General features: G+C 47.7%; 1 protein-coding gene across 3 annotated transcripts; it reads left to right on the top strand.

The window, feature by feature from the left end:
• Positions 1 to 77,291: 77,291 nt before the first annotated feature.
• On the top strand, positions 77,292 to 116,240 carry HRH2 (histamine receptor H2). Of its 3 annotated transcripts, XM_084795431.1 has the most exons (4): positions 77,292 to 77,500; positions 93,738 to 93,917; positions 94,375 to 95,260; positions 113,442 to 116,240. In XM_084795431.1, the coding sequence occupies exons 2-4, from the start codon at positions 93,812 to 93,814 to the stop codon at positions 113,632 to 113,634; spliced, it is 1,185 nt and encodes a 394-aa protein (XP_084651557.1). In that variant the 5' UTR covers positions 77,292 to 77,500; positions 93,738 to 93,811; the 3' UTR covers positions 113,635 to 116,240. The 3 variants fall into 3 exon arrangements, 2 of the variants coding, with proteins under 2 accessions (XP_084651557.1, XP_084651556.1); XR_014781818.1 differs by lacking the exon at positions 77,292 to 77,500 and adding an exon at positions 103,227 to 103,371 and having other exon boundaries at positions 93,753 to 95,260; positions 113,442 to 113,559; XM_084795430.1 differs by lacking the exon at positions 77,292 to 77,500 and having other exon boundaries at positions 93,753 to 95,260.
• The last annotated feature ends 17,761 nt before the right edge of the window (positions 116,241 to 134,001 follow it).

Here is a 134,001-nt window from a genome sequence, read left to right as displayed (position 1 = left end):
GCATTCTTCTGCATCCAAGAAACACATCTCACCCACAAGGACAGACATTACCTCAGGGTAAAAGGCTGGGAAAAAATATTCCAAGCAAATGGTCACAAGAAACAAGCTGGGGTAGCCTAATAAAATAGACTTTCAACCAAAATTAATCAAAAGGGACGAGGAAGGACACTTCATACTCATAAGGGTAAAATCAACAAGATGACATCACAATTCTGAACATCTATGCTCCAAATACAAGGGCACCCACATTAGTAAAAAAAAAACTGTTAACAAAGCTTAAACCACTCATCGATCCCCACACAGTAATAGTGGGAGACTTCAACATCCCACTTTCAATGAAGGATAGGTCGTTGAAACAGAAACTAGGCTGAGAAATAACATCACTAACCAAAGCCATGAATGAAATGGACCTAACAGATGTTTACAGAACTTTCCACCCAAACACAAAGGACTATACTTTCTTCTCAGCACCCCATGGAGCCTTCTCCTAAATTTCCCCCCTCTATTTTGTGTTCTTTGAAGTCGGGACCTGTTGGTTGCTATTGAGAATAACTCTATAGTAGGGCACAGTAGGGCCTACCTTTGTTCTTAGCACTCAGGAGGCAGAGACAGGTGGATCTCTGTAAGTCTGAGTTTGAAGAGATAAAGTACCATGAAGCCCTGAGGACCTGAGTTCGAGCCCCAGGACCCACATAAAAAGCTGGGTGTGGTAGCTGGCAGTCATTTGTAGCCCAGGACTGGGGAGACACAGACCAGCAGAGCTCTTGGGCTCACTGGCAGCCAGCCTAGCCTAATAGATGAGCCCCAAGCCGATGAGAGACTGTACATCAGAAAACAAGTTGGATGGCTCCAGGAACAAGCCCAAGGTTGGCCTCTGGCCTCCAGGTACACACACACACACACACACACACACACACACACGTGTATATTCTAAACCAGATTTTATGATAAATGCATAGATAGGTTCAAAGTAGTTTCCTCAAAGTAGTCAACAGTTGCTATCTATGGGTTTGGAGATAATCCTTATTCTCTTTCAGTTGTCTGATTCTTGGATTTTCTAGAAGGCACCTGTAAAGGTGCGGGATTCTGAGCAACCTCCTAGCTTGAGTCAGCACCTAAATCTTTAGTCCTTCTGGAAGCGTTCACAGAGCCTCCAGCCCTGGCTGGCATGGGGGCTGCCCTGAAGAGTCCCTGGAGTTGCTGAGCCAATCACAGCTCGCCTTCTGGTTCCAGCTGCTCACTGCAATGACACAAGTGCCAGGTTCCTCAGCACTTCCTTGTCAGGCCTGAGCCAGGCTTTGCTATCCAAGCTCCAGACCAGAAGGGAACGGCAGTACTGTGAGGTGACACCAGAGAGCAGCATTGCCTGCAAGATCTTGAGGCTGGTGCTAGATGCTTCCAGGAGCTGTCTGCCAGTGGCCAGAGGCAGCAGATTAGCTCAAGTATGGACCCCCTGCATTGCCAGGCCTAGTGGCAGGTGGTCCTAGAAGCTTGGGAAAGTCGAGATTCCTCCAGCCGTAGCTGTTGAAAAGATGCCCTGGTTTGGAATCCATGGGCAGGACGGACTAACCCTCTCTGTGTGCATCTCTTTAGGGTACGTTGTGAAAAGGGGTCTCAGTAGAGGTAGGAGAAGGACTGGGCTGAGTCAGATCCTGTTCTTGCCCTCCGTGTTACCAGTGCTGACAATATTGCAGGGGCTCAGAAAATGAGAAGTGAACTTGTTGAGGAAGGGGACCAAAGTGGATCTTCCCTCAGCGTACCCAAGTTGTCTCTAGTGATCCATCCCCACTGAGCAGAAATTGGCAGGAAGGAAACTCTGCTCACAGGGAAAGGCACCATTAGGAAAGGCCTGGAGCACAGAGCAGCATGCAGCAGCTTCAGGGAAAGTCCACGATTTCCGGTCCTGCCAGCTCTGAGCACTGTGAGACAGCATGACTTCACCCTCAATGCTGGCTACTTTCATAGTCTGGCACTGTCACTACTTTTTTGATATGAGACATGTCAATTTGTCTCTCTGAGCCTGGCTCCTCATGTGTGGTGTAGGCCAATCAATTCCACTGAGCAGCCTGAACAGTAAGAGATCACAGGAAACTCGTGGGCCAGTGTCCTGTTTCTGTCACTCTGTCCCTTGTCTTTTTCTTCTATAACAGCATCAAAGTGGAAAAGTACCCACGCTGCTTCCGGTGGTCCTGGAGAGCCATCCAGCTGCTTCCAGGGCCAGGAGCACCGATCAGACAAGGCTGACAGCAGTCGGGAGCCAGGCCCCATTCTCTTCCCTTTTTATAGTAGATTGTGCTCGACTCTGATCATGAAAATGCTCACTACAAAAGAAGTGTCTCTGAGGAAGATGGCAATATGAGAGAGAAGCTTTTTAAAACTAAAAATAGAGAGGAAAATACCAGTTCTATTGAAATAGAAGAGCCCAACCTCATGGTACAAACTGGATAATAATTTCAGACCTGAAAGGAGAGGCTGGGAATCCTCACTGTGGGGTGAGGAAAGGTTGGGGGTGGGGGGAGATGGGGGCTTTAAAGGCAGTGTGTGGATGAGGATGGAGCAGGCAGCACAGGCCAGGAGACATCAAGGTAGGTGATGGTGGTGCTGATGGTGGAGAAGGAGGAGGAGGAGGAGAAGGAGGAGGCCTCTATGTGAAGTAGGGCTGCTGCATAACGAAAAGCAGTGTGTTATGAACTTAGCATAAGGAACAAAGGAATCCCCAGGTGCTTAAGCAGAGCCTTCCCACAAAAACTGGAAGGAGGAGGCAGATCTGAGTCCATCCATCTGGGAACAGAGCCAGAGAGGGAGGGTCTGAAGGGACAAGGACAGAGAGGGACAGCAATAGGGACATCATCAAAAGTTGGCTGAGCATTCGAGCACTCAGTGTTTGAGTATGCACGGCACACTTCTGGTTTTGTTTTGTTTTTTAATCCCTAATTTCACTCCAGGTTCACCTGAGAGGGGATTAAAGGGATCTAGTACTCTGTTCCCTTCTAAACCTTTCTCAGTGGGAGGATGGGCTGGACACTGGGATTTCAAGCTCTAGGAGCCTATTTTAAGAAGCACCTCTGGCTGAGAACTTCTTCTAACAGGAGCACAGCCAAAGTCTTTCAGTGCTTTTGGCAATGCTAGGAAGCAGATTAAGACCCTCACAGTGACACTTGGTGCAGCCCTGAGCAGAGCGTATTGACATGAGTTCCCCCATGTAAATCTCACCCACCAATGAGCCCCATTTTGCAGAAAGTCAGTTTATTCACCGAGCCGCCATTTCCCCTAGACAACACTTCATTTCATTGCCCCCTGTAAGCCTGTGAGTAGCTTCTGTAGACATTTCCACCTCGTAGGTGGGGACCGTGACAAGTCCAAGATCTGCCAGCTACTACGAGACAATGAGAGCACTGGGCAGGGTTGGCACCCTAGCCAACACGACACACTGGTTGCCTGCCACAGCCACCTCCTTCCAGGCCCAGTCCTCGGCCTGCCTTCTACCAGTGTCCAGATGGACAGGGCCAGCTCTGTCCCCATGTTAACAACCAAGATACCATGAAGCTGACTAAGGCAGGCAGCAGATGTCTCCAAGGCCACAGTTCATCGGCTACACTCATGTGCTTTGGAGAGGATTTCAGATGAGTGTAACCAGCTGCTTGAAAGATCAGGTGCTGTCTGGAGACCCACAGCGGGCACTATTCCGGGTGTGCATCTGTTCTTTGGTCTTTGGTGGGCTTCAGGGTAAGGTCTCAAAGAAGCATCTTTTCTCCTTGCAAGGTGGCTTGTTCCTGCACACCGACATTCCCTGTCTATTGGTGCACAACAAACCACTGCGGTCGCTTCCTTCAAGAGCTGTCTACGCCTCCTGAGCCTGTACCTGGCCATGCTTTGCCTCTCCTGGTCTTACCTGGAGTCATCCCAGGAGCTGCCTGTGGTCACTGGGAAGCCAGAGGTGGCCTCAGTCGTGTGCATGCCTGGTAGTCAGGCTAGGGCACTTCAGTGCTCCTCCAGGTAGCCTCTCACCAGCCAGAAGGCTAGACATCGTCATCGTCATCCCAAGCACTTAGCACACTCCTGAGTGTTTGTATATGTGCAAAGGAAATTGTTCTCACAGCTAAACCCAGAACAATGAAGGGAGGAGTCTGGGAGTTCACATTTATTTTGAGATAAGGTCTCATTGGGTCACCCAAGAGCCTCGTCGTGTTTAGAAATGTCATTGGCATGTGATAATGGCCTGTCCCAGGGGCCTCCATCGGAGGCTCCCATAATCTCTTTTATGCTCAGAATCCCAGCTTCTCCTGTACCTCATAATCCTGGATCCCTGACTTGTGGACCACTATCACCCAGGCATTTATGGCTCATTGCCATCTCACCTACTTAACAAAACACCATTTGCCTCCCTAATGGAGCCTACAGTCTTCCCAGTCACAAGTTTCTATCTTGTAGTACCAATCATGAGTCTCTTTCTACAGAGCGGAACTCACATTTAAACAAGAAAGCAATGAGCTGCACCCATAACAGTTGTGCCACTATCGCACCACCAGGCACATCTTGCCTTGCACGTTGTCAATGTAGCATGCAGAATCCATAACTGAGAAAGACTGTCCCCAGCAGACTTCATAGTACTTTGTAGCGCTGTACTAAAATGTAGTATCCTCATCAATAAGGAAGGATTTACCATCTAGTTCTGGGAGGCATCAAACACCAGTGGTGACAGCCCATATGAAGATAGGGGACCTCCCTAGCTAACAAATTATAGAAAGGGACCCCCACCCCTGGCACTGAAACTTTTATCCAACAATCTTATTACTCTTCGGCATATCTTTTTCCCACTCATATCTAGCACTTTCATTCCATCTCTTTAACTATTTTTTACTAGTTGTCTAGATGCTTTTCCGGGTTTATAAAACATTCAAGGGGTAGCCTTATGTAATAAAGCTTTGTTCATAGGATGGGCAAGATACCTGATGGCCCATTGGCATCCACTTCATAGCATCTTTCCCCAGGAGGAAATGCTTCTATTTGTGGAGAACTGCTATACAACAGTCCACAGCAAAGCCATGGCCTGCATGAGACTAGATCCCAAAGCACAAATACTTCACTGAACTCTTTACCCTGTTCTCAGAGTGGTATCTAGTCATTATTTTGTTTTCGCTATCCTGTGTATGATTCTGCTTCTGGAAGCTCTGGGGGTCCAGAAAACCTCTGACACAGACACAGAAGGGCACACCTGTATATACCATGATATATACCACAGCAGCAGCAGCACATCGTATATCTTGAATGTATTCCATCTTTGTTGTACTTTTGCAGGGATAGAGATTAGACCCCAGCCTCATGCCTCAAACATTTTTTTAAAGTAGGCGTTAGCCCCCTAGCCCAATGCTTATAGGATTCTGTACATTGGTGCCCTGCGAGTCAGCATGTTGAACCTACCTCTGATCTAAGCTCTGGGTTTGGCATTAGCTGAGTCACTGACTGTCTTGGGCAAGTCTCACACTGCTCACCTGTAAAACAAAATAGTCAGAGCAAGACTGTGAGGAGGACAAAGATGATGTGATGCACGGAGACAGCTTGGCACAGTGCCTGGTGCACAGGAAGTGACGGGTAAAAACGGGAGCCATGATTTCTTCTCTCAAGTGGGCAGCACAGTGCTGTCTGGCCCTGAATGATAAAGTGTTCATGAAAGGTTGGTTGGTCTTGCTTTCAGCTTGGGCAGGAACAATAATTGAAAACAGAATTTCCCCAGGGAATATGGACCAGGTTTTAAAGAAAACAGCTGAGGCTGTGGGGAAGACAGCTAGTTGGCTGCTAAGGAGAGGGGACTTGTGAAATGCTGGGCCTTTATTTCTGCATCAGTGCTCCATTTATCCTAAGAGTTTTTATTTAATTATGCATGGAAGGTAGGCTCAATGGGAATCTATTTGCATAATAAAAGGAGTGATTGAATTCAGTGCTGTGGTGCCTTTACCTTGCAGGATGCCCAGGCCCAGTCTCTTTGTCTCCTTTCTAATCATTTCTGGCATTTTTTAAAAGGACAAAAAAAAAAAAATGTGGCATAAGGACATACCAATTCCGGGGGGAGGAGGTGCCATGGTAACCAAAGGGGTTAATTTGACTTATGGGCAGGAAGTATTTCTTCTTTCACTTTTCATATGAAGAGCAATAGCTAAAAAAGAAAGTTGCTCAGTTGCTAGGTTTGTCTGTCAGTCCGTCTGTCTGTCTGTCTGTCTGTCTCTTCATTCCTCAAAATATGTTAAGACATTCTGAAAACATACCCGTTTTTTAAAAAGAAAAAAAAACAAGTGTAAACTTACATTCGTTGAATAAACTTGCACTTGTCCAGTAAGTGCATGCAAAATACATTAAATTGATTTAAGTTTCAATTTTATGATAATTTGGAGATGCAAGAAATTCACCGGCTAAGTACTTCCTAGAGACTGTAACATTCTCAAGTCCTTGCAAAGTTCTGTGAGCTGAAGTTTGGGGAAGGGTAATGGGGGAAGGGGGCCCGTATATGTGACGATTCTACGAGACTGGTTGACTGATTAGAACGTTTTAGTGTGGAGAGTTGGTAAGTTACAAATGCAGGCCAAAATTATAATGTCCTGTCCTTAGTCTCCTTAGTACCCACTCATTGCCCATCTCTGTGTCTAACCTAAGGTCCCTTCAACCGTCAGTTAAGCCTTTAAAATGTGCTACCTTCCCTGGTTGCCTCCTTCCGCCAACCCAACAACTGCAGGCTTCTTACCAGGTAGCACCTAAAGCCTCTCAATGCCTCTGCTTTGCTAGACTCTGCTTGTCCTCTTACAGCAGTTCTGATCAGAGCTCTGTTAAGACTCATTAGGGTAAAGCCATTTCCTTCCGGCCTTGGGTGGAGCCCTAATATTCAAAGCTATGCAGAATTTAAGAGTTAATCAATTCAGGCTGTCAATCACCCATATAAGATCAACCCTCAAGAAAGTAGATTCACCTAATACTGTATGGTCTTGTCTTTTATGGTAATAAGCATTTCTTGTAGTCAACAAATACATAGATAGACCTTGTGTTTTAATTCAATCAGCTAATGTGTGTTCTTTGATGAGGGACTTAACTGTTACCAATCAGTTATTACTGAAAGGTATGTATCATGTCCTGTCATTTTGTTAATTTGCAGTGTTTGATGTTTTTCCTATCCCTCTCTGGCTTACCTGTTACTCAGGAGTGGTTGATTCGTCTCTGTGCCTCGTGGATGTGTTTATCTTTCTCTTCAGGCCAAGGAATTCCTCCCAGCATCCTCTACTGCTGACTTATTCCTAGGCACCGAATCCTTAAGCTGTCTTTTCTTATAGCAGGCTTTGCTTTCTCCTTCAATTATGACGGACAGTGCTGTTGAGTATAGTAATCTGGGGTGGCAGCCGCTGTCTGTGGAAGGCATCATTCCCAGCCCTCCTGCCTTTTGATGGTTCTGTTGAGAATTCTGATGCTAATCTGAGGGGCCTGCCTTCCTATGAGACTTTGTGTTTCTCTCTTGCTGCTTTCCCTACCCTTTCTTTACTCTGTGTACTTAGTGGGTTAGTTACAATATGACAGAGTTTCTGGTCTTGTCTGTCTGGTGTTCTAAATGACTCCTGTATCAGGATTGGCAATCTTCTTCCCTCATTTAGGGAAATTTCCTTCTATGGTTCTGTTGAAATTACTTCTGTGCTTTTATAATGGAATTCTTCACCTTTTTTTATCCCGTATTTTTGTTGTTGTTGTTTTTGGTTTTTTGAGACAGGATTTCTCTGTGTAGCCTTGACTATCCTGGACTGGCTTTGTAGACCAGGCTGGCTTTGAACTCACAGAGATCCACCTGCCTCTGCTTCCCTGAGTGCTGGGATTAAAGATGTGCGCCACCGCGCCCATAATTCTTAAATGCAGCCTTTTAAAATTGCTTCAACCATCTGAAAAGTTCTCAGTACTATCTTCTAATTAATTCACTTTTGTCCTTGCTGGGATGTTCTAATTCTCTAACCTTGTCCTCAAGCTCAGATATTCTGTCTTCTCCTCCAACCATCCTATTACTGAGGCTTTTTGCAGCATATTTTTCAATATTTCAGTTTGGTTTTTCTTTCTTATTTCTATCTCCTTATTAAGGTCCCTTTTCATATCTTGTATTGACTTCCTTATTTCCTTGGCTGTTTGTGTCCTCTTGTGGCTCATTCTGTGCTTTTTCCTTTGATTTCTTTGAACTGATGGATCTGCCTTACTCCAGCTTAAGATTAGAAGCCATCTTGTTACAAGGTCAAAATAAATTCATTTCTATTTATTATAAAACTTAAGTTCGACAGGGCCTTAACCTATTCCTGAAACTTGACATTCTCCCCCACCCCATGGAATTTGACCATATCTTGAACCCAACTCTCATAAGACGTTCTGCCAAAAAATCTTGAGATGTTCTGTCAAGATGTTCTCTCAAATAATTTTATCTGCTGTCTGCTTTTGTAACTCACTTGCCAAGCCCTTACCTTAACAAATTCCTCTGGCAATCCTCAGTCAGAATTTGTTCCCTATAAAAGAGACCTAAAAACTTTCCACAGGCCTGTTCTCTTAAATCCTGCTTTAGAGAGACAGCCTTGTACAGAAGTAAAGTTTGTTCAATTCACACACACACACACACACACACACACACACACACACACACACACAATTGGTTTGGTGGTCTTTACTCTCATTTGGTGGGATTAACAACTGGAGGCCCCAGCAAGATAAAACCTCAACCCAACTTCAGGGACCCTCCCTGCCACCACTCCCCAGGCCTCTGGCCCTCAAGCTGCCTCCCTTGGGGTGTGCACCTTAAAGAAGTTCTAAGGTCCAGGGATGCACTTTCAGGTTTGCAGTCTATAGAGGTGAAAGGCAGAGACAAGAAAAAAAAAATCAAACATCTGTTGGAGGAGGCTTCCATTAATAAGTCATGGTATGGCATCTTCTATGAAATTTGGCACTGGTTCTAGTGGGATCCGGTGGCAGTAAGGTGCCTGTGAGACACACAAACTCCCATCCAGAGCATTGGCAGGACATCGCACTGCCTACCTGGCTGTTGGCGCCTGGTTCTTGGCGCCCTGTGTCTTGTTCTATGTTTTGTTTGTCTCTTTGTTTCCTTTTTGTAAGTCTTCCATGGTCTGAACTTGGGAAAGACTGCGTAGGCAGACAGAATGCGTACTAAGACTAGTGAGCCTGAAATCCTCTAAGCTGTGTTTTATGGGACACTGACAAATCTTACTCTCCTATAACTAAGCAGGATTGTGATTACCCTATCACCAAGGATTGCCTCTGATCCTTGTGTGAGCTGGAATGGCTAACATTTGGGCTTTAATGGCTCCCAGAGGGAGTTTCTGACCCTTAGGTAGTGTGGGCCATGGCCAATGCCACCCTTGGTATTCCTGGCCACCCAAACCAGATTAGGTATATTCTATCCTGGGCAGATGCAACATTCACCCTGCCCCTGTGGATGGAGGTTTACATGGTCTGGAATGGGCAGGGTGGCCATGCTCTGGTCATGGTAAAAAGACTATACATGGAACTAGAAGCCCTCCCAAAGTCCTGCCTAGCACCTGTCGGGGGACCCTACACCCACTCCTCTTTTATCCACCTCTGCCCCACCTCTCCTGAGCTCATCACCTTCTCCTCCTCCTCCTGCCTCCAGCCCCTCCCTTAGTCACTCCACTCAAATACTTGCTCTGCCCCAGTGATGTCACTTTCTGTCTCCCCCTCCCACCCCTTGCCTCTCCTTACATGTCAGGGAGGTTCTGATGGGCAACCAGACTCAGTTTCATACCCGACCCAACCTGTGGCTTCTATTTTCAAATGGTTGCTTCCCTAAAGCAGAAGCAAACTCTGCCTCTGACCTTCCTCTCTGCCAGGTCCCTCAATACCCTTCTATTCTTTTATATTTCAATCTCTACAACGGGAAAAACCAGAACCCTGCCTTTCAGCACAGACCCCAGTTCTCCAACTATCCTGACCGATCGTTTTCTTTAACCACCTCTCCACTTAGGATGACTACCAGAATATTCTCTGCACACTCTTTACTTGAAAGAAAGAGATCGAATCCTAGCAGACGCAGCTAGGTGCTGCCTGGGTTAAGAGCTCTTGATAATGACCACCGAACGGTGACAACTGACCAAGTTCTTCTACCCAAAAGGAGATTAAGATGGGACCACAGGATGGAAGAGGGTAGGAAGTCACCCAGCAAGCACCACCAGGCCCTACTGGAAGGTCTAAAGCAAGTGGCCCACAAACTAGCAATTTATCTAGAGCAACTATATGAAACACAGCTTGGACCAATCACCTTCAGTGTTTCTCCAGTGCCTCCTGAAGGCATGCTGTCTATATACTCTTATAGATCTGGAGGACCCAACAAACTTAAGGCAATTAACCTGGCCTTTGTAGCCCATTGCATGGCAGACTACATTTAAAAAAAAAAAAAAGAAAGAGAGAAAGAAAAAAGAAATGTACAAGTGTGTTTTTAGGGAAGAATAGGCCAGAATTATTGGCAATAACCCCCAAAATATTTGACAATAGAGACAGCAAAGAAGATCTGCTAATTGAAAGGACCAGACAAACTCCATTTTGAAAAAGAAACTCCATTTTGGGTTAAATCTAGCCAAGGGCTAAACCCAGATTCCAGAAAAACCACAAACTAGTCTAAACAGAAAAATATTCCCTAGCAACACAATCAGCTCACCTTGGGGGAAGTTCAAATATACTCTCTGCTGGTCGAGCTGACCAGCAGGTGGGCTGGCACATAGCAACAACCAATTAAGAGAAGTCTGGCCAAAATTCTTAACGGCCCTGTGACTGCTTCAACCAATTTTCTATAGACCAACTTATCCCTACACCTATTACGCCAAGGCTTGTAACTCCCTGCTTGCAGCTTTTCTGCCCAAATGCCATCCAATCGTACACTGTATAACCCATTTCTTTGTCTAAAACCTATCAAAACCCCTCTCAATTGAGACTCGAGGCTGCTTCCCTGCATCTGCTGTGTCGGTGCACTAGAGGGTGGCCCTGGTTCAAACCTACGTTAAAGACTTCCCTGCCATTGCATTTGGACTTGGCTCTTGGTGGTCTGTTCAGGGAGTCTCTCAAAATTTTGGGCATAACACTAATAAAGAAAGAAAATTGAGCCATGATGGCTATGCTACATAGGCCTGACACTTTCAGCCCTGGGGAGGCCACATACAACAAAAAGAAAAAGCCCCTGAAAAAAGATCAATGTGCTTACTGGGAGTAATTGCGACATTGGAAAAGCAAATGCCCTCAATGAAAACAGGTGGGTCCTCCTGGTCATAAGTGGGTGGTCCCACGTCAGGCGGGCTGGTCCAGCAAACTCCGGACACTCTCTGGGGCTGCTAGAGTGCTTTAGGGTGAGGCCCAAGGCCCAGGGCACTAGGCCCAGGTTTCTGGCCTTTCTGGGGAAGGTGGAAAATGAATTTTCCCCTGGGGTGTCACAGCGTAGCTCTTTTTAAATTGAAACTGCAGGTCTGCGATGGTGGTGGAGGCTCTGGAGCCCCACAGACATGTGTAGAGAAGTGATTGGTCGAGCTCATTTACTTCCTCAGTCTTCACTTTGAGTCTCCTTTCTTTCAAAGCAGGTGCTTGTCTTACTCAAAAGGAACGAGATTGTTGCAGCATTATGGTGTTGTTGGCCTGTGCTATGATGGTTGCTGGTGACTCTAATTCAGGCCATTCTGAATGTCAGCCATCAACTCTACTTTCTCACTTCCATTGCTGTGGAGGGACACCATGACCACAGCAATTCTTTTTTTTTTTTTTTTTTTTTTTTTTATGATGGAAAATAAGTTTAATCTGAGAATTGAACATTTTCTTCCCACATATCCTACTTTTAATTAGGAAGTGACATTGTAACCCATTTCACTACAAGTAAGATATTACAAAATGCTTAGAGGGAAATACTAAAAAATAACTCAAACCCAAAAGTCGAGATGAAATAAACCTTCCCCCACCCCTCCCCTTCCCTAGAAATCTCTATTCCAGTGCCCATAGCACCCAAGTCAAAACAATTTAACTAAGACTTCTCTGATATATTTCCAAAGTGCAAGGAGGATCAAGAAGATGAAATGGTGACGTCAGAGGGACCAGTGTTAGCAGCAGGGCTTCACACCGGGGCTATTATAAAGAAACACCCCGTGCGGGGAATCCCAGCAAGGCAAATGTTAGCAGGTTCCTGGAACTGGACTTGGAAAACACCTGACAGTAGACGTTGCTCTTCATAAGTTTAAACAGAGGCTCTTGTTCCACACACCAGTGCTCTGAATAGAAGCCTGTCCTGGCACAAGACTTTCCCAGCAGCCCTTCCGTCTTTTTCATAAACACTTCATAAACATCACCCTTTATTTGTACTGAGATGGGAACAGAAGGGATGGATTTGGGGGCTGCTTTGACAACGGGCACAGCAGAGTCATCCTCTGACCTTCTTTGGGGAACAGTGGTAACTCCCTCATTATCTGGGTGCACTCTCAGTGCAGTGGGCACAAACCATGTGACCTGTGCCCTGGGATTGGTCACCTGGAGCTTGACACTGATGGTCGCTGTGGATTTCTTCTTGTTGGTGCCTGAACTTGCATTATCCACTTTCGGTTGATGAGTGAGACTGGGAGGGGCACTCAGCACCCCTCTTTTGGACAAAGTGGGAAAAGCCAAGGTGGGGCAGGTCTGAGGAAGCATCAAAGGTGGGTACATCACACCAGGACAAGGGGGCAGGTTTCCAGAGGTGCAGGAGAAGGTAGCCTTGGTGGGGGTCCTCGAGGAGAGAGGCCAGGAGAGAGAAGAGAGGAGAATGCACGAGGGAGGCGTGGATATATGCATTTTCAGATGGTATTATTTTCCATGTTGTAATTAGGCTCAATTTATAAAGTATTCATTATTATTCTGTTTCCTGCTGATCATGTGCCAAAGCTACTGTCTCATTCTACCCCCTCCTTCGGGTCCTAAGAAACAGCCTAGACTCTGGGAACTGATTTGCAGGAGAGGTTGGGATGCTTCTGCTTGCTACCACACAGACAGGTGCTGCTGAGGTTGCTGTGTCTGATTGGCTCAGTGAGCAAGAGGAACCATTCCTTCTCCATGATGCCAGTGCTGCCCAGTGCAGGGAGGCTGCAGGACTCTTCGGAGCTTCCTGCCCCAAGTCAAGGGGGTGTCCTTTAGAAGTCTCCAAGGTAGCGAGGACTCCCTACTTGAACTCTGATGCATTTCTTTATGCACTCCCTAGTTACTGGAAGAGACAGGAAGGACCCGGGCTGTGTGTAGCTTCATGAGATATGGGTCATCGGGGGGAACCTCCATCTATGAGTCATTTTCTATTCCTGTTTCTCATCACATGGTCTCAGGAGCCCTGGGAGAGAGAGAAAGAATAGGCTTTTTGGCAAATTACATTAGGACAACTTCATTCTTCTACACAGAAAAGAAAATGAGCTTAATTCTTTCACATAGACCTTCGCACAGAATGTGAAAAGAATCTAGGTGAAAAAATATGCCACCTTACAACACATAAGAATGTTTGCACCCAAATTATCAAAGACCTAAATCTAAGAGGCCATCTAGGCGTGCAAGGACAGATTTGTTTTCACTGATGATTAAAGAATTGAAAGGAAGGAAAAGTTGGAAAGTCGATGAGAGTTGAAGTTTAGCCAAGGAAGACCTTCTCATTAGAGTGTTAAAAAGAGCCTAGGGCTGGCAGAGTGCAAATCTCTGAAGCTGCCCAGAGGAGGATAAAGAAAGGGGAAGGAGAAAAGACCTCGATGTTTGAGTTAAGCTGCTTTAGAGAAAAATTAAGAAAGTTCAAAGGATCTTAGGTTCTGGCTTGTATCTGACAGAGACAGGTGATGGGAAGTGGGTATGGTACCTTTCCAAATCAGGATTCAGAAAGACAGACAGGCCCATCTGAACATCATAGCATCTTGCAGGGGCTGTACTAGAGGGGTAGGAATTCTGGGAAGTCAAAGTGCAGAATCTGATTCAAGGAATAATTATTCCACCTATCTCTTGAGCAAGGATTAAGGGGATCCTGCCATCCTAGCAGTGGTCCCTCCTTCTCCTGAGAAGTAGCCCCATCACCAGGTGATTGGCCAGCTCAACCAACTCTGTGATGTGTGGGCATCTTGGAAAGTTAGGTCTCCACTCAGGTCAGAGACTCCATCTTGACCAGAACTGGTCTCCCTTACTGGGCCTTTTTTTTACCACTGTCATTAGTGTTAAAACTATGGCACTCTTTTCTAAATGGGCATCTTTCTAAATGGGAATCTTTGTGATCTTAGATTAGGCAATATTGTTTTGACACGTGACACCAAAGGTACTTTACAAACCCTGAAGCTTGCTACAAACTAATAGTCCATGCCTGTTATCCCAGCACTCAGGAAGGGAAGGCAGAAGGATCAAGAGTTCAAAGCCAGTATGAGCTACATAGTAAGTCCTAACAGCCCAAGGACTGGAGATAGAGCACATACTCAGCTCTGAATTCTATCACCAATACAGAAAGGAAGGGTTGGGCTGGGGAAGTGGTTCGATGGGTAATTAGGCAGGAGAATAGAAAATAGTGAAGGAAGAAATTCTAGACATTAACATATGAAGGGCAGCATCAGACAAAACACTAGCAACCTATACTTTACCCATGCTTCTTTTAACCAAAAGGTTAACAATACAGGAGTTTTGGAAAATAGGGTACTGTATTTAGTGACCCATAACAGGTCATTGCAGGCTTTTCCCTTTCTGCCTTTTTAGAGCCAGGGAACAGGTAAGCTATGGCACACCTCGAGGCTCCCCTGGTTCTCCCCCTTAATAAAGGTCTTCTTATATATAACTATCCTTATGTGTCTGTACAATTCATTGTAAAAAAGGCCTAACAACCTGGTGGTTGCAGAGCTTGCCCTCCAGACTCAGGGCCTAGACTGCTAGAGTAAGAATGCTTGCTGTAAAAACACATGAGGACCAAAGTTTGTATCCTCAGACACACACACACACACACACACACACACACACACACACACACACACTTAAAATCTTTTATGCATCAATAACTACTGCAGAGTGAAAGATGTTTACAAAGTCATGTATATGATACTAGATTCGCATCTATAATGCAGAAGAACTCACAAAATTCAACAACAACAAAAAGACAAGTAACTCAATTTTTAAAAATGGACTTAACAGGCATTTCTCCAAATACATGGACAAATGGCCAATCAGTACGGGAGCGGGGAGGTGGGGGGAGTGCTCGACATTATAAAGCCTGAGAGAAGTGAAAATAAAAATCACAAAGAGATACTATTGGCACCCCAGGGTGGCCAGAACAAAGACTGGACAACAGAGAGCGTTGGCAGAGGCTCAGAACTCTCAGCATGACAGTGGAAATGGAAATAGTGAAGCTGATTTAGAAAATGGCCTGGAAACCGGGCCTTTAATCCTAGCATTGGAGAGGCAGAGGCTGGCAGATTGCTGTGAGTTCAAGGCCAGCCTGGTCTACAAAGTGAATCCAGGACAGCCAAGGCTACAGAGAAACTGTCTCAAAATACCAAAAAACAAAAACAAAAAAAAAAAAAAAAAAAGAGGAGGAAGAGGGAAAAAAATGACCTGGAAGTTTCTCAAAAACATTAGAGTTACCACATCACCCGGCAATTCACTCTTTGAATAGCACCCAGGAGAACTGAAACATCTGTTCACATGAGAACCCAGTTCCCAAAAGTTTAAAGCAACCATCCTCAAAACAGCCAAGATGAAGCAACAGAGTGAGTGTCCATCAGCCAGGGAGTGACAAACTAGATGCTGTTACCCTGTCCACACACCCACTGTCCCCACCCCACTGCACAGTAAACCGAACCTGTTGCCTCCCACTGTAGGCAGAGCTACTCTCTTCAAAGCATTAGTGGCACGGTGACCCAGCTCTCTATGAATCTCCTCCTGCCCTGCCCCATAGCACTGGAGTCTGGTTTGGTCTTCCATGGCTCACAAGTCCCGCCCTGACTTCCTCATACCCACTTCCTCTCATCTCTTGCCATGGACACACAGGGCTTCTTTTTAGTGTTCAGGCTCCTGAGCTGGCTCCCATCTTGTGGTCTTTTGTTTGCTGTTCCCGGGGGTCCCACGGAGGCTCCTCTGCCGTCAGTCCCTGGCTACTGTCAGATGTCAGAAGTGGAATTCTTCTCCCTGCTGGTCTTCCTCACGGCTCGGGCCAGGTCTTGCTTGCATGTGTGTTTCCTCCTCTCCACTTCTTCAGAGGAAGCTCCTGAAAACAGGACTCTGGCGGGGGGTGGGGGGGTGGTTGGCACACAGTAGGGGGGCGGTGTTGGCACACAGTAGGGTCTCAATAAATGCATGTCAAATGAAGAAATGGGTTATTATGTACCTGCTCCCTATCCTAGATGGCCTTTGTTGGCTAGTTGTCTCATTTCTCAAAGTGACTTGTCCTTCTGCTACCACCATCCCCAGCGCCTCTGTCTCTGAACAATATTTTCTCTGAAGATAGCTGTCTTAGGTCAGTGATCTATTGCTGTGAAGACACACCACCACCCTGGGAGCTCTTATAAAGGAAAACATTTCACTGGAGCTGGTTTACATTTCAGAGGCTTGGCTCATCATCATCATCATCATCATCATCATCATCATCATCATCATGGCAGGAAGCACGGCACCACGCAGGCAGACATGGTGCTGGAGAAGGAACTGAGAATTCTACATCTAGATCGGCAGGCGGCAGGAAGAGAGAGTGCCACTGGACCTGGCTTAGGCTTCTGAAACTCCAAAGCCCACCCACAGTGACACACTTCCTCCAACAAGGCCACGCCTCCTAATAAGCCACTCCCTGGTGAGCATGCATTCAAACCTGTGAGTCTATGGGGCCATGTCTATTCAAACCACCACATGCTACTGTTTGACCACCATGTGGCTTGTTCTTTGCCACTGAGATTTGATGTGTCTCAGGTGATCCAATCTGTTCCTTTGTTGGGAGGGTGGGGTGCAAAGCAAGAGATGTCAAGGACTTGTTTGCCAATTCCAGCAACTAAGAGGCACTGGAGGGAGTAGCTTTTAGGCAAAGCCCACCTGGATTCCTTTCTTCAATTTAATGGTTTCAGTCCTGTGGGTGATGTCCTAGAATCTTTTTTTAGATCTTGTGATTTTTTTTTTCAGACTGCTAACTGACAACAAATCTGAAGCTTTACAACCAACTAGAGCAAATATTTAAGGAAAATGAGTTTGAAAGTTAAATGCTTGTTTGCAGATGTATGCCTTGGGTGAGGAACACCCTGCACTTTTTAACTATCAGGAGGCACAGCTGGTGTGAGCAGTGTTGGGGGCCATCTAGCTGGTTAAAGAGACTTGTCATAGAGGGATTAGGAAGCTTGAACACAGTTTGGGGAGGCTTATCACACTAACAGTGTTAGCTTGGAGGGAAACAGCTTAGGAAAGCACTCTCCCAAACTTTGGAAGACTTATGTTCTCCATGAGAACATGACTGTATTTACACACACACACACACACACACACACACACACACACACACACACAATGAGCTGGCACAATGAACATCACTCCGCAGAACCGAACAGAAGCTCGTTACACAGTAATGTTCAGATTTGACATCTGAAGCAAGGTTTAGAGTTTTGGACCAGATAGGATAACAGGACTACAGCACTGACACGGATCAAATCTTTAGACCCTTTTCCATTTGGGGGAGCAGTGTTAATGGCAATCTCTTTCTCTGATGTTCCAGTGCACCCCACATGTGCAATAGCAAAGTACTAATTTTGTCAAGGGAATGGACAGTGTCCAGGTGTGGTGTGAGAATCCAGACCAGACTGAGGCCAAGGCCACAAAACCATTCCCAGCAACTCTTCTAATAGACTTCTTATCCCCAAAAATCTACCTCAGTTTCCTTTTGAGCCTCACATCTGAGACCTTTTTGGTCAGGCCTTAACTAGCAGAACTATCTAAATGTTGGGTTTTTTTTTTTATCTGAAAAGCACTGAGGAGAAATGTGTTCTGAATGGTTCAACAAAGCCCATGGTTCAGAAAAGCCCCAAAGACAAACATATTTCAGCCGTCCATGTCACCTGGCACAATCCCTGACACTTAGCAAGCAGAGTAGCCCAAACTATCCAACAGAACCCAGATGGCTCAGAACTCCAAGGTGCGGCAGCTGGGGAAAGGCTTAGCAAGGTTCGGACCTCTGAGGAGTCCAAATGCTCATTTGTGATCACTAAATAAACGCAAGGGGCTGATATTGACTGGACGGGGAGGAAAAGCCATTGCAGCTGTTCCAACCATTTCACCTTTTCTCACTACCTGGGGTCAACTTACTGTGAGTGAATGACACCCCACATGTGTCATTTTCCCTGGAATAGTTGTTACTTGAGTTGTTAGGGAGAGAGAGCCTGGGCCATGGCAGCCCTAGCAGCTTAGGCTCAGCCACCTTCCTACATGTGGCCAGTTAAAAAGACCAAACACTCAAAAGCAGAGAAAGGAAATTTATTCCAGTATTAGAAAGTGGGGGCAAACAGAGAGGTTTGCTGAGGCCCACGTTTGTCTCCTAGGTTCCTGACATGAGGTGTAGGTTGAAGCAGAGGCCACAGGGTATGCATAGCTATGATGTGGTCCCACCGAGGACTGACCCATCACTACATCAGCTCCTGCCTCCCCTGGCAAGGTGTGAGAACCACATAGACTCTGAGAGACAAGCTCCCTATTTGCCTGGCATTGTTGGGGCCTTTTCCTTCCTCATCATGAGATGCTTAGGCAATTCCAACACCCTCATTTCCATTGTCTGAGCAGTCTGATAGTTGGGCAGGGTGGGGGCGGGTACAACAAACATCTCCTTAGGGTACCTTTCCTGTCATGACAGTTCAAGGACCTTTTTAAAGAATCTGGTGAGTTAAGACCTATAAGATTAGATGGTGGCTTTCTTTACGGCATGAAGTAACCAAGTAGGCACAAGGGAATTTGTGGCTTAGGAGAAAGGCTTGGATATGAGCCTACCAGAGAAAACATTAGATTTAGGTCCTGTGACCAGAGATAACCAAGTAGTGGGCAGACTCCTTGAGGATGTGACAGTCATCGCAAGTCCTGAGCCCTTTGTTGCCAAGGTGTGACATATCTTCAAGCTACATGGTCATGTCTGTATCCTACGGAAAACCAGCCTAGAGCCCATGCCTCAGACCCAAGTCCCTGTTGTTCACTCAGAGTGGATTTTTCTCTGCAAATCGCTTTCAGCAACAGCCTGCTGGGAGCTCTCCATGCCTGGAACACCAGGCTAAAAGAATCCGGAGTGATTCTTTCCGGGCCCAACCATATGCCCCATGAAGGCACAGGTAGGAAGTCACACTCCAACTGCAGCAAGGGACCAGAGCCCACTTCCTTCTCTGGGAATGAGCTGCCTTCTGCTGGATAACGAAAGTGAGCCGGGCATTCCTGCCCGATCTGTTGAGAAGGAAGTAAATTTGTGGCTACAAGAGGACTTTGAGGCAAGGTCTGGGCTACTATGAGCATAGATCTCTCGCTCCCGTCTGTCATTCTCAGCTGTGAGCCTTGAGGAACTCCCTGCCCGCGCCCAGTTTCCGGATCTCAGCAGAGCGTGAAGCTGCCCTCACAGAACTGCCCAAGGGATGGACATGCTGTCACCAGAATCCAGACGAAGAATATTTTAAAAGGCTCTAGAGGAAGATCCTCTTTAATGTCCAGATAAGAAAGGACTTTCTGGGTAAGACACAGACACAGAAGGAAAAAGTGTTTCCTTCAGCAGCACAGACAGAAAAACCGAGATGGTGCAGAGAGGATGGGTGTGGGCCCTGTGCAAGGATGACGTGCAAGTTCATGAAGCATTTTGTATTTTTAAATGGAAAAGTTTTTTTTTTTAGAATGAAAAAGTGGGAGGAGGAGAAACCGTATTCAGAATATAGTGTATGGGAAAAAATCTATTTTTGGACCTCAGCCAGCTGCCATGTGGTGGGGGTGGGGTGGAGGGCACCCAGAGGCCCCGGGCACTACTAAGATGAGCAAGTTAAGTGGTGAAGAGATGACTGAGAAAGAGAAGCGGAATGGTGTGTGCGCAGTGAAGTAGAGGGTAAGGAGTAGCAGCCTGATGTGAGGAGCCTGTGCTGCCATCTGAAGCCATGGTGAGGTCCCAGCCTTCCTGTTAACAGGACCATGTCTAGGTCCATGGGCCTGCAGCCGCAGGAGTCTGGGTAGATGTCTGTGGCCGTTGTTACAACCAAAAGCCATGCTGACATTCCTGGTCTGGGCTGATGCCTAGGGCCAAGTCGATGTCCAAAGGTTGCACAAAGCTGGCCCTACCCCTCAGCTGGGCAGTGCTGGAGAGCTGGGCCTTGATGGTAAGAGTGTGGGACAACTGGTGGGCTGACCAACTCAGCTACCACCCAGGCCTCAGATCCAGAGTTTTGAGTCGCCCCACCGCAGCATCTTCCCCATCTAGGAACTGCCAGAACACGTGAAGGGGCTGGCCCTGCAGAACCAAAGCCACAGGATCTCCATGACACAGGGCAACCACAGGATAGCTGAGAAGAGTCCCAGTGAGGATCTAGTACTGATGGTGTCAGAGAAGCCAGAGACCTCGAACCAGACCAATGACTCATTGTAATGAACATTCGCAAGTAAAGCTATTTGGGCAAAAAGGTGTACTCTGTGATGCTCTGTAACACACTGTGAAACACTGCAGCTTCCATATGAGGTGGGCTTTCTCTTTTATCTTTAATCTTTATTTATTTTTATCTTTTGGTTTTATTGTGTGAGGGAGGTTGTAAGGTTGAAGAGCAGATAATGAGGGGTGGGGAGATGAGTGGTATTGACGTGCATGATGTAAAATTCACAAAGAATCAATAAAAAAAGGTAAAAAAAGAAAGAAAGAAAGAAAGAAAGAAAGAAAGAAAAATCTACTTTCAATGTAAAAATAATGCAAAAGGCACAAACTACGGGGGCAAGAGTTAATTTGATTAAAAACCAGAACTGCTAAGTGAAAACGGTCAATGACAAAGTGGAGTGAGTAGTCAAAGGTGGGGGAGGGCCTTGTGGAATGTAGCAGATGGGACATTGCAAAGGAGTTCTACAAATGAGGTACAGAGAGGCTGTCAACTGAAACAAGTGGTAGCTTCCAAAAACTGAACTGACCCAGGAAGGCACATGCAGGGGAAATTCAGGAGGGCATCGCCACAGAGCAATGGTGTGGAAATGGGACTTGTAAAGGGTCGCACACAGCAGTCGTCCTCAGTTTGGTGGGTCACTTACAGGTGATGACAGTCCATCCAGGCAGGCAGCTGCTGGACATCTGTTCCTGCAGAGGCATTTTCTTTGTCAGGCTGTAGTGGTTTCTGCATGGCTCTGGCCATGTGCTTATTGCCACCCATGAAATCCCAGCTTCCTGAGATGTTTCTTTGATTATTCTTTTTATTGGAGTTTGACATACATGACTCCACTTGAATTCTCGCAAACATTCACAGGACAGACAGCCAAATGAAGGCTCTGCAAAAGTTACAAGGAACAGCCGGGCATAGTGGCGCATGCCTTTAATCCCAGCACTCGGAGGCAGAGGCAGGTGGATCGCTGTGAGTTCGAGGCCAGCCTGGTCTACAAAGCGACTCCAGGACAGCCAAGGCTAACACAGAGAGACCCTGTCTCAGAAAAAAAAAAAAAAGTAACAAGAAACTCACGGGAGAAGAAACAGCAAGAACCCCAACAAACAAACAGCAAACAACCCACCAGAGCACAAAACGTTCGCCCGCGTTACTTAGTCGAGAGTAAAGGAGAGTGAGCTTCCACTTCTCAGTCAACATTTCACAAAGCTATTAATGCCTGGCCACGCGTGGGTGCTAGGAAGATGTGGAGCCTCGAGAGAGAGCCCACAGACACGGAGAACGTAAACGGGCTCCACTGCTTTGAACCTGTGACTCTCTCACGCAACACAGGAAAAGTTTGGGCAACTACATCAGAGAAAGGTATTAACAGACACTAGAGGAATTGCTGGGGACACCTCCAAATGGGTAGGCAGCTCAGCTGCCCATCAGCGGTGGAACACACGGGTCAAAAGCCTAGAGCACGGGCAGTTGTCACTTACGTGGGGACTGGCTCCAGGCTCCCCAGCAGATTGCCAATTGCCAATTGGAGGATGCAAGTCCCTTATACAGAATGGTATACTGTTTGTATATGTACTTCCTCCTGTAGAATCGTCTCAGATTATTTAGGATTTGTAATGTAATGCAAATGCTGTTCGAGCACTTTATCTTGCATTGTTCAGGAGATAATGGTTAGGGGAAACAATTCTGTGTTCAGCACAGATGGCTTTCGTCCCTGGATTTCTTCGTCTGCAGTTGATTAAGTTCTCAGATGTGGAACTCGCAGGCACAGAGGAACAGGTATGCTCAGGCATTGTGGGTCCTACAGTCACTGCTGCAATTACTCACTTCCATCATTAGGCAAGGAAAACCACCATAGAGAGAGAGAGAGAAAAAAGATCTCTTCCCAGGCATCTTCATTAGAGTGACACTGTCTTTAAATCCTGTGTGGCACTCCCTGACACACCACCATGGTGCCCAGGGAAGACTTTCTACTTCCTTTAGATCATCCAACTTTTAGATCATTACCCAAAATGCTTCACTGTGGGAGCAAACAATGAGGGTCCCAAGCAGATCGGTAGATCGGCACGTTCCTGTGAGAGAAGGCCGTGGAGCTGATGAGAAAGAACCTCAGGATGCACATGGCTATCCAGGTGCATCTGTAAACTTCCCAGCTCTGGAAAAACTGCTAAAACCATACCGGCCAGGAAAGCGCAGGATGCTGCTCCTGCTGCCGTCACCCCATGTGAGGTCACTGTGACAGCCCAGAGCCCTGGCCCGTTGTGAAAAATCTCTTTCTTCTAGGTCTCCAGGGTCACTGCTGAAATTCTGGTGAAGACAAAGTGAGAGCCAGTGAAGCCACACTGGCGAACATGCTAACCATCTCCCCCTTCTCTGGGCTGATGACTCAGCAGGTGTTAGACAGTGACTGCATCTACATCCTGGAAGTGAATGGCATCACAGAGCAAACTCCGAAGCCCTGATTCCTGGAGGATGTCTGAGATGCTGCCGGTGTTTGTTTGCTGATTGGCTACCTGACTGTTGCCTCAGGGCCATGCTCTATCATCAGTGGATACAAACGAGTCTTGTCTCTGTCTATGGAGACTGAGAATGCCTTCCCACCTCCTGCAAAGGTCAAGGCTGACCCATTTGCCCTCTTGGCTGCTGCCCAGATGGCTGCCACCACCACAGTTCCTACAGCTCCTGCAAGCCCAGGCAAGACTGAAGCCAAGGAAGAGTAGAAAGGGTTCAGCTGAGGCTGTGGGACTTGGTCTCTGACTAATCGCCTCAAAGCAACCAACTCAGGCAGCTTAACTTGAGAAACATGGGAATAATAGCTTACTTCTCGGAAGAGGAGGAGGGGGAGGAGCTATGTCTGTGTTCTAATAATGCTCAGTATTTAAAAATAGTATAATAACATATATTGAAAATGTTACAGACGAAGGATGAATATTAGGCACATATTTTGGAGCTATGGAAGTCAAAGACAAGATGATACGTACCCTTGAGCTCATTTATAGAAATTTCCAGGCCATGCATGCTAAGCTCTGGGGCAGCAATAATGAAAACATGAACACAAGCATCCGGGTGCTCCCTCTCTTTAGCAGGATGCAGACAGCTACACTATCAAGGGGAGCAGAGAGGCTTCTGACACATCGACCCCTGATACCCAGGGTGCTCCTTGGAACGTGGTTGATCACACTGCCCATCTGTGCCATGTGCCGTGTGCGCATTCCTGGGTATGGACTAATCGATACACAAGAAAATGTGTATACAAATACAAACCCTTCAGATGTTGGTTCTCACATCCCATGTGTTCTCTTGCACCCCTGAGGGCAGAAAGGAAAAGTGGAGCTGTACGTAAGGGGAAGAAGTGGCCTGAGGCCTTGCCATTCTTCAGGGAAGAAAGAGACAGCTTTCAGCTCCCAGCTTTGTTTGATTTCAGAGGGGAGCTAAAACTTTGCTCTGGTATCTCAGGCAGAAGCTCTAAGTCAGTGGCAGCCATGTAAGCATCCTCGGATCCCTCTGACACCAATGTGGGATGGCAGATACTAAAGGGTTGCTTTCCTAGTTACAAAGGCAGGATCTTCCCAGGCCACAGAAGCTGCCGCGTTTATGCACAGGCATTTCTGCAAATGTTGAACATGTGCACGTTCATATTTCTGCAAGTACAGCTACACGCATGCAGCGTTTCCAACAGGCCTGACACTTCTCTACAAGGCTGTAGTTTTGGCACACATTTCAAAGAACCCAAGACAGGTCCTGACCTCTGTTGCAGCATCTCTGCCTCCAGGATTGTTCCCGCTTGATGCTATCAGGGATGTGAAATAAGTTTTCATGGAAAATGAGTCACTGATAAGTGATCAACCCCTAGTGACAACTTGGAAACTACCGAGGGTTCAAAAAATAGCAAATGATTAACTACGACAATCCCAGACACACAATGAAATGTCTTACGGTCATTAAAATTCTATTTAGAGAGGCTGGTAATTACATGGGGAGAGTGGTAATCACCCAGAGGGGAAGAGGCTACAGAATGAAAATTACAGGCTGATTCCAGCGGCAGTGAAGTCTGACACAGGAAAGAGGGATGGGAAGAAAGCGATAAAAGATGAAATGTGGATGGTTCCATTGAATGAAAATAAATGTTTTTTTCTCCTGTGTGATGAAGGTGTGTGTGTGTGTGTGTGTGTGTGTGTGTGTGTGTGTGTGTGTGTGTGTGTGCGTCCATGTGGTTTTGAGCTCCAGAAACTGGAAAATAGGGACAGAGGCACAGAAAGGAGCCTGGGAAGTCCCTGATAGTGGACACCTTCGGATAGCAGACCCTGTCAACACCTAATAACAGCAGAGAACCCCAGGTCTGCGCCTTTCCCCTGACCACTCCTGCAGCGTTCCTTTCCACAGTTCCAAGGAATGTGGCTCGTGTTTACAACTTCAGGCTATTTCCTGAGTGTGATATGGCTACTTTCTTCGCCTCTCCAAAAGCCTTCTGAATCAACAAGTCTATTATAAAAGCAATGAATTATCAGAGCCGTTACTGCACGTGGAGCTGTAACACTGGGCCAAGGGCTGTCCAAGCTCTCCAGTTCTCAGAAGGAAACATCTCATATGTTCCTGAGATCAGAAATGAGACAGAGAAATAAGTGCATGTGTGATGTCACCCAGGAAGCAAAGTCCAAGCCCAAACGTGACCTCCTGAGGATCGGGCGCTCCAGTCTCTCCACAGCTTCCCTCCTGTCCTATTCTCTTGCCTGAATTCCCTCTCTTCCTTGTCCTAGCACAGAGGCCTCCACCACAGAAGACACAGACAAGCTGCTGCCAACCACCCACCTCCCAGAGCAGAACAGTTGTCTGCAGATTGTGAATAAATAATTATAAATGGGCTCATTGCATCTCCTTCTAAGCAACTCTCCACGTTCCTTATCAGTACTTTTGGCTCTGGTAAAGTTGGGTCCTGCTGTGCTCCCAGAGATACTTCCCCAAGCACGGCCAATCAGTCACTGTATTTGCCACCATGGGTGGGTTGGAGGGGAGATCCTGGCCCAAGGAGAGAAGTGTAAGTATTTAAGAAATATACTATGGCTTTTCCCACCTAGAGAAGAAGAAGAAAGAAAGTTAAAACAACAACAACAACAACAGCAACCTAGAGGCAAATCAGCCATCTTGTGACACGAAGTCTGAGAAAGAAGTTAACTCTGAGGAAGCAGAGAAAAGGAAAGAAAGAAAGAAAGAAAGAAAGAAAGAAAGAAAGAAAGAAAGAAAGAACAAGCCATGGGAATGGGGACCACTTCCCACCTGTGTGGGTTTAGATAGGAACTCCTCTACTGAACACATCTTAAGTCCCCAGTGTCTGTTCATATCTAAACACTGCCAGGTGGTACCCAAGACCCCCCTGATGTTCTGTCTGTAACCCATTGCTCCAGCAGCATTCTGTCATTCATGTTCCTTCAGCGAACTCCATTTCCTTCGGAGAAGCTCTTGCATACTCCTCACCTTACCTAGCGAGTGGCCACTTCTAGGCCCTGAGAATTCAGCATCTCAATTCTTAAGTATGTAGAGATCCTGCACTCCTGCCATTAGTTTGCTTTGCATCCACAGTGGGCTGTGTCTTAGTCATTGTTCTATGGCTGTGAAGAGACACTATGACCAAGGCAACTCTCATAAAAGAAGACTTTAATTGAGGGCTTGCTTTCAGTTTCAGGGGTTTAATTCATTATCCTCATGATAGAGAATGTGCTGGCGAGCATGGCTATGGAGCATTAGCTACTGAATTAATGGGTTGCTTCTTCTTCTTCTTCTTCTTCTTCTTCTTCTTCTTCTTCTTCTTCTTCTTCTTCTTTTTAATGCCCACTCTAGCTCCCAAATAATAAGAGAGAGACCTATTACATTTATTAGTAAGCTTCAAGAACCATAACTGGGCAGATACCAATCTATTCTAAGACATCTATGCTAGCCTAGCCTACCTGTCAGCCGCATGCCTTGTTACCTGTCCTCCAGTCTTGTCCTGGCTGCCTCTACTCCATCCGTGTCCCCATGGTGACTCCCCCATGGAAAGCTCCTCCTGATGGCCTGGTGACCTTTTTACCCCCAACACCTCTCACTCTTTCTCTGGAACTCCCAGACTGGAAACACAAAGTCCCATGTACTGTCTCATTTGTTCAGTCATAGAATCTTTAGTTTCTTTATTAGCCAACCAGAGACAATTGGGGAGCAATTTTTTACACAACATTGAGACAAAAGATTCCTCAATAGCAATGACAGTACCAGAATCTGTTGGCATTTAGCTTACTGCTGGCTCAGCAGTTAACAATCTAATATACAGAGATGCACTTTAACACAATGTGAATGAAGGTCACCTCTACAGTTAACTGACAGCAACATTCTGATCTGCAGGCCAAGAGAGAGACTCCAGGCTTGGCATGGGCTTTTGAACCCTCAAAGTCCAACCCAGTGACACACTTCCTCCAACAAGGCCACATGTCCTTAAACCTTCTAATCCTTTCAAACAGTGCCACTCCCTGGTGACTAAGAGTCAAATATATGAGTCTTTGAGGGCCATTCCTATTCAAATCACCGAAAGCTGGGCCCTCTCACATCAACCACTAATCCAGAAAATGTAACACAGGCTTGCCTACAGGTTGGTCTTGTGGAGGCATTTCTCAATTGGGGTTTACTTCTCTCAGATGACTCCAGGCTTTGTGTCAAGTTGATTAAATAAAAAAATAAAAATAAAAAAAAGAAAGAAAATAAAAGAAAAAGAAAAAGAAAGAAAGAAATCTATCCAGCTCACTATGCCTCATGGTTCTGAAAGTCCAAGGTAAATCTACCTGTGGTGGTGGCCTTCCTGTATGCAGTGTCGCTGTGTTAGTCAGAGTTCTCTAGAGGAGCAGAGCTGATAGAAGGAATATATGAGAGTTATTAGACTGTCTTGCATACTGTGGACCAGCTAGTCCAACAATGGCTTTCCATCAATGGAAAGTCCAAAAATCCAGCAGTTGTTCAGCCCACGAGGCTGGATGACTCAGCTGGTCTTTAGTGTAGGAAGGAATCCCTAAGAAGTAGGCTCTGATGCCAGTGAAGGAATGGACTTGCCAGAGAGATCAAGAGCAAGCAGCTTGCTTCTTTTATATCCTTATGTAGGCTGCCACCAGGAAGCATGGCCCAGATTAAACATGGATCTTCCTACCTCAAAATATCCAGATGAAAGATGGGTCTCACCACTTCAAACTATTTAATTAAGAAAAATTCCTCACAGGTATGCCCGGCCACTTGGGTTTTCATTAATTCTAGGTGGAATCAGGTTGACAAACAAAATTAGACATCACAGTCCCAAAGCACAAGGTGTCGCGTGGCGTGAGACAAAATGTACATATTATCTGGCCTTTCTCCTTATAAAGATGTCAAGATTTAATCATGGGGCTGCCTCAAGATGAAGTTTCCTAATTTTCATCACCTCTAAAGACAACCTTTAAGGCAACTGTTGGATTTTGTGGCTACCTTCTTAAGTGTCTTACCATGGGACTGAAACCCCAACATGATTTTCATAGGAGACCAACTAAATTCCAAGAATAGCAGTCAGGTAGAGAGAAAATAAAAATGGCAGGTGACAATGTGCTTAACCAGAAGGAAGGGGGAAGGGGTATGCTTTTTGCTGAAATGGAGAAGAAACTGGGGACAGGGTATCCATGAGGACAGGAAATGACAGGGCCTGACTGAGGGACAAGCACGGGTCCAGTCTTCCCAGGAAGGGGTTGGAAGAGGAGAGACTGGTTCACTATGGGGCTCTAGACTACGAAGCTAACTTCAGCTACTGAGGGGCCTTGATAAGAGAAAACCAGTGTTCTAGATTTAGCTACAAGCATGATGGGGGATGGAGGGGAAGAGAGATAAAGTTATTCTGAGGACCCAAAAGAACAAAATGGCACCCGAGATTCCTGACAGTGAGTTAAAAACACTGATTCAACTAAGAACAGCCCTAGCTCAGCAGGCACCTCTCTGTCCATCCCCCCCATCCCAGAATAGTCATTCCCCACGCCCCCCTCTTCTGCCAATGCACAAGAAACACTGGTCTTCCCTCCAGTCGCTCTAGATGTAATGGGCTCTTCTCCAGCCTTCCATCTCTTTAGCCTTGTTACTGGACATGGCCGGAACTTGACCCAGTACCCAGCTCTTTACTTGTAAGGTATTGGTAACAGCTTAGTAAATCCTTCTGCTCCAAGGATCTCAAGGCTTTGGGCTGAGACTCCAGAAGAAAAGTACCAGATGAGGTTTGTGAAGACTTGCGGGTGGGTGGGAGGACGGGTACGCGCCTGGCTCCACCTGAACCCTTTGGGGTAGGATGGTCTGGAAGGAAGGCTGGCACCATCCCCGGAGAAGGTGGGAGGTGAGATCAGCAGCTGGCTCCTCTCCTGTGACTGACTCCTCTGGAGAGTGTCGTGCCCCTCCGCCCTTCAGAACCAGCTCCAAGGTCGCCATCTGTCCCGGCTTCCTTTTCTGTTGCTGGAAGCAAATACCCTGACAAAAGCAACATAAAGACAGAGGTTCATTTGGGCTCACAGTTCTAAAAGGGATACAACTGACCATCGTGGTAAAGACACAACACCGAGCAGGGAAGGCAGGAAGGTGGGAGACGGCGTGGCATCTACATGTAGGAAGCAGAGAGCAAACAGGAAGCAGAGCCAAGGTTATAAGGCCTCAAAGTCTGCCCCTATGACCCACTTTTTAAAGGTTCCATAATTTCCCTGAAATAGAGCCACAAGCTGGGGACCCACCGTTCAAACACATGAGCCTGTTGTGAGCATTGTCATATTCAAACCATCCCCCTGAAGACGCAGCCATAGCACAGCCTCTGTTCAAGTGATGCCACAATTCAACACGTCTGACACTGAAGAGCGATGCTTGAGCAGCTCTGAGGAAGATGAGTAGTTGGTAAAGGTGGCATCTCCGAGGGAGACAGATGCGTCTAACTGCTCCTCCATGTTCTCGCTCTCTGACTTGCAATCACTTGTGGTCTTGCCTACACACCACTCTGCCCTCACAGTCCCCCAATTCGGAGATTCTGAAAACCGGAGGCTAGAAGCACACTCCTACTCAACAGTGAAGCCCCAATTGCTCCCATGAGGTCTGGCACATGAATGGAACTCGGTAAAAAAAAAAATTTGTTTCATTGAATATGGGCCATCCATCAAAAAAAAAAAATCCACAGGTCACAACCATGAATGTTTTCTTAATGTGTCTCTTTGCATTCATTTTAAAGTCCAGGGTGAGCTGAGTGACAAATTACAGAGATTTTTTTCCCCAAAATGCCTTTCAAGTTATACAGCCAAATCAGTTGAGCAAATTATATGTAATCACCAAGGAAATCAATAAGAATTTTGAGTGCATTAAAGAGTTTAGCAGATTCATTATGCATTTAGCACATCCAGTCCAATCTGCAGGAAGTGTAGAGAAAAGCAGGCTTTAGCATGTAAACATTGCCTCTAATTGACTGCAATGCCCTTGGCCGTGGCTGTGGCTGTACAGCCTTCAGAGAGGGCTGGTCTAGAGATAGGACCACCTCCTAGCAGGGACCAGACAGTCAGGGAAGTCCTGTAGGAAAGAGGGCGTTCTATCCCTTCATTCAGTAAATATTGCCTGAACACCTGTGCTGCACCCCGCATGACCAAATCAGAACAGGACACATAGCCTAGTGGGCCCCAGACCCAGGACAGTATAGCTCATGCCAAGTGGAGGCTCTAAGCCGCTCTGTGGGGGTGTGTTAATGGAAGTTTAGGGGAGTCCCTTTGTGGTCACCACCTGTTATCAGGAGATCAGGGTCTCCACTTGAGATTCTTTGTTCCCTTGATAAAAGGTTTAAGAATAAACTTAAAAGGACTCTATCTCAGAGGCAATGTTCTTAGAATTTGAGGGGAAAACCCCAAGATATGCAAGATGTACATCTCAGCATCTTCCCAGAGGAGGATGGAAAAAAGTCATTGTGTTTGAGTTAGACCAGCATGGAGGTCAGCCACCTGGTGGACAAGCACACATGGTAGGGAGGGAGGCTTAGGGGAAAAAAAAGTGAAGCCCAGAGTGATAGGGAGAGGATGCACAGAAAAGAGATAAAAGGAAGAAAAGGAAGAGTTATGATTGTCTGAATAATTTGGGAGGTCAGGCATACTTAGGGGGCTGTGTGACTATTCTGTAAGCAATGCATTATGGGCAGGAATCTCAGGAAGGGCTATCTTACTGAAAGGATAATTATTCCTCCTATCCCTTCAGCATGGATTAATGTGAACCTGCCTTCTGAGGGGTGGTCGCTTGGCCAACTGGATTAGCTCTCAAGTGAGGAGACAATGACGCATCTCTGTCTAGAAAGAAGACATTGGTGCAGGCCGTGAGGAATGATTGAGGGTCGGTAAGAATAACATCTCACAGGGACACAAACACAGGACACAATATCTTCCAGGCACAAAGCACCAGAGGCACCTGGCTCAGTCAGCAGGTGAGGCCCCTGCAGACCAGCCTTTGCCTCTGCCTCATATGCAGGTGCCACTGGAGGGAAATGGTTGTCCATGAAGATTCTGGAGGCAAGGCATGGCCTCTGGTCCACATGCCTTGTGAATCTCTCACTACTCCATCACCTCTGGTTGTATATCTTTCCATCTCCAACTTCGCAATAGGGCTGATAAGTGGTACCAATTTGGGAAATCAGTTTTGGATGATCAGACTCCCTTTATATTGATAACATTGGCATAGATGATGTCAGGCAAAGATTGATTAACACTCTCTGAGAGGCTTTATGTAGCACAGAAACCTGCCCCCCTGAAGTACAGTTATCACCCCAGACATAGCTAATCAATCCCAGCATCCTTCCCTACTGATGCACAGGAATCTGCCCTTCTTATGTATGATCCCCATGATAGACATAGCTTATCAAGCCCAGCACTCTTCCCTACTCCTTTCTTAACAAGCACTCCAGGCAGCCAATTAAAAAGCACAAGCCACTTAGGGAGAAGCCAAAGCACCTAATGATGCTGGCTGCTGTGAGGGTCAGGCAGTAATAAGGGGAGAAAAGCAGTTTCCCGGTCCAAGTACGAGAAGACAAAGGCCCCCCAGCAGCTGAGCACTGAATGTGCAAGGGCCTCGCCTACTTAGTGTCTCACACCGGCTTCCATTTGGTGGAGGAGAGCAGCCACTCGCTCAGCAACAGAACCAACTCAAATTAGCTTCTGTCATTAAGCCCAGAGCCACTGGCCCTGACACCTGACAGGTCCAGAGCCCGCAGGACATCATCTGGACTTTCCTTGAACTCTGTTCTCCCTGACCCGATGGCCCACATTGGTTTCCTTCATGGGCAGAGCTTCCCTGTGTTGGGGCGGCTAAGAACCCATGGGCACCTCATAGCTTAGGAAGGAGACTGGTTCATAGTGAGCCTCTAAGCCAGAGGTTCTCAACCTGTGGGTCATGACCCACACAGAGGTGTGTGTACCAGATATCTTGTCTATCAGATATTTACATTACAGTTTACAACAGTAGAAAAATTACAGTTATGAGGTAGCAACAAAGTAATTTTATGGCTGGGGAATCACCATAACATGAGGGACTGTGTTAAAGGGTCAGCATTAGGAAGGTTGAGAACCACTGCTCTAATCCCATTCTTATCTGAGGACTCCTGATAAACCTGCCCACCCTGCTGCTAGCGTTACACAGTGGCACAGGGCTCCCCTGAAAAACAAAAAGCACTGACAGGAGGAGGGCAGTGCTAAAGTGAGGACTGATGGTGCTGAGATAAAGTTGACACCCCCTGAACTCCAGCCACCTACATCCTGGAGGAGAAACGCAACGAAGAGCAAGGCAGCCTGTGAGGGGAGGAGCAGGGTCTGGGGCCTGCTGAGACTGGCTCTCTGTGTGCTGTCCCACCTCCCTCATAGATAAAGGCCCTCAAGAGCATCTGTGCAGCAGTGTTGAGAAATGGGATCCTCATCCTGAGAGACTAGCGTGTCTCTGAGGGGAGGGGGTGACTTCACTCCTCCTGCTCCCATCTAAATGGTGCGTGCATATGCGCCCGCATGCATGCATCTCTCTGTCTCTGTCTCTCTGTGTCTCTCTCTCTGTCTCTCTGTCTCCCTCTCTGTCTCTGTCTCTGTCTCTGTCTCTGTCTCTGTCTCTGTCTCTCTCTCTCTCTCTCTGTGTGTGTGTGTGTGTGTGTGTGTGTATGTTGCCATAGCATGTATGTAAAAGTGGGAGGACAACCTCAGGCTTGAGACAGGATCTCTTATTCACTCCTGTGTAGGACAGGCTAGCTACTAGGGAGCTTCTGCGGATTCTCCTGCCTCCACCTCCTGCCTTGTGAAAAAATCATTTGGATTACAGTTGTGGACACTGCCTCTGGCTTTACCTGGCTTCTGGGGATCTGCACACAGGTTCTCAGACTGCTGTCTCCCCAGTCCCCTCTAGGAGTTTCTCTGTCTCTCTCTACACACACACACATACACACACATACACACACACACACACACACACACACACACACACACACACACACACACGAAAGAGAGAGGGGGGAGGGAGGGAGAGAGACAGGGAGGGAGGGAGAGAGAGGGAGAAGAAAGAGAGAGAGAGAGAGAGAGAGAGAGAGAGAGAGAGAGAGAGAGAGAGAGAGAGAGAGAGAGACTGAGCCATTTATCCTATAGGCTGGGACCTCAGCTTGTAAGACTGAAGAGCACTGAGCAAGGATCCACTTATTCTCAGTGTGTCTTGACCCAGGCCATGACGCACTAAGTCTGTGCCTTGACATCTCCAAAATAAAGGACTGTGAGTGAGACTGTAAGCCAGATAAACCCTTTCCTCCCCATGCATTGCTTTTGTCAGGGTATTTTTAGCAACAGAAATGAAACTGGAACACCTGGATATACTTGAATACTTAACAGATTTGTAAAAATGTCTATAAAAACACTAAAGATAACAGTTAAGAATTTTAAATGAAGACATCCTCCATAAGTGGAAAGAGATGCTTCCAGGCATCATGAGATTGCTGGGTAAAAGTCTCAGTGCTGAGCATGGGATACCTCCCTATGAGGTGTGGCCAGGGAGACTTCCAAAGTCTCACAAGGAATAGAGAATATTTCCAGTACTGTTAGGGCTAGACAGTAAGACTGTGGTGGTCTGAATAAAAACATTCCATAGGCTCATGGGGAGTGGCATTATTAGAGTAGTTTATGGCCTTGTTGGAGGAAGTGTGTCACTGGATGGTAGGCTCAATCCAGGCTTGGTGGCTCACTGCTGCCTATGGATACAGATGTAGAACTCTCAGCTACCTCTCCAGCACCATATCTGCCTGCGTGCTGCCATCTTTCCCACCATGATGATAATGGACTAAACGTCTGACTGTAAGCCAGCCCCAGTCAATGTTCTTCTTATAGGAATTACCATGGTCATAGTGTCTCTTCACAACAATAGAAACCCTAACCAAGGCAGACCCTATTGCTGAAGACATGGGGAAATCAAAATGGGACCAAGCTGAAAGCTTCCTTCTTATTGGCTGGCTTTTGTAGCCCTAGAGGATGTTATACATGTCACTGAGTGAGAATTTTCACAACAGTCCTAGTCAGTTATAGGCTCTTTATTGAATACTATAAACATATCAGACAATACAATATTACAATAATGATACGACTGTCTTGGTTGTAACCAACTGCTTCCCAATTGTATTCAAGACGTGCTCCATAGGAGGCAACTCACACCTAGTACTTTAAGCCAGCACTAAACCTTGTGACTGGGTAAGTTATAGACCCTGGTGGTGAAGCCACTGCTATTGTTTTGTCAAACTGCTTTCTGAACATTTGTGCTTATACCCATAGATCACTGCTGTTGTCAGCCTCAATGGGTCATGGGAATAAAAAGTTGCTTTTGTCAATGATGGTATGCAAGAGAGACTCATAACACTGGTGAAGGTCCTAACAACAAGGAACTGATGCTACAGTGTAGCTGCTCAATAGCTATGAATGGCATCTCTGCCATGCTCCCTCTAAGGCTTTGTTTGGGAGCATTGCGGAAAAGGTGGCATAAAGAAAATAAATATTGGAGACAGAGTGTTAAATAACAATGCTCTCCAATTTCCATCCTGAAGGGAAGCTCATAAAGACAGAAAGTAAACAACTTACATAATTCACAAGGCCCCATCTTTTCCAAAGTTATGTAAGCAAAGGGACCACTGGAGGTGAAGGGAGGAGGGAGAGAGACAGACAGAGACAGAGAGACAGAGACAGAGAGAGCTAGCTCTGATCTCTGGAGCTGTCCCCAAGTGATGTAGAGAGCTCCAGGGTTGTAGCTCTTGTAAACTGTCCCCCAGGCTAGGCTGGCCTTTTTGTTATCCCCGATCCTGTCACTCCTCACCTATACTCCTATAAGTAACCATAAAACAAAACAAAAAAACCAAAAACCAAAACCACATTGGTTTGCAAAGTTAGACAACAGCCCAAGCATTTCTTTAGTCTGCGCCATGCATATCTGGGTGAACAGATGTTTCTTTGTATCTTCCCAGGAAAAGACGTCCTGAACCTGGCTCTCACAAATTGAACTGGCTGGCCAGTGAGGCCCTGGAGATCCTCCTTGTTAAAACTCTGAACTTTTGAGATCTTGGTATATAGAGCAGATGGAAGGAAGAAGCTGAAGAGGAAGACTCTAGAATTTGCAGGCAAACATGGTGGGTGGCAGAAGCCAGCAGAAACAGATGACCCATACATCCCTTAGGAGAGTCAAGTGAGCAGCTTGGTGCAGAGAGGCCAAGTCCCTTGCAAAGGAGCTCACATAGGCCACTCAAAGGTCTTGAGAACCAGATGAAGGGAAATGGGGACATAGCCGCTCCTAGGCGCGGTTGAGGGGAAGGGCTTTCCTGCAGACATGAGGGAGAATTCAGCCTGAGGCACAGGGAAGGGTTAAGACTGAACCTGGCCATGAGAGAGCTAAGGTGTGAGAGAGGAAGAGAAGAGAAGAGAAGAGAAGAGAAGAGAAGAGAGAGAGAGAGAGAGAGAGAGAGAGAGAGAGAGAGAGAGAGAGAGAGAGAGAGCCGAGAACCAAGAGGCCAAGAGTGAGGCAGCCAGGAGCAAGAGAAAAACATTGTCAACATGGCTGGGTTATGTAGGAAAGAGAGGCTTGGGGAATGGCAGCCAGTCCCAGGGCTGGGGTGGTTTAGGGTAGGGGACAGGATGAAAAGTGCTTAGAAGAGCCACAGGTATCTTGTGAGACTTCTCCTGGGTTTCTTTGGGACCTGACATTTCAGCCTTTTTGTTGATAAGGGACAGCATTGTTGGGGGCCCAGGAAAGTTGGAGTGCTGGTCAAAGCCAGGAAGGGAAAGAGGAATGCAGGCTGGAAAACATGTGCTTTGCTCACTGCTAGGGTTCTGTGAGCACCTGGGACTAGGGAAGTGCAGGCTGCTTTGGGGAGCTATTGAATGCAGGTTCTTACAGAACACCTGAGGCTGAAGTGTTGCAGGCGGTTTTGGAACAGGACCTCTGCGGTTGATTGGAAACCTGCTGGGACAGACTAGGGACAGAAGGTAAAGTTAAGGAGTTTAGAGGGAAAACTCTTGGGTGTACATTTGAAACTTCCAGGCCCATGCTCCATGTTCAGGTAGTTAGGGGAGGGGAGGAGTCTCAAGACCAGGGCAGTGGGGAGCCCGCTTTCAGGGGTAGTCAGGAGGGGCGAAGCTTAGGCCATTGATTGACAGGGGAACTTACCTGGATGTCTGTTTGACCCACAATAGGTGGATCCAAGTCTCAAGACTTCCTGAATCTTACATGAATATTTTAGTTTAAAAAGTAAATGTTTTAGGTATATTAGCATCACCACTGTTTCTAATCTGTACTGAAGTCCAAGTCCACATTGTAGAAAAAGCAGTAGACTTACATTTTTGAGTCAGACCCAAAATAATAACTACAGGTTAAAAGCATGAACACTTTCCCCGTATACCCAGAGGATTGAGCATATAGATCGGACAGAGATGTTTTCAGCATGAGAGGAAGCGCTTTTAAGTCTATACATAGAAGACGACCATAGGGGAGTTTGCAATTTGAGCTTGTGATTATGACAACAGCAACGGCGCTTTACCAGAGCTAGATTAAGGGCTTATCAGAACTCTGCTGATTAATGCTAAGGCTCTGAACTTCTGAAGCCTTGATATCACAATAGCATAGGGAGAGGGAAAGAAATCTGAGACATTTCTCGTTTTGCATTTTTTCTATCTAATTATATACCTTACTTTCTTAGACCTTGACAATTTGCATTTAGTTTCTTAGACCCTCACAACTTACATAAGCTTTAAGCCGTTTCTTTCCATCCAATCATTTACCATGAGACAAGATCACTGAAAGCAGTCTTTGCAAAGCAAGGCCTTTAAATAAAGGAATAGTATTATATATATAATATATAAGTATATATAATATTTGATATATATGAATAGCAATATGCATACACATATATGCCTACTTTTATGAGTTTATCTCTTTCATAGTGAAGCCTGCCAGCAAGGTAAACCGTATGAGTCTTCCTTTGCAGATAGAGACCAACTTGCTCTAGAAAATTGAGGCCAATTTTTACATATGGAACGAACTGACCAGACAATGGCAGCCTTGTGGGAGGAGCTGGGTGCTTGCTGCTGCCAAACTGATAAGCTATAGTTAGTGGTCAATACCGTCATACATCTGGGAAGGATAAGTTGTAGCAGAAAGTTTAATCCAAATGGCCTATGTATCAATTAAAATGGAAGAGACCTATCACCACCTGCACAGTTCCCCTAGGCTCCCGTGGTCTCGATGGCTTCCTTGCATGGGTAGAGGTCGTAAGTCTTCAGTTGTCACACAGCTGCACAGAATAACATGACCCTTCACACGCTGCCAGACTCAGAATAGCTGACAGACATTCCTGTGAATGAGGAGCTTGAGACAGTTGACCCACCTTGACAAGGCAGAGTAGAGACATCAACTCACTGGTGTCCACAGAGTGAGGTATGGGGCAGTTCTTCCCAGTGGTTAGCGTCACCACAATTCAAGTGGAGTCCTCTGCCCATCATCTTTGGAGACCTCAGGATTGCTGCTAGGAGCTGGTGTTTCTGTACATCAGATGATGCTTTCTCATTAAGCACTTACATGTCATATTTAGCAGATCTCTGAAGAGTTTGAGAACCATTATCTATCAAGTATACTAGATCTAAACAAACTTTACTTGTTTTTAGTTACTTGCTTGCTTTAGGCTTGACCTTGAAGACACAGATAAGAGGTTAAACAAAGCTTGTCCCTGTAAATAAATTACATTTGTATTTAACATGACTCTGAGCACAGTTCTGAGCATTTTACTGAATTTGATCATTTGACCATCAACTCACATGTTCTCAATAGTTTACAACAAGCTAGTAGCTTTCCTAAGATTAGGATCTTACAGCTTTATTCCTGTTAAGTTTGAGCCTTAAAATTTTAATCTGAAGATTTAATTGAAAATCCTCTAGTATAAAAATAAAACTTTAAACCATAAATGTAGTCCATAGGAAGAGTGGGAACGTTCCTGGTCCTTTTTATGGTGTAACATTACAGAATATCAGTTCCTTGTATGACTCACTTTATCCAAATGGCTAAAGTTTAATGAATTTAGCAAAGACCAAAAGGCTAGGTAGGTAATGTTAGGTAATGTTAACCTGAGTTATACAGAAATGTATAAACCTTATTTATCAAAAATATATTATTTATCAAACATGCATTGTTATTATCTAAAACATTTCTAGAAGCATGGTGTTGAACAGTTAGTGTGTAGGGGTCTGAAAATTGCTGAAGGGAGACCCCAGACTCAAATAGCATGTAAAAACAAAGAACATTTATTCTGCAGAAACAGCCTGCATGCAGGGGTCGGACAACCATACAAAATGGCAGTCACCCCTAGCAGGGAGCTCTCAGGCTCTTTTAAAGGCTTCTAGGGGAATCCTATCTGTGGCTGCAGGACTCTGACTGGGATTGGCCGGTTCCTGTGGAGGTAGGCTGGTGCTTGTGGAGGCCTGATGACTCTGGACATGCCTTTTAGCACTATCTGGTCCTTACAAGTAAAGACATAAGTAGTTAGACATGCGCACATCTGTAAGTCAGGTTCTGTTAGCCTAAGTATACCTTTACAACCTTAGGACTGTATCATCTAACAAAACTCCATCCTAATACAAACACCTTGAGACCTCTGTTGTCTGCTTAGTCTAAAGAGGAGATGCAATGATAAGCAGAGGGCTCGGTAGGGCTGTGAAGTTTTACGAGCACTGCCTTAGATGGTTTATACCATGTAGTCATCTTAATCAAGGTGGTGGTGAAGCTATATTACATGCATTCTCTTTTAACCTTAGTAAAGATGGCTGCCAGCCACAGGCAGAGAGCAAAGAAATCATAGAGATAAAAGGTTGTCTTGTTTTTCAAGATAAGGTTTCTCTGTGTATCCTTGGCTGTCCTGGACTCGATTTGTAGACCAAGCTGGCCTAGAACTCACAGAAATCTGCCTTCTTCTGCCTCCCTGAGTGCTGGGATTACAGGCATGTGCCACCTCGCCTGGCTGAGATAAAAGATTTCTAAGAATGAGATAAGACATTTCAGGGAGTGTAGAGAAGAGAAGATGTAGATATAAGAAATTTGGGGATCTTTATGTATGCGTGGCAGAGGCTGTTACCATATGAGAGAATTTGAATATTGAGCATGTTCAGTATACAGAGCTGCACTGAAGCCAAGCTGTTTGCAGTAAGGCAATGGAACTGTAATAAAATCTCTGAGTCCAAGAAGGAAATTGAGCCTGAGGAGAAAAGGAGGAAGAGTCGTGAAACAGAACTCCAATGGAGAGTGGGTTCTTAGAAGCTTTAAGAGCAAGCTGAGAGAGACAGAGAACAGGGTCACAGATAGGAATCCGGCCAGAGGAAGGACTGCATTGTCTGCAGCTCCCTGGGCTTGGCAAGGGAGCATCATTGAGGAGCTGAGAGCAAAGGGGGCGGAGATACGTGTTGTGGTGACAAGAATTCCAACCTGAGGTGTCCATAAGTAGACTGAGAGACTTGTTAAAGAAAAAATGTCCCAAGTTACAGAGGAGAGGTATCCTTGTCCACATGATGGGGGCCCAGTGGGGCTATAAGAGCTTTCTGGCACATTGGTGTGGCTTCTGTAGATAGTAGACAATACAGGCAGCTCTGGGATGACACTTAGAGTAGGGGAAGAGAGATGAGTGGTTAGAGCAGGTAGAGGAAAAAAAACAGCTAAAGAAGTGAACTAGGAAAGGAGAGGGTTCCAACAGAGAGGCAGGGGAGTAAGTAGGCTTCAGGAGCCAGAGAAATGGAAAGATGCTGAGGTGACAGGTGCCCTAGGAGGGCATAGCAGGCTCCAGAGGCCAGAGGAGACACTTACTGAGTTGGTGAGGAGAGACGGATGGTTAGAGCAGGTGGAAGAAAGAATTGCTGAAGAGGCAGACTCTGGAGTTATGAGTCAAACACGGTGGGTGGCCGAAGCCAGCAGAAACAAATGACCCATACATCCCTTAGGAGAGTCAAGTGAGCAGCTTGGTGCAGAGAGCCCAAGTCCCTTGCAAAGGAGCTCACATAGGCCACTCGTAGGTCTTGAGAACCAGATGAAGGGAAATGAGGACATGGCTGCTCCTAGGCGCACTTGAGGGGAAGGGCTTTCCTGCAGACATGAGGGAGAATTCAGCCTGAGGAACAAGGAAGGGTTAAGACTGAACTGAATTGGGCCATGAGAGGAGAGAAAGGAGGGGAAAGCAAAAGAGAGAGAGGGAAGAAGGAGGAGGAGGGAAAGGGGGGGGGAGAGAGAGAGAGAGAGAGCACCCAAAATGGTTGGGTTATATAGGAAAGAGGGGGAAGGGAGGGGCAGGGGGTGGGGGTGGGGTTAGCCCGGGTTGGGGGGGGGGATGTAAGCCCGGGGGGGGGGGGGGTTAGCCCAGCCCCTGGGAGGGAGAAGTTTAAAGTGGGCTGTGAGTTGGGAAGTGCTGGGAGGGGCCACAGGTACTGAGCTGTCCAGGGTTTCTTTGGGCCTTACACTGCCATCTCTCCTTTTCTAAGCTGGGATTTCAGGCACGTTCTGCCATGCCCAGATCTTTATGTGGGGGGGTAGGGGATCCAAACTCAGGTCCTCAAGCTTGCATGGCAAGCAATTTTTTTACTGAGTCATCTCCTTGGGTCCCAGTGGTGGGAAATCTTGATTGCAAATGTAACTGGATCGAGGAGCAGCTAGGAAGTGCTCCTGGGTGTCTGCAAGGAAGATTCCAGAGAGGAGTAATGAAGGTGAGAAGCGTTCCTGCCCACACCCGGTGTAGGCAGCGCCATCCGTTATTCTGCGGACCTTATGGGATAAGAGGAAAAGAAGAAAGCCAGGAGTGCTTCACGCTGTCTCCCACTTCCTGACCATCAGGAGGTAAGCGCTTGTGCTCCGCCACGCCCTTCCTTCCACAGCACACTGACCTTCACGAGACTGCAAAACAAATCTTTCTTAAGGGTTTCTCTCTCTCTCTCTCTCTCTCTCTCTCTCTCTCTCTCTCTCTCTCTCTCTCTCTCTCTCTCTCTCTCTCTCTCTCTCTCTCTCTCTCTCTCTCTCTCTCTGTGTGTGTGTGTGTGTCACAGCAGTGAAAGCGCCCATTACACCACGGAATCTACTCAGCCCTCCACATCCATTGTCTCCATGTGAGCTTGTAGCTAAGTGTGAGCTGTGGTTTCCCATGATGCCCTGTGTCAGTAGTATAAAGAGGCAGAAGGCAGAAAGAGGCGGGGTCTGACCTTCAGCTGGCAGAACTGCATTTATTAGCACACACAGAGGGGCAGCCTCTTTCCTGAGGAAGCTGAGGAGTCTGCCAGGAACAAAAACTGGCTGCAACCCTTTATAAGGATGGAGTAAGGCACTTAGGGAATGTTACACGCCCAGAATCTAATTATGCTTTACCGTGAGCTGCCTTTTAGCCGGTGAACTAGCCCTTGCCTGCCCACCTCTGTGTCAGACCTAACATCCTGTGGCTAACAGAAAACACTTTTTGGAATGTACTAACGAAGCCCTAGCTTCCCCCAACCGAAGGCCTAAGAGTCACCAGACAACACCTGAGGTCCTCAGCTGAGATTTCCTACTTGGCTGTGCTCACCCACTTAATGTTTACACCTGTGTATTGGGAAAGTTCCCTGTTTCGTAACTTCCATTGCTCTGTTACTATAAAAACTTCTTCAAGCTGTTACCACATTGGAGCATGGAACCTCAATCTGTATTCCAGGGCCATGGTCACTCACTTAATTTCTCAATAAGCATTCTCTTCTCCCCTCTGAGGTGCGAGCTGTGTTCTTGCATTGACTCCTTCTTTCACTTCAAGTCTTACTGCAAATCATTTTATTTCTTGTAAATTCTGCAGGCAGATGCCTTCTGACCACCCCCCATGTTTAGCCTCATTTCTCCAAATTAACATCTGAAAGTGCAAACTCAAACCATTCCACCAGTTAACATTTAAAGCACTAGACACAGATCAGTTTACCAGGGAGCTCAAAGTGAACATTTGAATTAGTTAACATTTTGGTTAGGTCTGACTGAGATAAAGTCTTTGCATAATCATTTTTTTTTAATGTCCCAAATTCCACAGTTGTGCTTACATTTTAACTAAATACTTTTTCAAAGGAAGAGAGAAAAAAAGGGAAGCAGCGGGGCCTGTAATATAGCCCAGAATTATCCTCCCAAACCCCTATTTACACATGTATGTGCATATATTATTTTTAATTAAAATTTTGTGTGTTTTGCCTGCTTATATGTCTGGGTACCACATGCAACAGAAACCAGAGGAGGCATCAGGTTCCCTGGAACTGGAGTTGCTGGCAGTTGTGAGCCACCATGGGGGTGCTGGGAACTGAACTTGGTTCCTCTTAACCACTGAAATCTTATCCAGGTTCAGGGGCCAGTACCCACACAGCAGCCAAAACCATCTGCAACTCCAGCGCCATGGAGTAACAGGAGCAACATGGAAAGGTCAGAGCAATCTAGAGCCTGAAGTAGTTTCCAAGGCCTCTCAGCCATCCGAGCCGAAGGGTGCTATTTTCTAACCCTCCACAGTATATAGAGAGAGAGTGGTGGTTACAAAGGAAGGTGTAGTAAAGTGCACTGCTGGGGAGGATTTCATGACTTACTAAGAAGAGAAAAGGCATATTTCAAGATGACATGTACAATATCAACCTTTTAACTTAATAAGTGTAAGATGTCCTAAGAGCCCACAGGCCTCTCCAGCCAGGGAAGCAGGTGTGTCAACTGCAGATCCTCACCTCTCCCTCAGCTCCTCCAAATCCAATCCCCAGTCTCATGCCTAGCCCTGTAGCAGGGACCACACCTTTCTCTCTGTCCCCGCCTCTTGTGGAGTGCACAGATCTTTCCCTCCAAACTTCCCTCCCCTGCAACTCATTCCATCATCCCAGCCCTGAATTCCAGCAGAAATTCCCTGAGAGCCTGCCAGTCAAGCCTGCCAGAGAAGCAAGCAGGCCAGCAAAGCAGGTAGGTGAACTCAGATCTCCACTCTCCGCCCGCCCCCCATATCTGCTCCCCCAGCCTCAAGCACAGCTCTGAAGCAGACCATCTGTTGCAGCCTCTCCTCGCCCCCTGCTGCCATCCCAGGGAACCAAGCATCCCTGGTGGAACATCCTGCTTTCTTCCTATCTGTGGGTCCTCTCAGCACCACTGCCAGCCCAGCCCCATTCCTGAGTGCCAGGCCTTCAACACCTAGGAACACATTTTATTGGGAACCCTCACTGGCCCCACCTAGCAAGATCCTAGAAAATTTCCCACCAGGCAACACACAGCCCCAACCACACCCGCTTAAGAAAGAGGGAGGGGCAACAGAAACCAAAGAACGAAACAGCCTCCCAACTAAGACAACACCAGATATTAGGTCTTGGTTCCTAGAATTGCAATCGTCCCAAACCCAGATGCCTAGATGCCAGTGTGAAAACAGAATCAACAACATCCAGGACAGTACGTCCCCCCTGGAGCCTAGCAACCCTACCACAGCAGGCTGAGAACTGCACCGTAGCTGAAGCACAAGACAAAGACCTTAAAATACTCTTTACAAATATAATAACAGTCCTTAAAGAGGGAATGAATAAATCCGTTAAAGAAATCTGCATGCTACCAAGTTGAAAATCCTAAAAGACAGGGATTTTTTTTTAAAGTACATACCACTTACCAAAGTTAAATCAAGATCAGATAAGCAAGCTAAATAAGCCTATAACCCCTAGTGAATAGAAGCAGACATTAAAAGTCTTCCAACCAAAAAAAAAAAAAACCACCTAGGGATGGATAGTTTTAGCACAGATTTCTACAAAACTTGCAAAGAAGATTTAGGGTCCATACTCTTTAAATTATTCCACAAATTAGAAACAGAAGGAACATTGCCAATATAATTTTATACAGTTACCAGGATGCTCAAGCCACAAAAAAGAACCAACAAAGAAAGAGAATCACAGACCAGTCTCCCCTTTGAACAAAGATGCAAAAATACTCAATAAAATACTTGCAAACTGAATCTAAGAACACATCAGAAAGTTAACCCACCATGATCAAGTAGTGTTCATCCCAGAGATGCAGGGGTGGTTCAACATGTGTAAAACAATAAATACAATTCACGATATAAGCAAACTGAAAGACAGAACCCACATGATCATTAGATGCAGAAAAGGCCTTTGACAAAATGCAACCCCCTTCATAATAAAAGTGCTGGAAGAGATCAGGGATACAAGGTATGTATCTTAACATAATAAAAGCGGTTGACAGCAAGCCCATAGCCAACATCAACTTAAATGGAGAAAAACTCAAAGCAATTCCACTAAAATCAGGAACAAGGCAAGGTTGTCCTCTCTCCACATCTATTCAATACAGTACTTGAGATCTTAGCTAGAGCAGTAAGACAAATGAAGGGTATCAAGGGGATACAAATTGAAAAGAAAGAAGTCAAAGTTTCTTTACTCCAAGATGATATGAGCCTATACATAAGTGACCCTAAAAGTTCCACTGGGAAACTCCTACAGCTGATAAACACTTGCTGCAAAGTAGTTGGATACAAAATTATCTCACAAAAACCAGTAGCCCTCCTATATACAAGCAACAAATGGACTGAGAAAGAAACCAGGGCAAAGCCACTTCTTACAATAGCCTCTGTAACAGGTCCGCAGACCTTTGCACAGCTGACTCCATAACAGAAGTACCATCCAGGCCATAAAACTCAGCACACAGATATAGCACCGCCTGCCAAAATGAAAACGAAGAGTTAGCTCATTAAAATTCATAGTTCTGGAAAAGTCTCTAAATGTATTAACTTGTTTTGTGACTTCTGCATTCTGCATCTGGCTAAATGTTCTTGTTAACTGAAGTATGTAAGCCCAGGATATAATTTTTGTGCTGAAAAAGCTCACCTGAGAAAGGCTCGGCACTACACTGGGATCCCAAGCACCCAGTGCAGTCATCACCTGGCTAATAAAGACCTTCTATGGGCTTGAGCCCACGTCCAAGCAGTCTTCTCTAGTGAACACCCCACAACATTTCAAATAGTGTAAAATACCTTGAGGGTAACTCTAACCAAGCAAGCAAAAGACATATGATAATAAGCTTAAGACACTGAAGAAGGTATCAGAAGATGGAAAGATCTCTCATGCTCGTGGATCCCTAACCCGGAAGCCATCTCTAATTGACAGTCATTTGCAAATCAAAATTCAGTTTCTTCCAAAGGAGTCTCACGAGGGAAACAAAACACCAGTAAGGGGTAGATGGGCAGCAAAGAACTAACGTCATTAGAGGCTCCTTGTCTCAAAATGTCAGGCGAGGGGTTTTTATTTTTATATTAATTTTTATTCTTATGTTATTTTGTTTATATATATATTCTCTTTACTGTACAGGTCCTTGTGTAGATATAATGGCTTTCATCATAGTGGGTTTGTTGTTGTTGTTGTTGTTGTTGTTGTTTTGTTTTGTTTTGTTTTGGTATTCCAGAGTATGTGAATGAGTGGGTTTTGAGATCTGCTTCATGTGCCTTTTCTTGGGCTCTTTTCCTTCTATTTGTTTGTTTTGTCTTATTTTGATGTATTAGTTTTGTTTTATCTTATTATATCATATTTTATTATTATTCCTTAGAAGCCTCTTGCTTTCTAATGAGAGAAAGAAAGTGGCTCCAGATGGGAAGAGAGGTGGGGAGGAGCTTGGAGAAGTGGAGGGAGGAGAGGACCACAATCAGGATATATTATATGACCCCCCCCCAAAAAAAGCTATTTTCAGTAAAAGGAAAAGCATGTAAGAAATGTGAAGTTTAAATATATATATAATATATATATTATATATATATATATATCTTTATTTGTGTGTTCCTGCTTGTCTATGTGTACAGCAGGCGTGTGCAGTGCCGTTGTGGGCTAGAAGACAGCACAGATCCTCTGGAACTGGAGTTACAGATGTTAGGGACCACCATGTGGGGTCTGGGAACCAAACCAGTGTCTTCTGGATGTCCTTCACCTCAGCCACCTCTCCAGCTCTTAAGCACATTTTTTTTTCTTTTTTAAAATAAAGAAACTGAGCTGGGAATCATGACTTATGCCTTTAAGTGCCAGCACTGGGGAGGTAGGCAGGTGAATCTCAGAGTTCAGGCCAGCCATGTCTACAGAGTGAGTTCTGGGACAGCCAGGGCTTCACAGAGAAAGTCTCAAGAAACAAAACAAAACAAAGCATCAAAAAGAAAACCAAAGAAGGAAGGAAGGAAGGAAGGACAATGGTTGGACAGTTGAAGTCTGGGACCCCAAAACAAGCATCTCTGGCTCTTGTTCTTGACAGGCAGCTCTGCCTTGGCCAGACACCAGGTGTGACCTATATGACCTTGTACATCAGGGCTCTATCTTGTCCAGAGGCAAGAAATGCTTAGGGCCTGTGGGTTGTGTCTGGTTTCCTGTTATCCTTCTCCATTTATACAACAACCTAAGATATGCTGTGTTGTCAGGAGCTTCACAGTCCCAGGGGCTCCCAGGAAATGCCACTCCACTGGATGGAGAAGAGCATGAACGCCTCATGGGCGAGACAACTGGACCAAGCAGCCTCTCAGGGCCTTAGTATTAATCCTTAGCAGGGAGCATATGTGGCAACCCGCCCTTGGGAATCCTTCGCTCTGCAGCCCTGCTTGCTCCCCATCCCCTAAGTTTTCACTTGTAAGAAAAACCCTTTCTAAAACTCACCCTTCTGCCATCTGAAAAATTCATTCTTCAAGTTTCTAAGATAAAATGTCTGGAAGCCACTGACCCAGCTGGTTTTGGCAGCCATTGTTAGGCAGGACCCTGGCCCCCTAGCTGCATTCACCTGAGGTGAGAAATCTTCTGTGACGCTCATGTACTGTCCCTGCCACTCATTCCATTTCTAATTGGCAAAGCCTGTCCAAAGAGCTTAAAAGAACACTCAGTCCAAAGAAGGAAAAACCCACTAATTAGGGAGATTCAGTTCTCTCTCAGAAAATAGGGGTAGAAGGCAGCTGATGGTAGATAAAGTGATAAGACAAGAAAAATCTCAAGAACAAAAGAATTCCAGCAGCTGCAGAGGACCACTCAACTTTCTTTTCTATCCAAGTTCCACTTGCTGTCAACAGTTGACACAGAAAATAGATCTTTTTTTTTTTCATTATAGTTTACCAAAATTGTCACTGGAGTTTTAAGATAAGAACCTGGGTCCTGGAACACTTAAGACATTGCCCTGGCCACTGTCCTCAAAATGCCAGTTAAACAGTCAAGCAGTAGTGATAAGCAGAATTTTTTTCAATGTGATCACACTGGGGACAAGGACAAATAAAAGGTCTACCAGCCTCCCAAGTCAGTCTTCAGAGTCCTGAGATGGGGCTTCACCGTTTGAGTAAGAAAGCAGTCCTGGCCAACGTGTGGTCCTACCTATCTCTGACCCATCATGGTCTTGGCTCCAGAGGTCAAAACAGTGTGATCTCTCTTCCTGGAAGGCAAGTTCCTCCTCTGCATTTCAGTCTTTTCCTTCTTTGGCATGGGGCTCCTGGGCAGATTCCAATTCTTTGTGAACTGATGTGTCTATTGTCTGATAGCAAAGGGAGGATCACAAGTGTTTTCTTAGAATGTCTTTGCACCTGCCAGGACAGTTACAACAGTGTAAAACAACTCTTAGTGCATGCTGTGGTTTGAGTGTGTTGCTAAGGTGTCATGTGTTGGAACCTTGTTGTAGCATTATTGGGAGGTGATGAGACTCTCAAGAGGTGTGTTCTCACATGGTGTAGTCCTGGGTGCTAGTCAAAGTCATTGGGTGTGGTCGTTGGAAGGAATTGGTGATTCTTAGGAGATTGAAGCTACTCTACTAATTCTCCAGAGTGAGGTGTTATAAGCAAGCACACATAGTTTCTCTACGCCCCCTGGCTTCCTATGTCACCGTGAGATAGTACCCTCTCAGAAGTGTTCCTGCCACCATGGTGTCACACACCATGATGTGTGGCAGCCCATAAGGCCCTCAACACAGCCCGCACCGTGATGTTTGTGTCATCGGTGTCTATCGCCATGAACTAAATCAACCTCTTTTGTTTATAAGTTACCCAGACCCACATAGTTCAGGATAATAATGCAAAACAGATGAACGCAATTCAGGAAAGCTGAATCTCTTTCCGTTTAAGTGCTCAGCCCTGGCTATGTTAACGAATGTGGTTAAGCTGAGATGACAGTTTCTATCCAAGTGTAAACAGCTGGATTAAAGAGGAATAAAGCATACAGATGCTACATATGAGACATAAGACCTAGGAAGAAGCCAGGCATGGTGACAAGTGCTTGTAATTCTAAAACTTAAGAGGGAGGAGCGGAAAGATGAGAAGGTCATGAACATCCTTTGCTGCATATCAAGTGTGAGACCATTCTGGACTACATAAGACCCTGTCAGTCACACACACACACACACACACACACACACACACACACACACACACACGGGAGAGAGAGAGAGAGAGAGAGAGAGAGAGAGAGAGATGGGGGGGGCACAGTTGTACACAGCTGTAACTCCAGCTCTTGAAAAGGAGAATCAGACTTGCTGCAAGCTAAAGCCCAACCTGGCTGATACGGCAACTTCAAGCCATCCAAGGCTATGCAGTGAGAACCTGTCTAAAATGACAAGAAGGAAAAAGAAACACAAGGAAATGAAGGAACAGAGGAATAGGGAGTGAGATTGATAGCTAGTGCTTAAGACCAGACTCGTTCATACGTGACAAGGAAGAAGGAACAGCCTTCAGCGAAGTCTGGCTGATAGGCTAAGACACCTGGAGAAAATGAGGAGCAGCAACAAGGATGGGTCCTGAGGAAGGACCTCTCAGAAAACCTACATCCTAATTTGAAAGTTCAGACTCACTGAGGCATGCGTTTTGTCTTGAAGACCTGGACATCTGTTCCCTTAGAAAGAGGATGTAGGGTGTGGGATGGAAAAAGAAGAGAGTAACAGTTACTCTAGAGGGGTCCTGTAGTCAACTGACACCCCATCTCAGTGCAAAACCCAGAAAGCAACAGGCAAGTTGGAAGCAAATCATTTTAATGGCTAGCTTCTAGAACCTTGCTTTCTTATATGTCATACCGAACCCATCACTTCAAATACTTTTGAAATCCTTGACAATGTCATTGAGTGAGATGTGTACATTTCATAAATCTGCACTAATTTAATACAGTTCAGTTCTCAGCCTAATTTTAGAAATCAGGTTTTGCCAGCTACAAACATCAGTGGCTGGAAACACTTGATTTGCATAGAAGGCAGGAGCACTGTGGTCTGTGGTGAGCCCTCCACACTGGCCAGTCGTCTGCAGACACTGTCTCTCTTCCATTTACACCTCACTCCATATGAAACATCTCCTTAGTCACTAACATCGAGCACACCATCTAAAAACACCTTAAGCGTTTTCTAATTGTGTTTCTGCTGTCCAGCCTGGTGGGATATCTTAAGTTGAGTTGTGCAGGCAATTCTTTGTGCCTGGTTGTATGGGAGAGATACAGCCACAGCAGGGCCCAAGGGTCTTTGTCTTCCTCTCCCAAATGCCAGAGTCATTGACAGTCCTTCTGACAACTAAACTTCTGCCTGTCCCAAGGAGGTGAAAGAGTCCAGGTGACAACCCTGCTTCTACATAGTAAAGGACAGCTTAGATAGAGTTGGCCCCATCTGGTGTTCCCTTGAGTGCCTTCTGTGTGTCTCAGAGAATCCTCCCGGCAGGTGTAAAGGGACGGGACATCACACACAAAAAAGGAAGGTCCTTGGGGCGTGACAGCATATCCAAACTGTCTAGCTACTAACCACCTGATGGTCACATGTCCTTACTTCTAAAACACCGTGGGTGCAAACACTCAAAGCACTGTGAGCAAATAAAGAAATGAACAGATCGGAGAATTATCGGGAAGTCTTTGTTAATTTTTGCATCTGAGCCAGTATATTTCTATTGGATGTAAAAACAAAAGGAATTTTCAGGGGTCTGAGAAATAGGACTAAGGGTTGTAGAAAGTAAATAAAATCCATCATACAAAAACATTTGGCTAGTAATGGTTCTGTCCCCTTCCTATGGCTCTTAATCCACCCATGTTGCTCACCTTCCTACAAAGAATAACTTCCCTGATTGTAGGTTACAAGAACCTCATCCCGCTGATGATCAACTTTGACCCCATCATTTACCAGAGTTGTTTTTGAGCACCCGCTAGACCTAGAAATGCCATCCCAGGAAAGAAGACAGATGCACATCTCTTTTCAGCCTCACATGGACCCTACACATCTGTCTTTGCCCTTCCACATGTACGCTGTCATCCAGCACTGGAAGCGTGTGCTCAGCTAAACCTGCCGCTGCATGCGATCTGTCTTCGATTGCATCCCAAGCAGCTCTGCAGCCTCTGGCAGCTCTATTCCTTTCCAAGCTAGATGTATATGGCTGATAAAGCAGACATGTCTTGATGCTTTCGGACTGTCCGTTCCTTGGGGGTTTATTCCTCTGCCCCTGGGGTCCTGGGGTAAGAAGGCTTAGAATAAGAATTAGACATTCCAGGGCCAGACTTTAGAGATGGGGTCCCAGCCACCTTTCCAGCTAGCAACCTGATCAGTGTCATCCAAAACTAGAAAGAGAAAAGAAAGCCAGAAGTGGAAGGAACAGAACAAAAGAATAAAAAGGCAGGAAGTGTTCCCAGAGTTACTCAAGAATCCTGACAGAATATATTCATCAAGGGTCAAGAAGCTGACCAGCCTACGCCGGGCACTGTAGGTCCTTCCTCTCACACCATCAGTCACCGTTGACCTCTGCCATGGGTGCCAGAGGGAGAGTGCAGGAGAACACAGGGCAAACTTCCAGGTCAGCACAGGCTTGGTCTCCCAGGCACAGTTACCAGCCAGTTTTATCCTTCATTCCCAGTGTGGGAGAGGAATCGGGGGTCTGCGTCGAGTGTTGCCAGCATTCCTGCCAAGCAAAGGGGTCTGATGCTGTTGCCTTCATGCCACAGCAAAGAGCTGGGGCAGGAGAAATTGCGGGGTACGAAGAAGGTCCATTCTGGGAATGTTAAATCGTTCTCCTGCTGCCTTAACTCCTGTCTCCCAAGTACCAACAGACAACCCAGCCCACACGATGGCTGCTCTGTGAGCACTTGCTGAACAGGTGCCACGCAGAACACCCCACTGTGGGTCCTGATTTACCCTTACCTTGCCCGTGAGCCATGTGGATTTCGTATCTGTTACTACAGAGCCCCTTTTCAAAGGTGCCCACTGCCCACCTGCTCATTACAGCCTTTGTGCTTTTGATAAAAGGGCCTCACAATGTTCTTTGCAGGAAGTGCTGTTAATAAACTCGTGCTACAATTTCCAGCCTGCTGAAGACATGCTAAAAGGGTCGAACTTTTTAAAAATGGTTTTGTGTTTTATTTTGGGACACAAGCCAAGCGATAACTTTCATTGTGACATTTTCACACACATACATCATTACAGTTTGTTTTTAGTTGCCTCCTTGTGACCTTCCGCCTATCAGATAGACTTTTCTGTTTTCACGTGACATATATTCCACTATTCTCTCTTGTCTCTTAGATTTCTTTCTCCTTTCTCAGTCTCCTTTCTACTTTTACCTCTGTCTCTGTCTCTGTGTCTCTCTGTCTCTGTCTCTCTCTCTCACACATACACACACACACAAATGCACATAATACATATTTTTAATGTTCATTTATTTTGTTTTATGTGTATGTGCATGTGTGCCTGAGTGTATGTATATACACCACGTGTATGCAGGAGCCCGTGGAGGCCAGCAGGGGGCATCAGATGCCATGGAACCGGAGCTACAGATGCTTGAGAACCTTCATAAGGATGCTGGGAAGCAAACTCAGGTCCATCTACAAGAGGAGGCAGTGCACTTATCTGCTGAGCCATCTCTCCAGCCCCTGAATTTTACTCTAAATTCTGCCTGTGAGGAAAAAAAATGTGGATTTTGTCTTTTTAAAGTCTAGCTTGTTCAGGCTAACACAAGGCTCTCTGGTTCCATCCACTTTTCTACTAATGTTATATTTTATTACTCTTCATTACTCTTTACAGATGAATAAAATTTCACTGTGTATATGTATCACATTTTTCCCCGTTTGCCTGTTGATGGTTCCATATCTTGACTATTGTGAGCAGGGGAACAATAAGTACCTCTGTGACATGTTGCCTTAGGGTCCTTTGTGCACACACCCAGGAGTGGTATAGCTGAGTCATATGGTAGTACATAAGGAACCTCCATATTGGTTTATATAGTAGCTGGTCTTAGTCTGCATTCCCTTCAGCTGTGTATAAGCATTCCTCTCTCTCCCCCACATCATCACCAGCATTTCTTGTTGTTATTTTGTTGTTGGCTCTATTTCAGTTCAATACAGGGTCTCACGTACTCCTGGCTGGCCTTTTATTAGTAACTGAGGATGATCTTGAAGTTAAGATTCTCACTACCACTTCAGTGTTTGGATTATGAGTGAGACCATTTCCAGTTAACGTGGTGCTGGGATGGAACCCAGGGCTGTGTGCATGCTAGGCAGGCATTCCACTACTGAACTGCCTCCCCTGCCTTCCCCCCCCCCCCCCCCCCGCGACAGCATATCACTTTGTAACCCAGGCTGGCCTAGAACTCGCTACAGATCCTAATCCAGCCTCAGAATTATGGTAGCATCCCTGCTTTAACATCTCCAATGCTAGGGTTACAGGTAAGCATCTCTTTTATTCATGAAAGCCATTCTGACTGGAAGAGATGAAATCTCAATGTCATTTTCATTTTCATTTTCTTGTTAGCTAAAGATGCTGAACAATTTCATGAAGTTATTTGCCGTTTGTATTTCTTAGTTTGAGAGCTGTCTATATAGTTCATTAGTGTTTGGAGTCTTAAAGATTCTAGATATTAACCCCTGATGAGTTCATAGCTGGTAAAGATTTTCTTCTGTTCTGCAGGCAGCCTCTTGGCTCTGTTGGTCATTTCCTTTGTTGCACAGAAGCTTTTTAATTTCCTGCAATCCCATTTGTCAGTCATTTGAATCATTACCTGTTCTGCTGGAGTCCTTTTCAGAAACTCCTCACCTGTGCCTATGTCTCAAAGTAGTATTCCTAAGTGCTTTCCTCTAGTGGAGAAACCATTTATTTACAAAGAAAAGCCACCGATGTGGCTTGGTGGTATAGTACTTCCCTGAGTGAACTAATTTTAGGCACACCCAGAACCCACACGGTGGGAGAAGAGAACTGTCTTATATCCTTCCACCCACTGCCCTCATACCCACAGCATGACATGCATGCACACCACCACATATGCCTACACCCAACCCCCACACACTGACTAAAATCAATTGTAAACACACACACACACACACATTTTTTTAAAGCAACCCCCAAATTTGGCATCTAAGGAGTGGATCAGAGTCTCTACTCCATTTACCTGTTTTAAACCTCAGTTTCCCAGTCTGCCAAATGAAGTCAAGCATTGGAAATGAGGTATTGGGCAAAGGAAGTGGGCTGATAAACCTCAGGCATTCAAAGCCAGCAGCAGTTCCCTGTGGGTGAGCTGAAGCCCAGCTCGGTCTGAAGATGCATTTACAGAGGTAAAAATAGGCCCCCGCTCACGAGCACTTGCTGCGCATCTGCCACTTTGCATATAATTATCTCATTTAATGTCACCCTCATCATAATTCTGAGAGGTGGGTGCTGCCATCTCTGTTTTAATGATGAGGAAAACGGCGTTAAAAGGCAACAGTATGCTTGCCCGGGGCCTTAATGCCCAGCCAGGATTATAACAAGACCTGAACATGCCAGAACCTGCAGATCCAAGGGAAAACCGGCACCATCATCACTTTGTTCTATGTGGTCACTGAGAGATGGGGCCCTCTGGGCATCTCAGGGCATGTGGAGTCGGGTCTTGGGCAGCTGACTTTTTCTAAGAAGTTAACAGGAAGCTTGAGTTGAGGAGGGAAGATGGTACATTTTTACTTGTTTGCTGTGCAAGCTGTAAAGGCTTTTAAGCCACAGGATGGAAGATGGATTAAAGTGGTCGTGTTTAGGGCCAGGCAGCCAGGCAGCCAGGCAGGTTACAGACGAACTCCGGGACACTAGGTTGCCAAGAACCAAAGCACAGCTCCTACGCTTGGTCCTGGAGGAGGCAGACAAATGGAAGTTTGGTCTGCACCTCTAGCTTAGGTTTTTGTTGTTGTTGATGATAATGATTTTTTGAGACAGGGTTTCTCTGTGTAGCCTTGGCTGTCCTTGAACTCACAGAGATCCCGCCTGCCTCTGCCTCCCCAGAGTACTGGGATTACAGGCGTGCGCCACCACACCCGGCTTCTAGTTTAGGTTTTGGAAGCTAAGTTTGAGAGATGGCTTGCCCAGAGTCCCACAGCCCCAAACGATGGAAGTTGGGTCTTGAGCCCTACTTAGTTCTGGGTTTCTGCAGTATGTGGCTCCTGCAAGAAAAACATAAAGAAACAGGGTCTTCTGTTTTTTCGAGTCTTAGTTCTCACTGCAAGAAGAGCCTCCGCCTCCTTTTTCTATTCTGGAAATGGAGTGTGCAGTTAGCATAAACCTGAACACATTTTTCAAGTGTGTGTGTGTGTGTGTGTGTGTGTGTGTGTGTGTGTGTGTGTGTGTGTGGCTGTGTGTGTGTGGCTTCAAGACAGGGTTTGTCAGCGTAGCCCTAGCTGTTCTGAAATTTACTGTAGACGAGATTGGCCTCGAACTCATGAAGATGCATATATCTCTGCCTCTTAAGTGCTGGGATTAAAGGTTTGTGCAACCATGCCTGGCTGCATTTTTTTTTTCACTTTTAATAGGACCAGAAAGGCTGGTGACCTTCATCCTTCTCCAGGTACAGCCTCACAGCTTCCCTCTGCCTGAAGGTCCCACTCTGATACACCCAGGACTTAGACATGCCTGGTCTCTGGATCGTGTTTGCTGCTTCTGACTAAAGCCTGCAGGATGGATCACCCAAGGATTTCCAAGGCTTTGGAAATCCCTGACCCACAGAACAGTGAGCTAGTAAGATTTTTGTGTTTTGAGCCACTAATTTTGGGGGCAATTTGTTACTCAGTGACAGCTAGCTAGATCCTGGGATCTGTCAGACTAACCAGCCATCATCTCCTGGGACAGTATGTGTCAGCATCTGTGTCACTGAGACAAATGGATAGGCCACCGCAATGTTTACCATCTGCCAGAAGTTTGTATTAGGGTGTCCCCACAAGCTGAATGCTGCCCACTGCTCTGATCATTGGTCACGGTGCTTCTGAGAGCCAGAGATGCCCCTGGTTCTGTACTGTGGTCCTGTGTGGCCACCGTACCTGACCCTCTCTGTGGAGAGCTGATTAAACCATTCCTTCTCCTGGCCTTGAGAACTCTACTGCGCCAAACTGTCTCTAGGTTCTAAGACAGGAAGGAGAAAAAAAAAATAGCCCAATCCTTGTCCCCGAGGAGTACTTGAACTCAACATGATCATAAATAACAGTCTGTCCCAGCAGGAGCTTTGCCAAGCAAGCCAGAGCACAAGTCAGGTGCAGATTCCTAGCCTAGACCTGTGAGCTGGGAGACAGCAGGAAGATAGGAGGAAGACCTTTATGGTGACCACCCAGAGCCACAGTGAAGGGCCAGGCAGGGGTCATGGGAGGTGGACAGATGCAGGCAGACTACCCTATGGCTGGCATGACTGAAGTTTCCCCGTTTCTGCTTCCTTTCTGAGATTCCATGTCCCAAGATTGGTTACCTCCCCTGCAGCACCCACTCAATTACAGACCATTCTTTGCTTATGCCTCCAAGCATCCCACTCCACTCCACCCCATCTATCCCAGCTGAGGGAACCACTGTTACTGGTTTCTCAGAGCAGTTCGCACCACGCAAGCCACCTTATTTTCACATCTTTTATTTATTTCCCAATTGGAATGCAAGCTGCATGAGAGCCTCGAATAAAGCCGTAGACAAAATTAGGCTCAGAACATCAGTGGTCCTTGTGGAATGGACACGAAATTAATTCAGATAGGCTGTGCTAGAAGACAGCACAAACGCAAGCCTAGAGCTTGCGCCCCACATCTGCACTGGGAATTTCTCAACCCTCCCTCCCCCCCTCAACCCCCACCCCCACACTCCCTCCTGCCCATGACTCTGTGACTTGGCTGCCAATGTCCCCATGGGGCAGATGAGGAAGTGGAGGCCAGCGAGGTCAGGGAATGGCTGGCCCATACCTCTCAGTTGCCAGGAAAGAGCAGCCAACTCAAAGGCCCTGTTGCTCTCTGCAAGGTACCTTGTGACACAAGAAACAAGAGGGCCCAGAACTGCAAGCCCCCCAAGTCATGAAGAACGTCCCCAGCCTGTTTGAATAATCAGAACGATCAGTTCTCTACCCACACCATGCCAAAAGACACTGCCTTGATGGATGGAGGCAAGTCCTGGGAAAAGTTCCAAACCTTGGGCTGAAGGCCTTGAAGCAGCAGCGGGAGGGAACAGGCAGAGTCACTTTTCTTTTAGGAAAATCACCAAGAGGTGCATTTGCAAGGTTACAGGATCATAGACTTGGGGGTGGGGTGGGGCTCTGCCACGTGGAAGTGATGGGGAGGATTTGTTCAAGGGCCATACAGAACTCCCAGAGTTCCTGCACTTAACTGGCACCCTCTTGTTGCCAGAGGATGTCACAAGGAGGCATGTTGCCTGCCAGGAGAAAGTTGATTGTTTTATTTTGCTTTTGAGGTGGGTTCTCACTGTGTTAAACAGCCACCCTCCTGCCTCAGCCTCTCAACTAGTCAGCACACCCAGATAGAAATAAATCACTTTCAATACTAGCTGCCAGTCCTTTTAGTATAGGGCTACAGAGGGGCACTATGGGGACAGTGGTAACCGTTTCCATGAGTGTTGAGGGAACGAGAACCTCACTGGGAAACTTTGCCCTTTGTGGCTTCATTATTACCAAATATCCACTTTGTGATAATCCTGCCTTCTAGGCTCACAGAGAAACAGTTCCAATCATCAGATGGTGGCTGTCACCAGCACATGGTCCATTGTCATCGGAAGCACTGGAGAAGGAGCCTTTTTGCTGGGGACCTAACTGGAAAGGTCAACACAGCTATGTTCCAAGAATCTAGGGTCCTAAAGGAACCAAATGTGCATGATGAAACCTATCCAGTGGTAGGAGCACTGGTTGTGGGGAGCACTTGTGGTGAGGAGTGCTGATGGTGGGGCATACTGATGGTGATGAGCGCTGATGGTGGGGAGTGCTGACCGTGAGGAACACTGGTGGTGGGGAGGATTGAGGATGGGGAACACTGGTGTTAGGGAGCACTGATAGTGGGGAGCATTGGTGGTGAGGAGCACTGATGGTGAGGAGCACTAGTGGTGGGGAGCATTGGTGGTGGGGAGCACTGATGGTGAGGAGCACTAGTGGTGGGGAGCATTGGTGGTGGGGAGCACTGATGGTGAGGAGCACTGGTGGTAAGGAGCATTGATGGTGAGGAGCACTGGTTGTGGAGAGCACTGATGGTGAGGAGCACAGGTGGTAAGAAACACTGGTGGTGGGGAGCATTGGTGGTGGGGAGCACTGGTAGTAAGGAGCATTGATGACGAGGAGTACTGATGGTGGGGAGTACTGATCGTGGGAAGCACTGACGGTGAGGAGGACTAATGTTTGAGCAACATAAGCAGGAACCAGAGCTAATGCTGCCTTGGGAATTTAAGCTGGGCAGGAAGAACAGAAGATCTGGTGTCCTGGACCAGCAGAGGCCAGCTTAGGCTTGTGAGTGTCCATGCCTCATTCTAGTCCCTCCTCGTGCTCTTGTTGCCGGACTTTCCTCTCCCCAGGTCCACTCTCAAATCCATCCATGCTCTGTACCAGTCTTCCAACTCTGCTTCTTTTATGACCCTCCTGATAGCCCCAAAGGTGTTCACTGGCACAAATTCTGCTCCAGTCTTCCAAGAAGGCAGGGCCAAGGCTCAACCTCTTGGTTCCTTGCCCATGGAAATGAAAAGGAATGTGTTTGTATGGTTTTTCTCTCCCTTTGCTTCTAAAAGCTGCTGGCTTGGAACTCAACACAAAGGGTGGGTCACCATCCTATACAGTTAACTGATTCTTGTCTTTAGGAGAGGAAACTGTGTGTCACAAGGGCATCTCACACAGACAGATAGGCAGGTGCACACCACACGCACACTGGGTGGGGGACTACCTCAAAGTTCAGGTCTCAACCAGGTACAGTTTAGCTGACACATCCCATAATCCCACCAAGTGAGAGCTGTGAATCATCCTTCAGTGACTGGGCTGCAGGACCCAGAGTCATTGGGCTTCTATTGTGAGGCAGGCATTGTTATATGCCCTGGGCATTTGCCAAAGAAAGACAAAAAAAAAAAAAAATGGAGTTTGAATTCCGATGAAGAAAAACCCAGCTATATAAAGGGGTCTTTAGGCCAAGGAGCAGTGATGCCTGAGGTGGGGATGAGGGAAGAGTGGGGCTGTGGCAGAGAGAAGCCAAGTGTTGAGAGGCAAAGTTAGAGAGACAGTGAGGCTGTAAGGCCTGAAACCCTGGCTCTACGCAGGCCACTGGAGCTGTCCTTCCTTCTACACCAATCCCTCCTACTGTAATGCCTTATTCATCCTCTTTCACCTTAGACCCAGCTCCCTTCTGGTTTTCTACAGCTTGCCCTGAGTTGCCCAAAGACCCTGAGTTTTTCCTTAGTCAGAAAGAGAGACAAGTCTTGATTCTAAGCACCTGGGGAGAAAGCATTGGAAGGGTTTCTTTAGCCACACAAATCTTGAGAGCCTCTCCACCCCCACCCGCGGCAGCATCTGTTATGGCCACAGGGCGTTGCTGTTGCACACCAGTCTTGCACAACCCTGTGGGCATCTGGTTACTGCATCAAGCATCCTGACTGGTCAGACCCCTAACCCACCCCACCCTGCTGCTGGAGCCTCAGTCTGCCCCACTAGGCACCAGCTGGCCTCTCAGGAAATGCATTCCTGTTCTCAGCTCTTCTTTTTCAAGGTACCTCAAGCCAGAGTGGCAGGTTCCACTGAGCATGAATGCAGCAGCTCTTCCCCTGAACTTTTTTCCTGAAGGGTCCTTGTCACTAGCAGTCCCAGCCCATGAGCATCCTAATGAGATTTTCATAACCCAAACACCAGAAGCCATGACTGAGAAGATCTAGACCCCCAATTTCTACTATATTTATGTTTTACATCAGGGAAAAAAAATATATGAAAGGCCAACATGAGTAAAATTCCCACAGATTACAGCAGACACCAGAAATGCTTATTTTTGTGTGAAATTTCCAGAGCTCAAAAATACCATTAAAACCTGTCGATTAAAAGAAAAAAGCATTACCAAGCCATTTAATTTCTATCATATGTAACCACATGCATATATGTATGTGTATGTATGTGTGAACTTGTGCACGTATACTTTCCCCAAAATTTGAAATAAAGTTCCATTCCCCACTAACGACAGGAAAGAGAATGCCGCTCATCAGCAGGCAGGACACAGTGTTCCCATCTGAGCGCAAACACAGCTCGATGTGTGCAGCATCTGAGCTGAGCCAAACATCACTGCATCTGTGCTTCGAATGAGGCAGAAACAAAGCCATTCTGTGGGCACAGAAATGACCAAGCTCCCTTCCTTTGATGGTGTGAATCAGGGTGCTTTTTCAGGGATCACACGATGCCCTCTCCTGAACCATCCAGCTCTTTGACAACACCCACTGCAGAATCTGCTTTCTTATCTCAAACTTAGGGTTCATCAAGAAGAAGCCAGGATTCTTAAGAACGTCCTCCAGTCCGTCCCCCTGTATTGGCCCACCCTGTGGTTCCTCTCACACACATTGTCCCTGTTGCAGCAAGTGACATAAACCTCCCTTCTCGCTCCAGGTGTGCTCCTTCTGATTTTTGCATGGCAGCTCCAGACAGGAGCCGGCCTCAAGCATCTTCCCATGTGACCACTAAAGGTACCAGGCCCTCTTCAGCAGTTGCCTAGCAATGCACTGTTTGGATGACACAACATCTACCTTGTCTCTTTTTTCTTTCCCCTTTGCTTTCTTTCAAGATTTCCAGTCATACATTCCTTTAGCACAGTATCTTAGCATCTTTCTTTTTTTTTTCTTTCTTTCGTTCTTTCTTATTTTTAGCCTGACTACACTTATTGGAATTATTTCTATGCTTTATTTCAACAACCTATATTTATTTTTTATCTTCCCCAATGATCATCAGTCAGGAGACACACACACACACACACACACACACACACACACACACACACAAACTGTCGTAGGCCGCCTTTAATGGATGGTAAGCAAAATCAGATGAGGACGAGAACTCTTCTAGAACACAAGAGTGAAACTGAAGACTGGATCCTTTCCCCAGTATGTGGAGAAGTCAGTGACGTGACACAGGTGACAGGGATGAGCAAGACAAAGCAGGCTGGCTGGCTACAAGGCAGAAGGATCTCGGGGGGGGGGGGTGTGCATGTAGATCCCCCACACAGAGGAGGCCAACAACCCTGGAGGCCAGCAGTATACCTGGCTGAGGAACAAACCAACCCTGGGGACAAACACTCCTGCCACACTCACCAGCAGTTCTAAAATGGAGTGGGCTGAGCTCAGAAAGGGAAGAGCATGGAGACATGGCCAGCTCCAGCTCAGCTGTGCCACGGCCCAAAAGTCACAGAAGCTCTCTGTCCCTGGGACCCTGGTGGGAAACAGAGCTCAAGGCCACCACACAGACCTTAGCATGGACTAGTCCCCAGGGGCCTGGAGCCTCCGCCCCTCTGGGTTAAGATGTTTCTCAAAATGGCAGTTTTGGCTATTTGGACCTGGGCCACTGTAGAACCAGCCCAGGGAGGAGGGGAGGAGGAAAAGCCTGTGCTTTTCCAATGGCATGTCACAGGTCAGAGTCAGTGTTTGAGGCAAGAGTTTTTTTTAAGACACCAGTGCGGGAAGTTCAGGTTCTGAGAAAGTGGTTGCAAAGACTTCTTCAGATGGATCCACTTGGCACGCATTTGGAAGTCTATTGCGTTTCTTACGCCGAGGAAAGGAACCACCTTCCAAATGCCTGGGACACAGAAGCCAGTGAACTTGGACATAAACGAGAATAGATTTGCTGAAGGCTTCTCATACAGGACGCAGAACAGTCTAGAGAAGTGATTCTCAACCTGTGGTCTGGGGTTGCCTAAGACCGCTGGAAAGTGCATAACAGTAGCAAAGTTACAGCTATGAAGTAGTAATGAAAATAATTTTATGGTTAGGGGGCCACCACAGCGTGACCTGTATTAAAGGGTCACAGCATTAGGAAGGTTGAGAACCCCTGGCCTAGAGTGTTTTCAGCAGCCGCCGCCCCATGGCCACTCAGCTTCCGTCTTCCCTTCAGCGCTTTCCTATTACCTATTTATGGCCTTGCTATTCTGGGCCTGTGAGCTCCGTGACTCCGGGGCACCAGTTTTCAGTGTCTTTGCTCATGTCTAACCTGTAACTTCTAGAGTAGGGTATGCATTACACACTCAGCAGAGGTATAAAAGAAAGGATTAAAGATCTAAGCTCTCGGGTGAGCAAGGTCACACGAACTGTGTCACCAGAAAGGCACTGAAGTCAACACTAGTACTAAACTCATTAGGAAAAAAGCTTGTCGTAAGTCAATTTTGTGTTTCTATAAACAAAAGACCTGAGCCTGAGCCATTTGTAGAAAAAAAGTTTATTTGGCTCAGAATTCTAGGGGCGTTGTTCTGGCATCTCTGGCCAAGGCCCCTCTCGCTTTGTCATAACATGACACATGAGGAGGAGAGGAAACAGTGCTAAAGAGACGAGGCACATGCTAACTGGCACTGAGAGCTCACTCCACAAAGCTGGCAATGCCCCAGTGGCCTAACCACCTTCCACACAGGCCTCACGACTCCGAGGGCCAAGCTACCACTGATACATTAAGAGACATATTCGAACTGTGTCCAAGTCATAGCAAAGTCTTGGCAGACAATAAAGATGAGCTCATCTGGGAAGAGACCTGATCACTGAGAGTCCTGATGAGCAGCAGGAAATATTGGGCCTACAAAAATATGACTGGAGGGAAGGCTTTAGACACAGGAAAAGAACACTACCCATGGGCAGAGGCAACTGAAGCCTGCAGAGGGGCAAGGAGCCAAAGGTTCTGATCTCCCGCACTTCCGGTCTCCAGAATTGTGGATTTCTGTTGTGTAAACCACCTGATTTGTGCTATTTTGTTACACAGGAAAACAATGCCTACAGAATGCACAGGAATCCTGAGTTATATGTTCAGCCCTTTAGAGGGCACATGCCCGAACAACTGCTTCTCTCTTAAGCTAATATTTACGAAGCCCTGCCATGTGGCAGGCCCTATCTGAGGCAGCCGGCAGGCAGGCTCCTGCCTTGGGCTTCCTGTCTGTGGAATGTTGGTGGATATCCTTTCTGACCTGCAAAAGGAGTCCTCTGACCTTCCCAGGAGAAACATACCCTTGGTCTCAGTACTGGCCTTCAAAGGACCAACCAGGCCTCTAGCTCCTGCTCTCTCCAAGAGGTCGGTCACTTCCACGTGGCCTCTAGATGTCACCAAAAGAAGAACAGCACAAGGCAAGAAAAACACAGCATAAGGCTTGAGAGGAAATGAGTCAGTGGAAGCATGTTCTTGGTGGTAATACAGTATAACGCCATAAACATCCAGGCCACTGACACAGTTGTACTGTATTGGCTAGATTTTCAGTCAGTTTGATATAAGTCAGGGTCATATAGGAAGAAGGAACTTCAATCGAGGAAAATGTCTCCATCAGCGTTCGCTCTAGGCAAGTCTATGGTGCGGTTTCTTAGTTAAGCATTGATGTCAGAGGGCCCAGCTCCCTTTGGGTGGTGCCACCTCTACACTGGTGGCCTGAGTGCTATAAGGAAGCGAGCTGAGCAAGCCTTGGGGAATACAGCAGCAAACAGTGTCTCTCCACGGCCTCTGCTTTAATTCCTGCCTCCAGGTTGCTGCCTTGAGTTCCTGCTCTGGGTTTCCTTGTGATACAGAAGGGTAAGAATTAAAAAAAAAAAAAAAAATCCTTTCTTCCCTCACTTGTTTTTGGACTTTGTCTTTATCAGAGCAATAGAAAATCCAATTAAGACAACAGTGGTGAACTGGGCTTGGTAGGGCACGCCTTTAATCCCAGCACTCTGGAGGCAGAGGCAGGCGGATCTCTGAGCTTGAGGCCAGGTCAGTCTTCAGACTGAGTTCTAGGACAGCCAGGGCTACACAGAGAAGACCTGTGTTGGAAAAAAGGACAACAGTGGTGAATTCTCATGACCAGTGTCACATCCTGCCTGTAACCCCAATACCATGCTCTGCACCCTTGGCGGCCTAGGGGACTGCTGGCATCAGCAGCATCACAAACACAGGACGGCTGACTGGGTGCTCTACGAAGGCTGCAGGGCCACTAGGTCCAAGACTTTCCCAGCCTCATTTTCTTATAGGCCCACTGTCCCACAGGACGTTGGAGCTGAAACGCCTGTTCAGATGTGGTCAGATTTACACTTACTCTCTCAAGCCCATGGGTTGTGTAACACACATCTTGTTCTCAAGTAAGACCAGTAAAATAACCCTTTGAGGTCACACCTGAGAGAGTGGTGGAGCTTCACACTCATAGAGTCCATTGCCTGCCTCCCTCTAAGTCACAAGAGCCAGGCTGGGCCCCTGGTGGCACCAGTTTTGACAAGCTGGTTTCAATGCTCATAGTGGCCCCTTGGCCGTTAGCTGACACAGGTGGCCCTGCAGTTCCTTTTGATGTGTTCTGGCTTGACCCTGTGCTTGAGAGTGATCCTATCCCCAAGACCTGCCAGCCTCAGAACACTTGAGAGTGCAGAACTCTAGGGGAAGAGGACTCCCCCACCCCCCCACCAGACAAGAGACACAGGAGCAGATAGGTGTGCAATGAACGCCTCTGCCCTCTGACTTTGTGTGAACCAGTCTGGGGCCAGATCCCAGCAATGTGGCTCCTGAGGCATTCAAGTGTCTGACCTCTCTGATGGAATAGAGATGTTACTGATGATGCCACAGCCCTCAGAAAGTTGTGAGGAGGACTGAAAAGTTAATAAAAGGTCGATCCAACAGAGCTGGCTTCAGGGCAATGTGCCCTATTTCTCTTCTGGAACGTGGGGTGTGGCTTCCCTGTGGTGGCCAATAACCTGCAGACCCTCTCTACATCCCCAAAGGCTCCTTTGTCTCCTGGCTTCCCATTTGTGCCATGGGGAGCTCTGCCGGGATGGGGAGAGGGAGGTGAGATTGTGTTTCATCTTGCCTTCATCTTGCCTTTTACACTGGGAAATGACTGCCTCCCTCTACAGAAAGGGGCAGCTGTCCCCAGGCATGTTCTATCCACTTCTGGCTGTCTGGAACTCACTTTGTCCCCTCCCTTGTCAGTCTTGGGGGACCAATGCCCAGTGGTGACTAAGGCTTCAGCACTGGCTTTCATGGCACCCATAAGCCCATTGGTCCTTTTGTAAAAAGCACCTGTCCTACTACTCATTGGAGTGTGTCAACTCTTTCCAGCAGGGACACTTTCTAATGTATGTCATGTCACGCGAGGAGTCCATGGTGAGACAATACTTTCACGAGGAGCGGTGGGAGTGAGCAGTGAGTATGCAGAACTGAAACTGGCACTGTTTCAGAAAAGTCATCTAGCCCTTCTGTCCTGAGGAAGCCCCCGACGACATCAAGGAAAAGCTAAAGCTGCCAGAGAAGCCATGAGGGAGCAGGGCAGGGCGGAGAGCCAGGATCTGGCCTCTTTCCACAAGCCCTGTAGCTTTTCTCAACTCCCCCAGGGAGGGTTCCCTGGGGCTAGACCAGGCATAACACTGAGGGATGTCTCCACCCTCACTGCCTGCCTGCACTGAGAATGCAAGGCAGGGACATCATGCTTGATAGGCTGTGGCCCTGGGGAGACCTGAGGCTGGTCTGGAACCCTGCAAGGGATCTGCAGCACCCATGGTTGAATGAGGCCAGGCAGCAGCCAATGAGAGGCCAGACCAGCTGCCCTGCCTTGAGGATCAAAGGCCTTCTGGGATCAGGGAGGAGGGTCTCAGTATCTCCCTGCTTATAGGAGAGAGAGGGGGGGAAGGGAAAGGGAGGGAGGGAGAGGCGGAGAATGGTATGCAGTAGTTTGGAGGGGTGGGGCATTTCCCTTTCAAATAGTTATCACATTTGGGATTCTTTTCTCTTCCACTTCGCTGCCTTTCTCCGCTCTCTTTCTAAGAAGACCCCCTCCCTTTTTATCCACATTCACATCTTCCAAAATGCCCTGCTCCTCCCCTCCCCTCCCCCTCCATGCGACCTCGGGCAGGACAATAACTTTCTTCTCCACATCTCCACCATCAGTGTCAGCATCACCTTCAAGAATCTTAGAGGCTGTTAGCCTGGGGACACAGCACAGGTGTATAGCAGGATCCTAGCCACCGAAGGATGGGGGAGGGTGGAGAGTCACGTGGTAGTGCACGCCTATAGTTATAAAGAATGTATGGCTGTAGTATCAGGAAGTAAGCCTAAGGCAAGACATTGCTGTGCAATTCTATCATACCAGGCAGCCCAGGAAAAGCATAACAGCTAACATCACAGTTAGGAAGGCTGTGCAAGCACACAGGTACACCAGAGACCAAGACTCAGAGTGACAAGGCAATTTCTCAAGGTCACACCCATATTAAGTGGATTCATGCCAGGATCTGCTGGGTTCCAAAGCCAAGTGTTTCCACCTGCTGAGTGTAGCATGAGAGAACGTGGCTAAGACCCTAAGAGCCCCGTCTCTGCGATGGCCTGATGCTTCTTTCTAAAGAGCAAAAGCAACAGCAGACACCCCAGTGCCTAGGAAAGATGTACTGGGCAAATGACCATACTCTTGGCGGCTAATTCTTCTGAAACTATCCCATTAATTTGCTGCAATGCCAATAAAAACCTCATTAGCACTTGGAAGAAGATCTTGGTAAAGCAATTAAAATTAAATTGAGTGAGGAAAAAAAAAAGAGTTCAAAAGAAAATGTCCAAGAAAGAAATAAGAAGTGGCGCTCCCGTTGCCTGTTCTTTCTTTTGGTAGATACTTAAGTTGCCCTCTTCTGCAATGTGCAATGGGCTTAACTGCTGTGCTTCCAGGACACAGGAAAAATTCATCTTGGGAAACAGCAGCCATGGGCACCTGAGTGGTTTGCATTTGTAACAGCTTTTGTCTCCCAGCATTCCAGACTCCAAACCCTGAGATCACCACTCTGAAAATCAGAACATAAGCCCCCCCCCCAAAAAAAATTACTTAAGCATCTTAAGGCTATGTGGCCAGGAAGTGGAAATGAAAAGCTAAGTCTGTCCAACTTCAGTGTCACTGCTGGTGACTACAAAGAGACAGTGAGACTTGTAAGCTCCTCAGGTCAATGGAAAAAGAATGGCACACTCAAGCAGATGTTGTGGAAATAGTTGACTTGATATATTCCAATATCACCATAAAAGTCATAAGGGAAAATAAAAAAGTTAAAAGGGCTTTAGGATTTAATTTTAGGTGCATATTTGCATAAATGTGCTTCATGTGTGTGCAATGCTCATAGAGGCCAGAAGAGGGCATCATATCCTCTGGAACCAAAAATCGAACCTGGCTGGGTCCTCTTCAAGAGTTCGGAGCACTATCAGCTACTGGGCCATCTCCAGTACAAAGTCGTATCATTTGGGTTGAGAAAGGCTTTTCTTAGAGTATTTAGAGGCTCAGTAGTGATAAACAATAAGCCTTTCTTAACATTTTAAGTGGTACGAAAATGTGCTATGCTATCAAAGCAATGCAACAGCTCAGCGGATGCTCACTGACTGTAGCTGCCACCTTCGTTGTCACCATTGCTACCATCAGCCGTGGCACCATCATCTTTTTCTTGGCATCTTATTCTTTTATCTCAGCTTCATCATGGCACATATTGGGAAAGTTTTTAAAAACCTAAACGATGCACATCAATATTTTAATCGTCAGTGTATCTGAAAGAAGGGCCGGGGAAGAGATTGCATCATGACTTCATAGACATCTGCTTTGTGATAGAAATATTGTTAGAATCCAAAAGGAAGCTACAAGGGTTCTTACTCTGAGTAACAGGAAGGACTTGCAATAAGGAAGAGAAAACAGATCAAAAGAATTGTAGAGAAATGAGGTCTCCTAAGTCCCCAGAGTATGAACAATAAGTGGGATGACTTTCAAGTGCTGGAATAAACACTGTTTCTAATCCCACAAGGAAAAACAACTATTGTTTCAGGGAGTTGCTCCATCTTCTCTTTGGAAAAGTAGGAGTTTTTATTTTAAAACATATGCTTGCTCAAAAGGATTTTTATTCCTGCTAACCAAAGCACCCTAACACAGATAAGGAGCTGATAAAAAAAAATGTATCCAGCTTTACTGGGATACAATCACACCAAAAAATATATTGGATGGATGAGTAAATACTCAGTGTTAGGAGTTGGGGGAGGGATTCATGCTCATAGTGCTGTTGAGCTCGCACATCTGATCTACCTTATTTGATCTAGTACTTGCTCATGAATCTATTTGCCTTAGAATGAGAAATTCACTTTCAGGTGTTTTTCTTGAGCCAGTTCCTGAAGGTGAAAATCACGGGAATGATGGTATTGTTTACACTGATTCAAAAACTATCAACAGCCTGAGTGGTCCTCAGCAACAGCATGAGCAAGTGGGACCCTGTGACAGACACTGCAGCAGCTGGTGGTCCCCACAGTACCTGGCTCCCAGTGCTTACAGGTCTCGTCAAACCATCACTTCGAAAATGAACAGGACCCATAACTTGCTTCTAAACAATAGGACACCTTAAACAAGTGGATGTCATTTGTGTGATTTGACCGCAAACAGCTGTAACTTCCTTCTATCAGGCTAGCAGATTAGCAGCATTGCTAGCTTTGGAAAAGCAAGCTGTCATGTTGGAAAGGGCTACATAGAAAAGAACTGAGACCAATTGCTCTGCTCAACAGCCACTAAAGAACTCAAGCCCTCGGGGAAAGTAACCCCAAAGTACCTGAATTTTATCAGGAAGGAGATCTGGCCCCATGGGACTTTTGAGGGCTCAAATCTTCCAGATATCTTAATTACAGCCAAGTGACAGAACCAGAAAAAGAGGCCCCAGCTAAGCTATGTGAAGATTCCCGACCTACAGAATTTGTGAAATAATAAATAAAAAGCCATTAACTGTGGCAATTTGTTACACAGCAATAGCTAACTAATACAAAAACCATTCTACTACTTTAAGCAAAGTTATAGCTATTTGTATAAAATATCAGAAAATGCAATTTTTACCTAAAAGCAGAATGAGGAATATGTAACACGACTCCATTTATTACAATAAAATGACTAAAAATTTTAATGTATAAGATAAAATTCTGGAATTTGATCAATAATTCATAAGAGAAGCACTCAGAAGATTCACTTTGTAGCACACATGCTTTAAATGTTGACAAACTTTATTATCTTTCTTTAAAGTGCTTCTACTTAAAAAGTAATATCATAGCTTTTAAGAATGAAAAGTCAAAAGGTTTGGGGCTGGAGAGATAGCTTAGTGGTTAAAAGATTTGCTGGACAGCCATGTAGACTAGTCCAGACCCTAGCACACATGTATGAAGACAGTCATGCCATGCACTTCTGTGAGCCCAGCTCTGAGGAGACCAAAGATGAGATTGCCGGGCCTTGCTGACTCCCAGCCTGAGAAGATGGAAGCCCGGGTCCAGCACTGTTTCTCACAGAGATAAAGTCATGACTAGTGACTCTATCTCAAGGGATGGTCTCTTAACCAATTTCTCGATAAAAATCTCAGCCTAGGCTATCAAAAGCATCTCATAGATAAGAAAAATAAAATAAAATAAATTAATTGCCATGAAAATTACAACTCAATATTTTTTTCTCCAACCAAGAGTTCTACAACCAGTTCCAAAAGACCTCCTTCCTTTAAAGTTAATGCCTCAGTCTATGGAACTTGTCACATAAAATCTACTAGAGTGATGACAAAATAGGACATCTGACACCCTCTCTAGGCCCCTGAACGCAGGTACAGGCATACACATCTGCGCATGGACACGTGTGCACACTCACACAGACACATGTACATACACTCACACAGACACATATACATACACTCACACAGATACATGTGCACACCCACACAGACACATGTGCATACATTCACACAGACATTTGGGCACACTCACACAGACATACAATTGAATAAGTGGATATTTTTATTTAATCTAAGAAGTCAGGACTGGCAAGATAGCTCAATCAAAAGACAAAGGCATTATCACTAAGCCTGATGACCCGAATTCAACCCCTGATATCCACATGGTAGGAGAGATTGACTCTTGAATGTTGTCCTTTGACCTCTAGCTATGTACACACACACACACACACACACACACACACACACACACTCGTTTAAAAAAAAACTTTTTAATCACATAACTCAAAATATTCCAACTTTTGTGTCAAAAAGAACATTTCCACCCCTGGTGTCTTCCCTATATTGTACTACAGAGCCTGGCAAGGCGAATCATCACTTTGCAAGCCTTCCTTCAAGTTAGGGGAAGCCATGTCTTAGACCTGGGCCCTGACACACAATGGAAGTGCACTGGGAGGGACAAATAGGCCTGAATCCTGCCCTCCTCCTTCCTGCCTGACCGCTCAGAACATACATGTGGGTAAGCTACCCTAACGAAACCATGTGACATGTGCCTTAAAACCAAATGTCCACAGCTAAGGGAGCTCAGAGGAGGAGCATGCAGTCTAGCCTGCAACTCTGACCTTGACTTTCAAGAAAGGCAATGTTTAAACCTGGTAGGAGATCGGATAGAGGATGTAATAAAAGCAAATCGTAACAGGAAAACTGAGTCACCAGACCTTGGAAGAATGGTTGACTTGAGTGAGGGCCATGCTTTCTACATAGTCACGTGTTTTCTGGAGCTGGGATGCGTTCAGTTGTAAGGGGATTCACAGTGACTTACCCAGGAGTCATTTTATTAGTCCACAAGCAAAAAGTTGCAAAGTAGCAACTCCCAAAGGGGCTGACTTTTCCTTGGAATATGTAAAAGAGAGATCTCAGATTGGGCAACAGACCAGTAGGTAACTAAATAAAAAGAATCCACGTTCTAGCCCAGCTTGGTGAAGCACTGGGTTTACTGATGGTACTTACAGGACCATGGCTGAATAAGGAGCTCCTGTCCCAACAGGAAGTCCTCTCCCCAAGTGTGAGTGGCTGCTGAACCACTGTCGAGTCCCTGCTTTGGCCAGCTCTCCATCTCCACTGTGCACTAGACCTGTGCAGCTGGGTGGGGCAGGCAGGACTGCTGTCTCTCGTGGCAGTCTGTCCCCACTTCTGCTATGAAGGACCCTTAACCACACCATTGCCATCACACAGACCCACCCCCCACTTCCTGTCATCATTTGTACTTGCTTTCTTGCTCTGGTTGCTGACTAACAGAGGTGTTCGGCAGGTGACCGCACAGCCACATGATGACACATGGTTATTTCTCACAGGAGGACAGACTTCCTGTGGTGGTCTGAATAGGTATTCCCCGCCCCCCCCCCCTCAGAGGCTCATGTGTTTGAGGCCGATAGGGAGGGCCACTATTAGGAGATATGGCCTTGTTGGAGGAAGTGTGTCACTGTGGGGCGGGCTTTGAGGTCTCCTATGCTGTAGCTCCTCCCAGTGTGGCACACAGTCTCCTTCTGCTGCCTGTGGATCAAAGTGTAGAGCTCTCAGCCCCTTCCCCAGCACCATGTCTGCCTGCACGTTGCCATGCAGCCTCCGCACCCATGATGATAACGGACTAACCCTCTGAAACTGTAAGCCAGCCCCAATTGAGTGTTATCTTTTATAAGAGCTACCCCGAGGTCATGGTGTTTCTTCACAGCAATAAACCCCAAATTAAGACATGCTTGTTTTCTGGGTTCTGTGTCCATTTCTCCTCAGTTCTTAGGTCCTTTCCCTCTAGTCACAATGCTGCTGTCTCAATGATGACATCACAGGGGACTGGGATGGACAGCCCAGGGGAAGGAGGGAGGTGTTCCTTCTGTCTGGTTTTCCTATTCTGAGAAGAAGATTCCTAGCCCTTTATCTCACCAACAGAGCGGGTCACACGACAGTACCTAGCCACAGTGTAGGCTGGGAAAACTAATATCAGATTTCCCAGGAATTTAGGAGAATAGAGGACAAAGCAAAGAGGGGCTGGAGGTTAGTGTGGCAGATGCCATTGCTCTCAGCACGCAGACCAGACACAATCCTCGTCTCCTGACTGTATCCCAGAGAGCTTTGCCTCACTGGACTTATCAATAATCCAGTCAGGTTCCCAGAGGCCAGGATAATTCCCACATCTGGCCTTATTCTGAGCTATTACAAATGAGTCTACAGGTCTGGACAGCCTGTGGCAGTTGCCACTCCTCTACCTTACACTAAGTGTGTGTGTGTGTGTGTGTGTGTGTGTGTGTGTGTGTGTGTGTGTATGTGTGTGTAGTAGTAGTAGCAGCAGCAGCAGCAGTAGTAGTAGTCAAAAACAGATTTCTCATCATCATTATTGTCATTTAACTTTTATTTATGTGCTTGTGTCTGTGTCTGTGGGGGTGTATACCATATGTATAGGTGTGCCCACAATGGCCAGAAGAGGACGTCAGATCCCTTGGGACGGGACTGGAGTTACAAAGAGTTGTGAGCAACCTAGGAAACAAACTCAGGTGCTCTGGAAGATCAGGAGGTGCTCCTAACAACCACTGAGCCATCTCTTCAGCCCCTGGAGGCTTGCTTGGAGGAGTCAGTCCCCACAAATTACGAAGGCTGGCAATGCTGAACTCTAAGGTCATGGGCTGAGACCCCAGGTAGGTTCATGCTGTGCCTCAACTCCATCTTTGCCCAGTAGGACTCCTTCTTGTGTAGAGATGGGCCCTTCTCATCTCACTCAGGTTTTCAACTGATTAGCTAGACACACCCACACTAGGAATGGCAGCATGCTTTCCTCAAAGTCCAACAACTTACTGCAGCTCTCACCCCCCACAAAGCCCTCACAGAAACATCCAAAGAAATGTTTGCACAAACACCTTGGCCCTGTGGCCAACCTGCACAGTCTGCCAGTTCCTTATTTTGAACCTGAGCTGGCCACACCCTCTCTGTGGCACCCTTGGAGTCATGTGACCATCACATCGCAGGTGCCTTCCTGGCAGGCTGTCTGCAGTCAGCAGCACCACTTCCTTCCCTTGGTCTTGAGGTGTCAAGAGCCTCTTTCCTCAGAAGGTTGGGTCCTGGATTTGAATAGTTGAGAGACTAGCATTAAAGCTCTGTGGCTTTGAAACCCAAGCAGAGATGTCATAAAAGTGAAAATTCTGGAGGACCAGGAACTGGAGCAATGTGGTTTTTGAAGGGGGAAAAGAGCACTGCTGGGAGATGCAGAAGTGAGGTGCAGAGGTTGCCCCCAAGATCCACGAGTCTCTGGCCCCCATGATAGCCTTACTTCTCATGAGTTACCCCACATTCTTGAACCACTGGGGGCATTTTTGTTCCTTGAGCTCAGAAGACCCTTTCTTTGTCTCTTCCTTCTCCCATTCGCCATCTCTCAAAGGTGTCTTCTCTTTGCCACCAGGACTCAGCGCAGGCTCCTAGCATAATGTTCAAGCACTCTTATGGTGTTAGACCAACGTGCCTCCTCAGCCTCCCTCAGCAATCCCACTGTGCCTGCTATGTCCCTCCCTCCCCCTCCCTCCCTGTATGTCTATATATCTCTCCCCTCCCCTATATGTCTTTGTATCTCTCCCCCCTCCCTATATGACTATGTGTATATATATATATATATATATCTCCCTCCCTCCCCCTTCTCTCTCTGTATGTGTATTTCTCTCTCTCTCCCTCCCTCCCTCTCTCTGTCTGTCTGTCTGTCTCTCTCTCTCTCTCTCTCTCTCTCTCTCTCTCTCTCTCTCTCACACACACACACACCACATACATGATTGCATGCCAGGATTTGCGCTCAGGGTCCACACCACAGGCCATTAAAGACAAAAGCCTTGGTTCACAGTTCTTCATGTTCCTGGGTTCAAGGAAGACCCCAAGGCAGATGAGGCACGGGCATAAGCCAGAGACAGAGATGGCGTTACCAACAGGACGCAAGGTGAGATGGAGACCCGAGAATCCCTTCAGAGGGCCATTCCCGACTGGCCTGAGGCTGTTAAAGTTCCCACCACAGTGGGGACCAAGCTTGGAGGACAAACAGCACTGGAACCGTAGCAACTTCTCTGAGCTGCTCCTTGGAATGTCCCTCCCACCTACCCAGTCCATGAGCAGACCTGCTCTTAAAAATCCTCTCCATGCTCACAGAGCAGTCTAATTCCCAAGAGAGACAGCAGGCTAGGGCAGCACATGGCCTAGAAGTAGGGTTGTGTTTGGATGAGTCCCTAGTCACAGAAATGAGAAGTAGGAAGATGCTATTGCCTTTGTAGCCTCCATTTGTAGGCCTGGGGGGAATAATAACACCTTTCACGGCTCTGAAGAGAATAAGTTAAAATGCTGTGTGTAAAGAACCCAGCACAATATGCAGAAAATGCCAAATACTTTACACACAGCACTCCTTCCTGTCTCATGAACCGGAACTGAGGGCTGTTCAGACTTTAAGATGCTGGGGAAAGGCCAGGTCTGGGCCCCACAACAGCTTTGCAGGGTTAGGAGCTGGCTGCACTCCTCCAGGATGTCCAGAGCAGAGACTCTTACCACATCTTAAGACCCTTACTTCCAACCACACTCTTAGGAGCCCTGCACAAACCCCAAGCCGCCATGGAAAGAAGCAGTGATGAGCCCAGCAGGTTCTCTGTGGAGTTTTCCACAGGCTACTCTATTAAATGCTATCACCATACCTTGTCATTCAAAATTTTAATTGCCGTGTTTGGGCTTTTTCCTCCCTTCTTCCCTTCCTCCCCCACCCCCTCAATTTCTAGCAATCAGATTCAGCAGAGATTACTCATTCCAAAGGGGGAGAAAAAACCTTGTTTTTCCTTTCTATTTTTGTCAACAGTGGTTTGGGTTTCTTTAGAATGGGAGGTGGTTTTTTTTTTTCCAGGCGCCCTTTGCCAGAAGAAGATGCTGTTTACACACTCAGAGCAAGGGGGCCTGAGTCTGGCAGCTCCCACAAACCCAGTAAAATGGGGACATGTGTCTAGTTAGCGAGGATGCCTATACTGATAGGGCTTAGCGGCTTCCAAAGGTCTCCCCGTTGGCATGGAGGTGCGGACCGGATCATCAGAGGTGGAAAAAGTTGCAGTTCGGTGCCAGATTGAGGGTTGCAGCAAACTTCCCAGTGCTGGCAGTTTGACCAATCCATCACCTTCCAGTGACTCTGCGGCATTGTAACCGGACTCCACTCACCCAACTTATTAACCCCACCTCCCACCAGCTCCCATCCCTCAGCCACTCAAGGCCACACTAGAACCTACCTCCAGGCACTTGATACTGGTCTACTCTCTCTTACTGGGCCCAGCTCAGGTTTAATGCCACACACATCAGGGGCACTAAACCCAGTTGACCCAGATATTCAGAGTTCTATTACCTGCTTTAATTCCTTTTAGTGGAACTACCTGGTGTTGCTGTCTCCGTGTGGTATAGTAGACCCTTTTCTATTTTGTACATTGCTGTATCCTGGTATGGAATTTGTGCCCAACAGGCTTCAGTGTGCATTTGTTGAGTAAATAAGTAAACTTAATATTCTCTTTTTATTTTATTTTACTTTTTTTTTTTTTTTGAGACAGGGTGTCATTCAGGGTGGCCTTGAATTTACTACAGAGCCAAGGACAACCTTGAACTCCTGAGTCCTGGGATTACAGGTCTGCACACCATACCTGATTTTCTCTTCCCTTTCTTCTCTTAGTTGAAGCCTCCCCCAAGCTCTCTGTAGCAGACATGCCTATGATGCCGCTTTCACAAGCACCAAAAGGGCCTCAGAGACAGGAAATATTCCCCTGCTGCCGCCTGTCTAGTTGATCCTCCTGTGAGGCAAAGCCCAGGCCAGGCCAGGCCAGCCCAGTTGCCTAAAACAAGGAGCCGCTTTCTCCTGAGGGTAGACATGCCCCTCTTGCCTGAGCATACCCATGCATCTTCCCGACCACCTGACAACTCAGGCCAGGTGAGCATCACTCTGTCATCTCGGGCATCTGCAGAGCGTGATGGCTGGGGCACACAGGGGTTGTGGAGGGAGCACTCAAACTGCAAAGCTCCTTGATCTGGATTCCTAGAGCAGGGTGTACATGCCACCTCCCTTTGCACAGGCGCCTGGGCCAAACAGCCATGGTCATCTTGAAACATCCATCCAGCCTAGCCACCAAGTGCAAGAACCAGCCTGACTGTGCCTGTGTCTCAGTAAGGTACTGAAGGGACCGTGACCATCCGACAAGATCCGATGGCCTGGGTGTCTAAAGAATTGGCTCAGCAGTTAAGACCTGCTCTCCCTGAAAGGCCCAGGTTTGATTCCTACCACCCACACAGTGGTTCACAAGCCTCTGTGAACCACTATCCCCTAGCCAGTTCCAGGCTATCCAATACCCTCTTCTGGTCTTCATGGACACCAGGCACACTCACAATGCAAACAGGTACATGCAGGTACACATAAAAATGAAGAATACCTTTTTTTTTAAAGGCAGTCAGATGACCTCAGAAATTGTAAAGGCTGTCAACAAGCAGAACTGTCGTTAATAGTGCTTGTCCTCTGGGGACTCAGGTAATGGAACAGCCTCTTCCAGAACATTCCCCTAATGGGCATCCTACAGCAGATGGAGGAGACACTGGGCAAGTTCTCACCAAAGCCATTTCCACCAATACATTAGTAGCCTTACAAGTTACAGAGCATCACGGTCTTGCTGAGAGAGGCACTGAGACCTCACTCATCATAGAGAGGCATGTCTACAGACCATGAGGCGGGAAGGGGGAGGGGAGATGGGGGGTTGGGTGTGTGGACAGGACAGGAAGAGCCTGCATTTGAGTATGAGTACAGCAGAGTACGGGGGGGGAGGGGGGAGGGTGCGGGAAGGGGGGGGGAGATGGGGGGTTGGGTGTGTGGACAGGACAGGAAGAGCCTGCATTTGAGTATGAGTACAGCAGAGTACGGGGGGGGGGGGGGGGGTGTCGGGGGAGGAGCTAGAAGCCCAGGAGCAGAAATGTTTGATCCAAAGTGCGCTTTTTAGAGATGACCTGGGCCGCTTTGTGAACGGGCAAGAGGAGAGCACAGAATGCTACCTTGGAGACAGACTGGTTTGCTACAAAGGGACTTGGCAAATGCATCCCTACTGAGTAGAGCGTACACAAAGTTTACCCTGCATCCTCTTCACTGCCTTAGCCAAGGCTTTATCCTTTGTTACCCAAGCCTCCCTAAGGCGAGCGGGATCCTTAGGGTCACTGAAGAGGAAATGGGCTTGCGTGGGAAGACACTTGCCCAGTGCTTACCATAAGGACCTCAGCAGAGGGGATGTGGACAGGCAGGATGGCTTCAGTGCTGTACCAGGCACTGGGGCAGCAGCCTAGCATAGGGAGGCAGGTGGTCAGATGAGCTGCCTCAGGGTACTGGGGGAGGGGGCTGTCTGCTACGTGGAGGGAGTTTACTGCAGGAGTTTGGCAGGACACATCCTCCTGCCTGGTGGCACTCCACCTGAGGCCGCATTGACTCCACATCCAGGAGACAGGACTTTCAGTCTGGACAACCTTTATTTGTCCTACCCCAGAGCCCCACCCACTGCCTGTTCTTTCCACCAGAACCCCAGGGCTGACAGCCATTCTCAGTTCTCAGATCTCTGCCTTTCCAGATCCCAGGATCTTGCAGGATTTTCTCCCTAAACTGGTTTTTCTCTCACACTTAGCAAGCCTAGAGTGGTTCAGGTCGTGGGAACTCAGGTAAAGGGTCCATCTCAGTTCTGGCCTAGTGTTCTCAAGCTAGAGTGGGCCATAACTAGGCATCTTTCTCACACCATTTTATGTACAAATAGGTAGGCAGGGTCTCAGGCCAGGGAGCTTCAGGTTTAGGGCAGAAGGAAGCCATTGTGTGGGGGTGGGAGGTCGGGGGAGGTGACAGGTGAAAGGAAGGAAAAGGAAAGGGGGAAGGGAGAAAGTGCCCAGAGAAAGAAAGGGACGAGGACGGAAGGGAGGAGGGAGTGGGAGGAAGAGAGAGCAAGAGAAGGAGAAAGGAGAGAAAGGGAGGGAGGGAAAGAGAGAAGGGAGGAGAAAGGGGGAGAGAGGGGAATGAATTTGGGAGAAAACGCTGAGGGAAGGAGAGGCTTTCAGAATGAGGAGGAGCAAGCTGGGGGCGGGGACGAGGAAGTGGGTGCTAGGCGCACGCCACCAGCTCCATCCTTGCCCCAGCCGGTGCAAGCGCGCGCGGACCTAAGCGACTCGGTGCAGCCGGCGGTGCACAGCAGCAGCACCAGGTAAGATAAGGTGGCCGGCCGCTGCCGCCGCCTCCCGGGAGACGTCGCCTCGGAATGGGGATAGGGGTGGGGTGGCACGGAGACCAGGCTGTGGCTTGGCCGCCTTGCCTGCCTACTCCAGAATCCTCAGGGTGCATTGTGACCCCCGTCCCCAGTTCGACCGCAGACTGCGCTGCACAGTGGAAGCACCTGACCTTGGTCTGATGCCTCTACCTCGGTTTCCTCCCTCAACGGTCATACCCACGCCGAAGGCGTTATGCGTTAGGTTTGCATCCTCATCCGGAGGATGTGAGGGGTGTCACACGCCCCCCCCCCGTGCCCTCCAGGGTGGATTAAAAATCTACCTGCGCCTAAAGGTTTGCTTTGTCCCCTCTGTCTCGGCGGTGGCGGTGACATTGCTCGCCTGATGTATCTGTGGGAGCTTGGAGAGACTCATTAAGCTCCCAATGGAGAGTCTGAGGCCGAGTGAAAGGAGGTTGTCCAGTTTCTCAAGAACATCCTCCTGAGTTGCTGCCCCATGCTGGGGAGCGAGGAGTTCCCTATGCTAGACCGAGCTAGGAGGGACTCTCATTGCTGTTCTGGTAGATGTCGCAGACACTTGGGACACCTGGTTGCTGTTCTTCTCTGATCGAGGAAGTGGGGAAGTGGCCTGGACTCTGGCCTTGGCTTCTTGAGCAACACACAGTGACCTTGAGCCTGGAAGCCTCAGTTTCCCCCTCTGACCCTCGAGGAGTAGTAAAGCTTCGTGAGCTGAGGCACCTCCGGTAGTCACTGTCACACACTAACTTTGGTGCCTGCAGAGCCTTGGCACTGTTTGTCAGGAGGTCATACGTGGAATCATGAAGCAGGGCCCAGGGACAGGAAAGAAAGTAGTGCAAGTCCCAGGAGCCCCACCCCTCACCTCAGCACATGGCAAGATAGCTTGTCTAGGAAGCGTCTCTCAGATGAGTCTCGGTCAAGCCTCATCTTTCTTAATTAGAAAGAGTTATGAATTTCTACGAACGTGTTTGCTTCCCTAGAAGGTTATCCGGGACTACGAGTCTCTGAGGAGGATATGAGGAGAGCTGGGAACAATAAGAGGAAATTATTTCTAGGCAGCCCTGGCACTTGGCACATTAGGTGTATAGCTCAGGCTAAAGTCATCATAGTACTTCAGGAAGCCAGTATCCTTAGGCCCCAATTTCAGATGGAGAGACCGAGGTTCTTCGCAGCAGCAGGTGGTTTCCAGGAGTCCCTGCTGCGGAATTTGGCCTCTCGGCTTCCTGACTGCAGGGTGACACTGCTTGTAGCATGCTGGCTCTGGCCATATGTACGCTCATGAGACGCATGGCACAGGGCCTGGCATCCAGCCTGTCCTCTCCCGGTCAGTTATGTTTCCTTCCTCGTCCCATGTGGAGTGAGAAGGGTAGCCACACACTTACTGGAGGTGACTGGTGGTTGTCACTGAGAGTAGAGTCCCCTTACCAAGCATTGCCTCTAAGGGTCAGGACGGAAGGCAGGTCATTCATTGCTCAGAGACCCACAGAAAGCTGATACCAGGCTGACCCGCTACCCCCCCCCCATTTTGTCTCAGCCTCCATGGTTCCCCTGGGTTCTGAAGCAGGCACATTCCTTCCATCCTGGACTAATGGCTAATTTGCACAATCCCCCCACTGGCTCACATCTGTATTATCCATCTACAACGAGATGATGGATGCATCAGAGTTGGGGGGAGTGGGGGTGGGACAAGACGGAAGACCAAAATCTGGTGACAGATTCAATCTGGCAAACACTACTTTTAGAGACACTATCGACAGAATATCCGAAGGCCCTCCCAGCTGTCATGTCCATGGGGAAAACAAGCCCAGCTGTGGTCCCATTCCACCAACGCCCCAAAGAAGTACAAACAGGATTAAACAGCAATTTGAAGGATTTAACTCATCCTTGAGAAAGAAAGATAATGGGGCGGGGGTGGAAGTGGGGAGGGTAAGTAAGGGTCTTGGCAGGCCAAAAAGTTTCCTTGCCAAGAAATGTTTTAAAACAAGAGTACATCCACATGAAATGAGAACAAAGATTGTTTCAATCCCCAAGATAGTCATCAAAACAAAACAAACAAACAAACAACAAAAAGGAGGGTCTAAATGTCCAACAACAGGGGCCGACTTTACTAAAACAGAGTTTTGTATGGATGGGAACACCTTTATCCCTTGCAGATATGGTGTGGCCCCAGATTTGTGACAAGAGCTTATTCTTAAAAAGGAGGGGAGAGATCAAAAGAAGGTTAACAATGTTTGTCCAGCATCACTGGGGCAGGATTGGGGGTGGGGTTGTTCCTTGGGCTTTCCTGATTTCATGCAAGGAGCACATACTTTGGTAATCAGACCTCTGTGCCTTCCAGGTCTGTGGTCTTGCTGAAGGAAGGGAGGGAGCAAATGAAAGAGGTGTTTCTGGTGTGGTTCTGTGAAGAGGCATGCCACCTCTGGGGTTGACAGGTCCTTGGTAGGCTGTGTCTTCAGAAGCAGCATTTGCCGGATTGAATTTGTCACCATCTTGTTTCCTAATTTCTCCCCAGCCCCCACCTGCTCAGGTTTCATATACCCTTTTTGTCACTGGGAGTTGACTAATACAGATCTGAGAGTGGCGATCTCCTACTCAAAAAGGAGGCTGGGTCCTTAGACTGGCATGCGTGGCTCTTCTGTGCTTACTTACGGATATGCACCTTCCCAGAGACCCCTAAAGACGGAGTCTAGGAAGCCTACTCCTCCTGGCTTTTCTTGTCAACTCCCTCCCTGCACAAAGCTAGTATGTGTTCTTGTTACAGAACCACACATGTACACTGAATGGAGACTTGGCAACGCTGTAGGAGAAAAAGAAACCACAGTTTACTAATGCTAACAGTATCTGCCACCCTCTGTGTGCTCTCCAACCCCTAAGTAGCCATCCCACGGGCCTGTGAGAAGCCATGCCCTGGCCCACACAGGCTATAAAATGACCCCGGAGTGACCACAGGGTGATAGGCTCTATGCTGGGGTCTAGCCACCGTGAGAGAAGCCTGGCTAGGCCCTTGTTGGTCATGGGTTGGGAGCAAGCAGAATAGCCATTTGCTACCAGCCTAATGGGAACATTCTCCTGGAGTATAAGGGAGCTTTGGCCTGGTTTCCAGCCTCGGAAAACAGCAGGGGATGACCATAAATACTTTTAGATCCAGAAAAAAAAATGAATGCTGTGGTCACTGTCAATTCTAAAATTACCCACTTCTCCTGAGAGAATAGCCTCCAAACATCCAACCCCGCTCTAAGCATCAGATCTATCCACTCACTCACTGTGGTGTTCAGGGAACACTCTCCAAGGCCGCCATGTGACCAACCAGAGCAGCTCACGGAAGACAGAGATGAGTGAATGTGCAAGTGTCCAAGGATGTCTGTGTAGGGGGGAAAGACAGCAATGCTGCCGACAAGGGACAGCGCACCCCTTCAGCCACGTGCAGCATGCACATTTGGAGAGTCAAGCTCTCCCCATCCAGAGGAAATCACACCCCACCCCTCAAAAGATTCCCAAAACTGCCTTGGAGGTGATGGGAGCACAAAGAGCGGTTTGGTACTCCAGGTGGAGACAGGAAAAAGTCCAGAGGGTGCAGGGCTGCAGAACTTCCAGACATTCTCGGGGGCGCTTAGAACAGCTAGATTCATCTGATGTCTACAGGGGTGGGCTGGGAGGGGGGGTCGTAACCAAGTGTGCATTTTCCAAAATGTCATTCCTCCAGGCAACAGAGAGGAGGTGGGCTGGAGCAGGCCACAGACCTCATGCCCACTGAGGATGCCCTGGTCCTCCACTTGTACCCTGACAGGGATGTGGGCCAGAACACCACGGCCAGGGAAGGGAGTGGATTCAGAAGCTGCTTGGGAGGTTAAGTCAGCATAGAGGCTAAGTGGGAGCTACAGGAACAGCTAATGCCAGCCTCCTGGGGTCTTTGCTGCCACAGGGGAGGCGCCAGGCCGGTGGGAGGTGGCATCTGAACACAAAAGTCCAGCTAGCTGGAGATGGAGGATAGAGAGGGAGGTTCAGACCCAGGGATATGGATGGAAAAGAAACAGACAAATGCAGAGAACAAAGGATGATTGCAGCCCTCCGGAAACCCGAAGAACAGACAGTGTGGTGGGAAGGTGGGAGGGAAACTGAGGCCACATTACAACTGAGAGCAGGACTCCCAGCTGCACAACGACTATGGGTTGCTTCCGGAAGCAAAAACACTCATTACCCAGGAGAAAACCCAGGGCTGGAGTCAGGTGTCTCTCACCTCAGCTCCCCACACATGCCTAGTGGGGAGCATAAGTCACCCTGAGACTCCAGCAGGGGAGGATACAGTCTCCCCCAAACTACTGCCAATGGATTTGATGGCAAGCCAAAGCAAAACTCTCAAGCAACAGTGACCTCTGAAAAGGCCTTTAGGAAAGGGAGGTGTCAGCCAGGGAGCCTTCCGGAATCTACAAGACACAGGAGGACACACAGAGATCACACATCCAGAGGCCTCTCACACAGCCCACAAAATGTTTGTTTGGATGAGTCTTATGTTTTACTATCAGATATTAATTATGCATAACAATGGTGTCGTTATGACTTTTCCCATGCATGTGCATACTGTATTTCAGTTACAGTCACACACCCACCACCCTCTGTCTTGTCCCTTTCCCACTCACTAATTCCCTTCCTCTCTCCAATTAGACCTTCTTCTGCTTTCAGAGTTGTGGGCGTGTGTGTGGGCGTGTGTGTGTGTGTGTGTGTGTGTGTGTGTGTGTGTGTGTGTGTGTGTGTTGAGACGCATGCACACGTCTCAGTGAGTTTCCCTAGGCCTGTTTATAGAAGCATGGGTAACGTGTGCTATACCTAGAGAAACTGTTCCTCCCTATCAAGTAACGTTACCTGTGTAGGTTCGGGGGGAGGTGGGGACCTATGAGCTCCTTCAGTCTTGTACACCTAAGTGCATCTGCTGTGAGTGCAAAAGCGCGATGATTGCGCATGCCGGGCTCAATGCCCCACACCCCTCACGCCCCTCACGCCCCTCACACCCCTCACACCCCTCACGCCCCTCACGCCCCTCACGCCCCTCACGCCCCTCACGCCCCTCACGCCCCTCACGCCCCTCAGGCCCCTCACGCCCCTCACGCCCCTCACGCCCCTCAGACCCCTCACGCCCCTCACGCCCCTCACGCCCCTCACGCCCCTCAGACCCCTCACGCCCCTCACGCCCCTCACGCCCCTCACGCCCCTCACGCCCCTCACGCCCCTCACATCCCTCACACCCCTCACACCCCTCACACCCCTCACACCCCTCACACCCCTCACGCCCCTCAGACCCCTCACGCCCAGTTCCTTGGGCTCTCGCATTCTTTCTTCCTTTTCTTCCAAGGTCTACCCTGAGCCTTGGGTTGGTATAAATGTCTCTTTTACGGCTGGACATTTATCACTCATTCATTCTCAGAATTTTGACTCTTGTCTCTTCAGTCACTGTCAGCAACTACGAAAAGAAACTTCTTCAACGGAAGCTGACAGTAGCGCTAGTCTGTGGGCATGAACACAGCCGTTTAGGAGCATCTTGATGACCACATCATGCCCACTTAGTAAGTTAAAGCAGCTTCTTCTTCAGTAGGGCCTATGCCTTCACCAGTCAGAGGCTTTCGGTGGGTTTGTGGTAATAGAACTGAATGGTCTCCCACGGAGTAAGCATCTAATCTAATCAAGTCCATTGATTTCCCTCACAACAGTCTTGCCACTAGTGAACCAGTGAGCTCATCGTTCCTGGCAGGTTATATTGTTGTGCTCAGGGTCCACAGCGGAAAGGCTGTTGATGACAATTCTCCCCTTGTGGCCTGCGCGCAGCACCTTCCATCACTGGAGGCTAACACAGCAGGGAGAGAGCTCCTAGCCTAATTCCAGCTTGATTTCTCAATGTCCTGCAATCAAGGCCTGTGGGAGCCAACATTTTTTAAAGGGAATTCACTGGAAATTAAGACATCTTGTCTTAAAGCCAAAAGATCTGAATTCGCATCAGCTTTCTAGCTTCCCTTGGAAACATGTAATGAGGTGGCTCTGGGCCCAGAGTGACCATAGCTGTATAGTGGCCACCACTACGGACATCACACTGTCATCCCCCAGCACACACAGTGGGTGTTGAGGTACACAGCCCATGCGCAGCCTATGTGGACTCTAGAGACAAAAGGATTAGAGTTGCTCCTGAGCAGGACTAACGAGGTTTCATCGTGCAACTCAGAACAGTGCATCATGTTTCTGTTGTTTTTGAAACAGGCTATCTAATCCAATGTGGCCTCCAACTTGTAGTTCTCCTGCTGGAGGCCACCAAATACCGGGATTATAGGTGTACACCATTATACCGGAATTGGCAGGCAACTAAAAGCTTGAATTATTTATTTGTCTATTTATTATTTCTCGACTTTCTCATTAATACATCAGACAGCGGATGATCACAAAGGAGAAAACACTACAAACAAAAGCATTCACCGCATTTTACTTATACATTCCTTGCATTTATATTATATATGTAAATGCTTGCACACGTACAGCTTAACGTTGCTGCCCTGGCCTTACACTGGCATGGGCAGCAGCCTTCTTCTTATTCTTTACCTCATACTCATCTCAGCCTCAGGCCCCAGATGCAATGTGTCCAGGCTGGGCTAGGAAGAAGGCAACAAGGCCATGGGCAGAACTCTCTATATCACAGAGGAACTGAGGGAACAGAGGAGATGATGTGAGGCCCCTCCCCCAGGGCTGTCTGTGTAGATGTCTCTGGGGAGGCTGCACCATGTCTGCGTTCTTATTACACATCCTGGAAAGACTCACAGTAGCACAGAGACAGAGACAGCCCTGCCATCCCTTCTCAGGCTGCAGTGCTTCCTTCACCAGTGTCCTTCATCCTCATGACATCCAAGCCATGCACCTCGCTTGTTCATTTGAGTATTTAAAAATAAATCTGTGGCGTCAGGGACCAGTGTGGAGAGTCAAGTGTACCTGAGGGCTTGGGCTCCATCCTCGGCACTGTTGTGATCAGAACAATCTCCTGCGAATGAATTCAGGCTTCATTTCTGTTGGATGAGCACATGTTACCTTTCCATTGCTACAACCAATAGAATCACAGAAGGAATTCGTTGTTATTAATATAATAATTAATCTAGATTATTGATTGACTTCAAGTTCTCCTGATTGAATCCCGTGCTTCAGGGCCATGACTGTGTTCAAACAAGACCTATGTATGCATCCCTGACAGGACCCTTTTAGCATTTCCAAAAAACACTAGCACTCCACCAGAGGGAATCAAACTACTCTGCTCTTGGCCCGCGCTGCAGAACCTAGATGATTCAGGATGAGTGGAACTTCCTAAGTAGCCTAATTTTCACAAATGCCTGGAACTGCAACTCAAAATGGCAAATTCCAGTCTCTTAAAGACCAGGAAGCTGACATCCCTTCCTGGTAGATCTGCTACAAGTGACCTCTAGCATAAGGACACATCCAAAGCTGCCCAGTGGGGAGGTGGCCTGGGACTGTTTCCCATAAGCACCAGCTCTCTGATGGCAGAGCTTACGTCATAGCCAGGACACAGAAGATACTGAAAATGCAATTAGTACTTCCAGCCTAAAGGACATCCCAGGAGAGCCCAGTCTCCTGTACACATGCTCAGGACACTTATGTCATCCTCTAGCTGGGCAGACATCAACCTCTCACAAGGCCTGTTTTGTCAAGTGTGGCCCGCCTCATGGGATTTCTTGTTCTATTCTAGAAGCATGTGGTTTTGCTACTTGTAAAGTAAAAAATATTACTAAGTCAAGCCACAGCAAGTCAGAAACCAACTCTAACTAGAAATCTGATTTTTTCCACCATATCTCCTGTTGATCAAAGTGAGCATTTAAAAACTTATAAAGACTTGTTAATCCCAATAACACCCTTCAGTAGACTAAAATACATGCAGCCACTGGCTTACCTTTTGCACACAAAAATTAGTAAACTGGAAATACATGTTACTGAAAGGGGACAACGGCCCTGTCTTTGGAGGTAATCAAGGAGAGGCAGCCTGGCCATCATATGGAACACTGGACAGAGATTCCTGCACACTGTGTGATCACTGGGTTGTTTCCAGTCCACAGTCCAGCACTGGATGAGTTACAGATCCCAGAAGGCCTACCCTTACCTCTGCCATCCCTTTCCCCCTCACCTCATGTCTTCTCTGAGCACAAAGGGGCCCTCTGAGAGTCTACACTGTTCACAATGGAAGTCCATCCCAGAATGCCACTGGCCAAAGTCTAGCCACATCAACACTACAAAAATCCAATCCAGGCTGGCTTCGCAAGTTACATGCTTCTGATCTCACAGGACTGAAAGCTGCCGTGGCCAGAAGCCTATGAGAACTTGGAATCATCAGAAAAGCGCCAAGGGCTGATCAGGCTTATGAGCCCTGTGTGGGTTTGGTTTCCTTAGCAGAGTTAAATCTTATAACTCGAACCTGGCCCGGTGTCTCAGGCACCTTCTCCTCATGTATTACGCGACTGACAATACCCTGCCCCTAAGATAGGGTCTAGCTCTGTAATGATCTGCCCCCTCCCACTTGGCCTCACCCCTCCCTATTATTGCTACCTTTAGGGGGCTATCATCAAATGAACTGGGTACCAATGTTAACCCTTCAAGCCTGGGCTTCCCTTCCTATCAGTGCTCCCCTTCCCAACCAGTCTCTACCTTCTAACCGAAACCCGGGCCCATCCTGCCTGCCCTGGCCCCGTTCCCAGCCCACAGACTGTTTTAGACTCGCTCCATCTGGTGACCTTGGCTGCCTTCACTCTGAGACAAGGTGGGACTTCAACTAAGCTTCTGTAAGAGAGAACCAGACAGCCACCATGAGGCATGCCATCTGTGGAGGAGCCTCCGTGTTCCTTACTCGGCCACGGCCCTGACTTCCACTTCCTTCTTCTCAGCAGCGTGTTGTGACATACCACCTTACACATGGGAACCCAGCCTCCGAGAGGCCAGCCGCTTTCCCAGCCACACAGTGGCTAAGCCAGTGTCTGACAAGGGTCAGGCTTTTACCTCCTCACTACATGGTGTTGGCGCCCTGGGGAGGGTGAGATGATTCCTCCGGTGCGGAGCAGGCAGCCCTCGGGAGCTCACCCGAGATAGATTTGGGTGCCCATGACATACATACAACATGTATGTGATACATACGTACATCACTCATCACTCTCACCCCAGCATCACTTCCATCATCTCAGCCATCCCTGCCACGAAAGTCATTACCACCATCACCTCCGCCACCATACGCCCAGGGACCGGTTTCCCCTTCTGCCATGCTCTTTGCCCCAAACTCATTCCTTGAAGTCTTTGTCCTTCTAGCACCTTCCTAGACACCCTGGGCTTCTTGTAAACCTTCCTCTGAACATGGAGACAACACTTGCCAAGTGCTACCATCCCCCGCTCCACCGCCTTTTGAAGGCGGACCAGTCGCCCTTTGGACTGGCCTCGGAGGCTTCACCAACAAAGGCTGCGCTTTGCTTTTATTGCTAGGGTGACCTACTTGTGGGAAGCGATCCTATCCATACATATAATGATCAGACAACTCCTTGAAGTAGAACCTACAACTCCTTTTACAAAACATTCAACCAATTCAAGGGGGAAATATCAGATTAAAAAAAAAAACAAGAGACACGATACTTTGTAAATTTGGCAAAAAATCATGAGGGGGTGGAGGAGTGTGACTGAGGCTTGGGAAGTGTGTTGTGAGGAGCATGCGATGCAATATAAGGAACTGAATTACAAGAGGCCTGCCTCTTGACAGCCCATAACCAGCTGTGTGGCCTCCACCAAGGCACCTGATTTCTCTGTGTCGTGTGGCAAAACAGGGTGACGCTGGCTCTCCTTGCCCATAGTACACAGTTCTCTTACAGGCCTCTAGTTGAGGTAATGGGTGTGGGGAGGCTGGGGGAAGGGATGGCAAAGCGCAGAGGATCGCCTAAGGTAAGCAGCAGTGTGAATGTTCTTGGCAAGGCTTAGCTGTTTGCCTCTGATACCTATAAAGTGACCCAGCCAACTTCAAGGCTTTCTCCTGTACAGCTAATCTGTACCCTGCTGGAAGGACAAAGCCTTCAAGGAGTGAGCTTGGGGCAGAGAGCATGGCAGAAAGAGAGACCTGGTCCCTGGGCACATGGTGGCAGAGGTGGTGGTGGTAACGTTTATCATGGTTTATCGTGGCAGCAGTGACTGAGATGATGAAGGTGATGGTGGAGGCAAGAGTGATGCAGCCATTTGGCAGACCTGAAGGTAGTTTGGCACAGAGATGGGAAGACCTACAAGATACCAGAGCTCTGTAGACCTTCCTGTAAAGGACGACTTGGAGCCTTTTGTGGATCTTAAAAAATATATATATATAAACATCATATACATGCTCACCAAGCTCCAGATCAAACCTACAAGAGAGAAAAACACAAACTTCAAATGGTAGCTTGTCACCAGACAACCACAAGCATAGCATTAGCCGTCCCTTCTATGGTATGTACATAAATTGCAATGCGCCTTCCCCTTCCCAGGGAATATGGCTTCCGATAGAAAGTATGCAAGGCCTTGGACATGTCTCTAAATGACTGGTTGGAAAAAGGTTTATAAGAAAGCTCTCCATCTGTGGATGTATATAAGGACACCCAAGATGGCTGTCTCTTGGGGTTGTTAAAAATACACCTCATGAATGCTAGGGGATGACTGTGTTTGGATTCTACTCAGATCTCTCTTATTTCGTTATTTGGAAGACACACAATTGCTTACTTACTTGCTTGGCTTCCTTCCTTCCTTCCTTCCTTCCTTCCTTCTTTTCATGCATATGTAGTTGGGAAAAATTCAAGATGTTCTAATCCTGATTCCTCATTTCTCTGCCAAAGACACCAAGAGCATGAAACTTGAGCCAGATGTGTAGTAGGTCGCTCTCCTCACCCCAGCTCCTGCTCTGAGCCTTTTGTCCCTAAGGTGGTGGGGATTTGGGCTTCTCTGCCAAAGCAGGGAGCCCTCAGCTTTGCTTCCTTGAAAGCCAAGACAGAAGCTTGCCTTGGCTCCACCCCCTCTGGGCCCTGGGGATATACTCTTTCACCAGGCCTTTCCCACAAAGGGCATGCCAACCAGTGATCATGGCACACTTTGACCAAACACTTCACTTCCTAATCTATAAAATAGATATGTGCAGTAGGACAGAGCTTCAGTGGAGATGAAATGTAATAGCACAGACGAAAAGAGCTGGAATATGGCCTGGCATTCCCAAGTGCCTGAGAAACAGGGCATTGCCTTGTGACGTTGCTCCTTCAACATGTGTTTGGCCACTGCACCTAACGGTCGTTGATCTCTTATTGCCTGTCAGGGAGCAAAATAAAGGTTCTCTTAATTCTTACACTTGACACAGCTCACACTCCAAAGGGGAGTGGCAGGTGTAGGCAGGAGGCTGAGGCAGGAGAATCAAGAATTCAAGGTGAAACAGAAACAACCGCTTTCTCAGACAAACAACAATAAAAACTGAGGGACCTTGTCCCCAGGTGTGGCTTGGCCACCGCCATGCCGCTGCTGTCAGATGCAAAGCAGATGTCACTGAAGAGAAGATGTGACAGCTGAGCTGCTCAGATTCTGGATGACATGGGAAAGCCACAGATACTCATTGCCTCTGTCCTAGACCTTGTCCAAAGCCCTTCCAGTCTCTTCACCAGCTGTGTGACTTCAGACAAGTGACTTGCTCTCTCTGAGCCTTGACTTCACCAACTGTCACATGGCAATAGCATTCATTCCTGGTGCAGACGTGTTCCCACCTGTATGGGCCTGGCCTGTGATTGGCACATGAGAATGGTCACTGTCAGTCATCTTCTCTCTCTATGATCCATCCATCATACCAGAGAGACCACATTGTATCCATCACCTGCCTCTGGGCTGATGGGAACCTAGCTAAGAGACAGCAAAGCTCCTGTCTGCCTGGGCCAAAGCAGCAGCTACAGAACTTTGCCCCAGATTCCCGGTGACATTCAGATATGCTCACCTTTCAGCTTGTTGTGTGTGTGTGGGGGGGGGTGGCGGGGTAGGGGAGGAGAGCAGGGGTGCAGCAATGCTTGAAGCAAGGTGACATGAGGACAAGCAAAGGCCATCTCTGGCTTTAGGCCCCTGTGACCAGAAGAAACCAAAGGGTGGAGTGAAAGCCTCTATGAAGCTGGGCCTTCGCTGATGTCCTGCCACGAAGGCTGTGACCAACTGTCTCCACCCACCGTGCATGAGGAAGCAGCCTCATCATACACAGTGAAACTGAAAGGCTCCAACTGCCAGCCGCCTGTGATGCTCAGGGAGGAAGAAGCCTGAGCTGCAAACACAGGGTGTCAGGCCAAGTGGCCTTTGTCTGCTGAAAAGCTAAATGCAGAGCAGCTAAGAATAGGATTGTGGAGGCAGACAGATCTGGACTCAAATCCTGGCTTTCCCCCTTCCTGGTTTTGAGACTCTGGGCAAGCACCACAAGAGTTTTAAGCTTTGATTCCTGCCTTCGTAAAGTGGGGAAAGTAAAAAGCCCCTCACATGACAAAACTGTGCAAAGATTAAACAGTGCCCTGCCCCAGGACAATCATGAAGCAGACACTATCTGCTAAACTAACTCCTGGGGGCCCCAGGGCCACTGCCACCATCTGCTTAGGGATATCTGTTGTATTGTGTCTGTTATCTGTTCCCCAATGGGTTTGAACTTGTTCACTGTCAGTGGCACCCTGTTGCCTTCAGAAGTAAGTCTGAATGTCTGAGGCCCCATTTGCAGTTGCAGTTTCCTCCTGACAATCTGCTGGGAAGGTTGGCAGGTGCTGGGCACCGCAAGCAAGGCAGGCAGTGTCATTTCTAAGAGAAGGGAGCCTCTGGGAAAGTGCTGTAAACACAGACATGACCATCTGCCTGAACCTCAGGGAGGGAAGGAGAGCCAGAGAGCCACAGAGGTGGCGGGCTTCCTATAAAGCACTCTCTTCCTAATCTAGAACGCATTCCTACTCTGCCTCCATCCCCCTTAATGTGACCTGGTCACTTACTTCCTTTCCAGCACACTGTGCCTTCTACCCGGCATTGCCCAGCCCCTTCCCTTTTCCACATGACAAATCATGTGGCTACTGGGTTTTGAGGGGATGACATGCAAGATGAGAAATCTGGGAAAGTCCTCAAAAGTCTTCCACCCATAATGTGGTTCCCCATTCCCTCCCCCAGAGGCATGGGTACCCTTCTCTGTGACTTGGAGGCTTCCTCACATCAGTCCATGTGCTCTGGGCTAGTCTTGATGATGCCCTCACTTGCATGCACTTGTGTGTTCTTTCTAGACTCCGCTAACGCATGGGGTGTTAGGGAAACCCCAGCACAACTGCTGGGTTAGTAGACTGCAGGTGGCTAACGTGACTCTCACTAGCAGTAATCCCAGCCCCTAAGCTGCTGGAGCTGGAGGATGCTTGAGCCATCAATTCAGAGACTTCCTGGACCACAAAGGGAGAATCTCATCTGAAAACAAATGAGTAAATAATTATCATGATGATGATTGATGATAATGATAATGGGTGTTTCTAGACTCAAGAAAATGCTGCCTTTCACAAAGCGTGTGTTCTACATGCATATATAAAACACACACACATAAGCACATGTATACACACACATTTATATACTTACTAATACCCTCATACATAGACTCACACAGCAATTCACATATATACTCAACGCACACATGCATACTCACACTCTCAATCACATACGTACACTTTCTCACACATACAAACTCTCACATACACACTATCACTCTGATACACACACACTTTCACACATACACATTCACGCTTCATATACACTCACATGCACTTAGTCTCAGATATATGCTCTCTTGAATACATGTGCACGCATGCTCACACACACACACACACACACACACTCAGAGCTGCCTTCACCTCAGGGCTGGCTCTTCTGAGTCTGGTTACTGTTCTTGGCCCCCTTACTGCCCATCCCTTGCCTGCGCTGTGTTCTGGAGAATTGGGACCTGCTGTGCCATTTTCATTCGTGTCCCTGGCCCTTGCCTGGGACTTCTGCATGAAGCTGAGTCCTAAGTCCCAGCTCAAGGTAGACTTCCATGTTGGTATTTCCTGACAGCCCTAAGAGAACAGAGAGCATGCTTGGGAAAGCTGACACCAATTCAGCCATGACCCTCTAAGCCCCAGGTCATCTTGCCGGTGGAGTGCCTTTTTCCTTAGCCACTGTGATGACAATGAGGGTTCTTATGGGTGAAAGGACCTGCTGGAACTTTGCCCACAAGTAGGTGATCTGGTCCTTTAGGGTGATGAGTCTTCTCACGGGCATGAGCAGGGATGGAATTAGCACTGCACAGACTCCCCCTGCCTTCAGAATGCTCTCGGAAAACTCTGGGAAGCCTGGTGCCAAACAGAAAGACCATGAAGTGGGTCCTGGGAAGATTTGCAGAGAAAAAAAAAATCATAGTGTGTCACCTGTACATCCCTGGCACCCAGAGGTCTCCAGCACACCCAGAGAAATAATTGTTGGAGGGAAGGAGGAGAGAGTTTCCTAATTATACTGAGCGCTGTTTCATCCAGATCTGAAGACTCTCCCAAACATTAACTTGAGTACCAGCCTGATGTCAAAATGCCTACAGCCAGCTGTCAAGGAAATGTGGAGAAAATTATTATCAGAAATAGGGGTCTCAGAAAAAAAAAGTCTGTCCTTATTGCTACCCCTCCAAAGTTAATTAAGTGTGGTGGTAAGACCCGAGCTGCTCCGACTCTTCGTGTAATGAGGAACTCCTCCAGAAATAATGCCGAAGGGCTCAGCTCACAGGGATAAGCGGCAGAGGGTGCCAGGAACCCTGGTCCCTGCTTCAGCACGGTCATTATAATCAGAGGTGCATCTGTATTCAGATTGCAGAGCTGCTCCAGGCAAGAGCACAAGAGAGGCAGGATTGATGTCCCTGGGCAAGCCGCTTGCTTCTGAGAGGGTTCCTCTGTCATTTAGATTTGCACAGTCTCAGTCCTCAGGAGAGCCTGCTGGGAGGGGCTGGAGGAAAAGGGGCTAGCCATGAAATAAGGACTGACCTCGTTCCTCACCAACTAGAAACGTAGGTTGTCACCACTGGAAGGGACTCGTGGAGGTGATCTGGTCCAGGTATTGTATGTACAGCTAGTGACTGAGTGGTATTCATAAGAGGAAAAGAAGTGGGGAGGGAGGGAGGGATAAAAATAAACGGGGTGGGGGGGACTGGAGGGAGGGAGAGTTGCTGGAATGACTGAGAAGGTGATAGAATGGTAGAGAAAGAAAGCACTTCCAGCAACATCACTGGCTGCTTATACAGCCATGAGAACTGAGTGAGCTGTGTACCCAGCTGTCTTGGAAGTAGAAATATGTACACTGCTAAAAGCAAACCAGTAAGACTTAGACATGGCTGCTGGACACTGAACAAGGGTGCAGTTGACAGATCACAGACACAGCAGGTAACAAAATGCAAACTAAGCCTAGCCCTCTGCCTGCTTTTTATACGGGAGATGAGAATGCTTCGAAATCGCTGGGTGTGGTATTGGCGGGGGTGGGGGGGGGAGGAATCAAGATGATTTAGTGGCAGAGATAAGCAATATGAAATTTACAGTTCCATGCCCATTACAAAGCTTGGCTGGAGGGCTGGAGCACAGCCCACACGCATTCTTTTGCACGTGGTTCTAGGTGGCTGCTTGTATGCTACAGTGGCAGAGTTGTCAGTTCAGCAGACACCCATCCAGGCTGAAAAGAAAAGAAAAGAATATATAGGCTGCCTGGTTCTTTCTCCGAAAAAAAAATTGTCAGCCCTTGGTTTACAGTGTTCTCTACACTTAGCAGGAGTAAATTTAATGCATTTCTTTATCCACTTATTAAATGTAGCATTTAATCAACAGATGACAAATGCCTACCAGTAGGGTCAGGCACCAGCAACCAGAAGGGAACAAATGAAAGCAATCTTGTCCTAGATCCACTCTTCCATACACTTTTTCCCTCAGGATAATATAGTCTTACATCCTGGTACTCTTTGCCATTCATCATGTGCCCTAACTATCTTGGTTTTTCCTAAGGAAGGATCCCTAGAAGAGTCCCCATGCCTCTTGGTTTCTCATCAGATGATGGAAGTCTAGAAAGACCTTTGAACAGGCCATTCTGTTGGTCTAATTCGCAATTAATAAACACTCAATGTTTGAATTTTCAGCTCCTGTGACCCCCCCCAGAGAGGCCAGCCAATAGTCCTCAACCTTAAGCCATCAATGGGAGCAGGCACCAGCCATGGAGAAGGACGTGATACCCTATGTGTATGATCCCTTGTATACAAAACCAAAGCCACCTCAAGATACATCCACCAGTGCCTCAATCTCCATGAGGAACCGAGAAGGTAGATACATACTACAGACCTGGGAGGAGTCTGGCTTGGAAGATCAGCTGAGGACTGGGGTGTGAGCTTTTAAGGCCCTGTCTTACTTCACTCTTACTCAAGTATTGCACTTTACAAGAACAGTTTGATCTATTCCTAGAACAGCATTGGGCCATTCCCTAGACCCTCCCCAGCTTTCCTTTGGCTTGGTTGGGACACAGAAGCCCGGTGGTTGGAGCTGGAAGAGAAATAGCCAAGGCCAAGGGGTGAGTGTAGAAGCTACAGGGCCCCAGAATGGAGCCCAATGGCACGATTCACTCCTGTTGCTTTGATTCTACTGTATTGAAAGTCACCATCAGTGTGATCCTCACCACCCTCATCCTCATCACCGTTGCTGGCAATGTGGTCGTCTGCCTGGCTGTCAGTTTGAACCGTAGGCTCCGCAGTTTGACCAATTGCTTTATTGTGTCCTTGGCAGCCACTGACCTGCTACTTGGCCTCCTGGTGCTGCCCTTCTCTGCCATTTACCAGCTGTCTTTTAAGTGGAGCTTTGGCCAGGTCTTCTGCAACATCTACACCAGCTTGGATGTGATGCTCTGCACAGCCTCCATCCTCAACCTCTTCATGATCAGCCTGGACCGCTACTGCGCTGTCACGGACCCACTGCGGTACCCTGTGCTGGTCACCCCAGTTCGTGTTGCCATTTCTTTGGTCTTCATTTGGGTCATTTCCATCACCCTATCTTTCCTGTCCATTCACCTGGGGTGGAACAGCAGAAATGAGACCAAAGGGGGCAATGACACCTCCAAGTGCAAAGTGCAAGTCAACGAGGTATACGGGCTGGTGGATGGGCTGGTGACCTTCTATCTTCCCCTTCTCATCATGTGTGTCACCTACTACAGAATCTTTAGGATTGCCAGGGATCAAGCCAAAAGGATCAATCACATCAGCTCATGGAAGGCAGCCACCATCCGAGAGCACAAAGCCACAGTGACACTAGCTGCGGTCATGGGAGCTTTCATCATCTGCTGGTTTCCCTACTTCACTACATTTGTTTATCGTGGGCTGAGAGGGGACGACGCCATCAATGAGGTGGTCGAAGGCATTGTTCTGTGGCTGGGCTACGCTAACTCAGCCCTGAACCCCATCCTGTATGCAGCCCTCAACAGAGACTTCCGCAAGGCATACCAACAGCTCTTCCGCTGCAAGCTTGCCAGACACGACTCCCACAAAACATCCCTGAAGTTGAGCAGTTCTCTGCTGTCCAGGAGCCAAAGCCGAGAAAGCAGGTGGCAGGAGAAGCCCTTGAAGCTCCAGGTGTGGAGTGGGACAGAAACCACACACCCGCAGGGAACCCCAGACAGGTAACCGTCTGTGTGGGCTGGGAGACATCCACCCTCTGTGTGGGCGGTGCTCAGACGATTCCACGAGCATTTTACAGAAATCATTTTTTGTCCTCCCAGGGGCTCTCTTATGTAGAACATTTACCTTCATTTTTAAAAGGCCACATTAAAGGTAACAGATCTTTGCTGTGAGTTCGAGGCCAGCCTGGTCTACAAAGCAAGTCCAGGACAGCCAAGGCTACACAGAGAAACCAAAAACCAAAAACAAAACAAAACAAAACAAAATCTTATCAAAGTACACTGAGCTGGTATCTGGACCAATGCTATTCACTCTCAAGCCCAGAGGCCCTTCTTTCTAACCAAATTACCTTTCCATTGAGGTGGCCTAAGTATAAGACCCAACTCTGCCACTTAGGGGTTACAAGTAGTCAGTTATACCCTTGGGGGAGCACTCAAAAGCCATGTGCAAATCAGTTCTTCCTTGAGGAGCATTCAAGTTAGTAGGGAATAAAAATGGCAGAGGCCGGAAGGTGAGGCATCAGCACAGCCAAAAGTGTGAACCTTGTGTGAAAGACAGAGACACAGGGCTAGGGCCAAGTAGCCTTCATAGATCTTGGCTTTGGGAAGGAGGCTGTGGTTAGCAGATCTGGGCCGTGGACAGGAAGCTATGAGGACCCCTCTGTGATGTGGGCCAACAGAGCAAACCTGTAGATGGCTAAGAAGGGAGTTGCAGTGATCTATGGGTGGGGAAAACAGAAAAGCAGAATCTTGTAGGCTACTGAAAACAAACAAGGCTGCAGTACACTGGGTAAGCAGAGTGCTGTAATTGGGGATGGGAGTGGGGGTAGAGGGGGGGGCACAATGACAGGGACAGCAAGATTTTACCTCTGAGAGGTGGCCAGGCTAGGAAGAGAAACAGAACCACAACGAGATTTCAAATAAACTCACGGGGGGGGGGGAAGAGTCACTGCAGATTGTTGGGGGGACCCATGGCACTGTCCCGCGGGATGCTGTGGGAGCTCACTGTGTGCAGCACCAGCTCCTACTTGAGACATAAACAGGGGCTTGAAAAGCACCTAACAAAGGAGTTGCTCAATTAATGTGGCTTGTCTCTCTCTCCCCACGGGCCATGCCTTAACCCCCACAGTGCCTGTCAGTGGAATGGACCCACTCCATCATTTGCTCATTCGCAAATCTGCAAGCCGTTGTGGTAGGCAGCCGTGAGGGCAGAAGGCCTCCTTAGATTCCTGGGCTTCCTCCCTTCATCCCTCCTATGTGTGTAGGGTCCTCCCATAGACGCCATACCTCCCCTCTCCTCCCCTCTCCTCCCCTCCCCTCTCCTCCCCCTCATCTCCTCCTCTGGAGAAAACCTTATTGTTCCTGAACTCTTGCTACAGTGTCCTCTCCCCCCCCCCCTCTCTCAAGTCCATCCTCCGAGCCAGCCCAGGGTATCCCTGCATCTGGAGACCTCCTTGTCCCAGCCTGATGGGTGAAATGCTCTCCTCATCCCGTCATTCCACCTCTTTCACTCAGGGGGACCACAAAGCTGATTGAGTTCATTATGTAGAAAAAATAAAGACATGAGGTTATGGGCTAGACAGAAGACAGGCGCTGCTTGGTCAGCGGTGTGCTTGTTGCATAGAGATCATCCCTGTGAGCTCCTTAGCAGCCTGTTAACTGTGGTCCTTTAAAAACACTCACTCAGTACATACATGGCAGAAATGGCTAGGTTATACTGGGCTTCCTTCATTTGCCATCTGCAGAGGCCAAAAGAGGCCATCAGAGCCCCTGGAACTAAAGTTATAGACAGTTGTAAGCCATCTGACATGGGTGTTGGAAATCAAACTAGGTTTTCTGCAAAAGCAGTTCACTCTCTAAACAGATCTCTAGCTCCTAGCTTCCTCTTCATAGACAGGTCACCAAGGCTCAAAATTTCCCCAAATAGCACAACGTAGGACATTCCTAGAAGCTCCATTATGAAGTATTCTTTGGGTACTGGGCACCTGGCAGGGTCTCAATGTCCACATTTTCTTCTGGTCCTCAGAGTCACCCTAGGTACCAGCTGGGGAAGCCAAAGTCAGCTAAGAAAGAGGTGCTCGCCCAACTCACTCAAAGCACTGCAGCACACAGCCAGAGCTCAGATCCTAGAGAGCTAACTGTGCTGCCTTCAGCTTCTGGGAACAGTGGGCAAAATGCGCTTGGCAGAGAAGGGTGGGTCAGGGGAGCCCACACGCACACTTCTTTAGAGTGGCAGATGCCTAAGACCAGCCAGCAGTTGGTTTTCTCTCTGAGCCTCTTGGGCAGTGTGACCTTATGCATCCCTCTGTAAGGTCAACTTCCGGCTTCCCCGCTGACTGACAGCTTGTGCTTCCTGCTTTGTGTGAGGGCAAGAACAAACTCACCCAAAGCCTTTAACTCGGCCAAGAATCCTAAAGGCGACTGGCCCAGAGTGTCCTGAATAGAGAGGGGCAGGGCACAGCCAGTTAAGGTAAAGACCTAGGGAGAGAGAGATTAGCCAAACCAGCTGGCCCTACCTCTCTATAGCTTGAAGCTCTGACTGTCTGTCCTCAGGCCCATGGTTGGGGACACCTCCCCTGCCCCATCCCCTGAATCCACCACTAGAAGTGAGCTTTTTTACCAAGTGTTGGCCAAAACCTTGTTAGATGCCTGTGCTCTTTGCACATAGCAGTGAGCAGAGCGTCTGGCTCTCAAGTAGTGGCTGGCATCACTGACAGCTGGCGTCAGGCCACCGCTGTTTCAGAAGTGGTAGAACTAAGTTTCCAATCCACGCCTGTCTGTCCTCCAAGCCTGGCCATTGGCCACCAGCAAATGACTTTGGCTCTGCTTTGGATAGACACCTCAGCCTCACTTCTACAGATACTGCATGGGGAAGTCGAGGGATTAGAAGGCTTTGGCCCATCTGTAGTGCAGAGCAGGCTGAAAGGCTGGACCCTTTGGGTCCTTATCCCTCAAATCATTTGCTCCCATAATCTCTGGGGAGATAAGATAGGCACCTGGCCTATCAGCATCCCTGAGTGTACACTTCCTTATTCTTGCAGAGCACCTTGGTTTCTGTCCTTGGCTTGGCCAAGTGCCAAGGGCTGGAGCCCCAATCAGGATTCTCCTCCTTTGCCTTCCAACCCTCCTCTCACCAAGGAGCCAGAGTGGCCTCTAGCCCCTGAGTCTGCCTTCCTTCCCTCTAACACCACAGAGGCAGGCCCTTCCTAAAAGTGACTTGACCGTCAGTCTATCCAGATGCCAAGGCTCGAAATACCTGGAACCTTCAATTGTACTACTCTCCTCCCGTGTGTACAGTTGGCAATTCCCAGGCTGTAACACGTTCCCCCGCCTTCACACCATAAGCTCCCAGGGAGCAGGCCCTGCCCATGTTGTTCACTGCTGGGTCCCTCACAGCCAGCGCTGTGCCAGGCATGCTGGGGGAAATGTCCAAATGAATTCCTTGCCTTAGGTCTCTGAGAATGCTGAGACACGATTAACCGTTACGCCCGCTGGAAACACCGGAAACCAAACCTCAAAGAGGGAAGTTTGGGAGCCTAGAGAAAAGCACAGAGAGCTCTTGTTCCCTTTTCTTATACTTTGAGTCAGAACGGGGCCCTCCTCCCAGCCTTGGTGCCTGGGGCTCTCCCAGTAGCGCCCAGGGTCGTCTCTGAGTCACAGAGCCCAAGTGGGAAGTCTGCTCCCCCCCCCCCCCCCCCCCGTGCTCCCACCGGACCAGATGGGCCTGGAAGAGCGAAAGTACATGACAATAGCATAAAAAGTGTCCCCAGGCAGGAATGTGTCATCCATGGACCTTTCACTACAGCATCACCTTGCTATGCTGAGGGTGGGGTATGCATTTGGGAAGAGGTAGGATGGGGAGGGAGATGTGGGGGAGGGGGACAGAGGGGAGGGTGCTTTGCTTACTGTTTCCAGTTCATTCTCTGGAGATGAGGCTTTAATATCCACGACCACGACAGAGCTTCACTTGTAACAGACACACTTCCCCGGAGGAGCTGTTACTAGAAAGGGAAGTTTTCTTCATGAGCCTAAACTCGTTGGCTGGTTCAAGAGGCAGTGTGTGTTTATTTCCACCATCCGGCCCTCTGACACGGCCTAGACTTTTTTGTACATTGGTTTCAGTATTTAGCAGCTCCCTCCCAAATACCAAAAGACCAGTGGCTGCCCTCCCTGTCCCTCCCTGCCCCTCCCCTGCCCCACATCCCCACCCCAGGGTCCTGCTGGTTGCCTTGTATAGAACTAGTCTCCCTCTCTGTCCAGATGCCTGCTGCCTGGAGGTTGGATAGACCAAGTGTGAGTCATGGTGCCTCTGCTTACCGGTCAGTGACAACCCTGACTGTGTTTGAGACTAAAGGTGCAGGCCCTTAGCATCCCCAGCCCATGGCAGGCACATGAACAAACAAGTTTCTTTACTTTGCCATCCATCTCTTCTTCTTCCTATCTATATTTCATCTTCTTTCTTTTTCATTTTCTCCCAGTCAGTTCAGATACTATCAATGCACCCACTTAAAGTGCACACACCAGTGGTTTCTAGAACTTTCACAGGAATGTGTGCCTATTATCATAGTTAATTTTGGAGCATTTATACTCTCCCAAGAGAACCCTATTTCCTTTTGTTGTCACCTCCCAATTCCCACAACTCACTCCTGCAGCCTCTAACTCAAGGGAATTTCCCGTGGCTCTGTAGAGTCGCTCCTCCAGGACATTTTGTGCTTGGCTTCATTTAACAGGATGCTTTCAAAAATGCATTTTAAATGTGTCTGGTCTTCCTTTATCCATTCTTTGTGTCTTTGTTTCTCTACCCTTCCTTCCTTCCTCCCTTCCTTCCTGCTGAGGCCCATTTTTTCTTCACCAGGGACAAGTGAGCGCAGAGTGGACACAGGGAGTCACTATGGGCTTTTCCTCAGCAGGCTTTACCTGAAGAGATGCGGTGTAAGGCAGTGCTGGGACCACCTAGCTGGCTCAGACCCTACCCTCTTCTCCCTCCCTCCCAGATGGGCTCCGTGAGCAGCCAGCCACAGCCACAGCCAGCCACAGCTTCATCTTCTTTCTCTGCAGAGAGTGTGGGCTATGAGAGCCCCTCCTGTTCTCACAGGAAGTCAAACAAAGGAGAATAGAAAGGTGCGGGGGGGGGGGGGGGGGCCCCATCATGGCCCCAGAAAGCTCACTCACTGCAAACAGCGCATCTGGGGATGGTGCCAGATGGAAGTTGAACCCTCACTTCACTTCTTCCTAGACTGTGCCCCTCCCCTGGTTTCTCTCCAGGGCAGGCCAGCAGGTACTGCCCTCTCAGGACCCAGGAGGGGAGGAAAGGGGCCACCGCATTGCTACCTTTTCACTTTTAAGAAAAAAAGACTTCACCCAGCTGAGAAGACAAGGAAAAAATGCCAAAAGACCCTTTCCCTCTGGGACACAGCTTCCAGGGCAGTGCGCAGTGTGGTCCAACCCTGGGACCTGATGCTCTGGGCAGAGACCTACCAGTGTGTCTTGTTGGGGGAAGGGTTGCACACCGCCCAGGCCCCACAGGAGATACCCCAGCAGGAAACAGATGGCTCCACATCTAAACGTATAACAGAGAAAGAAAAGCTCTTACTGCCCATGCCTTTGTAGCACAGCGTGTTAAGATGCACACATACTTAGCACCGTGCTGGAATTGCCTGCACTGTTCAGCAGTGTCACCCTGCACAGGTTCTTAGCCTAGGAATGACAGTCTATGCCATACAGCTGAGTGTGTGCAAGGCCCGGGCAACTCAGAGTGTGCGAGCACACACAGTGATGTCTGCACGATGGCGCATCTCCTACCCACGCAATTCTCAGGTTATGCCAATGGCTAAATAATAGATGGCTGTGCTCAGTCTGCCATCATAGCTCACAGGCAACCGTGAACAACACATACATGCATGAAGGTGGCTGTGCCCCGCTAAAGTATCGTTTACGGATACTAAAATGTCAGTTGCATAACTTTGTCACGGGTCACAAAGTGCTACTTTACATTTTTATAGCCTTTTTTATTAGAACAGGCAGTAGGTAAGATTGGATTCACAGACTATAATTTAGCAATGCTGGTGTCGGAGAGAGCCACGAACGCCAATTCCCAGCCACACACTCTGTGACTTTAGGTATATGCTGGTCCTCTCTGAGTCCCACTTTGCCCATCTGAGAAAAAAAAATGGGATTCAAAACTCCTCTCTGAAAGGTTCAGGATGAGATTCAGCACAGTGCCTGGCACAGCTGTGCACACACCTGGGACACAACGGATTTTTATTCCCCAGCGGCCTTTTTGCATAGGAGACACTGAAAAGTTTGGGGGCATCTTTGGATTTCTCGGGGCGCTACTGAGTTACTCAAGTTGGCTCCTGAGGCTGAGCCTCATGTCCCTCATCTGAAAGCCGGGAGCTTCGGTTAATCACAGGGGACCTTTCCAACAATAACTGCACACAAATGCTTGACAAGGGAGTGAAATCATGCCCACAGCCCCAGCTGCAATGTGTCAAGAATCCTTGGCAGTGGCAATGAGGATCGTGGTCCTCATAGTAATGAATCATTTAATGTGTAGAGGCGAGTGCAACAAAATTCGTTCTTGTCATGATTAGCTACAAGTGCCAGAGCAGGGCCACGTAAGGGCATTGGCTGCACACAAAGCTAGCAAGATCTGCAGGCTCAGGGGCAGGTAACCTGGCTTCCTGGTGCCTCTGCTTTTTCTATAGGGGTGTCTGCTGGCCGTGAACCCAAGAAGGTCACATCTCTCCCTGAGACCCAGTTTCCTCACCTCTAAAGGAGCTGGTCTCACCCTCACCCCACCCCACCCCCACCCCCGCAGAAAGAGCAGTGAGCCTCAGGGGTCTTTGCTTTGGGGTGACACCGGTATTTATGCAATGCAGAGCAGACGCTGCTGACAGCAGAGTGTTGGGAGCCAGCATTGCAGGGTGTCTACATCTGAGAATCCCCTGCCTGGGAGTACCATGTCCTAACTGCCCGGAAACAAGAAGTGACTGGGGGACTGTACCAAGTGCTGGAAAGTGGCTGGCGAGTATTGCCACATGACCATCAACAGGTCGTCTTGCCCTGTATGTGGCCCATGCCAAAGCTGCAGGGCATGGAGCGAACTGCATCACAGCCCATTGTTGGAGGACGACCCCACATGGTGTCAGCACCCATTGACCAGCACTCAAAATAGGTGGCACAGAAGTCCACCTATTGCTTTCAGTTCATCCAAGATACAAAGGGCAAAAACAGGCCAGAGAGACAAGCCCAACCAGGGCCAGTGAGGTAAGCTGAGGGTCACATGAGCATGTGCAATTCAGACAGCTACATCCCTGAAAGGCCTACCCCAGCTTGAGTGACAGCTCTTGAGCGACACACCACTGGCAGGTTCATGCACAGCTAGCAAGTAGCTGCACAACCCAGGGGTTTCCTTCTCCAAAGCTATTGTTTACTTTTGTATAAGCACCACGGGAGTGAAGTGAGTTCCCTGTAAGCCTTAGGACCTTCTGAGCCTCACTTCCTCCCACCTTCCCTGCTTTGAGGGAAGTTACTTTTTATTACTGCCATGACTCCACCCATCCATGTCCATGTCCACATATGATGACAGTCCTGTTTCTCTCTCTCTCTCTCTCTCTCTCTCTCTCTCTCTCTCTCTCTCTCTCTCTCTCTCTCTTTCTCCCTCCCTCCCTCTTCCTTATCCCTTCCCTTCCCCTTACCCCTCCATCTCTCTCCCTCTCCCTCCTTCCTCCCCCCCCATTGCCCCCTCCATGGCAGCTGATGCTTGCCAGCTCACTCCCAGTCCCTACGAAGCTGGCCATCCCAAGGGGCAGCCAGCTGACCTGGCCACTTCCTGTCTCTAAAACTGCCTCCTTCTGAGAAGTGCGACTACCATGTCAGCACCTCCTTCTTGGCACAGGCGTAGGGAAAGGACTGTCAGCACGTGCCTGGGTGTCCTGGGTAAGAGTCTTCCTCTCGTTCTGCACAGGAAGCAGACAGACCACGATTTCACAGATGAAGCAAAACCCTAAGTTTCCAGTGTCAGGCAACTTTGTCACTTCCATCTGTGACCCCAGTGACTCTGGATGCTGAAGGCAGTCACCACAGGACTCGCCCCACCTCCAGCCTCTGGGGTAAGTTCCTCAGGCTGTCTGGGCCCCTCTAGACCTGTCCTGTGGCATTTCCGTGACAGCACAATTGCGATGTCTGGCCTGGGTCACATCTGGCCAGCTGCTAAGCTTTTCTGGGCACTGTCAGCAATCAGTCACATCTACAGGCGCTGGTTGGTGTTGCCTCTTGTCTGCTACTGTAAGCAACTCCATAATGAACAGTCTTGAACAGAGAATGCCCAGATTCCTTTCAGACTTTTCATAGAAGCCAAGTTTCTAGAAACATTTCCAGGCCAGAGGGAGGGATAGGCTCTATGGGCCTCCCTATTGTTAGCTACACCTGAAGGTACCACTTCCTCCAAGTCATGTGACCAGCTGACCAGCAGAGGATAAAGAGAAAGCAGGAAGAAAGACCTCTGGCTCATAAAGATGGTGATAGGAACAGGGCAGGAGGGAGCATGTCTGAGGGAGCTGATATGTAGCCATACAGAGGAAAATCCCTGTCCTAACTTCCAGGCTGAAGCCATGGAGAGAATTGGGTCTCAGAACAAAAAAACTAGCCTGGACACACAGGAGATGGGCCCAGACTATGGAGGCCCAGAGCTGGGTCCAATGGCAGGCTTCACCAAGCTGATGGACCGGGTGTGCCACTTTGCCTGCCTCAGAAGGGTGAGGTCCAATGAGTAAGGGGAGCAAACTCCTAGAATTACATCAGGTACCCTGAGGCCTTTTTCATAAGCAGCCGCTGGCATGAGTTTGTAGGGGGGTCAGGATCTCCTTTATCTTAGATAGCCCTGGGCCTGGTGGCATAGCTCAGTAAGCAAAGGTATGTCCCAGGGAGGGTGATGGCCTGAGCTTAATCCCCATTCAGAGACCTGATTCTTGCAAGTTGTCGTCTGATCTCTACATGTGTGCATCATCATGGCATGTATGCATGCACTTGCACACGCACAGCAGCACGCACACTCACCATTCTTGCTCTAGTGAATTTTAAAATTAAGTTCCAAGAGATTATTAGTCTGAACAACTAGTCTGGGTGAACAACTGGCTAGAACTAGGGCAATTTGGATAGGACCCACATTCCAGAGAGAACGGAACCACGTGGTTCCTGGCCCAGTTCTGCTTCATGAATCCTGAAGAAAGTGTGGCAGGAAGCAGGGTGCAGCTGGGCTTCCCAGAGGCTGCTGCTTTAATTGTCTCTGAGTCCATGGAAAAGAAAGTGACTGCACTTCCTGGTCTCATCTAGAGATAATGTGAGCAGCTAATGTTCTTCCTCACATGGAGGTGTAAAGGGAAGTAAGTGCTGGGGGTTCCCACAGGTTTTTGCTCAGCAGTCCAACCCCAGTGGGTAACAAAGAGACCAAGAGGAGATAAACAGGAAGCACGGCTCCCCACACCTTCATTTCTCCTTCAAGCAACATGCTCACAACATACCCAGGACCAACCTGCAGGCTGCACCACCTTAGGCAAGTCTCCCAGTTTGTCTGACCTTTGTAACCCCACTATAAGAAAGCTGCAGAGATCCAGCTCCAGGCATTGGCATGGGAATGAACTCGAAATGTCTCGGGTCAAGCCTGGTTTATATAATTGCTCAGTAAACGGTGGCTTTTCTGTGGTTCCATCTGCTCAGTGCCCAGGCTTTAGGTCTAGCAGGCGTATGACGTTCCCAGGCTTGTCCTCAACAGCTCCATTGCCTTGGCTAGGCCTGCATCTCTGGATGCCTGAGCTGGTACCCACCCAGCAGGTTACTGGGACATCCCGGCCCAGACACTCAACCCAGGCTCAGTATGAGTGAAGGATCACACACTTTACCTTTAGAGAAGACACCTGTGACAGCTGCCTAAGCCCCCTTCCCTGCCCCCTCCCAGTGGTGGGGACTATTTCCTAACCAGGGGATGTATCAGTCAGCATTCCGTCACAGCTGAGGTAACAACTTCAAAGGGGAGGCTCTTCCTGGGTTGAACAGTCTTGGTGTGTGGCCATTGGCTGTGCTGCTTCGGGGCTGGGTTGGGCATTGAAAGGTTGGGGAGCAAAAATGGATTACCTCATCATGGCTGGAAGTGGGGGACAGCAGGGCTGAATGTTCCCTTGGAGATCACGCAGCCAATAGTGCAACTTCTCTCCACTAAGCCCCGCCTCCTTTTCAAGTCACACCCCAACCCACCCTACCCTGACACATGCAACCCACTAGTACACCAGGCTGACCACCAAGCCTTTAGCACATGGACCTTTGGGGAACGGTCAAGATGCAGACAACAACAAAGAGGCAAGCTCACTTCCCTCATCCTCTGAGACACTCACAGTCCCCATGTAGAGCCCTGGGGAAGAATGACCAGTCTGGGACACAGGGAACTTGCCAGGAATGTTAGACAGTCCCTGAACCGCTGTGCTTCAGGAGCTCCCCAGTGCCTGTAGAGCATACACAGCAGGACCATCCTGCTGTGACAGAATGATGCCTTTCTGCATCCTCTGCATCCTCTGTCTCTTCTCCTCCCCCCATCCTCAGAACATAAACCCTGATTCATGCCATTCCCTCTGCCTCATACAGCCAAATATTTGGGACACTGCCGCTACATTCCCATCCAATGCACCAAGCAAAACACAAATACCACCTCAGAGCAAGAAATGGCTTCTGCTCCACACAGCACACCTGGTTCTCACTCACAGGCACATTAGATCTATATTCTCAGGCACACTGGGCATGCGCATTTGCGTGCATGCATACCCAGCCACACACGAGTGCACACTCTTAAAGCTCATGCCATCTTGCTTCCTGCTCACCGGAAGTGCTCATGTTGTTCTCCATCTGTACCTCAGCATCGGTCTGTGCATGCCGTCATTGGTTACCCATCCCAGGCTATCTTGTCGTCTCTGAAGTTGTCTTTTGGTACCATTCTATCACACACATGCAGTCGGCCTCCCAGGGAGCAACACCTCATCATAGGAAACAAGTAGTATGCTTTGGAGGCAAATGGCTCAGGCTCAAGCTGGCCTCTGATAAGAGAGGACTTGGGGGCATCTCCATCTACCTGGAGCCTCAGTATCTTGGTCTGTGAAAACTTGACACGTGTCTTTCTAGTGCTGTTGCGATAGTGAAGGTGGAAAAGGGCGTGGCAACCAGTTACAGATTCAGGTGGTGCTGCTTCTTGTCAACCATTTTCTGTGGGGTTTTAAAAACCACATTGTCGATGGGCGTCGTGGCACACGCCTTTAATCCCAGCACTTGGGAGGCAGAAGCAGGAAGATCTCTGTGAGTTCAAGGCCAGCCTGGTCTACAAAGTGAGTCCAGGACAGACAAGGCTACACAAAGAAACCCTGTCTCAAAAAAACAAAAGAAAAAAATCACATTATCTTTCGCGCGCGCACGCGTGCCATAGTATGCATGTGAAGTTAAGGGACTACCTATGGGAGTTGGGTTTCTCCTTCCACCATGTGGGTACCTGGGATCAAACTCAGGCACTGATTCTCCCATTTTCACCCAAGGACCGAGTTATTGCTCAGATATCTGCTAACATGGCACCACCACCACACACAAATGTATGTGCACACACGAGAGCACACATGGGCACTCACGCACACACCCCTTGCCCACCACCGTGTGCTGGGATTCCTGTTCAAGAGGATCTTGCAGGCTAGCTGTAAGAGGCAAAGTAGACAGCAAGCCAGCAAACGGGTGAGGACGGCCGGAGTCAGCCAGACTGAGCTCAACTTGAGTTCAATCCTTGGGTCCCAGACTGTGGAAGGAGCCCATCAGCTGTTACAAGTTGACCCCTGATGTTTACATTGGAAGTATGGCAAATGCAACACATACACTCACAGATAAACACATTGTGATTTTTTTCTTCAAACGTGGAAAGAAAAATTTGGCACCTGCTATTTATGATACTCTTTTTTTTTTTTTCATTTCCTTTTTCTTCTATTAATCTATTTATTTAATCACTTTACAGCCTGATTGCAGCCCCCTCCTCCCTCTCCTCCCAGCCCCACCCTCATATTCCCCTCACCTTATTCCCCTGTCCCCTTCTCTGAGAAGGGGAGGCCCCCCCATGTGTACCAACCCACCCCGGACCCTCAACTCACAGCAGGATTAAGCGCATCCTCTCCCACTGAGACCAGACAAGGCAGCCCAGCTAGAGGGAAGGGATCCAGTGGAAGGCAACAGAGTCGGAGACAGCTCCTACTCCCACTGTTAGGGGACCCACATGATGACCAAGCTGCACATCTGCTACATATGTGTAGGTGCCTAGGTCCAGCCCATGCATGCTTTTTGGTGAACCCCCATAGGCCCAGGTTAGTTTACTCTGTGGGTCTCCTCTTGGTGTCCCAGACCCACTTGGCTGCCTCAATCCTTCCTCCCACTCTTCCACAGAATACTCTTTGCTTAGTCTGGGAAACAGAGAAGCAATCCAGTGGCCAGCTCAGAGAAACTTGAGGGAGTTAAACAGCCTTGAAACAAGATTAGAAACTGTCATCAAAGAAGGAGTGAAAGGCGGGGAACATAGCTCTGTGGTGGAGCTCTAACCCAGCATGTGTGGGCCCTGGGTTACCAGCCCCAACCCCATGAGGAAATGAAGAAAGGAAAGAGAAGAAATGAAGCGTGTGTCATGTGTTAGGAACAACTTAATGTAGGGTCACAGACACAAGAAGAGCAGATGGTGGCTCTGCCTGGCCATGTGACCTGCAGGCAACAGAGGACAACGGGAGAGGGCCCAGGGGCTCACGTCCTGGATGTTGCTGTTACTATTATCACAGAGGGAAGCCTGGGGTCTGGAGAGAATCTGAGGGAGGCATCTCATGAGAAGGCACCACATAGATGCTGGGTTCTGACCCCTGGTAGCTGAATATGTTCTAACGGCCAGGGTTAAAAATTCAAATTACATGCATGTGGGAATAGTTTTAGTCTGGACACTGGTAAGTACCAGTAGCAGAAATTCAGTGAAGGGGAGGGTGGCGGTAACTGACCCACAGAGCTGTGAAGTCGAGGGTAGCTGGAGTGTGGCTAGAACCAATGCTAAAGGGCATCAGGAGGAGCCTTTGTCAGCTCTCAGCTTCCTTCTCACCTCCTCCCCACCTGACCTGCAGCAGGCCCAACCTCCTGTCCTGCTGTCTTTTCAGATCCAATAGAAAAGTGGCTCCCACCCTATGGCTCCAGCAAAAAGGTTCTGGACTAAGTTTCAATTAGGTCTTGGTTCTTATACATGGAAACCAATTGCCATAAGCCCAAAGAAGAAGCCAAAGCAGAGGGGAAGAAGTCAGCTTCCTCCCTACCACATGTGGGGAGATCAAGGGAAAGTGACAGTGTTGCTCTAGGAAGGAACAATGAAAAAGTGGCAGTGGCAAACTGTGATGACACACACCCCTCCCTGTTCCCTCCTGGAACCCAATTAACATCCTTTTGCTCCAAGTGTTAGGGATCAAGGCAGAAATGAGTTACAGGGCTATAAGGGGTTGAGGAATGCAAAGCCTTCCAGTGTCTTTGCAAACATAGGATGGAGTCTGCCCACTGTGGGAATCCTATCACAGTTTGCTGTGGGTGACAGCCTAGGCAGCTGGGCTTCTCACAGCTGCATATGTGTGACAAGTGCCTTGGCTAGCCTAACTTTAAAATGGAAGGTAAAAATCCATATGATATAGTTGTAAGGGAATGAAGAAAAGGGAGATTTAGAAGGAAGCGAGGGAATATGGAGGAACATATAAATATAAAGCAAGATGAAAGAAACAAATGAAAATGTCAGTATTTTTTTTTAAATTGGCCAAAGTAATAAATTGACCAATTAAAAAATATGAAGAGGCAAGCATGGCAGCACACACCTGCAGCCCGAGCACTGGGGACCTGAGTCAGAGGAGCATGGCTTCAAAGCCTGCTTCACTGTCTCAAAAGAAGTACGTGTGAGGTGGCCCAACTGAGCTTGCTGTGAGAACCTCAGAAGTCAAGTAAAGGTGGCAGGAGAGAACTGACTGCACAAAGCTGTCCTCTGACCACTGCAGGCATGCCATGGCATTTGCAAACCCTACGCATCACATACACATCCAATAATAGCAGTAATAATAAGGAAGTTTTTGAAAGAAGAAAAGAGAAGGGAGGAGGGAAGGATTATCAGATTTGATTTTTTTTTAACTTTTTTTTTTTTTTTTTTTTTTTTTTGGTTTTTCGAGACAGGATCTCTCTGTGTTAGCCTTGGCAGTCCTGGATTCACTTTGTAAATGAAATTGGCCTTGAACTCACAGGGATCCACCTGCCTCTGCCTCCCCAGTGCTGGGATTAAAGGCGTGCACCACCACGCCCAGCCCGTTAAAAACAAATTTTTATAATAAACAGATTTAACATATATAAAACAAAAATATTGACAGTCTAAGGTAGAACATATATTAGATACCATACACTAATACTACCAAAAAGAGATCTAGCTGGCGCTATGAATATCATACAAAATAAACTTTGAATAAAAGGTATTATTAAAGATAAAGATGGCCTTCATATTTTGATGAGAGCTTGCAGGCTCAGTTTTCTTAACCAATATATTTTACTACAACTCATTAACCAAGCATATGTCACTTATAACCTGACTAACCAGAACAATGGTAAAAGAGGATTAAATAACACAAAATTGTAAGGATATCAGTTCTGAGGAATGATTCTCCTGGCATAATCAGCAGGATTTCTTCTGCTGGAACCTGGAGTAACCAGAACCCAGAACCTCAGCAGGAGCCAGAGTCCCGAAGCCTTCCCTCGAGCGGTTCTCTCTAGGAGCGTCTTGAAGTGGGGAGCGATGAACAGCCAAAACTATCCAAAGTCTCTGAAGGCCCCCCCCCCCCCCCGCCTCCCTCCCCCCCCCCCCCACCTCCAGTTCTGGGCTCATTTATATATCTCCTCCCAGAGTCTGTTCACGGGATCTTTTCAGCTGGCAACAATCAAGCTCCCACACGAGGTGGTTGGTCTTCTAGTGGATTAACATCACCTGTTCTCCCACAAGACCGTTCCGATCCCACACTTGGGATCCTAAAAAACAAGTTTATCTCCCCTTCAAGAGTTAATCTCAAAAAAAAAAAAAGTTAATCTCTCAGAAAGATCATTTTAACTTACAGGTACTGAACGACCTAGCTTCAAAAACATGAAAAGTTGACAGAAATACGAAGAAAAAAATAACAACTCATTATAATATAAAGTATATAGTATATTACCAATATTTGGAAATCGGGTATATGCATATCAATATAAGAATATAATACTTTGTAAACACAAAGTGTACTGAACTGATAAATGCTTCTTCCCAATGCTTCTTCCCAATGAAGACAGAACACATTCTTCTCAAACTAAGGAGAAACACATAAGAGCTGACTAGACTGGGTGTTTTGGCACCCAGGCACAAAGGCAGCGGTTAGGTGGATTGTTGTGAGTTCAAGCCCAGCCAGGGCTACATAGCATGATCTAGGCTAGCCAGGGCTACGTATCAAGATCCTGTCTCAAACAAACAAGCAAAAAGAGTTGATTAGGTACTAGAACTGAGTTGATAGCCCAGTCCTCTAACTATGGCAAAATTAAATAACAAAAGAAACCTTTACTAACTTGCAAACACATCCTTAATAGATCCTGGGATGAAGAAGAAAAAAAAAACCTTTAAACTGTTAGAAATATATTTGAGTACCTAACAATGGAAACATGGCCTCTAAACTCGCAGTGTTCCTCAAAGCAACCTCAAAGGGAAGTGCAGATGTAAATGCTTAGAACATAAGAAACAAGCTTGAAATTGAAGAACTGGAAGTTCAATTTAGACATTTAAAAGCCAACACAGTGCACTCGTACACAGTAAAGAAAACAACAACAACAGCAACAGAGTAGACATTAGTGAAACAAAAGACAGGCTTGATCAAAAGAAGAGCAACAAACCCAAATTCTTTGGAAAATTCTGGCAAAAGTTGTCAAAATAATCAAGTAAATGACATGAAGAATGAAGAAGGACATTTTCATAAACTCTGCTGAAATTAAGCCTGATAATTACCTTAGAATCACTTCCGCTTCCACCAGAAGAGAAACAAAGTTCTGGTAGAGAGGCTCAGCCAGCACCACACACAGAAAGGTGGGGAAATCATTTACATGTTAAAAATGCGAATTGGAGGGATCAGGAAGTAAAGTGGGGAAGTAATATTGGACTTTATATGACACAAAAAAAAGCCAATTCCAATATCAAAGACAACACATAAACTTGTAGAAGAACAAAGGTACTTTGACGACTGGGATGTAAAAGGATTTTCATAAACCGGGAAGGGAAAATAGATAAATGTAGCTAACAAGGAAAACTTGGCCTGAAGGGTTGGCTCAGTGGGTAAGAGCACTTGATGCACAAACCTGAGGACCTGAGTTCAAATCCCCAGAAGCCACGTTAAAAAGCCAGGCATGGTCACATGTGCTTATAACCCCAGCACTGAGGGATAGAGACAAGTAGATCTCCACAGCTTGCCGGCCTGCTAGCCTATCCAAAAGGTTGTATTTCAAGTTCAAAGAGACCTGTCTCAGAGTATTAAGGCAAGAATAAAAAGCCAGCCTCAGAGAAGAACCGTGAAACAGGATACCATCTACATAAAAAATGTAGGCAGAACAAAGTAGAAATATTTGCTAAAGCCAATCAGGAACTAATAGAGTTCGATTTCCTAACTTAAATTGTTTCTTTAAATCGTGTATAGGTGCTTTAAATAGAATCTGTTTGGCTGATTCATGTATCTTATTCAAAAATGCTTAATAACTGGACCGTGCACCAAGGAGACTTGCTGGAGTAGGGAGTTATTTGAGTTGTTTGTCTTTTTGTTGTTTCTGTGTTCTGACATTTTACTGTGAACATGTAATGTTTCCCAAGCTGCTCAGGTAATGAATTGCTAGGCTCTTTAGAGGGCAAAAGCTAGTTAGCCTCAGCTTGAAGTGGCTTCTCTGGAGTAATTTCAGCAAGCCGTGCTTTCTCAGACCCACCGGAGAATGTTCGTCCAAGGGCAGACACCTCCCTGCTGGCTTGGCCAAATATGTACACTGCTCACGTGGGAGCCAGCACCTCTAAAATGCTACAGGCATGACCTTGGAGTCCAGATGAAGGTACAGTGTGCTAGGAGAGAGGGCCAGGGCCACCTGGGAGTTCCCAGTAGTGACTCAGCCAGAGTGTGCCACACACAGAAGGAGGCTGAGAATCACAGAGCCTTACAGGGTCAGGCGTCCACAGGCACGGTGAGCAGAAGTGTACGGGGAAGTGCCGCATCCTTCCCTCTCCCCTGTATGGGAGAAGCAGCAGTGAGCTTGATTGCCCAACTGGTGTTTCCCCAGTTCAAGCAAGACACACACGAGAGGCCACTGTGCTCCCTCTCCAAGGATTGAAAAAACAATACAAGTGTAGCACACATTATGTACCCCTTGCTGTATGAGGCATTCGTTCAGGTGTATTTTATAACTTTGGGCCCTTACCAGCATTGGAGAATGTAGCTGTGAGTAGCTCCATAGGAGACTTGGAGGACCTGAGCTGATCATGTCAACACGATCTTAAGCAGAAGCAGAGGCAGGATTTGAAGGCAAGGCTTCCGGATGCACCTCCATGTAGGGTGGTGGGTGGCTCTTCCCTGCTGCTGCCCATGAATTGCTCCAGGCAGGGAATAAAATCTCACTTCGCCTTCTCGAGGCCCAGGCTTAGTGGAGCACAGCAGAAAGCCTCATCCTGGGCCCCGTGGGCTTGCCTCGGTGACCACCAGCTCTAGCCTGCTTCCTGTTGTTGCGAGAAAACAAACAACAACAAAAACCTCCATAACCAAAAGGGGGGGGGGGGAAGGGTTCGTTTTAGCTTACAGGTTACGGTCTGTCATGGTGGAATTTGCAGCAGAAACCAACAAACAGGACAGCTGCTTACTGGCTTGCCCACACCTTCCTGCCTAGGGATGTTACCACCCACCGTGGGCTGGATCCTCTTACATCAGTTAGCAATGAAGGAAACTTCCCACAAATAAGGCGATCTAATAGGCAGCTTCTCAGCTAAGGGTCCCTCTTTCCATGTATGCCAAGGTGACAACCATGATTAGCCATGACATCACCCCAGCTCTGACCTGTGCTTGTGTCTCCACAGGAAAACAGCGCTGTCCTGCACCACATGCTCCAATAACCTCCTAAGCTGCTGCAAGAGTCTGTGGGGGCTTCCTTTCCTCCAGAAACACCCAAAGAGCACCTCAGAGGAGGAATCAGGGGAGCCACTGTCTGAGGAGACAGAAAGGACACCATCACAGGAAGCAGTGGGGGTGTGGCCCTGTGAGGCTGTATAGTTCCTGCCCAGGACACCAAGATACTGGCCTTATCATTGGATAGCCTTTCTCGAGTCCCTGTGGACCAAGCCCCCTGAACCACTGAGGACAAACTTCAGACTAAGCCTTGGGCTCACAGAGCACACAGTCCAGCCGCCCTATGAGCAGATTCCAGATGGGTGCTTAGGCTCATTTAGGCTGAATTCCTTGGGCTCAAAGATCACATTGATGATGGCTCTGGGAGTCATGAGCAGAGACAGAAGAACAGAAGTGCACACACAGGTGTGCATAGATTGTGGGGTCTAATATGAGCATAAAAGAAGAGAAGGGAGTGGGAGAGAGGGCAAAGGAGAGAAATTGCCTTTTGTGAACACCAAATTAGGTTCCAGGTACTTTCCATACATGGGCCTTCATAGTTATATGCAAATGCTTAGGATAAACACCACTGTCAATACTTTTCAGAGATAGAAACTGGGAGTTAGGAATGTACCTCAGGCCACTCAGCTAGAAAGTGTGCCTGGGGTAGAGGTACTGAGAGGGTGGATATGTGAGAAGATGGATGGATGGATGGATGGATGGATGGATGGATGGATGGATAGATGGTTAGATGGATGGATGAGGGATCGATGGATGCATGGATGGATGAATGGGTTATGGATGGGTCATGAATCAATAATGGATGGATAAAAATCTAGGCTTCTGTCCATGCTTTCTAAACTACACTATATTGCCACTCAGAAGAGGCATCAAGATAGTTCCCCAACTCAGTTAATCATCCTCTAGCAAGTCTGGGCCCTCCACGCTGGCAAAGGTTGCCTATTGAGCCCCAGGAAAGGACAAGTGGACGCTGGGGAAAATGCAGAGGTTACAAATGTGCGGGTTGACCCAATGACACTCTCATCTGGCTACGTGACCTGGGCACATTGCCTGGCCCCTCTGGGCAGCTCTCTACTCCTCCGTATAGACGGCTAAGCTGTCTTTCTGTAGTTAGAGAACTACAGAAACTAGGGAGGTGGAGTTAGTGAGAGCTCCAGAGAGATGACGGTGTCTATGGCCTTCTCCCCCCAGGGCTTCTCAAAGGCACTGCCTTTCCTTAACCTCAACCTCTCCTTGATATTCTTGCTTCCTTGTTTTTCAAGACCTTCCCCTGCCCCCTACCATGTCCACTCTTTAACTTTGTGACTCGTCCTCCACAAACCATTAGATGTGACCGCTCCCTGGGGACTCGGTGCTGAGACTTCTCATTCTGGGTCTCCCTTTGGGACCTCATCGGCATTCAAGACCTAAGGAGAGATTTACTGATTTAAAGCTGTAGGCAAGGCTTTTAGGCCACGGTTCACCTCCACCTGGATATTTCAAAGGTACCTTATCTTTAACAAGTCCACAACTACGCTCTCTTAACGTCTCCCTTGCCTGTTTCTCTAATGACCTCCTCCTCAGGCAAAGGACACGTCCTGGACTTCAAAAGCTGAGGTCAGCCTCAGCCCCTCCTTTTACCTTGCTCCTCATGGTGAGACCCTAGAGTCTTAGCCAACCCCGCCCCTACATATCCTCCATCCAACTGTTATCTTCATCCTCCCTGTTTCAGCTGACCCTGCTACTGTAGTCTCCATCAAGACAACTGGGAAATCTGCATAGCTCTCTTTTCTACCCTTCCCCCCCCCCCCCAGCACCCCTCCCTGCTTCCTCCAGTCAGCTCTCCACACAACAGCCTTGGTGGGCTGTGAAAATGCATGTACTATTGTGTCATAAACAGGATAGGCCATTCTTTAATTGGCCCGACCTTGTCAGCTTCCAAGTCCCTGCAGCATCACCCTGCCCCACCCTCCCCCATCCCCTGCCTTCTCCTAATTCCACCCTTGTTTGTCTTATCGTTTTATTTAGATCTACTATTTCTAGCAACCAAGGCACTCAGAGTGCTATTTTCATGACCTTTTGTCTTCTGGACAAGTTGAGACTATGAAGTCTCAGCTAAAATACCATTTCCTTGAGGATTTTTTCCTTGTCCCTTATGACCCATCCTAAACCAGGCCCTTGCCACACACCATGGGAGTTTTGGGCTGTAGTTTGTTGGACACCATCTGCCTCCCCTACACAAGAGTTCCTTCTGCTGACCTTTGCCTGCTGGACCCCCCAGAAGAGTGTTCACACATAGCAGAAACTTAGTGAAAAAATGTCAGGCGAGTGTGCAAAGAATGGTCCACACTAATAATTTAGGAGCTAGCCTGCAAATAGACTTCAAGGCGTCATTTGGTGTGATGACCCCCAAGAGATGACCAGTGAGACTCTGTCAAATTCCCTCTGAAAGCCCCAGAAAGGCATTTAGACATCTTCTCAGGGGTCTATGGCAGGTGAGTCTTTTAAGTTACAGCCAACTAACTGGAAGCACAAGACCTCTGGTGCAAATGGACCTGCCCAATCAGAGAGGCAGCCAATCAGGGCTCAAGACCACAGTGCCCAGGAACAGCCTGCCACTTCAGAGGACACTTGCAAACGTGAGCTTTCTGGGGCCTTTCATGGCAGCACAAATGGGATGCGTGATGCCAGCGGGAGGAACAGCTGAGGTGGAACTTCATATCCATGCTCTGTGTTACCATGTTCCAATAAAGCTATCAAAGCAGATGCCACCTTGCGCTCTCTCTCTCTCTCTCTCTCTCTCTCTCTCTCTCTCTCTCTCTCTCTCTCTCCCCTTCCCTCCCTGGCAAATGAAATACTCCCAAACTTTAATCATGTGGTGTCTTGATTTAGAAGGAAAAGTCATGAGAAGACTCTGTGGGAGGTGGGGGGGGCGAGCGGGGGGCTGGGGTAAAGGACCGAAAGCATCTCTGTAAGTTCAAAACCAGCCTGGTGTACAAAGTGAGTCCAGGACAACCAAGATTACACAGAGAAACCCTGTCTACAAAAACAAAAACAAACAAACAAAAACAAAAACAAAAAACAGGACTGGAAGTTGCCTTTAAAAGTTGTTAGGGCTAAGGAGGTAGAAGAAAGCTTACCCTCCTCATATGATGACCCGAGTTCAAGTCTCTAGCCCACATCTTAAAGATACAAGCACCAGTGTACCTAAGTACAATTCTAGCACCACAGAGAAGAGACAGGAAGACCCTGAAGGCCCACTGGCCAGCAGTGGCAAAAATGAACTTCAGGTTCAGTGAGACCCCCTGATGCAGAGGCTGGAGAGACGGCTCAGCGCTTAAGAGTACTGACTGCTCTTCCAGAAGATTCCAGTTTAAAATCTCACCTCAGCTGAGCTGGTAGGAAGACCTTACAGGGTACCAGGAAGCCCATTTTCACTCACCCAATTGGCAGTGGTCCTCCAGACCAGTGTTTATGAGACAGCTAATCAGCATACAGATAAGGCAGGAAAGGAGCCTAACACGCTTGGGTTGGTTCCCTCTAGGTCACTCGAGCAAGAAATGATAGCCGTAGGCACGCGTCTCCCGTCAGAATTGCAAATGTTCTGGTAAGAATTCATCAGCCCTCACAGGTCACTTACCAGATGGCTGAAAAGAGCTCCCTTCACCCATTAACAGCCTTAAGGGACTTGTAACTCATTATTTGGAGGTCATTGCTGATGTCAGCACCTTGTTCCCAATCTCCCTGCTCAAGGTCATGGGACACGATGGGTTTCTCACACCTTGTCATGCTACTGCCCCTGGAAGCTGGAGCTCACTCCCCGGGGCGCTGCCGGAACTCTCATGTGTACCATAAGCCTGGCCTGGGTCCCAGAGAAACATGGCCCCAAAGGACATGCCTTCTGGGTTACGTGGCTCCCAGACAAACCTAACCATTATTTTCTTTTTTCTTTTTTCTTTTTTAAGATTTATTTATTTCATATACAGTATTTTGCCTGCATGTACTCCTGCCCCCCAGAAGAGATCACCAGATCTCATTGTAAATGGGTGTGAGGCACCATGTGGTTGCTGGGAATTGAACTTAGGACGTTTGGAAGAACAGACAGTGCTCTTAACCTCTGAGCCATCTCTCCAGCCTCCTAACCATTATTTTCAATTGGTGTCTTCAAGCCCTTTTCCCCCAGGCTTATTCTTCCAGCGACCATCTCCGTGATGGTCAGTCAGCCTCCCACAAAATGGGGCCAGAAGCAAGAAACATGGACCCAAATCAATGAACAGCCCCAGTTAACAGCACGGCTGAGGACACAGCTCAACAGCCTGTGTCTTTTCTGACTTGTAATTTGACTTTTACTCTTAAGCGCATAAGTGACTCCAGAGTCTCTTAAAAAGGGAAATAAGTAAATAAACAAGATGGGAGTAACAGGAACGCCTGTGGGCATGTCACTGTGGGAAGGGAGAAAAAGTTTCACGAAACCCAGCCCTTAGCCAACTTCCATAGAGTCCTCCTCCTAGACCAAGAACGACAGGAAACCAATGGCTTCTGGGAGGAGGAGAATTAGCCTCTCCCAAAGATGAGCTGAGCTCATCCTGTTCCCCACTGGTTTTGCAATGTAAAGTGATCAGCCTTGAAGCTGTACATACACCCCCAACAAAAGCAGACTAGCAGGTTGTACTTGTATGTGTTTGCATAGATTTGTATATGTAGGCAAAAATAATAATCAAAGAAAAAGAGGCTGTTGACTTGAGAGTCGTGGGGAGACGTGGCAGGGGTTGGAGGGAGGGAGGGAAGGGGCAACGTGATGTTATTCTGCTTCAGTGAAAAGCACTAAAAAAATTAAAAGGACATATAAACTAAAACATTATAATGTTATAAGGAAAACTGGAGTTCATTTGGCAAGCCCCTGTCCTATTCTCTTCCCCTGATTTTTTTTTTTTTAATGAATCAATAGCCTCAGGTTGCTGCACAGTGCTTAATTTAAATTTGATTATTAACTTTTTTGGTTTTTTGAGACAGGGTTTCCCTGTGTAGCCCTGGCTGTGCTGGACTTACTTTGTAGACCAGGCTGGCCTCGAACTCACAGAGATCTGCCTGCCTCTGCTTCCCTGAGTGCTGGGATTACAGCTGTGTGCCACCACACCCGGCTGATTTTTATTATTATTATTATTATTATCATTAAAGTTGCTACGTCTCTAAGGGAATGAATTCAACACTATGTCTTCAAGTTTCAACTGTAATGGCAACATGAAAGTCTCCCTCATTATTTTTAGCCAAGGGAGCTCGTCCCCTTGTTGATGGGTCTGCCTTCCTAGCCACAAACATTGAGTCACTGGAACCACTTCTTACGTTTAAGCAATGGGATGCTGGTGGTCAGATGGTGTTTCTTTGTTGGGCCTTCAGTGCACGCTTGCCACAAGACACAGACAGACGCCGACTTACAATGACTCTACTTAGGATCCTTTCTTTGTGGTGAGGTGAGAGTGACACATGTGAGAGTTGAGTGACGTAGAAAGAACCTCCATCTTCCCCCAGGTTAGACAGATGCAGCGGGATCCCATCTGGTGATGCTGAGTGGCAGCTGGCTGCAGCTCCTACTCAGCCACGGGATCACCAAGGTGAGCAGCCAGCACTCTGCAGTATGCAAGCTTGTTGGGTGAGGGTATCACTGGGTTAGATGGAGTCAGTGTAGCAGCCCTTTGTTGCTTTTAAACTTTGCTGACTTACCGGGAAATAATCCCAACACGAGTCAAGCAGCATCTGGTCATACAAGTGGATTCTGAGTAGGGAGGTCACCTGTTGTCAAGGTACCTCCAAAGAGGCGTGGTTCATTCCCAGTTGCACCAGCACCAACGGGGAGGCCCTGTCCCCCCATAGCTCCCCAGCACACCTGTGTCTAAGTGAAGCTGCCCCTCCACCCCAACTTCTCTTATCCCTTAGAAGTTAGAACAAGTCAATTACCAGGACAGTAGAAAAAATTTATGGAGAAGAACTACTCACAAATCTCCTTGGACTTATCCTGGGCTTCTCATTATCTCTAAGTCCTGCTTTCCTCCTAGATCTCTTTTAAGAAAGCTGGCCCCATCAGAGACACACAACCACAGCAGGCTATAGCAGCTAATGGTGTCCAGCGATGCTGTGTAGCAAACATCCTCAAACTTGCAGCATGTGGCAGCTCTTGAGTGTGTAGGCTTGACTAACCGAGAAGAGGCTTTTATGGGATGGTCCAATTTCCCTCTACTCTTCTAGGACCTTTGGGTCCATCCGAGCATGCTCTCATGCAAATAAATGCAGGGCACAAATGAACAACTCCAGAGTCAGATGCTCATGTCAAAGTTCTGGGCAGATACATTGGTAATGGAAGCAAGTCCATGGCCAGTCCACAGGTGAAGCAAGTAAATCTGTTCTTCGTGTGCAACTGAGATGGTGCGATGAGCCACCGTCCACCACAATGGACGAACATCTAGTTCGCCAGAGGCAGCAGCTCAATATGAGCTGAAACCTTCCAACTCCGGAATTCTGCAAAGAAAGGGCCTCAGGGATGGAGAAGACTGGAATTTCCCATAATCCTCTGTGCCTCCCGAGTCAGCCACATTACTGTCATCTCCAGTCTCCTCCACACCCCACTCCATTCCCCACAAGGGAGATGCCTAAGTTCATAGCTGGACTTAACGGTGTTCTGCATACAGGCCGTTCGTGACCCGACACCCACCACCCCTGCCACTTCAACTGTAATTGCCCAAATGGGGCATTCAGCAATTCTCTTCAGACTCTCAGCCCTGGCTCAGCTCATGCTGTTCCTCCATCCTGCTCAGGGACCCGGCAGCTCCAGCACATACCCACTCTTCACATCCTTTACACGATTTTCTTCCCAATCTACCTTTATCTGTTCATCATCCCCCAAATCTCAGCCTGAGCATCACCCCTATTTTCAAACTGTCTCGGCTCCCAGTCTCAAAATAGCCCATCATTTCCCATCCTTCTGCGCCACTCCTTCACAAGGACACTTCAGACACATCCCTGGCCGGCTTGGACACCTGCAGGGACCACCCAAGTTCACCAGCGTAGGACAAAGAAGAAGGATCACATCAACCATTTTTTGATCAGTATCCCTGTTATTGATCTATGGCCCTGCCTTGCCCTCTACAAGCACATTAGCAACGCTGTCACTCCAGCCAGAGGCACTGCACAAAGGGCTGGGTGGTGGAGTGGGACTGCTGTGTGGAATGGTGGGTCTAGATTTTTTTTTTCTCAGAAGAATCATGTAAACCTGAATTTTTATTAACCGCACTAAATGAGTTAATATTTGTAGAGCTATCTGTATAATATCAGACATATATATATAGTAAAAGATGTACAGTTGCATGAAGGAAGAAGGAAGAAAGGGAAGTGGAAGGGGAGGAGGAACATATGAAGGCTACTAGATGACAAGTGAAAGAAGAATCATAGAAGATAGAGGCAGATAGATGATGGATGGATAGATAGATAGATAGATAGATAGATAGATAGATAGATGATGGATACATAGCTGACAGACAGACAACAGATAGATAGATAGATAGATAGATAGATAGATAGATAGATAGATAGATAGATAGATGATGGATAGGTGTAATAGATAGATGATAAACAATTAGATCTCAGAAATCAACAACTCAGAAATAAAACTATATAACATCACTAAGCCTTTTCTCAAGCAATTTCTGACCAGACTGCTCCCGGTTCTCGGCTTCAGATGTTGTCCTGAGAATTCTTCTAGGAGGAAATGAGGGTGGGTGTGTTCAAAGAGGCTCTTTCCTTGCTTCTCTGCACTGTGGGTGTGCCTACCTCCTGTAGACCCTGGGTGAACTCGAGAAAGCATGAGGACACAGAGAACATGGATGCTGCCATCCTGAGAATGCTTTCTACACAAAGTTCAAGTGTGTGCCACAGAGCCTCCGTCCAACCCCCATGGCAGGGGCGGGGAGGTTAGGCTTTGTCATCTGTCTTAGTGACTTTTCTTCTCAAGCGATAAAACACCACAACCAAGACAACTTCTAGGAAAAGGGTTTATTTGGGCTTACAGTTTCAGAGGGTCAGGGTCCATAATGGTGGAGACAACATGGAAGTGATGCCCACCTGAGGCTGACACTGGAAACTGGGAGCTGAGAGTTCCCATCTCCAACTGCAAGCATAAAGCAGAGAGAACCGACTTGGGGTGGTACAAGGCTTTGAAACTTCAAAGTCCACTCCAGAAGCATAGCTCCTCCAGCCTGCCACACCTCCTACACTTACCCACACAGAACCACCAACTGGGTACCAAGTATTCAAATGTCCAAGCCTATGGGAGACATCCCATTCAAACCATTACACCAAGGCTTCCATAGACTCCTAACTAACCAGTTTCCAAGCCCCTTTGTCTCCTCACTGTGTTTCCCAGAACACCTCAGAGTTAGTGGGTCATAGTGTCTGGCTGGCATTGAACTCCAGATCCTCAGCTGCTGAGAGCAACCAGTTTCTCCTACGTTGCAGTCCATCAGAGAATCCTCAGAAAAATTCTAATGAGGTTCTGCTTGCTTAGAGGAAGAATCCAATGGAAGAGTTTAGGTGATATTTGTTATGATTTGAATCTAAAAAATGTCCCCTAAGGGCTCCTATAGAAATGCTTAGCCCCCAGGTAGTGGGATTTTGAGAAGTGATTTGATCGTGAGAATACTAGCTCCGCCAGTGAATAAAGCAGCAAGTGAGTAAACCTTAGGTGAGCAGCTCCGTGCCTGCACCCTTCCCACCATGACGCTCTGCCCCATCCCAGGCCCAATCCCATGAGCCTATAACACTTCCTCCTAAGTGCTAAGTGCTTTCCTGTCTAAATACCTGTGGATTCAGGGCAGGCTCCTTAGACAAGCCTGCCTGATGTCCCCCTGTCATCCTCCAGGCTCCCCCATGTGTTAAGGTCCAGGCATAGGAGACACACACCTCACACTGACTGGGCCTTCCTGCTTCCCAGTCCATGGAGACACACACCTCACACTGCTTCCCCAGCCCAAATCCTGCAAACACCACAATCCTGCCTTTGGGAAACAGCCCTCTTCCTTACCATCCTCAGAGGAGTTCAGGCCAGATTGTAAGAACCGACTCAGGACCACTCTGGACACTTGATGCTTTGTAGAGATGTAAGGATAGGAGCCTTCTGAGTTTACCACATGCCCTTCTTCCAGGGAACCAGCATTTATCCTATCTAGAGACCAAGCCAGAGAGACAATCCAAGAGACAGACACAAGGCCTCGCACATCTTATTTTATCATCTGTGAAAGAGTGACACTGGGGACACTTTTCTTCGTGCGTGTGGAAGAGAAAGGCCTTTAACTGACAAAAGAAACTTCCAGTAGGCTGATTAACAGAAGAAAACCTCATGTTTAAATACATGTACAGGGACACTGCAGAATGTGAGACAGCAGCATGGCCAGACCCAAGACTTTTCACAACATTCTGAACTATGTGAAACGGGGTAGGTACTTGGGGGTGGGAGTGGCCACCCACGTTATAGGAGGGAGAGGAGAGGAAGTGATCATATGGTGGACAAAGATTATCTCACCATGAAGATAGACAGTCCTGGGTAATGGAAGTTGTCTCACAAGAAAGTAGAAGGGGAGGAAAGGGGCCAGCAAGAGAGAGGGAAGGGGGACAGGGAAAAGTAGGATGTAGGCACAAGAATGTATGTGCCCGCAAAAATGTCATTGTCCTCTACGTTAACGTCATATATGTTAACTCAAAGAAGAGCAGGCGACAGGCTGTAAGAAGTCTGGCTGTGGTATCCTCTACCTTGTAAATTAATCTCTGGTTGATGAGGTTTCTGGGTAAAAGCTTCACCATTTATTTCCTTTGTGAGCGCCTACCATCAGGCTGATAATGGAACTTTGGAAAAAGCATCTCTCGGTGTGAGGGGCAGCTGAGTCAGTAAGATCTCACTGCTGAGGCTGTTTCTGAGGCGTCTCAGTGTTCTGCAGCTCAGTGTACTCTGCACACCAAATAGCTATGACTTAGAAGCTGTTTTCTCAACCCTAGCCACGCTATTTACAATCCACAGGACCCATCTGTTCTGTGGAGTGCCTGGGCTAGTTAGAAAGTGCATTGGCTGCCTGATGATGGAGTAAGATTTAGGACTGTCTGAGGTACGGTCTGAGGTGGCAGGTAGAACATAGGAGGGATGGGGAGGGAAGGAAGAGCTCAGGGCCACTGGGCTAAGAGGATGAATTTAACTTACACACATTCCCAAATGACACCTGGTCATGCCCACTGGTGTGATCTAAGCAGCTGAAGAGTGATGGCACCTGTCACTGCAGGCAGGGCACTCAAGAAACAGTAGCCCTGATCACAGTTTGATACAAATTCTTCCTTTGGTTACATCCGCCACAAAGAACCCCCTGCTAACAAGAGAAACAAACGACAGAAGTTACCAGAATGAAGAAATCAAGCCACCTGCAGTATAAAACACAAAAGTTCCTGGTGGACCGCAGCAGTTATTTAGAATGAGTTGTGACCCGTTTAGAGTCACATTATGCGGTGAGAAGGGAAATGAAGCCGACTCTCTCTGTTCTTAAAGCCTGTCACCTCCAAGACATGCCACCGAAGACAGCCTAAGCATAGAGCGTGACTAATGGCTGAACTCGCTAGGCAGAGTAGGGAGGGAGCCTGGAACAGTGGGCCTAAGCCGTGCATTCTCCAACTCCGTCTCCATACCCGTGCTCCCTCGGAGCTGGAGAAGTGTGTGTGGCTCCCACACTGCACTCAAAACAGAGAGGACCCTACCAAGGGATTTAAAGAAAAAAATCTCTTCGGCAGAACATTCACCGCAGAACTTTAATAGACGATATATAATTTCTATACCATGCAATTCAGCCTTCAGTGTATACAGTTCAATGTATGCCATATATTCACAAAGTTGTGTCGTCATCAGCAATTCAAAAATATTTTCATCACACCCCCCCCAGAGCCATCACACACATTTGTGATCACATCTCCCTCTCCTTTCCCCCCCCCCCCATAATCCCCAATCTGTTTTCCTTCTCTGTATCTTTACTTACTCTGGACATTTGGAGAGAGAGAAAGAGAGAGAGAGAGACAGACAGAGACAGAGACGGAGAGAGAGCTGTTAGGCTTACCAACAACCACAATACAGCATTCTCTAAACTACAGCTCCCTTCTGCGCTTCCCACTAAGTTATTTGATTTGAATTCTTCCCAAAGGAAAACTTAAGAATTGAATAATAGCCACCACTAAGGGGAGAAACATTTTTTTTTTAATTTGTAGACTACAGGCCCCACTGTGATCATGCAAGTGAATGAGTGAGTGATTTTGTCTCTCTGCACAGCTGTCCTCTGTACTCCAAGGTGATTGGTTCTGGCTCTGCCAGTTGTCCCCTGAAGATGCTCAGATCCCTTTCAGAGATGATGTAGCATTTTGTTCAATTGGCTGTGCATCTGTGTACTTATCAGACTTCCATCTCTAAGCGTAAATATTAAGCAATTATCACACAATGTTGTTTAGGCAATGATAATGAGGGGGAAATTGCCTGTATGTGCAACAGGACACAATTTTAAACATATTTTGAAATACACAGACATAGGACCTGCTTAGCTCAAAGAGCCGACTGTATAGTTTTTATTAAGAAAAATACCACAGGCCTGTAATCCTAACATGCAGAAAGTCAGAGGCAGGCAGATCACTGTGAGTTCAAGGCCAGCCTGGTCTACAAAGTGAGTCCAGCCCAGCCACGGCTACACAGAGAAAACTTGTCTCGAAAAACCCAAAAAAAAAAAAAAAAAAAAAAAAAAGGAAACAGGACCTCTAGTGTTTCGGGAGAGTCTGTGCCTGCCAACCAGCCTGCTCCCTGCTGTCCCCTGCAGAACAAGTAAAAAGTGTCACCTATGGACTTTACATTTGTAGGAATCACAGGTTAGATCTTGTACAGCAATCTTGGGTTCTGGAAACAGCTGATGGATAGTGTGCCCCCTGCTGGCAGGACCATTTATTCATTAGATACCATAAGTCTGCAAAAATACTTGGGACCTAGAGGGAAAATTCAGAGCTGCCAAAGTATGAAACAAATCTCAAATACCAAGAGATGCCTTTTTAAAACTCTCCAAAATACAAGATATTAATGTCTGCACAGCATAACTTGTCAAACATGGTTACATAAAAATGTGTAGGGGAGGGTTCCACAGAGTTCACGTGGATGCCAGAAGGCAATCAGTGGACATCAGTTTTCTCCTCCTACCATGTGGGTCCCAGAAATTGAACTTATGTTGTCAGGCTTGGCGGCAGATGCCTTCATCTGCTGAGCCACCTCACCAGCCACTAAAATTATTCTTAATGAGCTCTTTCCTGTGGTCACCTCTTCTCCGTTGTATGGTGCTTAGGGCTGAACCCAGCACTTCATGTATACCAGACAAGGGCTTAAAACAGAAACGTATCCCCAATTCTGCCACAACTTCTGATATAAGGAATCTCTCAGGGCAGTGGGGGAGGCATGTTCTTTGCTCCATTTTTATGGAGTGTAAAACGGACATAAAAGTAGTCACATACTTAGGGCCATTCTCTAGCCTTTTTTCTAAGATGTAGTCAAACCCTGGTCCACCACCAACCCCATCCTGATACCCTAAAATCTTAAGGATATAAATGAGCTCAATCTCTGCCCTCCCCCCTAAATCCCTATGTCATCACAATTTGTGACATCCCCCTGTGGGCCGTTTCCCGTGCCTGAGGGCCATGGCATCTGATAGACACCCACCCCATATCCCCACTCTACTGTCCAAGTGGCAAGAGGCACTGAGGACCTGACAGAAGGACATGCTTAGAAGTTAAAGGTCCTCATCTGAGTTGGGTTTTGGCTGAGAAATTCCTTCACAGGTCAGCACCTGTAGTCCCTCCAAGGGGCAAGGAAGAGGCCCTGGGGAAATTTTCATGTCTCTTCGTCCACAAGGCCATGCTTCTTTAAAATTCTTTTTCTTTTTTTTTTAAATCCTAATTTTTATTTTGATCATTTAGAACTGTTAATTTGGTCAGTCATGGGAAGAAGATGTAGTACAAGAAAATGCAGCCAATTTCTTGTTGACCAGAAGCATCCCCAAATCACCCTCAGAGCCACTGGGTAGGAGCCGAGGATGCCCCTCTTCCCCCTGGCCCAGATTTCATCAGGCTCATCGCATCATGGTCTACAGAATCGATTTTCATGTTAACCAAAGATAAAATATGCAAGCCCCAGGGTTGGAGCCACGGCCCAAGGGAATCACACTTCTCTCTATACCACAAAACCATGAGACAAGTGTTCTGACTCCAACCTAGGTTCTAGGAGAACCCTGGAGACCTGTTACCTAGTCATATGCACCGCAATTTCCTAACCTGGAAAACAGGAGTAGTCAGAATTACCAAGATCAAAGAAAGAATAAAATAGGCAAAGCACTGAGGGCCTACCTGGTAAAGCTTCACTAGTAAACATTTACTTTCAAAATCACATCATTTAAAGCCAAGAACAGTTTCACAGTTATCAAACAGAGTATGTTTCCAGGTTTAGCAAATCCTGGGGCTGGACATTTGTCAAGGACCCTTTCTTCAGGGACTTGCTGGCTTGAGATAATGTTTCCTAGCCCATCTAAAATGGCTTTCTCTGTTTTGAATTCAGTTGCACGTTACAAGCTGGTAAAAATATTGGTGCTCGCAGAGCATGTTTGAATATAAGCACATTGATTGAGTTTGATTTTGCAATCTTGTGGTCTTTTAACAAAAACTCTCAATTTTTTTGTGTTCTTTCTTGAAAAAAATAAAATGAAAATCTGTGGGGGAAGGTGAAAGTCCTGTGAGTAGGAGGAGGACGAAGTGGGGAGATTAGAAAGAGCCAAAGCAATTGCTCTCAAGAGTCTCTCAGTGTTCACCTGAATTTCAATAGAATGTGAACACCACCCTACTCCCACCACCTCCATCCCCCACCCCCAGCTCCCACCTCTATCCACCTCCACCACCCCCACCACCCCCACCACCCCCACCACCCCCACCGCCCCCACCACCCCCACCACCCCCACCACCCCCACCACCTCTATCAACCTCCACCACCTCCACCACCCCCTCCACCTCCACCACCCCCACCACCCCCTCCATCTCTACCAACCCCTACCCCTCTATTCACCCTGACCCCTCCATCCACCCCCACCACCCCATCCAGCCCCACCATACCACCACCCCAAACCCCATCCCCTCCCCTGTGGAAGGAATTGGACCCTGGATTTCTCAAGATTCAGCCCATCCATCCTTCTTCCTCCAGGCCAGCATTCTCAAAACCAACGAAGCTAGCCTGTTGTTAGGGGAAAGGAGACTGCTCAGGTAATGCTGAGAATGCGGATTGTACTACTGTTCTGTCTGTTTACTGCCCTGGCAATCAGTTTTCAGTCAGGGCTGCCCAATTGGTGGGCTCTCTCTCTCTCACTCACAGTTTCCTGCCTTATGAAGTCCTCCTGCCCAAATCAAATGCAAATATCAGGTGCTTGCTTGGCCCTCTGGGTCTTCTGAGCATCTGAGCTCAGAATCTCTGCAGCTGAGGCTCCTCTATGAAGAAGGTAGAGGGTTGGGTAGCAATATGGCTCTTTCTGATGCAAGGTCATCACCAGGCATGGGTCTCTAAGGACAACCATAGTTTCCAGCCTGCCCAGTTCTTCTAGCCATCTGGTGAACTTGTAATAGTCCCTGTGTTAATTGTCCCCTCTCCGCTGAAATCCCATACTGAACCAATGAAATGTTGATGGTCTAATGGAATGAAAATTCTGGAGGGGAGGACGGGTTCTCCTTGGAGGTGTGTCTTTCCCTTCTAACAGAGAAGCCAAGACCTGTGTCCTTCGGACCTTCATAGACAGTTGTTCTCTGCCCTTTGACCTTTTGCAAGTCTCCAGATTAACCACAACCTGCTGAACAGAGAAGGTTCTTTGATGAGGAACTGCCCTTATATATGAGGGTAGAGATTCGTATTTAGAAGGCAGTTTGATACTGTGTCCATTTAACAAAGTCATAGTAATAGGTTCACCGATCAGGTCCCTAATTGGAGTTCTTGACCAGATTTACAGTACCAGGCATGAGTTTCATCCTATGGAGAGGGCTTTACGTGGAACCAGAAAACAACTGGTTATCCTTATAACATCCATGCCACTACTGCACCCAGGAGCATATGTTGCCAGGCCTGTCATTATTGTAGCTTGGAGAGTTCACATCTGGGTATGACCACTGCCTTTTCTCTTTCTGCAGTCTGCACAGCACATTCAGTACTGTGAAAGCTACTCTCATGGAGGACACTTCAGCATTGTTTCCAGCCTGATTTCTCCGAGTCTTCGTGTCGTGTCTTCAGCAGTAGAATCAAACCATCAAGTTCTGATGGGCAACCTAGAGAAAATGACAGCAAGCTGTCTTGTTTGGGGAATGTCTGGGACCTCCTCCCTCAAGCGAAAAACAGAGGGAGGTATGCCACGCCTGACACTGGACTTTTCACTTGGCAACCTGAAGCTGCACAAAGGAGTGTTATTCTCCATGTAAGGGGTGTGTGCAGGTGTGTGTGTGTGTGTGTGTGTGTGTGTGTGTGTGTGTGTGTGTGTGTGTGTGTGTAAGATAGTGTGCTCTCATATGGCTTTCCCAAACATCTTCAGTGTTAGTTATTCCTCGCCACACTTCTGCCTCTTCTCTCTCCTCCCATTTCTCTGTCCACTTAGTCACCCCTACTATTCCTCTTTCCCCCCTCACTCTTCTGAACATGGCAGGACCACTGCACTCACGAACTTAAGAGCAGTTAGGGCCGGGTGTGGTGGCGCAGGCCTTTAATGCCAGCACTTGGGAGGCAGAGGCAGATGGATCGCTGAGAGTTCGAGGCCAGCCTGGTCTACAAAGCAAGTCCAGGACAGCCAAGGCTACACAGAGGGAGGGGGGAGGGAAAGCAGTTAGGTTTGCCAACAGAAGATCAAGCCTGTTAACATTTCAGAATCGATGGTGGAGAGACACAAGAGCTCTTTGAGTAGCTATCAACAGTTCATGGTAGCTAGAAGAAGAGCCACTTGTTATTAAGAGAGTGAATCCTGGTAGATTTCTCTAGTGGATGGTCCCACACTCATGGCTATATGGACACTAATTGGACTCAGTGTGTTACAGAAAAAAATAAAAATAAAAATGACAGTAAGTTGAGAGGAGGGATAAGTGGGGGATCCAGGAGGAACTGGACAGGTGAGAGGTGAATATAATTGAAATAAATTACATACAGGTATAAAATAATAAATAATATTATTTGAGGTCACTTGCAGGGCTTTGGAAGTTCAGGAGGCTAAAAGGTTCATAGACTTCTCTAGAAGGTGGTGCAATGCAGGCAATAAACAGTGCTAGGAAGGTGGCAGTCCTTTGCTGGTGGCTACCTGCAAGTTGGACAGAAAGTTAAAAAAAAAATCAGCTTTAATGAGTTGTTACCCATGCCCATGTGGGCTCTCCAGGCCTTGAACTACCCATGCTCTTGTGAGTAACCCCTCATCAATGCCTCCATAAGTAACTCCAATACTCCAAGAGATTTGTTGATCCACAGGTTAGACTTGGGTAGAATCATTGCTTTTGTCTGTCATTTGTGCCCAACTTTGGGTGAATAGATCTCTGTTCTACAGAAGAAGTCAAGAAGCATATGGTTGGGATCTTAGACTGTCCTCCTCAAATGTCTATGAGTTGGTCCCCAGAGATGACTGAATCAGGAAGATGCTGAGTTAATCAATAGATTAACCCTTTGTGTATTCATAATATGGTAGCATCATTGGGAGGTGGGGCCTCCTGGAGGAAGTGTGTCATTAGAACTCACACTGGGAAGGCCCCCCCTCCTTGTGGCAGCATCCCCCACCCCACCCCTATTTATTCCACTGCCATGATAACTACCAGGATTCTCTTCCCTGACTCCCGCCCTGAAGTAATGGCTCTAGCTGACTTCAGCCTGAAAACCGAGAATCAAAATTAGCCCTTCATCCTTAAGACTGTGCCTCCTGGGTATCTGTAACAACAACAGTCTCTCTCTGAGGTGGTTCTTTCTGGTTTGGCTTGGTTTTTGGTTTTTCATTTTTGGAGTCAGGGTTTCTCTGTGTAGCCCTGGCTGTCCTGGACTTATTTTGTAGACCAGGCCGGTCTCGAACTCATAGAGATCCACCTGCCTCTTCCTCCCCAAGTGCTGGGATTAAAGGCGTGCGCCACCGCACCTGGCTCTGAGGTTGTTCTTATTCTGGTATTGTCACTAGGAGTACCTTGTCTCTGCTTTGCTTTTGATAGAACAAAGTGTCTTCCATGACCATCCTCAGACCCCGCTAAGAAGGACCCCGCTTTTCACTCTGACCTCCAACTGCCCCTCACTTGTGAGGGATGCTTGACTGGGTCCATTGAAATTATTGAACTGGGAAGACCCACTTTAAATGTGAGGTTTTTTTTTTTTAATGTTGGTCTTTGGCTGCCTGTCTTGATGTCTTGTTGGATGAGTTCACCTGTTCTGCTGCTGGTGCTGGTGCTGTTGCTGCTGCTTCTGCTGCTGCTGATGACGATGATGATGATGATGATATTTTTTTTCTGACATTAGAACACAGCTTTTTTGGGCTTCCAACACAAGCTGAACACCAGTAGCTCTCCAGGTTGGTCCGGATTGGGACTACTGAGGCATTCTGCTTAGTGGACTGAGCTGCTGTCAGATTCTCAGCGTGGAGATCGCCTTTGGTGACCTGCTCAAATTGGATTGAGTGAGCCAGTCAACTAAAGCATGTTTGTCCTGTATTTTCACTCACTAGACCCTGTTCCATGGGACTGAGAGTACGCTACGATGAGGCAACACCCATGACATGGTGAAGTGTGCATTTGACTTTCATCTGTTTCCTAAGACAGAGCACCTAAAACCCATGAAAGTCGGGGATTAATAAAGATATATTTTGTGTGCTAACAAAGGAATAGAATCCAGAGATGATGGCATGGCTTCAGGATGGGTGCTAGTCACTAAAAAGACCAAGACATGACTCCCAGTCCCTTCCCCCAACCTCTGGAGAAGAAAGGCAGGAGGTTGTTTTTCACTGATATTTACTGATGTACTCAATCATGCCTGAGTAACAAATTCTCCATAAAGCCCCAAAAGACATGTTTGTAGAATTTCCAGATTCCTGAGTTTATGCAGACCACTGTGGAGGGGCATAGCCAATGCTCCGAGTCCCTCTCCTCCTGCCTTGTCCTGTGCATCTCCATCTGCTGCCCATCAGCAAGTAAGAAGCCAGTAAACATGTTTTCCTGGATTATGTAAGCCCCATTAACAAAGTCATCAAGCCCAGGGAGGTGGCCATGAAATCCCAATCTGCAGCCAGCCTGTCAGGGAGCTCAGGCCACAGCCTGTGTCTGAGACCGGTGGTGTCTAAAGTAGGGTCAGTCCAGGGCCTGAGAGCTCAGCCTGCAGTAGCTAGCAAAGCCTGCGTCAGTACTGAAGTACAGGCGCCTTCTCATGCCTGCTGCAGAATCCATACAACTGCTTGCTTAGAAAGGAAAAATACCCACAGCTCTATTGACTGGAGGCACAGACATTTTCGGTGTTTGTAAAAGTGGGATAAAATGAAACGGTGAGCTCTTTTCTTTGATATAACCTTTATCTTAGTCTATTTGCTGCTGCACAAATAGGCAATTCATGGAGACTAGAAGCATATTTGCTCATGGTTCAAGAGCTTGGGGAGTCCAAGCACAGGACACTAGGCAGCAGTGAGGACCTTGATAGAGAGTACCACGTGGCAAGATCAAGCAAGCCTCAAAGCTCAGCCATCCTCTCCTTTGAAAGCTGTAATAAGGACATGGAGGCCCTCCCTCCTGCCCATCCTCCTGCCCTCCCTCCTGCCCATCCTCCTGCCCTCCCTCCTGCCCACCCCCCTGCTTCACTCAAGCCTTATTGCCTCCAAACATTGACTCATAAAGCTTCTAACAGATAAATCCTGACAACAAATATCATAGCAACCCTTGTCATAGCCTAGTGATTCAAAGCAAGGAAAGCACTACACCACCCTACCCTCTGAGAGAGGGTTATACTGGGTCAAAAATACCAGAAGTATAGGAGGCTATTGTGGAGGCTGCCTATCTGCACTGGCTTGCTTCATGACTTCCAGTTATGGAGGCCCTTGGGATGTTGCCCTTCCAAGCTCTCCAAAGCTGAAGAGTAGAGTTGCCCTTTTCTCCTGCTCACCCATGCCCCAGGTCTCACTTTTGAGAACTCAGCAGAATCCTTGTGCTGTGCCAAGCCCAAGGCTGTGACCTCAGTGCTGCGCCCAAGAGTGGAGTGCTCCCCAGAGCACTACCCAGCATCCTGGACAGATTAAGTAAGGCCCAATTCAAAGGGAGCTTGCTTCCGTGAAGGACAGAAATTACCACCTCCAGTTCCAATTACCAGCTGAGCTAATTGCAAAAGTAATTGCAATTGAAGGGTCTAATTATGAGGCTGGGCCAGAGAAGCGTTGCCTCCCTCCCGCCGCTGCCTCTGAGTGCCCGCCTGCTGCCTCCTAGGGGGGCTCAGACAGGGTGGAAACCCCATCCTGAGAGAATGGGAGGCCTGGCAGGTGTCCCAGGGGTCAGTCTGGTAATGTAAAGCATCTCTCCCTCCAGTAAGGCTACCCATCCATGACCATGCCGGGGGTGGGGGTCCCCCATTGGCTTTCTGTTCAAACCTTGCACTACCTAGTCCACTCCTGGGCTACCAAGAACCAGGAATTTATGAGCACCATGTTCTTCAGTCTCAGCATCTAAAGTTGGGCAACTCTTGCCTTGTCCTTCCCTGGGGACACTGAGTATTGTCACTGCTGGAGCCCCGCTGTCAGCTCGCCCCTCCATGCTGTATGGACTCTCTAACTGTCCTGAGGACTGGTGCCGCATGGCCCATCTGGTCCAGGACGCCCAGCCTGACCTGACTCTGAGTGAGCTCAGCTCACAGACATCTCAGAGAATGTGCTCATAGATAACTGGGGAACATGAGGGTCAGCTAAGGGCTCCCGGCGACAGCAAGCCTTACCATCGGACAACAGCTCCAACTACCAGTCCTTCCAGGATGTCCCGCCCTTAGCTCTAAAAGAGATCTCCTTGGCCTGCAAGCCTGGTTGCCTTGTAGAGATCTGGGTCAGGGAAAGGTCTAGGCACACCTGGTAGTCAGGATTAGGATTGTTCAGCCAATAGTGCCGTGGACTGAGGGGCCAAACCTTTACATATGGGGACCGTCTATGTCCAAACTATGGCACCACTCCTGTCTTAGCTGTCATGCCGAAGGGCTGGCTGAAGGTATCCAGTCTCTTCTCAGAGAGGGGACCTATCTGTGAGTCTAGTCATCCTACGAGGCTAGAGCAAAGAGTGTGCTCATTCTTCATCATGCCAGGCAGGAAAATACAAGTGTCTCTGTAGACAGTAGTAAATGAGTTAATAATGAGTGTATGCCCCACAAATAAACAAAAACTGCAACAGCTACAGTGTGTCTCAGCAGGATGAAATAGTCATCTCTCCAAAACCAGA

Source organism: Acomys minous (genome assembly GCF_964271855.1).
Source record: "Acomys minous genome assembly, chromosome: 9".
Taxonomy (NCBI): domain Eukaryota; kingdom Metazoa; phylum Chordata; class Mammalia; order Rodentia; family Muridae; genus Acomys; species Acomys minous.
Note: the sequence above shows the minus strand (reverse complement) of the source record. Positions and strands in the feature narration are given on the sequence as shown.

Bases quoted from the DNA above. Each gene is read 5' to 3' on its own strand.
- HRH2 (XM_084795430.1), top strand. From the start codon at position 94,191: ATGGAGCCCAATGGCACGATTCACTCCTGTTGCTTTGATTCTACTGTA. The intron at 95,261-113,441 runs GTAACCGTCTGT...GTGTCTCCACAG, and splicing joins CCGCAGGGAACCCCAGACAG to GAAAACAGCGCTGTCCTGCA.